Source organism: Leptosomus discolor, chromosome 4 (genome assembly GCF_034619465.1).
Source record: "Leptosomus discolor isolate bLepDis1 chromosome 4, bLepDis1.hap2, whole genome shotgun sequence".
Lineage (NCBI taxonomy): Eukaryota > Metazoa > Chordata > Aves > Leptosomiformes > Leptosomidae > Leptosomus > Leptosomus discolor.
Window position 1 is genome coordinate 40697754 of NC_141394.1, and position 144179 is coordinate 40841932.

The 144179-nt window shown below is 39.4% G+C and overlaps 4 protein-coding genes across 4 annotated transcripts; 1 reads left to right on the plus strand and 3 right to left on the minus strand.

Moving 5' to 3' along the window:
- Positions 1-7428: 7428 nt before the first annotated feature.
- Positions 7429-15283, minus strand: MSMO1 (methylsterol monooxygenase 1). The gene is made up of 6 exons (XM_086464347.1): positions 15245-15283; positions 13337-13646; positions 12146-12294; positions 11126-11252; positions 9249-9403; positions 7429-7720 (listed from the first exon to the last, which is right to left on the minus strand). The coding sequence occupies exons 2-6, from the start codon at positions 13592-13594 to the stop codon at positions 7513-7515; spliced, it is 897 nt and encodes a 298-aa protein (XP_086320473.1). The 5' UTR covers positions 13595-13646; positions 15245-15283; the 3' UTR covers positions 7429-7512.
- Positions 15284-16702: 1419 nt separating this feature from the next.
- On the minus strand, positions 16703-78907 carry KLHL2 (kelch like family member 2). Its single transcript, XM_086464768.1, has 15 exons — positions 78885-78907; positions 75810-75935; positions 71588-71694; positions 66892-67013; positions 42329-42491; positions 29548-29657; positions 27998-28114; positions 26835-26984; positions 25815-25932; positions 24971-25168; positions 24103-24204; positions 23029-23157; positions 18525-18665; positions 18220-18363; positions 16703-17550 (listed from the first exon to the last, which is right to left on the minus strand). Exons 1-15 carry the CDS (start codon positions 78905-78907, stop codon positions 17522-17524), a joined length of 1779 nt encoding a protein of 592 aa, XP_086320894.1. The 3' UTR covers positions 16703-17521.
- A 12382-nt stretch (positions 78908-91289) lies between these two features.
- On the plus strand, positions 91290-107291 carry TMEM192 (transmembrane protein 192). Its single transcript, XM_086464556.1, has 6 exons — positions 91290-91334; positions 93976-94122; positions 98134-98398; positions 100256-100390; positions 104669-104771; positions 107150-107291. The coding sequence occupies exons 1-6, from the start codon at positions 91290-91292 to the stop codon at positions 107271-107273; spliced, it is 819 nt and encodes a 272-aa protein (XP_086320682.1). The 3' UTR covers positions 107274-107291.
- A 9755-nt stretch (positions 107292-117046) lies between these two features.
- On the minus strand, positions 117047-117703 carry APELA (apelin receptor early endogenous ligand). The gene is made up of 2 exons (XM_086464622.1): positions 117628-117703; positions 117047-117135 (listed from the first exon to the last, which is right to left on the minus strand). Exons 1-2 carry the CDS (start codon positions 117701-117703, stop codon positions 117047-117049), a joined length of 165 nt encoding a protein of 54 aa, XP_086320748.1.
- Positions 117704-144179: the final 26476 nt, after the last annotated feature.

Consider the following 144179-nt stretch of genomic DNA (forward strand, 5'->3'; position numbering starts at 1 on the left):
TACATATTTTACCCTGATCTTCTAACCTATCTCCATCACCAATTTATACTGAATCAATTTTCAGGAAGATTTGTTAATAATCCTTTGTGATCCTATGGATATTTTCCTAAATTATTGGTCGTCTAGTTCCAATCAAGGAGATAACGGAAATAATGTCTTCTAGGAGAATATCTTCATTGACACTTGGTGATACACCATCTTGGAAACTCACCCAGCATCTGAAACTCAGACCTGAAAATACAACTACTACGAATATATACTCCTATATCTATTTGTCTATATTCCCCTAACTTGTTATTTTTCAGTGTCCTGATGGCCAGTCCTGGATTATTTGATGCATTTCTTCATAGCAAGAACCAAAGGTCAGCTCACCCAGTCCTTACCATCTTTCAAAGCCAAGTGGGTTCAGAAGCTTCTTTGCCCAGTTTAATTCCAGGATTACAAGAATGTAACCATGTGTAAAGGCACCTTCAGAGCACTTTTTGGAGCCTTCAGCTCTCCGTTCTTACTGCTAGAAAACTTTGGGAAATGCCTATCATATCACGTCACATTAGCTCTGTGGTTATGACAATGCAAAGGCAGATTTTCTCTAAGCATTTTACAAGACGTGGGTGCCCAGAGGGTCCCTGATACGTTTTCTCCTACCAAGATCGCTGTTCAGTTTTAGGATCATAGAAGAGCCATCCCTCTGACTTCTCCCTAACAGCATGAATTGTATCATGAATTTGTTTATGACTTTATAGCACTTTAGAATGATGTGCAATACAGAGCTCTAAATGAACTGCAAATAAAGGTAGCTAAACTAACATTCAAAATGTTCACATTCCTTATCAGTTTTGTTGGCTACATTCATCACAGGCTAAATATTCTTTGTTTTCTTCATCGCTTTCCTTTGTGCTTTGTACACAAAGTAAAAAAATCTGCTGGTGCTGTGATTTTAGACTTAAACAGTATCATTTTCTGGGACAACTTTCTGATCAGTTAGAAAAACCTTTATGCTGTGTAGGAACTCTCGTTGGCTTCCCTTCAAATTTATTTGCACAAAATACAATGTCACTAGAAGATACAAGTAGGCTCAGAAATCACCTATTTCTTTTCATCTCTTCAAGCAGGGAATTATTATTCCACTACACAAAATCAGTCTCACAACTAGATCTGAATGGATTTACATTAATTTCCATACTTATTAACACCCCACCCCTAAAAAAATTAAGAGAATGAGTACTTACAAAAACACATCCACACACACATCTCCTGTAAAACAGGGCATTTTATATACTATCAAATATTTTATTTTGAGTTCACATGTACTGATTTCTTTTTAATAAGGGATTAAGAAACAATGATTAGATCCTCAGCTTAGAAGTATTTGCAATACGGAGCAGGAGAAATAAATTGATGACTTCCTTTGCATCCAATCCCTCCTCCTATTTTCCATATTTCAGAGATGATGACCACCATCACAAGCAAAGGCCAAATTTCCTTGTAATATGGAAACAGGTTTTGCATTTAGTCTCAGAGGAATACACTAACCCCAAGGGCATTTCCAGCCTATACACATAACCAGGGTATGGCCTTATAAGCTAATAATACTAATTAGAGCCGGGAGTAGAGCTCAAGTGGTACCTGTCCAGAAAAAGTCATCCACAGATTTCAAAGCTGGTTTACCTCTCTCTTATGTCTGTATAGGAACAGGCTGCCCAGGGAAGTGGTGGAGTCACCAACCCTGGAGATATTTAAAAGGCACGTAGATGTGGTGCTTGGGGCCATGGTTTAGTGGTGGACTTGGCAGTGTCAGGTTAATGGTTGGACTCGATGACCTTGTGTCTTTTCCAACCTAAATGATTCTACAAATCTATGATACCGAATAGTAGATTATATTTCACTAACAGACGAAGCCTAAATAATTTGAAAATGGTGAAGAAAACTTCACTGATATTTCCAAAAATACTTATTTATAGACAAATATGGGCAAGCACATATGTAATATTCATATATATTTACACATCCCTCCATTCTTTTGGCCAATACAATTTGCTGAATGTGATTCAAATTTTCAGTTACTTTTGACTTGCTTGAATCTGTCTTTTTCAGCAAAACATGATTCACCAGCAAGTATATAAATAAATCTTCCAAAAATCCTCACATGCAGAGTGCTGCTTACAAGACTTGAGTAACACTGCACTTTATTTGGGTGGCAAGACAAGCAGGCTGAGGCAACTATTTTCTTTTATAACCCAAAATGAGAACCCTAAAGCTCTGTCCATTAGAAACAACAGAAGTACGTTAGGAACAATAGAAATCCTAGAAGCACTCTATGATGGATATCAGCTATTTACATTATTAACAAAGTACTGTTAATAATTACACCATGGAAATACTCAGTAAATTTCTTCAGTTTATGTGTGGAAAGAAATGAGAGCGTGCACTACACTGCATGAGGAAGACAGTGTTTTCTAACACACAAATAAGCAACTAGGATGCTGAACATAACGCATAAGGGAGAAGCATGTTCAGATCAGCAAGACCAATCACTTGTTGGTCTTTAAGGCCCCCTCTGAGGAGGGCTAGCTTTGGCCTGCTAATATCCTGCTATATCGCATTTTCAAGCCTTGGAAAAATTCTGAAAGACTAATTAGGTTATTAACACAGCACAACTATTCAGAAACAACAGCTATAGACCATATATGTCAAAAAAGACCAGGTAAAAGCTGGTGAGGGTTTCAATCAAGAAATCAATGATATGAATAGAATAGCTCCAAACAATTTAAAAAAGACAACAGTTGATCTCAGTGTTGACAAATTACCGGGCAAGTAGGTGGAGATAACTTACCTGAATGCTGATTATATACACATACTACACCTGGTAGGTCTGGTCACTTGAAGCTGGGTCTTCAAGACAGAACCTTCTATTACCAACCTCCAAAATGTCTTCCACCACTCAGTGGCTCTATTTCTTGGATTCTTGCATAACAGCGTTGAGATATGGAATGTTGCGGCTTTTCCAGTACCTTCAGAACAGGCTTAACACAAGGCAGGTTAAAGGAAATATAAACAGAATTACTTTTTTAAAAAACAAATACAGCCAAGGCAATATTTGGTACTGGAGGCAGGAGGGTACGGAAAGGAAGACAAAACCCGCTTTCCAGTTACATGTTGCAAGACTGGATCTTTTATTGTCTCCACCTGGTAGAAGACATGCCCATGTTACTGAAACTCAGCCCTATCAGGTATTTGAGTGCTTACTGTGCTTTTGCTGGGGCAGTGAACATCCTATACATGTAACAATTCTGCATAGAGCCTCTTTATAGACTGCAACTGAAATTTCATACAAAATGTACCTGACACTTGCAGTTACACACTGCATGCCTACACAAATGGCCACGGCTTATTGCTGCCCCTTGTATCAGGGGTTTGCTCCTGGGGTGATACTAAGTCCTGGACACCGAACTGCAATGCTGTTTCTGGGAGATGGACACCGAACACTCTCAGACAGAGCAACTACCGTGCAGGATCATTGTGAAAGTTCGCAAAACTGGCTGACAGGGTTTTTTTAAAGTGGCGAGTCACGATCTAACGGGACTGTTCTTCTGGTCTTCCACAGGGACTGGTATTTCAAGTCCAAGGGCCAGTTTATTCAGTGATTACATAAATGTGAATCAAAACTGATTAAAATTTGCGGATGGCAAAGAATGTTGAATAATAAGGATATAGCAGGTCTGGAATGTGATTTAGATTACTTGGTAAGTCAAGCACATTTAAATATTTCAGAGTAGCAAATTGCAAATTATACTTAAGAGCAAGAAATGTAAAACACACTTGTAACAGTCTGGCAAGCAGTATTGCTAGAAGCAACGTGAGGTCACAATAGATGGGTAACTTCACTAGATTCTCCAGTGCAGTGCTGCAGAACAGCTAATTTTATCTTTGAATGTTTACACAGAAGGATAATGTTAAGAGGAAGGATGTGGTTATGCCACCAAGGTGGTATCAGAGAAAATGATCTGGACACACAGTTCTGGTATCTACAGCTGAAACGACATTGAAAATTCAGAGACAAGCCACAGGAGTGGTTTGAGAAATGGAGGAAATGCCTTACTGTGGAGGACATGATATAATCCAGTTAGCCAGTGACAAATATAGTTCAAAAGCCGTTTGACTGCTTGCTTACTACCTTCACAGATAGAAAGTTATAGCAAGAACCAATGGCAAATAGTTGCCTTCCCCCTGGACCTGCCAGTTACGGGTTTCAATGGCTGAGATTCACCAGAAGGCTACAGCTGACAAGAGAGGCAGCAGTAACAGGATGAAGATTTGGAGGCAATGAACCAGACACTATAGTTAGCAATAACTATGTGGAGCCATAATGTAGGTTTCTCTAATATAATTTTTCAATAAAAATGAATGTTAAAAATCTAGAAATATATCACACATTTCTTTAAAATTATCTTAAAACACTCAGCAGCCATTTATTATAAACTCAGTGAGGAAAACAAATGAAGTCATATAAATCTACAAATATAGTCATGTCAATCATTATTAGTATTTTCTGGCAAGCTGTGCTGTAGTGCAATATACACCTCCTTATTTAGCATTTCACATCAGCAGCCAAAAGCAGTTGATTATTTTGCAATTCTAATCTTAATTTATTACACTTCTCAAGTTTCCATGTTTTTTTGACACAAAACCCAAGAAACTAATTCATCGCTTTCACAGGACTTTATTATTATCATATCTTAAGGGACAGTACAAGCTGTTATTTCCCACAGATGAGCCTTACTTAAACTAAGCTGGACTTTTAGGAAAATATTAAGTTGTGGAAAATGTTGCTTCCCCACTTACTCCCTTATCCTACCACTTTTAAGAGTTAAATCTGTCTCCTTGCTAAAGAGGATAAAGGACAACAGATTGTGTAAGGTTTATTGTGTCTTGTGAAGAGACAAAAACTGTTACCCATAGGTTGCTCTTGTTTTTTTTCTATTGCATGAAAACCTCTTCATTTTCAGAACTACACATCCTGTATAGTCTCTCTCACTAAATACAGAAAAAAAGATCAGTGAAGTCTTTAATTAATAAAGGCCTAAACCCTCAAAAATGTAATTGCCTAACATAGTTTTTGATATGCATAAAAGATACATGGTAATGAGGCAGGTTATTTACTAGCCAGCATCATGCTCAGTAAAAAATAAAAGGTTCTGCCTTTGAAAAGGTGGTGGCAAAATGCAGGTCTGCCTGTGGTTTTCAAATGTAACTTTCTGTGTTGAGAGGTCCAGTGGGCACATTTTTTCAGCAAAAAATAATTTACAAAGCACAGCTTGCATAATTCTCTAGGGATGTGTTAAAGAAAGCGGATCAAAGGCAATGATGTGATCACATTGTACACTAAGGACATATATCAAATAACCCAAAAAAATGAAATAGCAATGGGTGTCAGAAAAATATGGATTCAAGTCATGAACAAAGAACAAGAAAACCTCCATGCACACTACCTAAAAAGACGGCATAACTAACATGTTAAAATTACACTCATTTTCAAAGCCTCTTGAAAAATGGCATGTACATTGTAATTTTCTGTCATCCTATCAAGCTTTTGGTGCTCTGTTTGAGCTCTCCAATAGCTGAGGAGATAACCAAGCTTTTACAAATACCTTTACTCAACTCTTTAAGCAATTGGCTCACAGCTGTACACAATTTTGTGACAGTGTGTGTACAGGCGCAAGCCAGCGGGCTGAGAACCAGTGAATAGAATCATGTACGCAGGGAGAACGTAAAGGACACTGAAAGCTCCTTGTATTTTTAGGCCAGGGTTCAGTAAAATAAAGAGAAGTATATCTGCAGCTGCAGGATGAGAGTGGGAGTTGACAAAGCAAAGAGGATAATGGCCATCTTTGAAATCTGATTAAAGAGGTCGCTTCCACCATGGAGAGTTCAGGCTGGCAGGGCATATGGATTTGGGAAGTCTTAAGTACCAGTCCCTGATAAAAACTGAACAACACAGGGATTTCAGCTTCCATTCACCTGCCACAATCTAGTAGTTTTACTTTCTTTTAGAGGGAAGAGGAAGAACACCGAGTTTCAACAGGGATACAGACAGAGAAGTAACAGCTTCTACAAAACACATACAGAACAGGAATTTCAACCACTCCCACATCTCAAGTAATATTTGAATCACTCTGAATGTCATTAACACCTTGGATTTCTGTTGGAAGCCTGATCTCATCTGCACTTTCACAGGAGTGCCCGTTTTGAGTATTACGCCAGACTGCATGTGAAGCAGCATGAAAATTCAGGTGGTCTTGCATAAGCAAAACACTGTAAGCACCTCTAAATGGCTTATAGGGTAGATGAAGTGGTATTTGAAGTCTGAAGAGCAGCTGACATTCAAAGTGCAAGATCTTTATAAGGGCTTAAGCCCTTCTTAAATACTTCCACTGTTATTTCCTATGCAGTAGACAAATATTTAGAGTAGATTCAACAATATTAGACTACTGCTTCTATTACTACTACAACTCAAGTAGTAGATTCTGAGATTCTATCTTGTGAAAGCTGTAGCTTAACTTGAGAATGCACTTGGCCCAAAAGTTGACACTGCTCTGAGTAGCTATGTATCCAAGTCCTTCAAAACACAAACCAGCAGACTTTACAAGGTGTCCTCTGATTCCATTTCTTACTGCTGTCTCTGTAAGTAGTTTAACAGATGGGACTATTGTAGACCGTACTAACAGAAATAATTCTTCTTCATAATACACACATCAAACCAAACCACATTTATTTCATCAGTCACAAGTGCAAATATAGCAACAAGTCAGTTCAGCAAATTACAACACATAGAAAAGAATGTAATGTAAATGCTAAGTACACTGACAGACCAACTTCAAAAGAGCAGCAAAAAACAGTTTCTTCAAATAAAAACTTCTATTCTTTCTACTTGTAATCTAAAATAACATAATAAATCTAGATCAGGAATGTCTCTGCTAACTCATGTTTAGCCAGGTATTCTGTTATTAACAGTTTGCATTATCCAGTGTGCAAAAGGCCTGTCCAAGCTTCATATTAACAGATGTTTTGGTTTTAAGCAACTTTTACCCAATATTTAAATAATACAGTGCTGATACTAGGTAATATGTTCTGCTATTTGATATTACAAATTTAAGAACATATATTTAAAAAAGCTAAGACAAATTTCAGTGTATGTATACAATTCTACCTGGAACCAAAGTGGGCAACATTAAAGATAAAATTGAGTTGGTTTTGGTTTTTTTTTTTTTTTTTTAAAAGTTGTCTCATTTTTTTTGCATCATCTTTAAATCTGTAGTTAAAATATATGCAGTACTTACTTATAAAATAGAAAGCATTCCCATTAGGAAGATACTGCAGTGTAATTAGCCATTTTTCCCTACCACTTCGTAGCCAAGGAACAAGATTTATGCTTAACACCCAATCACTATTTTGCTTTACAGAAAAGCAAAAGTTGACTACCAGTATTAGCATCAGAATTTTTACACTGGAAATTTAGTTAGCCTTCTTCTTCATTATGAGTTGTTGCTTCTTCTCTTTTTCTTTATAAGCAATGAATTGAGAGTCTGTACCAAAGATTCTGTCCCACCACGTGAAGGTTGAAGCATAATTGCCGATAAAGTTCATGTGATGGAAATCATGGAAACGGGCCCCAGCATAGAAAGGCACCAAATGAAGAGGGTTCAGCGGAACATCATAGCCACTACAGAGGAAGGAGGAGGAAAAAAAGAAAAAGCAACTATAGTAAGGATTTTTCCCAGACATAAACCACAAAATATAGACACTACCTTGTCGTTTCTACAAAATAAAAGGATTTTTGGTATTATAAGGCGCTGAGGTAATTACTGTAATGCTGGCTTCATAGGAAAACAAGATACCTCCTATCCTAGCCAAATGCTTCTGTAAACTGTCCCACAATGGCTTTGGGACTTGCTGACACTTTCAGCTCAGTTTACTAGGCAACATAAAAAAATTTAAACAAGTCACCTAAAAGAAATCACAGTGGCTGACTTGCTGCTAGCTTAGCAGCTTTAACTGACTCAAGAATGACATCAGGAAGGAGGAAGGAGAAATAGCACTATCTTTTAATGACAAGCTATGAATATCAGCTCAGCTGCTCATCAAACAGCGTCTCAAATTAACTACAATTCTAGTATTTCTACTCTTATTTTCAGCTTACTGCAAGTTCTTCAAATGTTTGAAGTTCAAAATATATGATTAAGGTAGTATTAAAACCAGAACAGTTTGCTTCAGAGGGATTTCAACTCTTGCTTAGTAGTACTGGAAAGCATCTTACCACCACCTAGTGGGGAGAGCCCAAGGTAATGTGTTATAAGCACATCATGTGGACAACAAACTAAAACGATAATTATCGAAGGAGATTCATATTTTGCATCGATTACTTTAGGATATGTCTCAGTCTACAAGCAATCTATGACTAAACCAGCAATGAATGATTTGGATGATGAGTTCATTAGTAACTCAGGTTCCAGTAATACACTTGACACTCAGCTTACATTAAGACCCTATATGCTTCATAATATATTTACAGATACAAGGTCAAGTGTAATATCAGCATTTCAAAAATGAACTCTTACTGTCCCCTTCCTCTTTCTTTTGAACACAGGAAAGAAAAGCTCATTCATTTACAGATGAACCCAACTAAGCCTACTGGGATTTGCACTAGCATTTTGGAGCCAAATTTGAAAGAAGTCAGTTTTACTACAGAGACAAGTCTTGTCTTCTGTGTCTACAATAAATAAACAACCAAACAAAAGCAATTTATGTATTTATTTTAAACACAATCAGTGGCTGTATAGCCTACAGTTTCTCTTTCTGTGCAGGAAAACTGTCTGACAAAGTATTAAGTAGAAAGAACTCTTGGCTGGAATATCACTTTTTGCAGTTGATTTTTGGTGTTCTAATATGCATAAGGCCACTTGTACACCAAATATCAAGAGCCAGACATCCTAATGAGGCACCTAGCTTCCAAAACCCTCCTTGAGATGCTCTAGCTGACAGTCTACACTTTAATCAGCAAGATTTGCTATTAACACTATCTCAAAACAGAAAACAGTGATAACTGTTCAAGCTGCGTCATTCTTTGCAAGATGCATAAAAGCATTTCAGTGCAAAATAAATAGCAAGTCTCAGTGAAAGAGACAGGTAAATTTAAGACAGACTTAGGGAGAAGAGAAAATGCAATTATTAAAAAGCAATGAGGATTTCACCTGTGTACATCAATGGTTTCCATCAAGCGACATATCACCCATGCCCACAGAAGAATCACATGGTTACAGAAAACAACAATTCCAATAAAAAAGCCAGTTCCAAGGATAAGCGTTTCCAGAGGATGTGCATATTCTGCTTGCATTCCAAATGGAGACTAGAAAGAGATAACACACAGGAAAACAGTCACCATTTTCAATTTTATATACCCCCCAAAGAGAATCGCCATTTTGTGGTACTCTCCCCTTCCCACTACAAGACTACAACAGAACAAACAGAATGATGTTGCGGGTGAAGGAAGTGGTATGACTGAGCAAGGGCCTCAACACAGGTGTTCAACTCTTCACTGTGAAAACAGAAAACAGTATTCCAAGGTCATAAGGATTACCATTCCATGAGTGATTCCAGACACTTCACTACTAGTTGAAAAACTGAAAATTTTATTTAGGCTTACCGTTACCACAGGCCAAACTGTTAGTTCAGGAACATTAAAGTGTTTGGCAAGCTCCTATCAGCTTTGCTATACATCTAGTCTTGGAAGCAGAAGAAAGAAGGAAGCCAAAATACTCTCAGAATCAGGATTCACTTAGAAATTTATTTTAAAAATAAAAAATAAAACCTCCTCATCTTTGACAATTTCTTAAAATAAGTTCGTACCGTTCTGAGACTGAAATAAGATTTTCTTTCCTTTATATACACATATATATATATATACATATATATATATACACACACACACACACACGTCATTCCTACATCTGGTTTACCAAAAAAGACATTCATAGAGAGTTTTCAAAAGTGGAACACCATAGAAAGGAACAGTTTAAAAAAAAAAAAAAAGTGTTGACTTCGGTTTAAGGAAGGTTTTAAAATCATCGCCTTTCACCATCAGGGAAAGTTTTTAGAGAAACAGCCATTAGCCTACAGATCACTTGTGTGAACCCCTAACCGCTCTCAAGAATAATGGGCAGGACCTGCCCCTGTTACAGACCTGAGGGGCTCCCAAGAGCAAGAGGAAAACAGCAGCTGCTGCTGCTGCTGCTGCAGACGTACGTATATACGCGTGCACCAGTCCATACCAAGTTTCTCTGTTACCAGCAGCCTGTACAACCCACCCCCGACTCAGCAGCTTGCACTTCACCTTCGGCACAGTATAGGTTACATGTTGAAACACAGCAGTACGCAAACACAGTAGCACCGAGTTCAGTGATCCAGGGACAGTGCCATCTAACCTCAGCTGTACTAACCGTAAGCGCTGCTGGACCCTACCTGGCTCAGAACAGTGCCACCTCCAGTCAACCATGGCTCATTACCATGTCCCCAACGCCAGCGTCAACGCTGCTAAAGGCAGAACCACCCAAAATATCACTGTACTGCACTGCGCTCTTGATGCAGTATCACATAACTGGCTGTACTGCTTCCAGAGGCCCATATCCAAGTCTATCACCCTCCCGTGAATCAAGTGTGCTACACAGATGACACACACACACACAGGCCATGCAAGAGCTGCCTGTCCAGGGATTAGGATGCTCTGGATAACACCCTAGGTGGTGGAGAACTGACGAAAAATCAAAACCAGAAACCCACCATTTCTGCTCCCCTAGCAATGAGACTTAGAAATACACTTTTAAAAGCCTGCTTCACCTAGCTCAACAGATACTACCAAACCGTAGCACGAGTGTGATCTTTTATTCCCACTAAATGAAATAAAATTACAGGAGCTGTTTTCAGAATCAAAATGGATGACAGTTCCTGACAAAGAGCTCAAGACAAGACATCTATTCCATTGTTAGCAGGATACAAAATTCTTCAGTCTTTCAGATAAATTGTATGAAACCGCATATACTAAAAACTATTTAATAAATCAAGGAATACGTACAACGAACTCATGGTGAACCTTATGGATATACTTGTATATTCTCTTGTGATGCAGCAACCTATGCAGGAAATAATGCCAGGCATCCTCAATCACTGCACATCCAAAACACTGGGCAACCAGAACATACCTTTAAAAAGCAGAAGAGATGTTAGTTATAAAATACACTAGCAGACGCACAATCTTGAAAGAGAAAATAGTTTATATGCTAGTGAAGGTGGGAAATGTTTATGCCTATTACTGAGTTACAGCTGACACTACCTTTTTAACATACTAAAAATATTAATTACCAGGTACAAGGACTAGTGTGCTTATCAGCTCATCTGTTGATACGCTGAAGTGAGTTAGCACGCAGTATAACAAGCTGTCATTTCAATGTTACACATGCAGTCTATAGAGAACACCCATAGACTGTGTAAGACCTAGATATAAAAAAATAATTAAAAAAAAAAAAGAACTACATCAGCTATCTAAACCAGATAGAAAATAGCTTTCCAAGAAAGATGACCTTCTGTTGTAAAGAACAGCTATCAGGGCACAGGCTGGGGGAGAAGGAGGCATTTATAGGTAATTCAGCTTTGTTTAAAAGTATATCAGCTTAGTGCAAAAAAAAGGAGAATGTGAAGCAGGTGGTACATTCTCTCCCTTGAGGAACACACTGCTGCTATGGCATAAAACAAGGCGGAGGGAAGAAACACTTAGGAGGAATCAAAAAATTTCGGATTAAAAAACCCCAGAAAGTCCCATATTTAACATCATGACTCTTGCTTTGTTTCCATAAAGTCCCTCCTAATCCCCCTTCTTCCAAGTATCAGAACATTTTGACGCCATTAAAAAAAAAAAAAAATCTAGAAAGCTCTAATTAGCTCTTATAGAAGTTAAGCATCAACAGAAGCAAGATTACAAACACGGTTTACAAGGCCAAAAAATTATTGTGTATCAGAGCTGAGGACACTATTTGTTAAACTTTGTGCCTCCAGCTGTGTGTAACTCTGCATCAACATACGAAAAAAATCTACCTACCATCTAGGCATCTCTTCCCACTCATACGGGATGTTAAAATACTCTGTGAAGTAATACGTGCCACAAATCAGAGGAAGCTGAATGAAAAAATGGTTGAAGAGGAGTGTTTTGAAACACTTCCACTGTTTTTCCCATGTTTCTGGTTTATCCTAAGAAGAAGCAAAAAGAATCGGTTGTGTTACATGTTTCTATTGCACATAACTGCAGTGCTGCAAAAATTACTTTGGAGGCAGTTCCATTTCACCTTGGAAGTCAGACAGCAGGTCTTCCAACAATACAAAATAACTCAGGCAATACAAGTTACATGGGATTGGATTCAGTTTCATCAAAAGCTTTTGTTTTTCTAGCCCAGCGTTCTATAAAATTTAAAGTAAGCCTCCTTTAATGGAAGTTGGCTTTGCCAGTCGCCCCAAACTATTCTTGTTATTTCAGTGTTTGTAATGAGCAGGAACATCTCACATTCAACAGTTTAACACAAATCTAAATTTGCTTTTCTTCTTCACACCACAGAATGTATTTCCATAGCTAAAATAATACAAAAAGAAGCTGAAGACACAAGTCTGTGAAGAAGTAAGTTGTCTGGGAAACATCCAGTTTTTGCAAAGAGACATTAGACCAATTACAACAGTCATTTCAGAAGACGGTATTATTAATTTCCAATTCATATTACAATGAACTAGGGGAAAACAATAATCTTCAGATCCTGGATGTGCCTGTACTACCAATTAGGAGTGTGCAGTCCATCCCAGGCTTTCTCCATTGTTCAAATATTTCAAAATCCTTTCAAGGGGGTGTGCATTGAGGTAGTTTGAAAGAGATGCTATTAAATAAGCACACTATGTAATTCTTTTATAATACTAAGACACACCTCTGTCACCAGATTCAATGATTCTATTACACATTCCCCTGCTGATATATAAACTATATATATAAAAACTTTGCTAACATACAGATTGGCATACCCTTTTCTCTCTCTACCACCATGGTGGAAAGGATACCCTCCCTCAGAAAAAACTCCTTTCCTTCCACAAAACCCACTTCTCTTTTTCTCCTCATACACATTGTAATTTTGCTCTGTCACTTCCAGAATGTCTGAGTGGTAGAGGAAATGGGGTCATATAAATGGGAAACTAGGATACTACAGTATATGTTCTTCACGTGTTCTTCACAAAGTTCACAACTTTGTCTTACCTGCTGAATTTTATACTTTTGCATGTACGGTATAAATTGAAAGACAAATCCAGGCACACAGAGCAAGAAGTATGAAACTTCATGAACTATAAGTGATCCCCAAGTTGCAATCTGGAACTTTGTGTAGTTATCCAGCATGTAATTCCAGGCATTTTTAAATGGTTGCTGCAGCGGATTGTCAGGCAAGAAGGAGTCTATATATTCAACCGCCAGATAAGCAGAGTTTAAGATATTAACACTGTCGTTCATTGCCATCATTCAAACATAAAACATCACAATTACAGTTCTTCTATGGTTGTCTGTAAGTAACCTGCAAATTTTGAGAAAAATTGAATAAACAGCAGTTAATCTTCAGAACAACAATATTACCTATCTTACTTGTTATCCAGTTTTAAAGTAAAAACAGGGAAGGGGAGAACAGATTCTCCTTCCACAGAATAGTGTAAAAGAATAAAGCTTAAGATTGGTTTAAGAGGCAAACCAACTTGAGAGGCAGTCATCTTGAGATTAGGTCAAGTGAGTAAAAGAATAAATAAATATTCATTATTACCCAATTTTATTTCAATCTTATTTCATTTCTTTTTTTTTGCAGAATAATTGTATTCTGTACTACAAAAGTACAGAAAGGTTCAAGCCATTTAGAAATCAAATTAGACATGATTTCTTGATTATCCAGCCTTATTCTTTTCATAGCTGTGAGCCAGAATCCACGCAAACTACGTCAACACAGAAGACCATCTCTAGAATGTGGCTGGCCTGGGGCAATCCACCTTTCCATAAGTAATGGAGTTGCCATTATAGCCTCCAAAAGCGGAGGCAGTGCTCCTAGAGGGGCCCCGAACCTCTGCCATTTTCACAGAGTAGGCTGTTTATTGGTTTGGGTGAGGCCACCTTTAAAGATCACCTAGTCCAACCCCCCTGCCATGTGCAGGGACACCTTCCCCTAGACCAGGTTGCTCAAAGCCCCATCAGGCCTGGCCTTGAGCACTTCCAGGGAGGGGGCAGCCGCAGCTGCTCTGGGAAACCTGTTCCAGCGTCTCACCATTCCCATCGTAAAAAAAAAAAACCCGTTGTCCTCGTGCCCGATCTAAACCTCCCCTTTTTTTAGTCTAAAATCATTGCCCCTTGCCTTGTTGCTACAGGCCTCAGCAAAAAGTCTTTCTTGATCTTTCCTGGAAGCCCCCGTAAGGCCGCAGTAAGGTCTCCCGAGAGCCTCCTATTTTTCGGGCTGAACAACCCCAACTCTCTCAGCCTCTCTCCCCAGGCCACTGATCACTTCCACCGCCCTCCCCCGGACCCGCTCCGGCAGGTCCATCTTCCACTCCAGAAGGCGTATGCCGCTCACAGGCCAGAGGACGCTGGTTAGTCCCAGTCGATACATTCAGCCTAGGTCCAGCATAAACACTGCCCCGAGCTCGGTATCCAGCGACATTCGCTGTCGTTTTTCTCTCCCAGCAACAGCATCAAGACGCTACCATTTCCTATTAACAGCAAACATCATTTTTTTAAACGGTAAACACGTCATAGCAGATGCCCCGGGAGCTTACAACCCGAGCTCCTGAGCCGACGGGCAGGACAGACTACTCGCCCTCCCGGAGGGGCAGCCGGCTAGCCGAGGGGCCAGCGGCCCAGGTTGCGCCTGGAGCAGGCTCGTCCGTCGCGGCCAGCCCGTGCGAGGATCCTGCGAGGAAGCAGACGGTCGCTGGCACATGCCGCCAGCTGACAGCGGCCACCCGCCGGACGGCGACGGGAGGAAAGCCCAGGGGAGACGCCCGGCCGGCGGCACCCGCGCCCAGCTGGCCCTCCGCGCTGAGCGCCAAGGTACGGGGGTTCCACCGGCAGGAGCCGCACAGCCGGCCAGGCACCCGCACCCCCAGTGCCCGCCCGCCTTCCCCCGCGGCCCCTCACCTGAGTGGCAGCGACGGCCCCTCACACCGGGGCGGAAACAGCAGCGGCGGCGGCAGCAACGGCAGCAGCTCCCGCAGAGGCAATAACTGCCGGGGCCGCCCGCTCTTCAAGCGCGCCCTCCCATTGGCCGCGCAGCTGCCCCGGGCGCGTCACCCATTGGCTGACTGGCGGCAGCGGCGGAGAGTCAGGCGTGAGGAGGGCCGGGACGGAGCTGCAGTGCCCGCGCACCGATTGGCTGAAGGGGTGGAGTGAGGATAGTGAGACCTCGGCGCGCGGCCAATGAGGCGGGAGAGAGGCCGGGTGACGTTGAAGACGTGATGAGGAGGAGACCGGCTCCTCGGGTGGACGGGGGTGGGCGCAGCGGGCCGGGCGGCGTGCTTCGCCCCGGGTTACCGCACGGCCGGCACGGCCGCGAGGGGCTGCGGGAGGTGCCGAGAAGCACCGCCGCGGGAGGGGAGTCCGAGCGGGGCCCGGCGGGCGGCGGCGGCCGTTGCGGGAAGCCGCTCGTCGCCCAGAGGGGAGCCCCCGCTGCCGGGTACCTCCACCCGCGCCGCTCCCCCCGCCTCGCAGAAGGCGGCGTCGGCTCCTCCCGCAGAGCAGCAGAGCGCGGCGGGGCGGGCCGAGCGCCCGCAGACCGGCTGCCTTGCTGCGGTGAACAAGAGGACCGAAGTACTGGGGCAGGGCCCGGTAGCGATGGACCAGAACCCCCTTCGTTGAGTTCGGCTTCACGCTGGTAAAATTCTACAAGTTCAAATGTATAATTCAAACAAAAGGTCTGCAGTGAAACCCGCTACCGCAACCCCCCATGGGGTATACAATATCAACAGTAAAACACAATCCTCCGTTTAATTTCAGCATCTGCAAAAAAAAAACCCAACCTGTTACCCTCAGCTGCGACACTAGTTTCAGAGCTCAAATGGTTTCTCTGGAACTTAGAGGTGGCCATGACTTTAAACAATTGAAAAACAAAGCTTTCAGAAACAGACCTGCAGCAAACCTGTGACATTTACATGACCAGTTCCTAACCTTAGTAATGGTTTTCAATTTGCTTGCACACAGATCTTTAGAACACCAGCTTCCCTCTCCCACACCCCACCCCACCCCCCCCCCCAAAAAAAAAAAACACATCTTCACTGATGTAAAGGTTATTTGGTTTGAGACTTGTACTGAGAAACACAAGTTTTAAGCAACTTGTTGGCATTAGGAAACAATATACAAACTTTTATTTGAAGAAAATGTCTCAAATACGACAATAACTTTGGTCATGTTAAAAGGAGGCCATCCAAGAATGAATAAAAATGAGCTGCTTTATAAGCATGGCCACATACAGTATATTCAGATATTAGCTAATAGAAGCTAAGGTTACACGCATAAATAGGCCTTAGTACCATGCAAGTTCAACGCAATTTCATACATTCATTATAAATTTTCAGTTATTTTCATGCCAAATCACCTTTTGGATATAACTGTAGGAAAGAATAACATCTAAATGCGACCAAAATTGAACAGAAAAAAATCATAGGTACAGACAACGTTTTTATTAAAAAGATCTGGAAATTACACCTGTTCATGAAGTGTTATACCAACTCTGATCTCCTTCAGTGGGAATTAGTAGTGTTAAGCATTGTTACATATCAAAAAATACAACTCTGTTTTACAACATAGTACTGACATATTCAAAGTACTGTGCCAAATTATAAATAGTAAAATCAGGTTTTGAAGAATTTCAATAGAAAGCAACTTATGCTCACACGAACATATGCACATAGTATAGTATGTAACAAAAGTTTTATAAAAGGAAACAAATTTACCCCATGCCAGCTTGAATTACTGAGGTGGGATTCAATATCTACTATGAAGACTGACAGTTCATTTCTTTAAATATATTTATTAGTCTCTGGAAAAAATAAGACAAAAATTTACTTTCACCAGAATGCACACCGTTCTTCACTGACAATCCGTTTCTCAGTCATGACTGATCTAAGTCAGTCCTTACGAAAGTGGCTTTTTTATTTTTGAAGACTTGCAATAAAAAAAATGGTCCACTAGACTTAAAAAATTCAATCAGCTTCTGCTCAACTGCAGAATAATCCTACGCATTGCTTCTACCTAGAGTAATCTTCATCATCTGTCATCCGTAATTGTAGACAGTCACATCCTCCACTGTGACTCAAGGTGCAGCTACAAGTAGAGAAGTGCTTAGATACTCAGTCACTTCAAATACACTTGTTGAAGGCTGCTTCTAGTGCATAATCAAGTTGAAAATCCCTTTACTGATCATAATGGTTTGTCAATAACTGTAACACCTAGAGTGAGGAGAAAAAAAGGCTTAAGTCTTCAGGTGGTATTTAAAAAAAAAAATCAAGAATATGAAAGTAAGGTTTTAATATAACACCTTGCAACTAGCATAACATCAAAAAACTGTGCACCACCAATGTTCATAGTTTCCCTACTTTCTCTCTGACAGTTGTCCGAATCAGTGCAAAGTTCTGAAAAATCTCTGTAACTTGAAAAAATTTGCCATTACTCAAGTTTACTTTAATTTTATTATCAGTGAAATATATTCTTATTCACTTAAATAACTCATTTGAGAAAACTCAACTATTGAAGGAAAAGATTCCTGAAACTGCTCTTGTTTGCCAAATATCAAATCCCAAAGAACTTCAGAACTGGACCCTGTAGATTGAGATGCAAATTTCCGGTAAATAAAAAAAAGGACTGGTCATACCATAATAATCTTGCTGACTCACCACTTACGTGCTAAATTCCTCTTGAGTACAGTTTAATACCATTTTTTTTCCTTACAGTGAATAATCGTTTGAAGTCATCATTCAAAACATACCATCAGATTCTTCATACCCATTCTAGTATCTTGGGTTTTACCTTAGAAAGGACTTTATTTGGATGCTTTGTCAAATTTATTCTAGCTGTTATACTGCAAAAAGGCTGTTAAAAAAAATACCTATACACATTACCTGCATAGCTCCTTCCGGTACTCATACAAGATGACACAACTGTCCATTTATCAGTTGTTGGATTATAATATTCCACTGTTGATAAATTACAGGAACCGTCATCTCCTCCAACTACATACAAGAGACCATTTACAGCACAAACACCTAAAAGAAACAGGAAACTAATATAAAAATAGCGATTGGCTTGTTCACCCCATAAAAGCATGGTTTCTATTCTGCAACATCATGAAAGCAGCAGAAATCCAGGAACATGCCATTTACACCAAATGATATTACCACTATTTTAAAGTAATTGTTGCATATACCTGCATTCCTTCTGCACATGTTCATGTCTGCAACCTGCTTCCACGTACTGGAGACGGGATCAAACACTTCAACACTTTTTCTTACCAAAGGACCATCGTGACCACCTACTGCATACAATAAATTGTTTAACACACCAACACCTGTGAACATATGAAAATACTCAAAATTAACCAGAGGATGGCTTGACTGATACAAAGGAGAAACAACAGATATTATGTCCACTGACATAAATCCTTCATCCAGTCAATGTTAGGAACTATTTCAGAAAACATTTGGGTCAGGATTCATTAAAGCAAAGAGACAGTAACTACAGCAAGACACTGATAAAATGTCTTGCACGCCCATCTACCATATTGCAGCATACAAAGACCAGCGCTGTTCTGCAACAGAAGGTTTAGAAAATTTTGGATGAAAAATGATGTGCGGGAGAATGAGGATTGTTGAAATTTAGGACTAATCAGAAGTGACAGTAAATGAGACTGTGTGCTCAGCCAGCATAACAGAAATCTGACAAGATGATAAAGCATAAGTGAATTTTTAGAAAGTAAAACTGTGCAGTACAGAGGATAAAAGCTGAATGGATAGACGTTATACAATAGGGATGCTTCCGCTGAAGGGCTGGAATACCTTGTAAAGTTATGTATGAAACGAAAGTAAACAGAGTGAGCATCTTCCTCCTCCAGGATTTGCAGGAGAATACCAAGCTTCTTTGAACCAAGCTTCAGTTATCAAAATATCCAAAAGGATATTAAAGGATCTACTTTACTCCTAGGGTCTCCTTTACAACAAAAGTTTATCAATCTGTAAGCTTGGGATGAAGGAAAAAATAAAGCTGGTCTGTATCTACTTGCTAATTGGGCTGCACATATTGAAAAGATGGTAATAGGGGAAGCAGAAAGGAAGGCCTGTTTGTTTATTCCCCACTTTATAATGCACTATTAGAACAAAAACGTAACAGATTCCAGAAAGGTAGGGGTTTTTTTTTGCATTAAAACTAATGAGTGATGGACCATAAAGACAACTGAAAAAACACTACTACTGAAGTACATTGGGAAATCTAATATGTGTCACATTGCAGATTATGAAACTTGAAGCTGACATACAGATTTGCAAATACAGTTCTTAAAGTGTTCCAAGGAAACAAATCCAAAAAAGGAAAGGGCACAAGTTAAAATCATTATTAAAGGGAAACAGCAAATATGAATGCAAAAGATCAGTTAAGTCCTTCAGAGAAAAAAAAATGCTGGGTTAAAAAAAAAAAAAAAGGAGAACCCCAAGACTTTAATAGCCAGCTGAAATATCTTTGAAAATGTATCACTAATACTGTATGTAAGAGCCATTCTATATGGGGAGAGAAATGACTCCTGCTGAATTAACTACATTTTCTTATTAAAAAGACAGATTTTAATAATTAAAGGAAGAGGGGAAGGAAACATGTAAGAGTTAACTGGTATGGCATATATGAAAAATAGCTTCTCAATAGGACACTTTTTAAATAAATCATGCTATGTAATGCTTTATCAGTGATACTCACTACTAACATTTCCCCATATCCTTCCCAGTTGATTTAATTCCTCTTTTATTGCTATTATTTCTAGCTATCATGTCACAGCATAGTGTGACAGCTTTTCTTTCTCCCACTCTGATCACACTTCATTAGACAGGATAATACAACATTCATCTTTTGTAGGATTAAACATTAAAGAGCTAGAAGGAGGGTGTCCTGGTTTGAGCTAAAACAGAATTTTAGTTTAAGTACATGATGTGCTATAAATCCCCCCACCCAGGCTTCCTGTACAGTTACCAATCTTCTTATTCAGTGCGTAGTTTTCCCTCTGCCACATTACCATTTTCTCTTTGATAGCTTCTTGTTTTTAATAACGTCCTCCGTTCCTCTTTGGTGCTTCATTTTCCCTTAATCCCACACCCAGTTTCCAAGTCCTACCTTATTTCTTGCTCCTTCCGTCTGTATCCTCTTGTTGCCGTCTTCTGAGTTCTCCTTTCTTTGTTATTTTTCTTTCCTGCCCATTTTTCAGGACCCTGTCTTATATCTCTCATCCCTCCCAAAAGGCCTATATCTGGATCTGAAGTTCCTCATCCCAATATGTTGCTGGAAACAGATCTGTCCCCGTATTGATCAACTGAGAAGCAGTTGGAACTAAAGAAGAGTAACTGAGGGTTAACCTCTGAAGTTGCTTTTGAATGAAGCTGAAGCCATAGGAACAGAAGAGACAGGCTTAAGTTCCTTGAGACGACCAGAGATCCAAAGGTTTAATACAGAAACAAAATTCTCTTTAGTTAGCACCCATAACACCACCAGGACTGATTGCCAGTTGAAACAGTTCTGGTGGTTTTGGATATTTGGCCACTACAGCCAAGCTCAATCAATAGTCACGGTTTTTACATTACCACCCACTCCCCGTCCACGCACAAGTATAATTTTCCATGTATTTAACAGAGCGGCACAGAAGAATGTTGATTATTTTACTCAATTATATGAATCTGAAATAACTGACTACATTTACTTTTCTTCTCCATTTTTTTTTTTTTTTTTTTTTTTTTTTTTTTTTAAATCGGAGGACAAGGTAAAAGGCAGCAGAAAGTTGAGTGAACAAACACAGTCCTGAACTCTGGGACAAGGGGAGGGAGGAGAGGGGCAGAAAGATCCCAGTAGTTAGTGTATCTAAGGCACTGAATTTCAGTCATGGAAATAATTCAACATTTAAAAAAAAAAAATCTGTAAATATCTAGTGTATAAATAGGCTACAAGCACAATGATAGTTTGCAAAACCAGAGTATTTAAAAAAAACAATGCTGAGATAAAATGGGTGTGCAGGCAGATTACAAAATGAAACTTTGTCACAACCCACCAACACTCTTTGTCTTTATAATTTGTAATTTTCCTATTTATTTATGTATTTTCCTCAAAAGTTGCCAGTGTTAGACAGGAGTATTTAATGGTTGCCTTACTGCAATTCTGGCTAGTTTTTAATCCAGAATTTACTTCCAAGAGGCACAGACTGATTAACTAGAAGTTTCACAAGACAACTATGTTTTCTTGAGATATAGTGTATCATGTTTCCTTCATTAACATCACAGTTTCAGCTTAGAAACACAATCAAAACATTACCTTTAGCAATAAGAGACATCAACTTGCTGATTTTGTAAGGATATAATGGAAGGATCACAAACTAAGTATCTTAATTTTAGTAACAATTTTAATACTTTTATATATTTCTTTTGAAATAATTTGTATTTATTTTAAACATCATTATACAGATTAAAAACTCTTCAGAGTTTATAAAGAATAATGGAAAGCAAGATGAAAAGTTGGAATAACTAGTAATCATCTACTGAGCATACTAGCACTCCATCCAGTTTTATTTGTAGCAACATCTCTTCCAATTACGAAGCACATTAATGCAATCATCAGTAGATATTTGGAGGGTGTTGCTAAAAAGCACCATTAAGTACTCGGCAAAAAAGTGACTTCAACTAAAAAAATAGAGGAGAAAAATAGTATCATGCAATTTGACTTGAAAAAGTCCATGGGAACACAACTAGAGAAATAAAACAACTTCTGTGAGTTGAAAAAACCTGAAATACCAAAAGACAAATAGAGGATAGTGAACAGTAAGAGATTTGAGTCCATAATATAAATAGATAATGAAAATGCTAAAGTCTATATGAAGCCGTAGAAGCATCATTTCATTAAACAAAAGCGGAATACCACAGGCACTTTTGATGTCTTTAAAGATATACATACTCAGAATTGCAAGAAGGAAAAAAAAAATCCACAAAAAAAATAAGGAAGAGATTTTTAAGATTATAAAGAAATAAATGGATATACCTTGGCTAAACGATAAGGAAGGATAACATGTAGTAGCCTATACATATCCAAAGGATGTAAACACCAGGTGATGAGAAGAATTACTGAAGATGAAACAAAGGGTACATAAGTGGAAGTAATAGGATGAAACCAGTAATACAAACTTAAGAATGAACAAGCATAAAATTTCCTGCAGTGAATCAGAACGCACAACATGTCCTCCATAGAGGTGGAAATCTAGCCACAGTTCACACGTAAAGTCAGCCTGAAAACACTATTAGAAAAATCAGCCCTACACTGGCAAACAGACATCTTTGAAGAAATGATTTTTTTTTCGTCCTGGCCATGTAGGTTTTGATACTTCGGTACTGAGGTGATATTAAACTGATTGTCACATTCCATGCATATGAGTCTGTATGTTAAAAACATCAGAAGTTATGGGAAGAAGAGGAATATGAAACGTATGAAAAAGCAAGGAAAGATATTTACTATTAACAGACTGAATCTTACTCTGTAGGACAGTTTTGTAATTATAACCTGCAATGTATCAGCCACCTACAACTAACACATTCCATTAGGCTCAAACATTAGCTTACCTTTTATATTTTCAGATACATTTTACAACCACAAATTCGTTTCAGTTTTACAAGGGTAGTTGATTCTTGTCCACTCACCTGCTCCACTCCGTCTGGTGCTCATTTCTGCGACATAGCTCCACTCATTCGTATTAGCATCATAGCATTCCACTGAACTAAGGCACTGACGTGACGCCCCATCATAGCCACCAACAGCATACAGTTTACCTAGAAGGGTAACCAACAGAAACTCACAAATTTCTGATGCACGCAGACTATACTGGTACACAGGATGAGGGGAAGTCATTGTTCAGCTAATAATCAATACTTGTCATCAATCAGTTATTGAACTTCTATTTTTTAAATAGTTTAAGATAGTACTCTATAGTTCTTGTCATTTTTAGGATGTAAAAGACAGACAGTGTCTAACAAGAACAATGCAAGACAAAAGATTTTGAATTGCCTAGCTGAACTGCAAAGGTACTTTACCCCGTTTTTAATTAAGAATTGTTCAAAAGCAAGCTAATTCAAGTATGTCCAACACTGGAAGCTTGCAAATAGGCTTCCTAGAAACAACAAAAATTCAGATGGAAATTACTTGTACAGTCTGCATTTTCAGATCAGAGAGAGCAGTGGTTCCTATGCAGTTAAAACACACACCTAAAACTGTTTTAAGACCCAAAAGCCAGCCCAGGTCTGCATTTTGCAAGCGACATCCAGGCTATTCACCACTAAGCTGCCTTGAAAGTTGGCAGTTTTCCTGGCACTGTCCTTGAGATCATCCCCAGCGTGCAGCCAGCAAAGTCAGCCACAGATGACAGAGTTGACAAGACTGCAGTGCTATATCACTAAAGACCAAATTATAAGGTCATCACTTCAGTAATCGGGGTCTCTAGCTTTGCTGACAAGTGTGACCTAGAGTGTGCATGCTTAGTGAGCTTTTCCTCAGTTTGGCTCAGGCATAGCTGAAGCTCTGAAAGAAATTTAACACAACTATGCTAAAAGCTGGTCAAAACCAAGTAGAACAATTATGTATTGTTCATACTGTTTAAATTACAAGGTTGAGCAAAAAACATAAATCTGAAGTATATTTTCATACTGCGTGAGAAAAGGTAGTAGGGTAAATGACTGCATTTCCCCCCTTCTTGTTTTTAGTATCATTTGTCAGCTTACCTCCAACAACACCTACACCAACACTACTTCTTCTTGTGTTCATTGGAGCTACATGAAACCACTCATTACTCTTTAAGTTGTAAACTTCAACTGATGATAAACCTATGAAGACAATATAACATTATTTTCTCTATAAATCTAGGTGCAACATACTGTCTACCTTCTGGAAAATTCTTCATATCTGAAAATTCAAATTATTTCATTTTAAGGACTGTTAACTACTGTGCAAAAGGCACAACTGATGTCCTTTAGGTAGCCAACTACAGTCAACCCATTCTTGGTGTCTGAAAATGGGAAAATTAATAAAAGCTTCTGTGGAACTCTGAAAAGTTCTTCCCTGGATTTTTTTTTTCTTTCTTTTTAATGAACTCACAATACTCTCTGCTACATCTGCTTCAGTAATAGTTATTAAGGAGAAGGATCACCTCTGCACAAATAGTTTAATGCATCTGTCAGGTGAATGAACAGTGTATGTCCAAAGCCTTCCCACAGGTCAGAGAAAGCTGTCTGTAATCCTGTTCACAGTACACAAAAATGCAGAGATATATTTAATATGCAAACAGGACAAGAGACCAGGTAGCTTTCCTGCTCACATCTTTCATGAGTGACTTCCTCTGACTACAGAAGGAATACTGAAAGGGAACTTGTCAAAGATTCACTAGTCGTTAAGCCTAAACTCTTAGATGGGAGCAAACTGTCCACTGCTCAGGTAGAAGGACGTGAGCATTAAAGCATGTTCCACACCACAAGGTGCCAGGCTACCCTCAGCTTGGTTTCATCACAGCTTCCAGCAAAGACACGTTCAAATTTGATACAATTACGTCAAGAGTAGTCAATGCTAATCAGCAGCATATAAAGGCAAAAATACCTGTACTCCCATCAAATCCACCCACAGCATAAAGAAGGCCATTTAATACAGCAGCTCCCAGGGTGCTTCTCCTGTCTTGCATATTGGCAACACTCGTCCACTGGTCCTTCACCGGATCATAGGAATCTACTGTGCGAACTCTCAAAGAGCCATTGAAACCACCAACAGCATAAACCATGCCTCCCATGTACACCATTCCTAGAGCAGGGAAACGGGGAGGAAAGAAGAGTGTTTTAATCTGTCAATTAATTGTACTCCTACAATACAATTAATTGTATTCCCGCTGCCCTAAGTATGCAGATACTTGACACAATTTACAGTACTCACTAGACTATCAGGCTTTCAACAGTGTCCTAGAGCCACGCTTCATTCAGATTAAGCACTAAAAGTCCTGACACTTTTTGTTACTAGTAGCTCACGCTTCTGAATACCATGCTTGCTGAATTTCTTCTTGCTTAGATATTTCAGGCTTTAAGACCACAGTTTCACAGTTTTAGTATCGGTTGGTCACTTCACGTTCTTCGTCTCATTTAATAATAGCGTATTTTAATAGTAAAAAAATCCCTCATTATAGTGCAGTAATATTTAAATGTATTTATCCTCTGTATCTATGGCAGGTAATGAAGCAGTTTGTTCTAGAGATTATAAACTCAAGCACAAATTAAGTTATTGAACGTGTATTGTTCCAGATTAGCAAGTAATTAAAATTTTAAGGATGATCACTGAATTCAAGGCTTAGCACTTCTCCGACACATCTCTTCAGTACTGTTCCAAAGAACATACGATGCTTTATATGGACACTGAAATTCTGAAGGATTACCAAATGCAACAAAAAATCATTTACCTGCTCTACATCTTCTGGAAGGCAATTCAGCCACCTGATGCCAGCGTTCTTCTTTAAAATCATAGCATTCAACACTGCGAATTGCCTTTGGTGCCTGTCCTCCAACTACCATCATCAACTAAAAGGGAGATTATAATATTTATTTATAATTTTCATATGAGAGCACCAGAAAGATCAGAAAAGTGTTAAAAAATAAACCAAGCCTCTGTACAAGAAATAATTAAAGGATGGTTCTCCTAAATAATAAATCTGAGTCTGGTAACTAGGGAAAATTAATTTTTTTAAAAACACATGCAAATTGTAATCATCCAGAGGAAATATCTGAGATAGAAAAGCAGGAAGCAGTTAGAGTCTAAGTAGAGCTCCCATGAACAGGGCAAATCCTGACATATCTTCACATCCTACTCTGACCTCAGGTATGAGAAATCAACATCTACGATGTCCAATGGAACTGTGACCATCCATCACAGAACAGCCTTATCTGGTTCCTTTGAAAGAAATGTGTTAAAACTGCTGAATGGAATCTCGTCTTCCATTACTGCAGTTGCCATAACTGTACTATGAGAAAACTTCTTTACTTCATTGGAAAGAAGATAGTATCTGATGTTTGTTCTGTTTTCTTCTTCTAAAATGAATAAAAGACTGTATTTCACTAAAAATTGAAGAAATGCCCCAACTCAGAAGCATCATTCTTTGTTAGGGGGTGTTTTTGGCCATTATTTTTAAGGAAACAGGCTTACTTCCTCCATAACACCAGGGCTATAATCTTGTATTTCTCAAATGCTGAAGAACTTACTAAAAACCCCTTTTTTTTGGGGGGAGGTATGCATGGGGAGGGTAGGTGGGAGACTAAAACATCTGTATCACAAGTAGTAGGGCATATAAAGCTAATCACTTGTTACAATATAATTCCAGTACAAAAATTTTTACTGGAATACCTCAAGTGATGGTCATGTTCTCATGAAATCTCTTAAAATGGAGTTTGAAGAAATAAGTACATTGGAAAAATAAGGGTCTTACTTTTGGAAGGCTAGCAGGTGTTCTCAATTTTGTTCGAGTGCTTTTCATCAACGCTCGTTGCTCAGTTGGCAGCAAGTGATACTTCATAGCTTCAATGAGGTAATCTTTACAAGCACTGCTGTTCTTAACCAGTATTTCTTCTTCAACTCTCTGTTAATTAACAGAAGTTTAACAATGTCTGAGCATGTTAAGGAAGTAAAACAAAATAGCAATCTGAAATGTAACAAAGCCTGTGTTATATCACTCAAATGCAGATTACTCTGATTTTTTAGACTGTAGTTAACCACAGACACAAATTTATGTGACAGTAATATGCAGTCACTGAAAAAAAAGGTTGATTCTCTTAATTAGTAAGTAGAAGAATCAGTGTTAGGCAAGGTAAATCACTTCCTCACAATCAAGCACATTTCTTGACTTTTCAAATACAGAGAGTACAGAACACTTTGGGAAGGGGGCGAGGAGGTGCAGGGGGTGGAGAAGAATACAACAAATTAGTAAACCACTCCACAACAGTAAGAAACCACAGCAGCAAAACAAAACAAAAACCCACAAAAGCAAAACAAAAAAACCCACCAAAACAACCCACACAAAGTGCAGGAAATTTGTATCACAAAACCAGAATTTTTAAAATAAACACCTACCAACGTGCTACTACACCTACTAACCTATGCTAACAGTGAATTGATATTTTCAATCTTAAATATTTGACCTGACACCTAAATATTCAAAGTGATTGTATAAATTTTGAAAAAAATGTATTATATCTGAACCAGGTAAAGAAGCAAGTCCTAACCAACTCAGATTCAATTCTGAAATTTAAAATTCATTTATGAAAAGAAGTGTTGTATCAGATAGTGTATTAAAAATTAAAGCTAACCTGGTCTCAGCTAATCAAATCATTCAGATTACTAGAGCAGCATGACAAGTAGTCAGCCAAACAGGTAAATTACTTATATATGATATCCTCTATGTGACAATCACTCATTTGACTGTGCATGTGTGTGTGCGTGCACGTGCATATGTAATGGTGGCTGTCTGTTTATTTTTACTATCAGTAACACACTACATTACACTGTTGTTTAACTTTAAAATTATCCATCTGGCATTAAAAAAATAAACTGAAATGTTCACATGCAGAAGAATTAGTATTCCTTTTTGCTTACCTGAACTAAATATTCGCGGGAAAGCAAAGGCAGCCGAACATGCTCCATCAGGCGTGCCATTAGCTCCTGCCTTACATCTTTGTCATGGTTTACCCATGCTATCACTGCTTCAAATACCTTCCAGGAAACAAACAAATGCAAGTCCCTTGACTTACAAATTCAGTAGTATGAAAATACCAGTGTGCCTCCAAAACCAGTTTTTGCTTATACTAAAATTCCTAACATGAGAAAAGACAACAGCAGTTACAGCTCCCATTATCTCCATTTCTACTCACTACAAAATTTGAAGATGCAGCGGCTACTCTTTTTTCATATCACTCCTCTACTGGTGTTTCAAGGATAGTTGCGCTACATTGACAAAACGCACACAATTTCATTGATACCGAAAATCCAACAGAATTATGTAAACAAGCAACACAGCAGCAGGGATATTATAATCCTCATACTTTTCTTCCTTTCTTGGAAGATCTACCTGCCACATGATCATTCATATGACTTAGAATCATTTGGTCTTACTAGGAGAAGCAATCCCAAGCCTAGTTTCTCCTCTATTACACAGCAGCTCATCATACACTAGAGCATTAAAACCCTAATTATACCCCACAAAGCAGCATCACATGTATCAAAGTCAGTAATAAAACCAGAACTTTAGGGTATTATGGGAACAGCAACATGACTTTGCTAGTTGCAGTTTAAGCAGATAGTTATCAGATTCAAAGTTTCAAAAAGGCTTTAACATGAAACACAACCTAGCCACACAAATCAGTATTCAAATATGGTTTTGAATGCAATTTAGCCTCATTTGAACAGAAGTGTTAGTACAACTATATACCCCTTAGAAAAAAGAGAACCGACATATTTTAAATTGATGGATTAAAAAATTAATACATCTACAACCTGAAAAATATCAGAGGTTCAGAGAGATGCACTGGGCTCGCTGAAGATCACAGTTTCAAAAATTGCTTTAAAAGAATAAATCTAGCTAATGGTGTACCAACGAATATTTAAACTCAAGTTTGGTTATACCAAGCTACCTAGCCATCCCCTTTGCAACACACATTTGTTCAGTTAGGCTAAACAGCCCATATACATAACAGAGTTTTAATACCTTTGTGGGACTGCTGATGTTAAAGTTAATAGGTGGGATACACTTCCTCTTCAAACTACTATTTTTGAGTTAGTTATCCCTTGTTAAACCAAACTCCTGTGTATGTGACTCACAGCATGTGTTCTGTTTGTTCTGCTTGAACACAAGAAGGAATTTCCATTTAGTTTAGTTTCTATTTTTTCAAAGAACAACGGGTTATGTGTTTTAATAAAGTTTTAGGATTTTTTTTAAGAGTTGAGATTTATTTTCAATATCAGACTGACAAAGCTTTTGGGAAAAAGCCTTGATACTTTTGAGAAAAATTCTTTAAACATGAGCACTACACATGCTTAATTTCAGTAAGGAAACAATGCATCCAAACAAGCATACAAGAGCAGTAAGAGCAAGCTTGCTGTCTCACCCAAAAGGATTAAAAAGTATACTGAGATACAGATGGTCTTACCTTCTCTTCTGAGGCAATTGTGAGTTTGTCACTGGATATAAGACTGCACACCTGCTCTACACCAAGATTGAGGTATTCTTCACTAAGTACGACATCAGAAAAGTGCTGTTCTGTTTGGAAGAAAAGTAGTACTCTAATATACAGTGGTGTTAAGTGTATCCCACAACAAGCATTAAAGCAGCAGAAGAAAAATAGAGGAAAACAAGTCAACATGCATGCAAATTTGTTATACCTAGAAGCAATACCTTAACTTAAAATATTTTATATAGGTTAAGGCTTGGTATCACAAATACCTTTTATATTTAAACGCTCTTAAAAATAATTGAAATATTAAAACACATGATACTAAAAGTAGCAATCATAGCAATTTAACATTTTCAGCATTGCTTCATCTCAATACTTGACCCTGACAATTACTTGCATCTTATTTTGCTTATTTTGTACACACAAATACAGCAAAAAAGATTCCAGAAAAAGAATATGCCCTCTATGCTGTTGGCAAACATGGTTTAAACCTGCAGTTCAGCATGAACAATGGCTGATTCATTAGAACTGACCAGCAGTTTTGCAATCTAATGTAGGTCAAATCAAACAACAAGTCTGGATCCTGTTGCATCTCTCAGAGCTTCTCCAAGGTCATAAAAATACTATGTAACACAATCTCTACAACCTGTAGAAGATGTGTAGCTTTTTCTCAGCATTTTTTTAATGCCTCAACATAAACAAAAATGACGAAATTCAATGTTTTAGGTGTAGAACCAGACATTTTCTTTTAATATAGAGCATGCATCTTTACCAAGTTGTCATTCAGTTATTCAGTTGTCCTCTCCCTTCCTTATAATTGCTGTGTAAGCCATTGAGTTGCTTAAAAATTAGCTCCAAACAGTTAATTGTTATTTTTCCCCTCTTCAGCTATTTGTAACAGAAGTTAGAAAGGACAACTGTTACTGGTAACTGAAGAATTCACTCAAAATTAGAATAAGAAAAGGTCATCAAACATATTCAAAGTATATAATTTTTTTAAGCCTTTTCTATCACTCCACTAGTGTTACTATAGTTAAGACCCCACAGCTGACAAACTGTCTTAAGCAGTTAAACAAGAATTAAAGAATGCTGAATGGTTCCAGATCAAGAAGTCTAAATTTTTCAGATCAACTTTGCAGGGTACAACACCTTTTTTTGCACTGTACTAAAGATCAGAAAGCACAAAGAGAAATCTTACACAGTATAATTCTTGTCCTTTATCTAGTTCAGCATCCCATTCCTTGAAACAGGCAGCACAAATCGCTTCAGATGAAAGTCCAAGAATATATATGAAAAGTGTGATAATAAAACTTCCTCCCATAAAGGTCTCACTATAACCATGAAAGATTAGAGATTGGTAGCCAGAAGGATGATATTTTACCTTAAACACATTTTACTAAACAATGAGTTTAATGAGATACAGTCCAGTCCCCTTGAATCTTGTTAAATTCTTGACTTTAATACCTTCCTATAGTAATAACACCACACACCAAAAAAAAAAAAAAAAAGGCCCCACATCTAAATTTAACAGTCAGTTTACCATTAATCAGTTTTCAATTAATATCCCCATGTTCTAATGCTGAATATGACAGGGAAAGCCGCAATGTGTCTACTCAAAATCACTCATTATTCTATGTTCCTTTTTAGCCTTCATCTCTATTTAAAGTAGACAGTTCTCACCTTCTCAGGTCCTCATCCTACCAGCATTTTCATTCATGCAATCGTCATCACTACAAGTCCCTCCAATCCTGCAGCATTCTCTTATGATGGACACATAGTATTTTCTGCTGTATTTCAGGCAACAGGAGAGAATGGATGAGGAGAAATACTATCGATTTTTATAACACCACCACTACACTTCCACTCCTTACAAATCTTTACGTCTATTTGCTTTTCAGACTACAAATATGCAGTTTCTTAAGATGAAGTAGAATTTTCTGGGGTACACTTGCTGAAATAAGCATCTGATGAATTTTATTATTTGCGTATGGCAAATAGAAATTGAGAAAGGTAATTTTCACAAATTAGTTTTGATAAACTCCAAATTTCAAGTGACAGTGGCATAAAACAGCATGCCTGACTGTACTCAGAAGCTGACTTAGGAGGCGAGGAGGAAGGGGAAGTCCCACTCATCTGAATCTCAAACACATCTGAGGTGCTGAAGCCTTGTTCACTTTCCCTTGAGAAGGCTGATCCAACAATGTATCCCATCCAACAGGATACCTTGCAAACTAGAAATACCCAGTTGATTTCATATACTCACATTCAAAAGCTTTGCTTTTTAACAGTTGATTTAGATTTACGACATGCTCTAAATAGGAAGAGGTCTAGCCTCTAAACCAGAAGAGTAAAAGCTGAGAATTTTCAAAGCAATACGAATGAATGTGAGGCTGTCTCCTGTTTTCATGCCAGGAAGAGAACTGTAGAAGAAAATCTGAAAAAATAGACAGTACTTGAACAAAACCAGACTGTTTTACTGGATGTCAGCCTCTGTGCTTAAAACATAAAACAAGGCACACGGCCAAGAGAAGAAAGAAGAGCGGAAAAAAAAAAAAAGAAGAAATTAAAACAAACTACTCAGTCAACAGCTACAGCTCAGGTTCTCAAGTAATACCTGGAAATGAATCCTCAGCTGAATGAATTATAGAAAAAAGAGAAATAGGAGAGCAGATTGCTATATAAATTTTAGTCATCAAAAAAAAGAGGTAAGGTGAATCACTTGCCTCTTAAGAACCAGATCTCTTGTTGCCAAGGAGACCAGCCTGACTGATAGATAACCTTTTGGCAGAAGCCAACTGAAATTACAGCTAAATGGATTATCCAAAATAATTAGAAACTGAAAAAGAACAAGGAAATGCAAAACCACCAATTAAATCTGCCAATGGCAATTTATCTAAAGCTGTTTAAGTGTTGAAGACAGAAGGCATTATTTTATTATATATAAAAATAACGCTTATGAAATTCAAACTTTATGCTTCCTTTTAACAAAAAGGATATCAGCATCTTTGAAACTCTTAGTACTGAATCATAATATTTCAAAAATCCCACTTAGATCCTCTTCTTCCAATAATTATGACAGAAAAATAGTATTGGGAGTATGTGTACTTTTTTGCCTTCTGGGTTAGGATCTGTATTATCCTATATTATTGCACATATCCTGAAAGCTTTGATAATCTGGAGATATTAACAACAAATATCATGAAATTTACGCCATGGTTATTTTGTGCATCTGTCCCCTGCAAAATCTCAAACTAGCTTGGTTTTTGTTTGTTGCATTAGGTAACATACTACTTTCTTCATGAACGTCTCTTAGCTAAGCAAACAGATAGAACTATCTGGCTGGAAGTTTTCATAAGAGAATAAAATACTACTTTTTTTTTTTCCAAATCAGAATTTTCCACACAGTGTGCAACTGACAAATTTGTATTGGAATCCTGCCCCACTTCTTGTCACTTTACACAGACATTGAAGCCAGCTGGCTCCAGAGTCAGGCAGCCTGGAAACAAGCTGGCTTAGGAGCTGCAGAGGCTTGGCTCCCAAATTCCCACTTCCTAAGCAAGCAGAACCCTACTTCTGTATTACACTAAAATCTGCCTTTAAAAAAAAAAAACTCCCTTCCATTTTAGGACATTTCTAAAATATCTGTTCCAATTGCATATGAAAAACAGATTTTTCACATTTTTGCAACTGATAGAGACAGATTCTATCTGAATAGCTAAAGATCTGTCCTTGTCTGCCCTGTACCAGTAGGATGGGGCTTCAGCTTCAGGGGCAAACTAAAAGGACAAAAGGGAAGTTCTTAACGACATGGAAGGCGTTTTGTTAGTAACAAAATGTTTGGAAGTACAATAAATGATCCCAGCATAGTGAGGACAAGAAAGTAACAGGAGCTGTAAATGTACCACTTTTTAGTATTTTTCATTATGAGTCTGGAGATGTGTATTATACATACACACAGCAGCAGTAAGCACTTGACCTCTTATGGAGCAGATCACCTTGAATGCCATCACATGGCACGTACTGGACAACCAGGTGATAAGGCCCAGTCAGCATGGGTTTATGAAAGACAGGTCCTGCTTGACTAACTTGATCCCCTTCTATGACAAGGTGACCTGCCAAAGAATGAGGGAAAGACTGTGGATGTTGTCTACCTAGACTTTAGTAAAGCTTTTGACACAGTTTCCTGCAGCGTTCTCCTGGAGAAATTGACTGCTTATGGCTTGGGTGGACGTATGCTTCGCTGGGTAAAAAACTGGCTGGATGGCCAAGCCCAAAGAGTTGTGCTGAATGGAACTGAATCCAGTTGGTGGATGGTTACAAGCGGTGTTCGCCAGGGCTCAGTATTGGGGCCAGTTCTGTTTAATATCTTTATCAATGATCTAGACGAGGGGTTCAAGCACACAGTCAGTAAATTTGCAGATGACACCAAGCTGGTGGGAGTGTTGACCTGCTGCAGGGTAGGAAGGCTCTACAGAGGGAACTGGACAGGCTGGATCAAGGAGACAAGGCCAATGCTATGAGGTTTAACAAGGCCAAGTGCCAGGTCCTGCACTTGGATCACCACAACCCCAGAGTGGCTAGAAAGCTGCCCAGCAGAAAAGGACCAGAGGGTGCTGGTTGTCAGCTGACTGAACATGAGCCAGCAGTGTGCCCAGGTAGCCAAAAAGGCCAACAGCATCCTGGCCTGTACCAGAAACAGTGTGGCCAGCAGGAGTAGCGAAGTGATCGTGCCCCTGTACTTGGCGCTGGTGAGGCTGCACCTCAAATACAGTGTGCAGTTTTGGGCCCCTCACTGCAAGAAAGACCTTGAGGTGCTGCAGCGTGTCCAGAGAAGGGCAGTGAAGCTGGTGAAGAAGCTGGAGCACAAGTCTTATGAGGAGCAGCTGAGGGAATTGGGGTTGTTTAGCCTGGAGAAAAGTAGGCTGAGGGGAGACTTTGTCACTCTCTACAGCCACCTGAAAGGAGGTTGTAGTGAGGTGGGGGTCAGGCTCTTCTTCCAAGTAACCAGCAATAGGACAAGAGGAAATGGCTTCAAGTTGTGCCAGTGGAGGTTTAGATTGGATACTTGCAAAAATTTCTTCACTGAACAGGTTGTCAACCATTGGAACAGGCTGCCCAGGGAAGTGGTTGAGTCACTATCTCTGGAGGTATTTAAAAAGATATGTAGACATGATGCTTACATACCTACAGTGAGACCTTCTTTGGCTTAATTGCCTTTACTAAACGGAATAAACAGGTACAGAAGGAAAGGTCTGCTGAAGTTCTCTCAGATGAAAAACCTTTCAGAGAATCACAGTGGTCAAAAATAAAAGACTGTAACGCATCTTCTCCTTTATGTTTTATGCCAGTGGCTGTTGTCAGTATTTGCCTCTGTGTATGAAATTACTGAAGACTGCCTAAATTTCTGTTCCATCATTAATAGGCTTCAGTCATTTTCTAACATTTTTCTAAGGTGTTACAGCAGCTGATGACACTTAATATCCATTTCCAAAAATCTTTTTAATATTTTGTACACTTTCTTTACCCAAAGATCTTCCCAAAGCCACATATGATAAACACGGGCAGAGCTTATCAGTGCAGATAGAAAAAGTAAAAAAAGGTTCATATTTCCTAGATCTTTTCATGGCAGTAATCCAATGTCTATCAGACTGTGTAACAAAATATCACAATTAAACATCTCGAGTCTCATGTCTTTTGTCTGGTTTAGGCCAACTATTTCTATTCCACAAACCAGACGATTATTTTTTTTCACAAATTAAATGGAGTACCTCAATCTTTCTGATGTGATAATGCTACAAAACCAGCTGGAACCTTCTGGAAACTTAGCTTCCTTCTAAACTAATAACCTCTTGTTTTACAGCAGTGGGGAGCATGGGAGCTTGGAAAGCTCTGAGCCTTATGTTCAGTTAAAAGAACAATGACAATTTCCAAAGCAGATGAAACAAAAATATTTACCAAGAAATAGTTTTTAAACTACTTTTTTTGAAATTCCCACATGTTATGGTTTCTGACTTGGGACAAAATGTCTTTGCTAATAACCTAACATAAAGCACTGGTCAAGCCTTATTACAGAGACATAAACACAAGCTCTGACAGTTGAAGAACCAGCAGAAGCTAAACGTTGCAAAATCAGATTTAAAAATATATATATATGATTTACTTGTCAATTTTATGCTTCAATAACTGCTTTGGAGAACACCATGAAATTCATAGCAGCCAAGGTAACAGCAGCGTAGCAACAGACGTTGCTACTCAGAATAGAATCATAAGAACGATTCTGCTAACTACATCCTTTCAATCTCATGCATACAAATGTACACAAGAATAGCCTACAGAAGACATACATGCTTCCAGGTCTAGTCAGGGCTCAAAGTTTTAAACTCAGCGCACCAGAATTGAGGTCGCTGCATCCCACAGTTCAGTACAACAGAGCAATCCCTGCTTCACAACACATGCCAGGATCCCCTAACAAAAGTTTCTTCAACACCTTCTCAGCATGATGCTAAAAGCCAAGAAGGTTTGCTGTGTAAAGCTGGTCCTCAAAAGACACTTGACTTCCACAGGTAATTCAATGTTTCCAAACCCCACACCAGCCGATACGGTGAGTGGAAGTACATTATTATTCTTTGGTTACAACTAAGAAATATGTGAAGGCCTAAGCACTGAGCATGTGCGTGTCTGGTTCAAGATGGCATACTCCTCATGAAAAGGCTTTACCATCTATCTTCAGGTTGTACATAACATTACAACAACTGTAAAATGCACCGTATTCTTGGGAAAAAATTGTTATTTTGTTAACCTCCCCTAAGACTACATAAAATGTATCCTAGCCTAAACCTGAGGACAGACGAGCAGCACCCATGCTGCATACTCTTCATAGGAACCCTCACGCAGGAAGGATGAGATGTTTCAGCTGTACGTAGTCTCTGACTGTGCAAGTGTGACAAGACCCGGAGCAGGGCTGATTTCTGCAACATCATGAGAACAAGTTACACCTCAAAGTTTAACTGCAACAGATGCTCATTCCAAGTAATCTGTAGTAACTGTCCATTATTTCAGATCTCTCCAAAGGCATCACAGATGCATATAAATGACTCTCCTAAATTACAGAAATCTCACACCATGCTACAGGAGGACCAACCCCACCATAGGATTATGAAGCCCCAATTTTAATGAAAGTTGAGTTTTCACTCCCACTGGAAGGAAGTTCCAGATTTTCACTTTTCTAATAACATCTGATCTACATCAGCATCCATTTGTTTTTATGCTATGATTGTCTATTAGCAGAAGTATCTCCCTGCTTCTTCTTCCTAAATATAAAATAGCAAGTGTAACAAAAGAAAGGCTGGAAGAAGTTAAACATCCAAATGCTTTCCATTTTCTCTAGCAGGGAGATATTTTCACTGATTTTTCAATCTAATAATCCTCTTCTGTACCTATTCTAGCTTCTGGAGCCTTAAATCCAAAACGTCTGCTCCTGGGAGTTCAGCACTCTGTGATTCTGAAAAGGCACAACCACCTATCTTTGGCTCAGACTTTTGAGAAAATTTTTTTCAGTTGTAAGAAATAGCCTTGATAAAGTACAAAGAGCCATTCAAGATAAAAAGGGGGTGTGTGTGTGCACGCGCGTGTGTGTGGAGCTATGATGCCTGACATACACGCAATAAGAAGCTTGAAAATTCAAGAGGAAAAACATTGACCTCAAAAGGTATAGAACTATACAGAAGAAAACCAGGGAGTCAGCAGACAGAAATCCAGCAAGACTGATGATCAGCCCGTTCCAAGGAGAAATGAAGGCAAACCCCTCCTCCCTGTGTGGTTTTACCAGGAATGCCGAGCATGCTGGTGGCTCAGCCTAGTAGCTTACATGTCCCCGCGACGACCAAGCAGCTTTCTTCTCATTTTCACTTCTCTGCACCCTGCTTGCAGAGTCTCTCTGAGTACAGCAAAAGATGCCTGAACAAAATAACCCTGAGAGGGAGGGTTACAAGTTGGACACAGTTCCTGTGCTCTCAAACACATTTAACAAATACTGCACTCAAGGTCTTGTCAGGGTCTTAGATCTTATATTTCTAGAAAGTAATCTATATGAATATTAGCTTCAACTACTAAACTGAACAAAGATTGTTTAGAAGAAACTGAAGTAGTTTAGAAGTTACTAAGGCATAGTCAGAATAGAAGTTGGAAAAAAATAATTTAAAATTCAAAATCAAGTAAGAGCTATATCAAAATGTGTTCCCTAAAACACTAAATACCTGAACATTAACTCTAGTTAACAAAAGTATGCCTTGCTTCCTATCGCATAAGAGGTCAAAAATATGATAGCTTTTTGGATTTGATATTATATTACCCAAAGACAAAAAGATTTAGTTAAAACTTTGCATAGCAGTCTAAATACAGTTATCACAAAGTCAGTCACATACACATTAGAAATTCTCCAGTAAGGTATGCATTACAAAGCTAGTACTTTCAAAAACAACCTGAATAGCTTTCAAATTTTTTTAATTGGTATATAAATAATTTGCATACAATTGCACTACATTAAAAGCTTCTGAGTATGGCTGATTTGTATACAGCAGTTTCACACTTAAGACAGCAAGCAGGGATTCTGTTGACAACACTGCAAAAGTTTGCTGCAATTCTGGTTTTTCCTAAAACATCCATTCTTGATAGAGACACTATAATCTCCTGGAAGCGAGTTAAAAAAAAAAAAAAAATCTACACTGGAAAACAGATTTCCTAAAAATTAAGACAACTGAAAGCATTCACAAAAATCCTTCTTTTTATCAGGTCTAAAATTACTCAAGGCAATAACTAAGCAATGGAACACCCAGCCAGCAACTAAGCATCACGCAGGCACTCGCTCACTCCTGTGCCTTTGCAGTGGGATGGGGAAAAGAATCAAAAAAAAGTAGTAAAACTCATGGGTTGAGGTAAGAACGATTTAATAACTAAAATAAAACATCATCATCATCATCATCATCATCATCATAATAATAAATCTATAATAATAATAGTAATTAAAAGGAATATTAAAAAAAAAAGAGAGAGAGAACACCAAAACACAAGAAAAGAAGTGATGCACAATGCAATTGATCACCACCCACTGAGCCTGCAGCGATCTGCCCCTCCTGGCCAGTTCCCCCCAGTTTATACACTGAGCATGACGTTCTGTGGTATGGAACATCCCTTTGGCTAGTTCGGGTCAGCTGTCCTGGCTGTGCTCCCTCCCAGATCCTTGTGCACCTGCTCACTGGCAGAGCATGGGAAAAACCTTAGCTTGAGCACTACTCAGCAACCACTAAAACATCACCCTGTTACCAGCATTATTCTCAAACTAAATCCGAAACACAGCACTGTACCAGCTACTAGGAAGAAAATTAACTCTATCCCAGCCGAAACCAGGATAAAAGGCTATTATTTGGACCTAGACATATGAATTGAAGCACTTAGTGCTCTATTTCAGGAAGATTTTCAGTTCTAACTCTGTACTATCTATTAATGATGTTGATTGGTCACTGTACTTTTTAGAAAAGTTATGAAATGCAATGCAATCAGATGAATTTTTTCTGCAGCCTTATCAGGATATTTTGGGTTTAAGTCTTTTTTCTGTATTGCTCTCATACTAAGACCGACAGTGCTAGGGATTAAGGAGAGCAGCGCAGAGAGTACAGTCCAATGAAATAGCTTGTACCCTGACTATGCACAGTATATTTATCTCAAGAGTAAGAACAGAGTGTGCATTGCTTTAAAATTCACCACACAGATATGGTTAAAACACAGTAGGAGTTGAGCTGGCAGCTCGTGGTACAGGCCAGCAAGACTCCAAGAATACGATGACAAAAAGGGAAGCACAGACAAGGAAAGTGCTTTCTAGAGGAACCTGATAGAAATGCAAGGTGGTTTGATTATGGAGAAAAGAGAAGGTTAGTTAAAAGCACAAAAGTAGTAGAAAGAGATATGAAATAAAGAGAGTCAAGTGAGGGTAATTCTGCTGAACTGGAAAAGCCAAGGATGAGAGGCTGAAAGAGTCCAGTGCAGAGCCACAGAGATGATGAAGGGGGTGGAACATCTCCATTATGAGGAAAGGCTGAGGGAGCTGGGTCTCTGTAGCTTGGAGGAGACTGAGGGGTGACCTCATACATGTTTAGAAATACGTAAAGGGCGAATGCCAGGAGGATGGAGCCGGGCTCTTCCCAGTGATGTTCAGCGATAGGACAAGAGGCAATGGGTGCAAGCTGGAGCACAGGAGGTTCCACATTAACATAAGGAAAATTTTTTTCACTGTGAGGGTGACAGAGCACTGGAACAGGCTGCCCAGAGAGGTTGTGGAATCTCCTTCCCTGGAGACATTCAAAACTCGCCTGGACGCGTTCCTGTGTGATCTACTCTAGGTGGTCCTGCTCTGGCAGGGGGGTTGGACTAGATGATCTTTCAAGGTCCTTTCCAACCCCTAACATTCTGTGATCCAGAGGGAAAAGGAATATTGCAGAGTAGTAAAGTTACCTTAGCAGACAGAGAGGAATTTATGTGAGAGACAGATTTACATTGCAGCAAAAGGGAAACATGATGTAAGAGAGATTTGGTATGGAGAGAAGAAACAAAAAACAGAGGAACACACAACTAAGTAGTTGAGAAAAAATGGTGGAGGAGAGTTAAAGTTGTCAAGTTTATGAATCTGAATGACTGGGAGAACACTGAAGTCACCAGTGACAGAGGAAGATAGCGAGAAGGGAAAGACGTTTAGATGGAAAGCAGTTCAGTTTTGCTGAACCTGAAGAAGAAATGAAACATCCAAGAGACACTGAAAAGACAGGAAAAGATCTGTGATTGGGCAGATAGTGTAAGATGCACGTAAGGAGGCACACCTGAGAGTCACTCTCAACCTCTGACAACCTGTGACTTTGTAGTTTCCAAACAAATTAGTCCTACTCTCTGAATATTCACTGCCAAAGCTCTAATCAAAATATACTGCTTTGCTGGCTAGTAAGTTAAACCCTATGAAAGCGGGTTTTTTGTTCACTACGAAAAGCTTCCATTAAAAAGTAATTCCTCAGTGTAACCTCTTCAGTCTTGACTCAAACATCAAGACCCAAAGGCATTCTACATACAAAAGAACAGTAAGATCATTGCTACTTGAACAAATTAAAAGCCTTAGTTTTGGTTACAGTGTTAGGCTACAAATTTACAATCTTACACAATGTTTTGCTTACTTTTTAGTAATCTACGTTATGCAACCTTTCTTGGCATCAAGAGCAGACAAACAAGGTTTTAATCCATTACGTTAAAGATTACCAGTTTAGTAATACTTTCACTGAAACTACGTGTATATCAATTTCCAACAGCAGAAAAGTATTTGGAATATAAAGGAGGGGAAAAAAAGTATTTTCGCCTTCACAGAATCATAGAAACGTAAGCTAGAGAGAACTTCACATCATCTAGTTTTGCATAGATGTGATTTAGATCAACCTAAACCGTAAGTTAGTGTAATCAGTTTTTTACAGCTGCCTAACAGCGGAGAGTCTGTAACTTCCACAGACAGCTTGCCTGATCTGTGTTACTTTCACAGTTAGATTTTTCCTTAATATATGAAATTACTTTTAAAATACCTCACAAATTAAGCTTATTCATTCTCAGTCAATTTTACGCACAGGAAGATTTGCACTCCTTCTCATGCTCCTAGCCTTTTAGTTTCTTGACTGAAAGGACTCTCTTCTTTCACCGTCTTTGTCATAGCGCATCCTGTTTTCTTAATACGTTCATGTTAGACTTTCATGGATTCACTTCAGCTTGTTTGCATCTATCTTAAAGTTCCATTCAGCATTCTTTTACCTGAGGCCTCACCAGCATCAAGAAAAAGGGATAATTGTTCTCCTTTGTCCTCCCCATACAACACTACTGTTACTTCACCACAGAATCAGAATTGCTTTTTCATTCACAACAGCAAGCAAAATGAGAACCTAATATTCAAAACTGTCAAGACTTGACATGAGCCAGTCAAGTCTTACAGATATGAATAACACACTCCAAGATGACCATGATAATGTACTTTTAGTAATAAAATTAAGAAATCCATGAACACTTTTTTCAGAAAAAGAATGAGAAACAATCCAACACACTTTACAGGGAAAGTAGAATTTTGTTGGTTGAGCCATACAGTTAGAAGAGGCATCTCTATCTACTTTGTGTCAAGGTAGAAGAATGAGATTACAAGTACCCTTTAGAGTAAGAAATTTCAAGTCTTGGGATAGATGAGTAGGATTTGCAGCAGACAAGCTGATAACACAATACTCATGGTAGGTTTGTTTCTTAGCCAGTATAGCACAGTGGCGACAGATAGCACCCCACCCCATGCCCTTGTCTTATTTCTTCCCCCAGGTACTTCCTACAGACTTTGGCTTGTGGCAGTTGCCAGAATTTTAATTCTTCTTTCGAGATTTTCTCCCTTAAGGGACTGTTCAAAATGTTAAAACAGCAACCTAGTTTCCTTCTGGATTACAAATTGCTTGGACCATGTGTGACCCTGATAGGCTGTGAAGATTCTGCCCCTTTGTTCTTACTGTAACTATGTTCCAGCCAGGAGACTTTATTTCTCATAAATATATTCATATCAAATGCATTCTTCATCAGAAGACAACTCTGCAACATCCTGGATAAAATTTGGTTTCTTCTGGGTGGGGCTGGGTAAGCATGGAACTCGTATGTGTGTATACCCCCCCCCACAAATACCAAGCTATATGCTATACTAATAACTTGCCTGCATATGTGTTGGCCTTGTTCAAGAGGTCTGTGCATGCATGCATGTCAGCAAAAGCACGAATCCCCAAGCAGTTGATAGGATGAAGCTGGGATTCCAAAAATTCACAGCAAGTTCTTTTCACATCCTGCAGTTGCAAAAGACCAGCTGCTGGGAGCAGTACCTGTAAGAAGCAACAGGTGGTTAATACCCCAATTCAATTCTGAGCTTATACAAGAGTATTCTCAATATTAATAAAGAAAACAAAATAATCCATTAAAAAATTAAGACTAAAACAGAGAGGAAAATTTCAGCATTATGTGACTGAAGAACTTAAACCCCAACATTAGCGTGATTTTACCTCCCTGCAAATACCATTTAAGAATGAAAATAACAAGCAACATCTCTACCACCTGGTTCACTGGGAAATCATTCCATAGATTATAATTCTCACACTTCATGTAAACTCTTCCCAATATTCATTCACGAGTTCCCTTGTTACTGTTCCCAACACTCCATAACAACACCTCATTTTCAAACCTCCAGCATTAGATATTTCTTTAAATCAAAGTTTTCTAGACCACGACAGAATATGTATATCTTATTTGCATGCAAGCACTGCACATTGTACCACTTTTTAGCATCAGTAATAAGCATCTTTATGCAACTGATTCCAGTAAGGACTCAAATTCAGCTTCCAAAGAAGTCTGTGACCTTCTTGGAAGAATGACAGTTCAGGCACTTAAAAGCCTGAGCACATAGAATATTTCATAACTCATTAAAAATCCCTATCAGTAAGGAATTAGGTAAATGACATTTGTCCTTCAACTGTCACAAAGCAAGGAAAAAGTAAAGAAGAATTTAAAAACCTGTACAACATTCACTTTATTTGACCACTAAAACATAAATATGAGGTTTAGGTGAACTATAATTGTGCCTCTGAGTGAAATTCCATATTGCTATCTACAATTTCTTCTTCACAATATTTTCATTTTCTGTGCCTTTGACAGTTATTTTAATGAGACATCTATTTTAGAACATTCAAGTGTGAAATTAATGTTAGCTTGCATCTTCGGGGATGACAACAGGCAAGATTTTAACATGGAAATCTTGCAACTGTTCAATTGCATATAGAGAACACATATACTGTAGGCTGCATCAGTAACAAGCAAGCAAAACACACCAAAAACAATGTCTGCACTGCTCTTGTTAATGTTTGCTTTTCATTTAAACAATTATTTGGGTAGAATTGGAGAGACAAACAAGAAGAAAACTGGAAGAATAAAGAGAGAGCTGGAAGAGCAGAGTATAACAATTAGGAACCTCTATAACACCACACGAAAGATGCTGAATATACTACTTTATTACTCTTTGGAAGAATTTTTAGTCTAAGAAACTTTAGAATCAAATATTTGCCATCATCTCTGTGAGTATCTGTTTACTTGGCTTCTAAAGAGCTACTGATGGCGTTTACTCTTTAGATTTTTTTCTTGAAATAAAACTTAATTATAACCCAAATTAAAACAAAAAGAACTTCAGGTGATACAACCTTGTAAAGCTAATGTCTGCTTTAAGCTTATTTTTTTGGTCCTGCTTCTACTATTTATGACTGTTCCTCTCCCTTGCACTTGCCATATATGAAGCCTGCTTGAAAACCATCTTTCTGTTCCTCAAGATACTAATCCCTAATTTGAAGCAATAATCCACTATAGCATCTGTTTTACACATTTGGCTATCAGTGTAGACAGCAAAAAGGAAGGACCATACATTTAACAAGAGTTTGCTTTGAATATCAACCTTAATGAGAGTGAAATGAAGGAAAAAGACAAATGTGATTGCAGAGATACAGACTGCTGCTAGGCAAAATAACTAAAAACTAGTTTAAATCTTACACAATCCTTGAAAATATCAAATAAGTCTAACAAAATAAATGGAGAACTGTATGTAATCGGCGCAGATGTCAGTCACAATTTAAAGCAAATTTAGTAAGCTTAAAGGTTACTAAAGTACAGTGAACTCATTTTAACATATGTTTATGAAAATGTGAAGATAATACTAGTAATACAATTTCTGTTACTAGAACTGCAGTATGATGAGATGCAACAGTAAGTAGGTATTTCATTTGACAGTGAAGTCTAGGATAGGATATGATCATGAAATTACATACCAAAAATTAAGGCTACAAATCTAATACAAGTATTTATTTAAACAGCTTGTCCCAATGAAGCAAACATTTCACACCTGCTTACAAATTCAGTAACTGATTCAAGCACAGTCCTAGATAATTGCAGGCATGTTATCAGTATAGTTGAGCAAATAACTCTGAGAACAATCCTTGACTGCTTAAATGAATTCAGTAGAAAAACATGTAAAATAATCATGAAATCAGTAAACAAAATTGAAAGGTGAAATTTGAGAATGGTATGCAAAAAAGAATTTAAGATTTGTATGCACAGTCACAGAGACACTTGCTCACTCATATGAACAGTAAAGCAATATTACAAGAACTAGAAGATCACTCTTCATTATGGGAAATTAACATCAGTTCTTAAAACATTGTAAATGAGTTTGTAAATTTACAGATTTCAATACATTTTAGTTATCAGACAATAAGACATTTAAATCTATTTTTTTTTTGTGTATTCTGCTACTAAAAAGAGAGGTAAAGTGCATCAAATTTATCCCCACTGAAATTATACATTGGAGTTTGGTTACTAGGCAACAAGAGCTGTGATAAAATATAGCTATTTCCATTTGTACCTATAGAACTGTTAGCCTGGATGCTGTAACAAACAGTTTTATCACAGGCAGTTTCACTCTGCTGAAGCCAGGGACAGAATGACGCAGCGGGGGTGGGGAAACCCAAACTTCTCTCAGAAAACCCTATATTAATACTGCAGTGCAGATTCAGTTTAACTGCTGCCGACTCTAAACTGGTATGCTACAGCTCAGATTTATTTCCAAAAATAGCCAGTAGAGGGTACTCTAACTTTCCTTTAAAGATCAAAACTACCTTAATATGCAAACCGCTTTGTATTGCAAGAAACACAAAGGGGGGGGGGGGGGAATCATCTCCAATTACTCAATTACTTATTCCATGAAAACATATCCTCATCACAGTGCTTGTTGTTTTTATAATCAAAGAAACCGAACAGATTATTATTACAGATGGCAAGTAAGAAATTACGTATTCTCTTTTTTGTGTCAAAGTCGTGGTGATGAATCTTGGAATGACTGCTACGTTTCCTAGAACAGATCATTTAACCCTTACAAGTCTTTAAAGACTATTCCCTGGTTATCTCCTCCTGGTTCTCCCTCTTGCAGTGACACTCCTATTCCCAAAGCTGTGTGCACCTGTCATGCCTAATACCTTTCCAACCTCACTGAGACAAAAAGGGCTGTGACACATACAAGTATTTATTTTAAAATCCACCTGCAGGGTCAGCTGCACAGTCAGTGGGGATCCACTTAAGACCCTAAACTCGGGTCCCTGTTTTCACTGGAGCAGATTCAAGTGCTTCAAAAATAACACAGCTAGATCATCAACCCGTATCTGAGGCTGCTGCCCTCTCTTGTGGCCCTTCGGACACATGCCAAGAGTGTGTTGAGGGCTGAAGGTACTGGTGTTCCTGCAGCTTTTCTCTCTCTTTTTTTTACCCAGACAGTATCAAGACGCTGTTCACTCTTGTGCAGCTGGACATACTTACCTCATGTGACCAAAACATACATGTACTGAGCTCTGAGGCGAGGTGTGGCCGGTACAGGCAGGCAACTCTGGTTACGAGTGACCCACCAGTCCATAAGGAACATGTTTACAACAGTGTCCAGGAAGATACAGCCTGCATAACTGGCCAACAAACCCCTACAATGGAAGAGTGCTCAGAGGAGATAGGCGAGGCTGATGAACTCAGGAAAGAAATGAGCACCAAGTGGCGTAAAGAAAGCTGAACTTACCTCAACACCATGCTTACAGAAGGGTAAAAACCTTTGGTTTAGATATATGGCTGTATCAGTGAGCAATCAGGTTGTGTAAACAGCCTCCTCTAAGATAATTAGTAGAGCATAATATCTTCCCCAGCTAGCCAGAGCAGCAGGAAGAGAGGTATATACACGTGGCTCAGCCCAACACAAAGTATAAAAACTGAACAACCAACAGAAGGAGCTCTGAAGGGAGAAACAGGCTTGAGCTGGCTTTAGCCCACATATTCCTTCCTGGTGAACTGGGGATGCCCAGCATCCCAACAGTGGGAATATAGAGACCAGTAATGAGAATCACTTTTGCATGGTGATCCAGATGTATATTGCAATTGCTATACCGTGCTTGTGTTGTGATTTCAGTATATTGCTGTGTCTCTCTGCTAAATCAAAACACAGCACTATGTAGCTTCCAAGTATCTTCAAGTCAGTAAATTTTATATGAAACATTAAACTGTCCTTGTGGACTACCTAGAAGCTGGTCAGAGAATCTGCCCTGGAGCACCTCCACACCAGACAAGGGAGTTCATCCTAACCAAAGGCTGCCAGATGACCTAAGAGGCATCCCTTCACAGTATATTTGTTTCACAAAGTTCAGTGCCACACTTCCCTTCATACGACTCCTTGCTCCCACAAGCTGGTACCACTTTATGCAACACAAGCTTTTATTAACTGCCCTGCTGGTTGAGCCTGGAGGAACAAGCCCAAGTGGAAGGAGCCATCAAGATAATCAGAGGGCTGGAGCATGTGATACTACAAGGAGAGGCAAAACCTGAATTTGTTCAGCCATAAAAGAGAAGACAAAGGGGAGATCTTATTACAGTGCACACCTATCTAATGGGATGGTAGAGGAGAGTGAGCTAGACTGTTTTTGAAGATGCATAGCAGTGGGACAAGAGGCAAGTAGGAACACAGGAAAATCTGAGTGGAAAAAAAAGAGTTCGGTTGGGTTTTGTTATTTTGTGGTAGTTATTTGTTTTTTTTAAACCACAAGGGTGGTTAAGCCCTGGAACAGGTTGCCCCAAGAAGCTGCAGAATATCCACATTTAGAGATATTCAAAATTCAGTGGACAGATGCCTCAACCTGCTTTAACTGGACCTGCTTTTAAAAAGTTCAATTCAAAGTTAAATTTAAACTGATTAAAGCTTTCAGCCTGCTGATTTAAATCAATTTGATCTGGTAATTTTATAGCAATCCACGCTATCATCTTTACACTGTCTTTGTACTGATAAGATTTTCTTAGCCAGAACATATTGTACTACCTGCAGTATGAAGATGCTTAGAGCAATATTTTCGTCTCCACCATTTTTAAATTTCCTAGAATTTCTTTATTTAAGAAAAGAAATATCTTTATTCAAGATTTCTGTCATGAATTCTTGCCCAAATTCATATTCATGTCCACCAACAATGCATTAAGATCAGTATAACATCAATATGAACATAATGAAACATATTGCAGGTTTTGGGAACAAGATTCCACAGCATAAACAAACCCAAAATTTCTCAGAACATTAAAGTACTTCGCAAGCAAATAAGCCAATAAAAATCAAAGCATGCCAAAGTATGCCAAGAGAATGGAATAATGTGCTGCCTAAAACAGAAAAAAATCATTCTTTATCACATGGAGAGGAAAGAAAACAAATCTGTAACATTAGGAACGAGACTAACCTAGGCAAGCAGATGTGTGAGAATCCAAATGCAGTACAATGCAACATAGAAGTACACAGGAGAGAGCAAGTTACATCCTTGCTAATTGCAGATAGTCTGTATTTTTTGTTACAACATTAGAGTGAAATCAATTTCAGAGAGCAGCAGGTATGCTAATGGCTGTTATAAAACAAATCTTGAGGAAATACAGTAAAGTTTATTCTCTGTTTCTAAGGTTTAAATAACCATTTCATCAAACTAAACTCCTTCACTTGCTATTTATACTATCATGGCATAAGGAAGAAGGAAATGAAAATAATGGTCAAAGATCATCCAAATTATCTTATTTTTTTATTCTCATCCCCATGCATCTGTGCTGTAATTAAAACTGTGTTTGTAACTGAAGCGTAGTCTAAGTTCTAGTGAAATCATTCAGCACTGCATTGAAATTATGCTATTTGGGAGTATGCATACAAAAACACTAAAATAGATACAAATATTTTAACACTTGCATCTGTGGAATAAAATGTAGAAGTTTCAATTTTGGAAAATTCAACCCTGCCAGCATTTCTATATGAATAACATGTTCAAGTTAAGTGCACTGTTCCAGTGTTAAAATACACAAATAAGACGCTGCACTGGATTTAAAGATGTGCATGAGCTACAAGTTTAGAACATGACACCACATATAAAGTACACCTTCTGGGTGTCTTAACATCCTTGACTTTACAGGCTATTACACAGTGATGAATTGGATATATAAATTTATCCTTTAGCTTCACGAGCCACATCCTATTAAAAATCAGGTGCAGGTGTCAGTTTTATAGTACCAGAGGAAGGAACTGGACTGCTAACCAAGATACAGTCCTATTCATTCACATTCCATTAGTACTAGATGCAAACTGGTAGAGCACTGTTTCAGTTGAAAAGCAGCAAATAATCATGATAATGTAGTATTTTGAATGACTGACACAATCTACAAAATACTAAGCATCCCCCAACTCGGAAAGCAGTATGATAAAACAGAGTGTAAGGAAAAAGTAACTGGTTTACATTTAAAAACTGCTTTTTAACCAGCATCACAATCTGTACTTAAGAGTCCACCTCAGTTAGCGACATGCAATTTATAGGAAGTAACTGATTTGCTCAAAAATTTGCTTTAGAAGACATACCACTTTAGAAGATTAGCCTGAATGAACTACTAATTATTAAGTAAAACATTTGGGGTGGAGGTGAGTTTTTCGGTTAGTCTGGGGCTGGGGGGTGTTGGGGTTTTTTAAAGGGGGTAGGTGTGGAAGTTTTGGGAGGGATTTGGGATGCAGTCGAGAGCTGATGAAGTGCAGACACAAGATTCATGAAGTAAATAAAGTAATAAAAGGGTCACTTTAATCAAGTAATACACTATAATAAATGGTATCCATCTGGTATACAAGAGAGGACCATGCAGTCTTGTTGGCTTGAGGGTTCTCCTACGTCTCCTCTACCAGAACAGTGCCCCAGCCACCATGTAACAGCACATTTTGGCTTAAGCCTCCACATAAGAAAGACAGATTGATTTTCTATTCTGATTATTATTTTTGTTAACAGTCATGAGCTTAGCCTTTCATACCCTTCTCTTCTGTTAAAAGACACTGGAAATAGAAATGAAACACTGTCTAACTTGGAGTTAAGTATTCTTGAACTAAAGAACTAGTTAGAATTTCAGATTTTTCTTTCAGTGAAAAAAATCATAGACATTCTGATTTGATAGAAAAAGGTTTTGATTAGAAGTTTGGTCACTGAATTTAAGTATATGTACAGTAAGTCATCTAAAATGAATGCTCAGAATCCTTCATTATACTGTAATTCAGTGCTTAAAAGATTCTACAGCTGCACAAAAATACCTTCATATTTTCTTAGGGACAGGATAGTTTAAACAAGACTAACTAGAGACTGAACAAAGCCACTTGCTGTTGATACTTTGTCATTTAGAAACTGGACAATTAATTCTTTAACTATGAGAGCTGAAGTGCTAGGCAGTCAAATAATATACAAAGCTCCCCTGCAGAAGGATTAAAACCAGCTGAAAACACTAAGTAGGCAGGATAACATGACTCATACTACGTGGTCTTCAATCTTTCTGTAAAGGCTGACCCACATAAAGAATCACTGTATCAGCTGACGCTTTTAATTAGTGCTTCAGCTATAGGATTTACCCATAACATCTCGCACCTTCAGTATCAGACCACCCCCAGTCTCAGACCCCACTGACAGACATATTGAGTTTGGTTATTCCAAAGATTACTATGATAGAAATATTTTTAAAATACTCCCTAAAACTGAAGACATAAAAGACTGACAAAAGAATCAAAATGTTCACGTGCTACATTTCCTAAAGTATAAAAGACATCTTTGGGGGGACTGTGGGGGAGGGCATTGAGGAACGAATTGTTTGTCAGGGTTTTTTTCTACATTACAGACTGACTGACTTGTCACAAACAAGGCTTGTTCTCCTAGTATAATTGCCTATTTTCTGGCAATCTTAGAGGGATTGAAACACCATTTGCAAAACTCTAAAGCTGGTGCTGGAAACAAACAGCAGTATAACTGGGATAGTAGACTGTGAACCTCTGCTTTCTCTATTATCCCATTCTATGACACAGAAGACGCATCCATACTATGGAGTTTTATAGTAATACAAACCCAAGAACTAAGGACAACAGAAATAGCATGAAGTAGAAGTGATATGTGTGCATGGTGCTTATTTACAATACAAAAATTCTGTCAAGATTAACATCTAATGTGCAATAAAAGGCCCTTCAGAGGACTCAAAAGACATTTGATTACTCCAAGCTTTCAGTGTTACAGTTATATTTTATTGAGAGAGTCTTTTACTTATCATTCAGTTTCCTACAGCAGACCATATTTATATTCTCCTAGAAAAAAAGTCACAGGAGAATATCTCCACAAAAAAAAAACAAAGCCAAAAACATTAGGCTTAGTGATAAATTTCATAATTACTTTAATCTGGAAATTGTGCTTATAAAATTCAGGTTTGTAGGGACAGAATTCTCAAAGCAAATGGCATCTCTAGCCTCCCATTTGAAATTTTTTTCAGATGAAGGTTCCATGCATACATTTCATGATTTAAAGCATGACCAATGTGCAGAAAACAGAAACATTTTCAAGAAAGCCTTTATTCAGCTTCCAGAAATTTCATCTTATGTGTAGCAACATACTGCTGAACCTACCTGCAAGGAAGAGAGGTCAAACATGGAGTCTCTTCTTTAAGTGGCTTAATTCACTCATAATAAGCACCTTGAATTTTACAGGAAGGTAGACAGGCACACATGCTTTCATTTGCATTGAACACTTTAAAAATGAGCAAATGACCTCTGTGCTTTAAGTTGGCAAGGGCTGTCTTTCAGGTTTTGCCACAGGTAGCTGTATGGTCATACACAGAAATAGAGGCCTACGGTAAAGGTCACAGCTGCTTTCATCCAACTTGACAGAGAAGAGTCTCTAACACAGCCTAGCAGCATGATGATTTTAAAGATCACAGACTCAGAAAAGTTGCACGAGCTGTTCAGTCTGAGAAGGCAGTTTACATACAAAAGTTCTTATTCATTAATATCTAGTTAAAGGGCAACCACATCCTAGCAAGACAGGTTGAAGGCACCAGGTTTTAGAATCAGAAAACTTGTGATCTCAGCCATGATTACTTCCAACCTACCCATTGGTCATCATATGTTTCCTCCTTTTTTTTAAAAAAAAAAAAAAGTCTATTCAAGTCTGTAAACTCTTTTGGACCGCACCATACTTACACCTTGTTGCTGTAATACCTCTCATAGTGGAATCACAATCCCAGCTGGCCCATAAAACAAAGAGGTAAATATATTTTCCAGGCTAGCCTAGAACTTTACCATTTTTCAGCTAAATGCATGTTCAAATAAGGAGTAAAATCCCTGTCTTCTAAAAAGAAAAAGCAATGCATCACTTCCTAGTCAACTGCATAAAAAAAAATGTCCAAGTTTCCTTCTGCATGCTCTGCTATTTACATGTTCTTCCCACCCTATTTTCAGAAGGCAAACACCCTTCTGATGCAGAACCTGAGCACTTCCAAACAGTTCCAAGACCAACCTGCTAATAATGAAAATAAAGGGATAATTATGTATTAGACCAAAGCAACAGTCTATTCACCCCAGGAAGTCTAGGAACATCCACCTCCATCCACTATTAGAGTGCATGAAACCCCACAGACCAGAGTATATCAGCCACAGCAGAGAATATTTCCTTGAAACGTAAGGAATAGCTTGCTCTTGAAGCACAAGGATGCATCTTACCTTTTAGAACAGCATTTCTAGTTAATTAAAAGCAAACCACTTGAGAAAAATTGGCAGTGCCCAGTGCTTCACAGGTAAATAAAGGTAAAGGCTGCAATGGGACAAGAGCTTGTCCTGGGGACTGTAAAAGATTGTGGTGGTGGCAGCTATGGTTCTGGATGGTGGACCAGGGATGCAGGCTTCTCTTAAGGGTAGGAGAGGGGTAGAAGATAAAGAGGAAGAAATGGCAAAAATTTTGCCCGTCTTACAACTGGTTTTGCCTAGCTCTGCTGCAACCAGCCAGGGATCTCCTCCACACTCTCAGCCACACTGGAAGTAAGTTTGGCACATGGCTTAAGACAGAATCTGTTACGTACTCCTCCCTTCCCCAATATGTGGTTAAACCCAGTATTTACTGAAATGAAGCTTCACAGCACTGCTCTGCTTCCATCAGCACCATCCCCTTCTCTGTCTTCCCCACTTCCAAGCAAAAGGGGAAGATGAAACCTGGGACAGAGGAAAAGTAGAACGGGTGAACCCAACCCAGACCTGGACCTCATATGCTCTCTCCTAATTAGGGAGGTAAACCTTACAGGGTGAAAAGACATGCTTTGAAACACAGTCTATCTAATGGTAACCCAAGGTTCACAGGTAATCATTTCCAAACCAATCAGCGCAGCTAGAAAAGCACACTGCTCACCTTCTGCATTCTAGGCAGCTCCTTTCATGCATTTTGCAGCAACATACTCAATTCATTAGTCATCCACTCTAAGCGTAATAACAACAACACGTATGCACATGTATGGTTTTGTGCACTCCTCTCTAGGTAACCTAAAGAAAAGCTTATTATCTTTCACTATAAGAACATAACTCACTCTTTTTACCCTTAAAAAGGGTATATGGAGTCTTTGAAACAAATAGATATTGGAAGAAAAAAATATAAGAGTCCTTGTTTAGTCATCTCACAGTCAACCTAAAAAAAGGCCTGAATGCTCTAACTCTCTTAAATGATAGCTTTTCCATGCCTGTAACAGCTTTAAGCCTTTCCCCAAAGCATGCGATTCCTGTCATATTTTAGACCATCCAGCAGTGTTTTACAGGTGAGAACACAGATTTATACAATTACATACAGATGCTGCTGTGCCATTTTTTACACTCCTTTTTAAAACCACTATTTCACAATGAGCAGAATTTTTTCTAAGGTGACTACAGTATGTTATTCTATTCTAGGAAAAGTTGTTAATCTAAAACACAGCAATACGTAGGAGTAATTAAAATTTTTCTTTTCATGCATTACTTTACACTTTCCAACATTAAATTTGGTCTGTGATCATGCTTGCCCGACATCTAGCTTAGCTAGAAAGCGGTGAAATTTTCTATTTTTGTCTGGTCTCAAAAAAAATCCTTAAACCAGTTTATCACCTACATCTTGTGCTACCTACTTTTCAAAACTAAAGAAAATCTGTCCTTCTTTGGAAGCTTGTGACACATTACAACCATTTTGATACAGTGAAAACCAACTATTTATTCCTATTTGTTCCTGTGCTCCCTAGGGAATTTTGATCTATTTATTGCTCATCATGTGACAATTTAGGAGGGACTATAACTAACTTGACTTTCAAAAGCCTTTGATATGGTTATTTCTGGATCACTCAAAGAATTACAGGAGGTTTTTAGGAGCTATGCACAACTCAAATAGAATTCTAAAACACATGGAAAGTTTGGAAAGTTTGAACTTCCCTTATGTTACCTGACACTAACAAAAAAAATAAATCCTTGATAGTCTCTCTAACGCTCAGGATCACTAGTGACATTGTACTGATTTACTAAAACGTGAGCTGAAACTGCAGGGAATAGCCAGCTAAAGTATACAACATTTTTATACAGCCTCAGCCACCTCACTTTAAAAGTTTCTTCTCCATGAGTATGTAAGAATTATTTTTACATATATATATATATATAAAAAATCCTATTTGCCCTAATGATCTGATATTCTTATTCATTTGCTTCACTACCTCATCTTTTGACTCCTTCTCTAATCCTATCCTTGATCTGTAAGGGGATGCACCTTGCACAGTCCCTTGGCATAACTGGGTCTTTCTACCTTAATTAGTTTTTGGCACCTTGCTCATGTGTGGCTCTGGCAGCCTACACGCTCTCCTAAATCACTCATTAAAGAAACAATATTCAGGAAATTAACAGCTGTTATATTTAGAGCTGCAGTGCTGAGTAAAAGTGTTTTATTCTTTTTATCATTTAAATTAAACATGCCTGTTTAAATCCCTCAGTGACTTCCCATTCACCTCCCACAGTAATCAGAATCACATGCTTCTGAAGTGCAGGATTACAGATCAGTATCTCTTCTATAATGTACTTCTGCCTCAACCCCATTTCTATCTCACCCCATCACCTCCTCCATGAGTTTCTGATTCATTCCTTGGCTCTTGCTTAGACTGTACTGACATAGCCAAGCTACAAGCCTCTTCACCGCCTTTGCCCAGAAGCCTTTCTTCCAAATAAGCAGAAACAAGTGCTTTTACTCCCCCCTCAAAACATCTTCTGACAGAACAAAGATTTTGAGACAGGGAAAATCCATGATTCAGTCCGTAAGACCTCAGTCTCTCTCCAGAAGAAGTTCAAGACCCTCTGCCTCCCACACACACTGGCATCTGGCAGTCCAACAGTCTTTTACAGACTCAGGACAACTTTAATTCACTCCTCATACCTTTTGATCCACATTTTATATTCATCTTCCTCTCTTGTGCTCATTCTCAATTCTGTTTCTCCCTTATGTTCTTCTCTTTAGCATCTACAACCCGGTGTACAACAGCTCAAATTTCCATTCAGGTATCTTTTCATTCTTACAAGGCCCATATCCTTCTGCCTGCCCAATTTTCTTTACAAACAAAGTTCTGGGATCTCCCATTCAGCAAGACCAAAACAAAAAAAGTTATCAAAAAATTTATTGGCTGGAGAATGCCAGCAAAACGTGAATAAAGCATCACTTAAAAGGACAGACAGAAATAGCAGCAAGGCATCCTCAGAGAAGAAAAAAACTCAGGAATGTAAAAATGTGAGTACCTCAGGAAAGAGTAGTTGCCATATCTGTGTAACATGTGCTTCTCCTGGTTCTGGTGGTCCTGCCACCAGTTTTCTGCCTTAACCAAACCTACACCTGTAGAGAAACAGCAGTTGCCTTCTCTACAAACTCCTTTTGCTACCTACCTCTTGGAACTTCACCATACCATCTAAAACTAAGGGGAGAGAATAGTAAAGAATTTTATCCCTAAGTGAAGAAGTATGAATTGTATTTATTCATCCTGGCTTAAAACATAATTTGGGAAGGTCTCCTCTAGGTCTAGCACCACAATGCAAAAGGTGTTGAACATACCCGTCCAAGAGACTTTTTAGGAAGACAGCCCAGCTCAAAACAAAATCAAGAAAACAGCTGAGTGTTTCTGTCTGCATGATCTGTGTGACTGGCTGCATGTGCTGTATACATGTGACTGCGTAGATACCTACTGGAAATAAATGCTCAGCCTCACTACCAGCAGCAGCTTGGGGACATGGAGCTGCAGCCACCTTGCTGTTAGCAGGCTATCAGATTCAGCAACCCTTACCACCTTCCTCATGTTAAGAACACAGTGTAATTTCTTTCTGTCATGCGTCACCAAGCAAGCCAAATCAGAAAAGGCAATCCTTTAGTAGGACATCAAACGTCTATCACCCAGGTGTGACGCTTTTGAATACATCTTCAACCAAACCAAAAACCCCAGTTTCTCAGTCTTAAATACAAACATAGAAATGGGAGAGACAAAACAGTAACTGTATCTATTCAGTAGTGCACCTAATAATATCATGTCCCCAAACCCAGGCAGTTTCTACATTGCACATACATAACAGCTAAAGTCACAAAAGATATGCTATGGAAAAGAGTAGAGAAAAATACATACTATTCAATATGCGTTTAAAAACTGACAAAGAGAAAAATATCATCTTTCCCCACAAAGCTTGCTTGGTAATTTGGTCAGCAGCTCTTTTATGCGAAGCTTACTTATTTAAAGGGCAAATTAATGAAGCTTGCATTGGTAATAAAATACGCATGTAGAGAGATCACACTCCTCTTTTCCCTTCCCTCCCACACTCACTCTTCTGACAGGCAGGCATGTATAAGCAAATGAAGAATGCATAGTAGGATTATTTTACTGGAAAAATTAGATAATTTACTGTTGCCTGACATGTCTAACAATGCATATAAATTCAAGAAGTGTGCCACTGTCTTTCCTCCAGCTAAGGCACATATTAGTTGTGGGCTCACATTATTAACATCCTCAAAGCTGTTATCACAAATACAAAAAAAAAAAAAAAAAAAAGGGTCAAAAGAGGTAACCAGATGGTTGTTTGAGGCCTAATGTATAAAATATGCACAATAGCAAAACACAGTGGTACTCCACTGGTACTCTTTCAGCACACAATCAGTATACTATGAGGCTGTTGAGTCCAGCACTAAATTCCTGCCCAGTAAGACTTAAACGTGCTTCTGTGAATAGAGTTCCTAATGAAACTCATGTCAGCTTAGATTTAAGTACTTTTCTGCAGTGTCAGCAAGCCCCTAATATCATTAGAACTGTGCTGGCATAAAAGAATAAAAGTAAAAGTTTGGATTACCATATAAAGAGTGATTTCAACACACATCAGGATTAACTGATTTTTTTTTTAATTCAGTTTTAATCATGAAGTCATTGGGATGAGGCAGTTTTATAAAACATTTTAACCTAAATGACTCTGAATACAACTTTGAAATTTGGAAGAAATTCCAGAATTTAGCAGCTATGATGCTACAGCCATGATGGAGATGAGCAAAAAGACCAAAGGCTTGTTTATTTTTAAAGCTCTATAAGATGATCCAATAAAGAACTCCATCTCCTCCTCAAGTTTTAATAATATCTGTGTCGAGGAAATAAGATCACCGATTGCCAATAGCTTTTGACACTCAATAGCTCTACTACATAAAACACTTTTTGTAGAGAAAAATGCTTTCAAGAATTAGTGCAGTTGCCTGAAACCTACTTGCAAATAAAAAAAAAAGTTTATGGACAGAAGGTTTTATGTCTCCATGAAGGCCATGTGAAAAGTGATGGTAGGCTGAAATACGATGGTTTCAAGATCAAGCTGTGTCCAGCAAACACCCACTGGTGGAGGATATGGAAGATGAGGGAGCCGAAGATCATGACAAATACTTTAATCCCCTCAGAAACAAGCAGGATTGTAACCTACCACCTGAGGGTTCAATAATTAATTATCACCTTACTCAACATACATTAAGGGCAGAGAGGGGGTGTCTGTAAATATTTTCCAAGATTTATCACATAAAAGATTGTTAAAAGAACACTAAAACTGTCTTGTCAATTATAAAGTTGAAAGCTCAGTTGAGATAGCTGTATATGTAGAGATCTTAAGAATAGATGGTGTCTCAACTTTTCCCCTTCCTCTCTTCCAAATATGTTCTCACAAGGGCATAAGCCACGAACCACAGTGAAGAGAATCACCAGTGAAGCTGCATGGCTCTGCATGCTGGGATGCACCATGTAGTCTTCAAATGCCTCAGTGTTCTTCAGACAGAGAAGAAATATTTTGTATTGGCATTCCTGAATTTTAGCCCTGATTCTAAGTACCTGGTCCAATACTTAAAGCAGCAGTTACAGACAACAGTGTTAATTACTCATTTTTGACAACTCTATTTCATCTAAAAATTAATGCAGCTGTCAATTTAGTCTGTCACTGTATAACCCGCTTTTATCTGATGAGAAATATGTACCTGTACCTCATTTGTAAAAGTCATATCTTAACAAATTAGCCTCTACCTACAGAAACTCACAGAACTAATAAAAGAGCCCAGCTAGATGGTTTAACATCTGGTCCTTCAGCTAAAAAAAATTTTGAGACACATGTACTTGCTGCAGGGGCAGGTACAACAAGTTGTTGTGGCATGTGGGATGATTATCAAGTCTTAACAGGTCAAAACATCAAAACAAAATTTCATTTGGGCCCATTTGAGGTATCAGAACACAGTGCAAAGACCATTTTTGTTTGAATGGTGCTGAAAAATTATGCAGTATGACAATTTAACATTTCATGCTATTTAATATTATATGGAGAGAAAAATCTATGTTTGAAAAACTGTATCAACTGTCATCAGCCAAATCTGCCCCCAATGTTAAGATTACAGGAGATTATTTGGGTATCAGAATTCAGTATCAGCTCAGAAAAATAAAACTATGTGAACAGCTTGAAAGACAGCAGTACAGTTTTAATGAAGATTTGGCCTAACAGTCTGTCTGAAAAACTATGTGCTGCACCAGGATACCTTGCTGAGAGTTTCCGGCAAGTTAAATTTGAGCCACAGGAAATACAAATTCACAGATTTCAGCTCTAAAGAAGCTGTCTATGATATTTATAAACTTTAATGTAAAGTCAGAGCTATTTTCATTTAAAAAAAAAAAATCTACTGCAACGATTGACAGAGAAATCAGTCAGTAAGAGAAAAAACTTAAACTCATTCGCTTCAAAAAAATTATCTCTAAAAGAAAAAAAGAAGTATCACTTATGTTCAATAGCATTGGTATTGTCTGACCTAAATTCATTCTTCTTTAGGAGCATGCAGAGTTTAACAAGAAACCAGCTCAGATACTCACATGGCCCAGTATTCTGTCTCCAGCACCAAACATGTAAGTGGCCATGTCCTGCAGGAAAGACTTTGGAAGCTAAACCAAGATGAAAAAGTTATAAGAAGTGGCTGTCAAGATACTGTGAAGATGCAAGCAGATAGCTATACAAAGAACTGTGGGGTTGTGGCTTAAAACACACATCTAGGAATTCAAAATTGTATTCAATTAATTAATACTATAGTGAAGACTTCAGTGGGAAATAGATGTATTCTCCAAAGAATGATTTTTAAATGCTGTCACCAGGCAACTGTGGTCAGTAAACAGAGGCCTTTATTAACAACCAGCCTGCAAACTTAAGGCATCCCAAATTTAGCATGTGGTACAGCAGTAACAGTTTTATTAAGTTGCCTGCATCTGCTCGAAGATTGTGACTGCTTCTAGCTAGAAGAACTGCTATCACTACCCATACTGTCACCACCAAACTGCACTGTCTAGTGTATAATAGCCTATTTGAAAACCATTCAGCAATTGCTTTAATTCAGGATAAACTCTTCTTAAGGAGCCCTGCATTTCAGTAGAGTGCACGACTGAGGAGGTGCTGGACCTATATTAATTATCTGTTGGTCTCTTGGTGGCATGCAAAGTCTTAATCATAACCAATAGGGCTGTAATTGCCTAGATCCACCCTACCTAGGACTCCCTCTTTTCAAGATACACTTTCACTTAAGCTGTTTCACTTTCCCTGATTATCATAAAGTCCTTAAAGAAGAGGTGGCTGAAGGGCACATCTACAAATGCATCAAGATCAAACTTACCCCCTTCCTGTGCTTATTAGGTTCCCAAATCAAGGTTAGCATTTTTTTCCATGCATCTCATAGGCTCTCTGAATGAGAACAGTCAAGTTCCCATGGAAGCAATTTCAGCATTACTTTATCTCAAAGCAGTTATATATATATAAAACATACATATAATGTTATATTTAAAACAGGACCTACTGTATGATAAGATTCAATGAAAGCTTCACAGCATTCCGTTCAGTTGAATAAATATTTCTTTTGTCTCTCCCACCCACTTACACAGCAGCAGGCACATTTCCAGGATACAGAATGCACATTTCTGTTCAAGTACTGAAATGAACTCTCTCCTCTTACGATGCCCAATCACACATTTGTAAAGGACAGTCAGCTATTGGTTCTAAAAAGGAAAAGTCTACCCCATTTAAACCAGAAAACTTCCTATGTTCATAAAGAAAACTGAATATACTCCTTTGAAAGGCGAGGGACATCTTTTGATCCAATAAGGCAAAAAGAGATGCTTTTTAGTCTTCAAAGGTATAATTTACTGGTAGGCTTTAGAAACTCTTGGAAAAACATTCCAAGTTAGGTTTCTAAAATGAAGTTAGTTTCAAAAAAAACATGCTTTATGCTCTTTACACATCACAGTGTTGCTAACTTACTTAAAGACTGTTAATATAATCACCAGTTCGTATACACAAAATACTTTTGAGGATAAAGCTTGACAAGCATCAAAATATTCCTAGGAGTATTTTGACTCTCAGCTCAGATACAAAAACAGTATGGCTCTGAAGATTACTGAAATTTAAGCTACAGTAATTTGAACATTTAAGTGCTCAAAGACTATGGCAAATACCAAGTAAAGCAACGAGTCGTACGAACTGGCTTATACTAAGTCATTTTATATTTTCTTCAAGCTAAAAGCACACATGAACAGGTGCTCTTGTTCAGCTGATATGCAGTAGTAAGTTGTCAAACTGGCAATTCCATCATGATCCTGAACCTTCTTTTTAATTAAGCTGGTGTGCCCGTCCCTTAGTAGAAAGAGTACTGAAGGAGGGAATCTGAAACCATCAGGAGACACAGACATGAAGGAAAAAACCAACTTTGTTTCAAAAGAAACTGGTAGCCCCTAAACAGAGGTCATTTCACACGTCCCACCCACATAAAACTGCACATGATGCAGCATCAGCAGTCCAATTCTAAATAAAATGCAACAATTTACCCAGAATACTTTGATCTGAGCTTATCCTAGTGCTCAGCAGAACAAAAACTAAGGAATGTTACATGCTGTGCAGAATTTAATTTTGCCTTTATATTAGTAACCAGTAAAGGTAAGGCAAGGTAAATGTAGACCCTATGGACTTCATATTACTGATGGCACATTTTTACTACATTTTATTGGCATTTTAGTGGAATATCTACTCCTTAGTGGTTTATTGGGGTTTTTTTTGCCTACTTCAACAGAAACATATGTGGATTATTCATTCTGCTGCATTCTCTTCTGTGTAATGGTCTCTTCAAAATACATTCTACATTTTTCTTTCAAACTTTTTTAAAACTACTTTTATGCATCTTTCTTCTCATCCCCTGCCCTCCCAGCCCCAAATCAGGTATAAGTTTACAAGCTTTACAGTAGGCCATTCTTCTCTGGTTTTGCTGAGTTTTAAAAGATAATTGAACATTTCTCCAAAATGAAAATAATTAACTTTTTTAAGCCAGTTTTAACATGTGGCTGAAAACAGACTTGCAAATTGGCACGTCTTCATAACAGATAATTCTCAGCGTGAAACTGAAGTCTTGCCCACTAAACTTATTGAAAGACACTCTACTACTATAACCAGATAATGACTTCTGCTAGTTTTGGTTTATTAGCAGTATTACGCTAATAAGCACAAATACTTACAACAACTAATCACTCAAATTGCCATTTACCAAAATTAAGAGGTACCACAAGTTCCTTCTTCCATTGCATGATGACCAATCCCATGTTCTCATTCTCCTTCTCTCTCTCCCAGCATAAAGAGAAAGTAACCTCTGGAATCAACGTCATGTTACTGGAAATGAGAATCTACTCAATAATGTAAAGAAACAAACCCTGTATTTTACTCACAGGATAGTAATTTCACTCCAGTGCATTAACAATGCCTCAATGGACTACTGAGTCCAATTTTGGCAATCACATATTAAAAATGTAGATACAGGTGAAATGAAAAGAGTCTAGAAAAGCAAGAAGAATGGCAAAAGATTTAGAAAGTACTGCCTCCGAAGAAAAGTCTATGATGTTCAGTCTAAAGAAAAAAAAAATTTAAATTTTATGAATGAGAACAGTCTTTCAATACATAAGACTGCTACAGCAAAACTAGCAATAAGGTGCTTTAAAAGACAGCAGAAGGAAGTAGCAGAAATTGGTCTAGCACAGAGCAAGGAAGGTTTAAGTCAGACACTATCATTTTAACTAGAAAAGCTATTAAAGCAACTGGAACAAACTACATAAGGATTGTTATAAAGTTTCCACTGTTAGATTAAACATGCTCTGCCAAGACTAGATACATTCAGTCACTGTTTCACTTTACAGAGTTCAGTATTAATTACCTTTTATGGTATTTCCTATAACCTCCTGTTCCTTCTTCCCTTGTGCTACTTTAACATACCCTCAGTCCTGCCTATCCAACTGTTCATGGGTCATACCACAAACAATATTCAGAAGCTGACCATCTTGAAAACCACATATCTATTTTCATAAGCTGTGGGACTTCTCTGGGTTTTGGCGTGAGGTATCTGCTCATTTTCAAGCTAGAGGACTTTTCAGGATTCAGTAACTCTGCAAAGTTGTTCAATCAGCTGATGAGGTGAAGCACTAATAGTCAAAGCCCATGTTACCAAATACCGTACTGTAGAATGACTGTTTTAGTAAGAAGTTTGGACAACATGAGGATCTTTTTCAAGGATTTCTAAGGGAAACCAGCTGCTTTTTCAGACCTTGTTGTGACAGCAGCTCAAATCACATGTGCTGTCAACTCTTATGCCCACATCCCATGGAACCATACAAATAGAAGTGTGTCTGTTATACTCTAGATAGCCATCCGCATAAACAGTAAGGGTTACATATGCATACATATTGTGTGTTCATGTGTTTATAGTATGCTTATCACTATGCAAACACTGTTCTTGAATAATTTCAGAAAATGAACACAAAAAATGATACATATTAAAAAGAATCCTGTTTAGGACTTTGGACCTTGTGTTGGCGGTACCTACCAAAACTCTTTAAAGGGAAAAATATGGCAGGACACAGCTTTCTAAAAATACCATTACCTGCAATTTTTCTCTTCTGCTATCTCTCATGCACAATTCCTGTTGACAAGTAAGATAACATGTTTATTGGTGGGTCCAAAGTAAAGCTACATGTAATGTTTCCCCCAGGCAGCAAGGAAATGTCCACTCCCAACACAGGTGTATGTACCCACACTTCAACACACTAACCCAAAGTATTGTGCAGACACAACAACTGGAAGGTCCATGTAATAAATCAGATAATTGAAGTGATCCAAGTTAAGAATAACTCAAACAAACAAACAAACAAAAAAGAGCCCGGGGGGAGGTGGGAGGGCAGGGGCATGGCAAAGGAGTGTTGAATTGTTGGGTTTTTTAATGTAAGTTCAACAATCTGGTTTATAAAGCTGCCCAGCAAACAATTGTATAAGCACAACTATAGGAACAGAGAACTGCAGCAGGAAATCAGAAAAGAACACAACCAACTTTATCCCATGTTTACCCCAATCACATCCCACTCACCCCGTACCAGGCTGACCTCTAAAGCCCATAACAAATCCACAGTCCACGAACAACTGCAGGAATTTCTTCTCTGATATATTTGTGCTCAGTAGAGGCCCTAGGCATACGGCTGACTAAATATGTGCTCAAATGCATACGCATAGCGTGGGAGAGTTACTCACGCATGAGCTTCTTATAGTAACTAACTCTCCCACATTGTGCACTGCGTGTAGTTAATACCTATATGGAAATTAAAAAAATTTGATGTGCAAGAAGGTTGATTTGCCTTCTGAAATCATTAACTTTGATGTTCTCTTCTTAAAACATGAAAAACGTGATATTGGATTAAATCTGATATTTAATTTCTTTTCTGCGAAAAGAAAAAGAAAGAAGAAAGAGCGGAGAGTTGAAAATGCAGGAAAACGTGACATAATATGTAAATACGACGGAAACGCTGGTATTGCATTACGTGAAGTGAGTGCCGTTATAGATGAATAGTAAAATAACTCATTCTAAATGAAGGACGAATACTAGAAGAAAATCAAGAATGTGCACATTCATATACCAGCTGTCTTACTGTTGGGGGCTCGGGAGAGCCTATTGAACTAAGAATTGAAGAGAAGAACAAATGTTCTTTTGTATTTAACTAATGTAGTGATAATAACCAGTGCTGAGGCCTCCCTTATTGATAGTTTATGCACTAAATTAATGTGGTTTTCTCCTCAATCATTGATTACACCTCACTTTTCTACCCATCCTCCCCACCTCACATCCAAAAACATACAGGTGAGAACACAACAATGGGAGAATAAATGAACAGCTCTTACTCAGAATTTGCAAAGGCATGGTAAGGAAGTGATCTCCTGTCCACATCTAGATCAAGTAAGACACTAACGAAAGAAGCTCATAATCAACCTGACCCTTGAGAAAGACCAGTGAGCTTGGCTACACCATTAAGTATTCATTTATAACTACTTTTCATAAATATATAAAGCTATTTTAATACCAAAGCATACTTAGCAATTTTACATTACTTGAATTCAAAGTGCTTACACCCTCTTCAAACATAGTATCACATATTAGAAATTAATTCAATACCTATTCATACTATCTGAAGAGACAGAATAATGCACTTGAAATCCCATGAAGGGAATCAGAACAAGAATCATAACCAGTTACCTAGAAGCTGAAGTTCCAGTTTAGCACATTAGCCCAAACATAAAAAAAGCTGAGAGCCAAGATTACACAGCATTTTAGGTTTTCATGGTTCTGTATTCCCACAAGATAAATTCTCAACCACTACTAAAATTTCACAATACCTTCTAGCAATACTTATTCGTCATATAGACAAAAAATTGAGAGCTAGAATTAATCTCAAGAGCATGCAACATGTATACGGAGCGAATACAAATTTAACTAATGCCTGACAGTGTGCGCTAGCTTTCTAAGTTTCCAGAAATTCACACTAATAATTTTCCTACCTTGGCTTTCAAACTGAAGGAAAAGGACTTGCATCAGTGTATTTGTTTTTCTCCATAGTGTTTGGTTCTGACATAATGCAAATAAACACTACATATCTAGTAGTAATAACGCAAAAAGGATGAAAATGACAAAGCAAGAATAGCTTTCCGTTCATTACCAGTCATAACATTATAAGTATATTCAGTATCAACATCGAAGTGCAACTATATTGCAGTAAACCACAGTCCACTCAAAAGCTTGACTGTCCTCTCAGTACTCACAAACTTGTAATATCACTCACCAGAACACATTATTTATATTACCATCCCAAACATCACCAGATATATCATCAGACAGACAATCTGGAGCTATGAAAATGAAAGCCCTATCAGACTCAGGAGCTTTAAACTTGGAGATTTCTGGTCTTTAGTAAGTCCTGTATGAGAAAGGAACATAACATTGACTTTTCCTTCCCTGAAACACAGAAAAATCAGCATTGCCAACAACAGGCTAAAATGCATCCTCCCAGGCAACACCTACAGCCAAAACACAGTAGGCTGCCTGTTAATTCCAGTCTGATACTATGGATCAAAAGTACAAAATAAAGGTCATTAAAGTGTCAGCAAGACAGAATATCCTGCTTTAAGGATGAAAAGCCAGCATGATCAAGCAAGAGAAGCTCAATTAGGGAATCTCTGACACGTCTGGATTTTGCCCAAGGTCTTGCACAGTGATATAGAGATTTGTGCAACCACCAGATTGTCAAGATACAACATAATTTCAGACAGTTTTTTCACTACATAAACCTATCATCAGACCAGAAGTAAACAATACCTTAAGAAGCAGGTGACAAGAAATTAATCTTGCAGAATTAAGAGACTTATGGTATGACCCAAGAGATGGAAGGTTTAGTAGTACGGTATTTTGTTTCAAGTTGGTAATATTTCTCACTTCTAGGCCTTCAATCAAGCATAGCTAAAACTAGCAGTGACTTCATCAGGTTCAACAGCCAATAAAAAGCTATTAATTTCAGCCTAATGCCCAATAAAAGCAATTCATTTCAGAATACACAATTGCAACAGAAGTTTTCAACGCCAAATACAGCGACACGGTTTTGCCCCCTGCAAAAGCAGCAAAATAACTGCCAGTAATCTGGCATTGGGCAAGAGCACAAACAAGGCCACAGAAGCAAGAAGAAAAACATGAGAATTAAACATATCACCTGTTATGCAACTAGTTTTAAACTTACCAAACATCTACGCCAAATCCCAAAAGAGAGTGGAAGGAAAAACATTAAGGGCAGGAAGCTATGTTTTCTAAGCTTGTGTTTGTTTTATTCTAATTGAAGTTTCAGCTGAATGTACAGCTGATTAGAAAAACTGATTAACTCTGTGGGATTGGCAAAACCTTCATGCTAGATATTGGTTGATTTATAAAAAAAAAAAGCCACCAACAAAAACCAGTAGTAGCTAAAAATTTCTGCACAACTGGCCACTGGCGAGGTATAGAGACTGAGCAGGAGAAAGTACTTTATTCTGCAGGCTAGCAGAAAAAAAAAAATACATTAAACCAAACAGATTAGCTTAATTGGAAAACATGGTTTTACATTTAAGAACAAACCTATTGTGTTTATGTAAATTGTACTAAAGTATCAGAGAGGGGTTGGTACAGGGGTGGCTGACAGCATTAGTTTTAGGCAGAGTAGACCATCTATTTTACTGTATTACATAAGGTTTGGTTGCAAAGCCCATTAAAGTCAACTGACTCTTCATTGACTTCAATAGTATTTGAATTTGACCCAGAATTTAAACAGCATGATTACTTGCTTTGTAAGCACAAGGTCTGAAAAAAAATCCAGTTTGCAGATGACATTTCTCATATCAGAGTTGAATCACACTGACAAAATAAATGACTCCGCACATAACATCTCTTTTGTTGCATAAAATATTCTCACTCTTACCTGCACGTTTTCTTCTGTAACTTGAATTTCAGCAGTGTAAATATAATCAATAAGCATCCTTAGAGTCCAGCCATCAACTTCCTTTATTCGAACTCTCTTTGCTCGGCTTTCACTCATCTCACCTACAAAATACAGTTTATCAGTCAAATAAATTAAACAGAAATACAGCACAAATGTAGGAGTTTAATAGCAGCAGAACTTTATGTGTACGATCAGTTGTGAAAGTAAAACAACTGTAATAATAATAATAATAATTCAATTTCTTTCCTTCCTCCCTCCAATGAAAAGGAAGATTTTGGTGTTACCATCACGTGAATGCTACCTGGGTTAATACTTTTTCTGCAGGTGACCTATTTTCTCCAGTGTACAATACCAGGAAAATACTGTTATCAGACCTAACTAAGACTCTTCAACTGCATACAAAAACATTCTGCTGGCAAAGCAAGCTATTAAAATACTGTAGCTTTATTAGCTTCTTAATCGAAGGAGCACACCAAATGCAGTCTGGAGCGATTTTATTTAAAATAAGAAAAATTATATCCCCACAGAAGAATTAACATATGTATTTCTTTGCTTGCCTTCTTATTATTCCCTTAATTTCAGCTCTGTTACAGATCTGATTTAACAGTTAAAACTTAAGCTAAGATAAAACGGTAAGCAAGAGAAAACTTGTCGGATCTCATTTTGTGGAGGCTGACAAATATGGCCATATGCCACAACTGATCTTCATAGAAAGGCCTAAAAAACAGCTTCCACCTTCTAAAATACAATGTTTCTTAAAATGCAACATCTGAAATAGTTGCCCACAGATACATTTTGAAGTAATGATTACAACCTTCTCCATGACTACCAAGGACCCACCTGGTCATCTCAGACCTTTAACCCTTTTTTGCATTGACTTGCACTGGGAAACATGAACTACACCAGTTACGTTGGTAGACACGTAAACTTTACTTTGGAAGAGTATATCCCAGTTTCTGGATACATCCATCTCTTATTCTTCTATACTGCATGTATTCTTATTTCTTTCCCCTCGGTGTGTAGTGGTAAGGGTATTGATTTAACATATAGAACCACAGAAGCAGACAGGATGGGGAAGTGAACAAGATGCTGCTGGTCATTGCTGACATTTCCTTACGAAGTACATGCGCGTTTTCATCATTTGTTACCCTATGGTCTCTAGGGTTGGTGCCAAACAATGCGTTTTACCCAGTGCTTTTGGCAAAGGGATCATCACTGAGAAATTTGTTACTATTATTCATGCCTTTTTTGGGGGGAGGGGGGGGCTGAAGGGTAAGGAGTGGGATTTTAAATCAACTCTTTAAGTGGTAGGAAGTGCAGAAGACCATCTACAGCAAGATACTACTACTTAACAGCAGCACAGGTTGCTAGCATTCTAGAAAACAAAATCCTGCCCCTGCAGAACTTTCTCTTTTCACCTGCTCTTCTGAAATATTTCCCTATACCTTTGAAGGATGATTGCAGCATATTCTCTGCAGGGCCCTGTATTCCAAGTTTCTACTTCTAGTTTGACACAGATTAAACCTCTTGATCTTCAGAGCATGTATGCTGAAAGTTATTTATTATGCAAGCTGCTGTGGAGGTGGTCCTTTGGGAAAATTGGGGGGGGGGGGGGGGGGAGAGCAGAGTTTGGTATTCTGAAAGCATATCAGGCTTGTTTTCAGATTTCGTGGCAAGGCTTCTAGAGCCATGGATAGGCACCTTCTCTGTTTAACAACAGAGCCCAGAATATTTAAAAAAAAGACACCCAAAACACAATCAAAGACTTGCTTCTACCTTTCAGGCTAAACAAACATGCAGTCTTACTACAACTCTCGATCAGTCCCTCTTGTGATCCAGACTTGTTTGACAGATCATATGCAGCAAGCCATAGATTCACCCGCTAGGCAGTCTCAGTTTAGAATTCAACCTGCTGACGAACTCGGTTCATGATTGGGAAGTTGCACCGCCATATCTCCACAAAGTTGTTAGTGACAGGAAAGCATATCGTGAACAGAAAGTAAAACACTGAGCTGATCCAACCTCCCAAGCAGAAGCAGTAGAGTACTAGTTGAGTTGAATGTACTAAAAGGCTACCTGAAAAGCTTGTATCATTCCTCACAAAGTAATGTAAGGAAGACTTTTTTTTCCCCCACTGTTTTTTAACAGAATTTTGCAAATGGAGACTGTAAGCAAACAGAGCAGGTAATTCCCTAAGGATAACTGCCACCACAGAAGAGAATATTAAACTCAGGCCACCCTTGTCCCAAGCCAGGCCCTACAGCCACTGAAGTGTCCCTTCACTGATGTTTTACAAACCTTTCCTCTAAACATTTAAGTGTCTTTAATTCAGATCACAACACATATTTCTAGAGAATTCCACTGTTTACAGAAGGAAGAATTATTCCTGGTAACATTGTCCCATATTTAACCTTCCCCTCCCCCCCAGTAGGATAATTGTTACTAACTAAATATTGTAACTTTAAAAGGCAGTAACTTTTTCTTTCTGGGTATTTAATAGTGCTATTTCTATCATTACAAGTGCAAACGGGGGGAAAAAAAAAACAGGCAGAGGGTCGATCTCATATCCCAGTTAATGCCATATCCTGGCCTGCATAGCCATCAGTACCTAATGACTCAGAGAAAGATGGAAGCAACCTGCAAACATGTTCCTAAATATAAGCTTCTAATTTCTAGTCAAGAAGTAACCCTGAAGCATAAAAAAGCGCCTTTTTTTTTTTTTTTTTTTACTGTCTTTTCAATCACTGTTTTATTCTTAATGGAGGAAGATACTTTTCCATTTGGTTGCACCTGGTTAAGGAATCAAACCTGGTTATTTGCACTTGTGGGTTACTGGATGAGAATACAAATCCACCTGAGAAGTGTGAACTGCAAGATTCATGGAGGTAACAATTACGACAAACTTCAAGATTTTTTTTTTCTCAGGGGAGTCACTGAAATGCTCCAATACCACAGCTGGGCCTTGCTGAAGGCAACCTATGAGAGCAGTATAATATTTGTTGATAAATCTTGAAGCAACAGCTGAATTCTATTTAAACTCCAACCAATTTGGTTCATCAACTACATAAACATTGCCACAGATGCATGGGTTAAACATTTCCCATCCATTATTCAGGTGAGCATTCTCACCTCTGGCACCACTGGGAGTCAAAGACAACCTACATTTAAAAACATAAAACAAACAAAAATTTTAAAGGGACTGAAGCAAGGAAAGAACCAAGATTTCAGCGATTCCATCTGGAGAGCAGCCACAGACTGCTGCACTGTCACTCCTAACACGTAATAAACTTCTCCACAGAAAGGGCAGTCAGGGCAAGCAGAAATATCTTAACCACAAGGAAATATAATACAAAGCTATATGCTGAGTAAAGAGAATTTTCAATGTGACAGTCAACAACAGTTAATCTTTAATACAGAACTTATCTAAGAGGCTTGTGTTTCTCTGTTACTAAGGTGATAAAAAAGAACTGAAGAAGCAGCTGTTTCATTCTAACTTTAAGGACAACAGTGAAAATTAAGAAAGAATGTATCAGTCACCTGGAATGTTTGTCTCAACCACAAATGCAAATCTGACAAACTACTAGAGGACCAGATATTAATTTTACACACAACTTCAAAGCATTGCCGCCACTAGTAGTGAATTCACTTCTATCTTTGGTTGTGTCAAAATATTTGCATATAAAATCAAGAATAATCAGCTGCTTCCCCAGGTTGCAACAGTATTTCAAATTTCATCAATCTTCCAGTTGCATACAATTAAAGTTATTAAAACTCCAATTTCCTTGTATACTGGCAAGCTAAGAGTCACATTTCTGCCTCCATCTGAGCTAGTGGTCAGAAGCAATATATTGCAGAGAATTCTTTTAATTTCAGACAGTCAACAGTAACTATCAAACTGGCACAAGATTTGAGAAGGAACAAACAAAAGTTAACTTCAGAAGTTAGTTTTAACATGCATTTAGTAGTGTTCTCATTCTGACACAGAATTCCATGATTTCAAAGTGGTTTATAACCATTATGGAATTAAACCCACAGGAATTCAGCTGAAGGCTCCTATGAACCTGAACCTATCTTGGCCTCACAAGCCCTCAGCATTCCTGTCGTAGCAGCAAAGCAGTAACTTGGCCAGCATGGAGCGAGCAGAGGCAGAATTAAGCCTGCACAGAAAAGTTGTGGCAATGATGCAGAGTACATCTGTCACAGAGAATTACCCTAAAAATACCGAAACATGCATTCCAGCTATAGGCTGCCAAAGCCACAGAAAGCTTTCATATCTACTAACAGCCTAGAGTACTCGGGTTCTAAAGAACATAGCAGCAGTAGTTGTTAAAGGACATAATCTACTGCAAAATTCACATGAAAATTATTTTAACCTTCTTTTGGGCAAGTGACATTACTAGAGTCTTAAAGGGCATAACAACTCTACTATTCGTGGCTTACTTAACATATAAACTTGTTTAAATGAAGGAGACTTTTTAAAGCTTTCATCATGCTACCAAAGAATAGGTTGCCAGTACGTCCTCAGACTGCAAAAAAAAAATCATTAAGAAATGTAAACGTTCCTACTGGCTTATCTAAAAATTAAATGAGATCCTAAAAGCAAAAGTCATTTAATTTTTGTGCTTTATAAAGTCGGATTGGATTAGAACATAGTAAGTATTGAAACATTTGGTACCTGTAAACATGGCATGGAAGTAGGGGCTGCAGGCGGCTAGCACAACTCTATGCGCTGCAATTTCCATGTCTTCAGCTACTATCGTCACATCACACAGCAAGTTTTGACTGTTTAGAAATATCAGAGAAGGCAATTTCACACAAGTGAACTACAACAGAAAAGTGTATATCATCATACACAATTTCTTTTCCCATGCCCTCAAAAGCACCAGACAGACAATGTTGATGAAGTATTGTTTTTAAATGCATTACACAACCACACGGCTATTACTCAGATTACAGATGGTGCTTGGGTACACAGAACTTTCTAAAAGTCAAACAACTGAACTGGGATTTCCTGCACAGAAGTTTTCTGCACGGAATAACCAACATTTCTATCAGCCCAATTTATAAACTTCTCACTGGAAGTCTGGGCCTCTTTGAATAACTATGATAGAATTTGATACAAACAGTAAAAAACTGAGGTAAGAGTAAGACTTTACAGATGACAAAGAATACAAACTTCAGTTGTGAAGCCTGTGTCGCATTATACTGGAAGCTCATGCCTACTCAATTGTTCAAAATCATTACTCTGTCATCTCTATACTTACTGTTTTCCAAGCACTTTTCATACACAGCCCATGCACACAATAGCAATTATTTTTTCCATTCTGACCAGTTTAGAATTTACTATAGTTAACTTCATATCTTGCCTGACTTTTTATCTTCATTAGATCCATCTGTGTTCTTGTCCTTTGCAACTGTAACACATATTTCCTCCTATTTTTATTGTACATACTGCAATAGTCACATCTCATTTATAATCATTCCTAATACAGGTGTTTCCAATGCAGTTTACAGCTATTGGATATACATCTTACAGTTAAACCCACCACACCATGTACTCTTTATAATCAAATTTTCTAGATAAAAAAAGGCAAGGGGACAACAAACCACCATAACACCAAAAGGCTGCAATTTCCCAGCATCCAAATAGCCATAGTCACAGTTGCCTTTTAATTTCCTTCTCATGCTAACACTGTCCCTGTAAAACTAGCGTACTATCCACAAAACTCAGAGCCAAGGCAACAAAAGGAAGAGAGAAAAGTACAATTTAACAGAACATATTCCTTAGGGATGGAGCTAGAGCTGTACATAACTAACCTTTGGGGCCATACAGCAATTCTGGCATTAGAATATTTTCCCCCTTTCAGCTCTTAACACCTACAGCATCTATCTAAACCTTGTAAGTTTAGTCTGCAATATAGCTATTACCAAAAAAGTTATATAATAAAAGATAATGACCATACCCAGATCAAACGCACAATTCAGAGAAGCTTGAAAACAACCATTACATTTTTTATACAAAAACTGAAGCAGAAAGCTGCACATAAGAGGTCATCAGATACCCAGCTTTTTCAGACACCTGCACTTAGTGTAACAACAGAACAAAAGGGTTTATACTTAGCTGCACAGAAATACCAAAGATAACAATGAAGCCAGAAGCAACAAAATTACATCCATCCAAAACTCCAGCTAATTAATTACACTGTGCATATATAGACATTAGAGGTAGTCCGGATACATCTCTAGTCTGGAACTGCATTAGGTGAATGAATAGGCTCTGTGTTACTACAAAGCTGACAAGCTAAATAAATTACTGAAGAAACAAGCTTATAAATTGAATCATGTACTCCGCTGCAAGCATCTTGTGGCTTCCACAGCAACTCAGCACCTTCATTTCATGAGGGCACATCAATTTACTTTAGGAAATCTTGCGTTCTGAAGCAGTATGTACTGATTTGCTTGTATAGAGCAACTGAATGAACAGAGCCATGGGGGGTACAACGTCTTGGTACAGGAAATGAGAAAATGAGAAATGGGGGGGCGCAAAAAAGTATAGATTTATAATTATCTACCAGCTAGCAGCTTATACTTCATTGGTTTATACAGAGAAAGGTCATTACCTACATCTTCAAAAGATTTTGGTAAAGTCTTGTTTTTAAGATTGAGGACTTTAGCAAATATAAGTAAGGTCAAATTCCATTGTGATAAAAGCAAATCATAACGAAGAGGAAAGATAGGCATCAGAGGTAATTTCTTCATATGTCAAGAACTAATTAGCTATCCTAATGATCTCTCTGACTCAGTGTTGAGGTGGTGATGATGAGTAACAAACTGACAAAAACTACCAAGGACAAAATTATTCAAATTTGCCAAAATTTGAAGGCCCAGAAAAAACCCTCTTATGAGCTAATACGACCAGGCAACCTGACAGCAACTAAAAATGTAATATAAACTCACAGACTTCAGCATTTCAAAATCAATGTATTTTAGATGCTTAAGCAGATGATTTCTTCACTAGTTATACACTTTCTGGAGATCATACCTCTGCAAATACTTGCTTGTGCTACACTACTGGAAAGAATTGAGATATAAACCACTTCAAAAATTTAGTCAAAATGGAAAATATCATTTACTTGATCAATACTAGGTCTTCATTTAAAGTAATGAAGTCTGAAACATTTCTAAAATATTTCAGTTTATTATTTCAAGCAAATATTACTGTTTATAATCTTATCTAATTAGCACTAATTTAAAAGCTGTATTCAGCTTAAACAGTAAACAGTGCTGCATCAAATACCTTGTTAAATAAGAACTACAGTTAAGGTCTGCATGGCACTGCTCCTGTTCCAACTTCACCTATTTATACACGTAAGACAAAATTACTTAAATTGCTTCTACAGCAATTCAAATTTAAGTAACCATGGAAACAAAAATATATTCCGAAAATAATCCACAGCTTTCAACAATGCACTCTGCTGGAAGACCACGTATATTTTACTCGCAACACAATGAAATGCAGGTAAGGTTTCTGACTTCTGAAACTGTTGTAAGATTCATTCTAGGAAGCCATTTCTTCATCTAAACTCTTGCTTGTCCTTAGGAAATCATGGCTACTGCCTCTAATCAGACTCTATTACACTCCTTGAGATAATGAATCTGGTTACTGGGATCCTTGAAAAAGCCAAGGGCATAAGTAAGGTGAAGCAACAAGTATCAGTCCTTTCAGTATAAGGTAACTAGGCTATTAACATACCAGGAAAATAGTCTCTGCTCTTATCCCATTATCCCCAGACTATGGGAGTCTTTGAGATGGATTTAAGTCATTTATAGTCAGTGTATTATTTTTCTCCAGTCTTCCAGTACAGTACAAACTGTCACAGCCAGATAAATACATTCATCTGGTTACAGTATCTACCACAGTATTAAAGATTTACCCATACGGAACAGTGAAGATCAAAGGCAGAGGCACATTTTAATAGGCTAACAGTTGCTGCCACTTTTTCAGGTGAGGCCTCTCCAGTTTTTAATCTTATATGGGAAATAACAGAGGACTACAGGATTTTCACACCCTCTGGTATTGTCTATGCTAGAGAAGTGTTGTATTTATTTAATTTCTCCACTGTTGCTGTTAGTTATAAAGCTCAATAACTGTCAGTGATAGTTGTGAGTCCTAATTACCAGAGCTCAGTTATGAGCTCTAATCACCAGCTGTCACAGTTTTCAACATCATCTCACCTATTCATACGTAGAAAATAAATCAAAATGGGTGCTAAGAACAGCATCAGCAATAGCCTCCCAGTTTTGCTGAAACTGATGGTAGTATCACCCAAGGCCTTATAAAACTTTACTGAGAAAAGTTACTTTCAGCATTTGATTTGGGAGTTCATCAGTTTCTCCCAATGGCAAGCAAAAGATAACTAAGAAAAGAAAGCGTACTGTCAGTTGGTTTACATTTGTTAGACTGTGACCTATGTCTCCAGACTAGGAAATTTTAACATTTTTCCAGTTTGCAGCCTACCACAAAAATCAACAACAGGCAAACAAAGAGCCGTAGGCTCAACTGAAGAGTCACTTTTCATCTATCCAGGATGAATTACATACAAAGCAGGATCAGTAGCTGTAACTCCTTAAATACAACCTCTATGTATTTTTCAAGTCTCATAAACATAGTTTTGACTAACTTACAAGGCACAAAAACATACTGCACACATTACAGCTATCACATCACATGACTATCATTCAGCTATCACTTCATTGTGTATTTAATCCTTCTCATCCACTACACTTCTGGAATTGCATATTCTTAATAAACAAACTATTATTATTAACTTAATAAATACAAGTGAAAGTAAAAATGTATTATGGACCCCAGACAGATATAAACAGTGAAGTAATACCTTCTTAATTCATTCATAACTTTAAAAGCTTTCTTCATGTGCCATGGATTTACTGTAACAGGACAGTGAATTTCGGTGTTATCATCTTTCAGATCCAAAGGCTTCTGATGGCAAAGTTTGGTACATCTGGAAAGAAGAAAAAAAGAAGAGAGTTAGTACTTCTGTCTAATCTTCAGTTCAATCACTCTTTATTTTCTCCACCTTCATCTTGGGGAGGAGGAGACTTGTACTTCAAGTTGTGCTTTGCTTCAAGCAATTTCAGTTTCCCTGTTACCAAGAGCGTGGAGGAGTAAGCAGAATTCCCAAGAAAGTGGTAAGTTGGTGACCAACACTAGTGAGACTAACAGAGGCACTCAGGGCTAACAGTAATCTCCACTAAGGAATACATGAAGATGATGCTCTAGAATATTTCCAGTAAGCCCTGAAGGGAGAGGAGAAGCAGAGGTTCAGGAACTTTTAGCCTAGTACCCGTACAGATCGACGGCAGAATGCAGCATCCATCACCCTGGTCTCTCAATGCCCTCACCACCTGTGAGACAAGAGCCACTCTCTGTCCTTCCGTCAGGACCTCCCTTACTGGTTCACACAGCTCCCAGTTCATTTCTGACAGGAAGATTACACGATGACTACTGTAAATGTCCAGGGCTTTCCTAGCAGCAGCATGACACATAGGTGAGTACGAGAAAAAACGGCTACTTTTGCAGATCCACTCAATGTTTCGAAAAGCAAAAGTGACCAATTTCTTAATTTTTCTTACTCTCAAAAACCCACCCAAAAATAGCAAGAGAAACCACTAGCTTTATCTACAACTATCTCTTTCTATAAGAAACACCAAGTTCTACAGACATTAACTTCTGTACAAAAACAACAACGTACATCCCTCCATCATCAGGACTACTCATATAGCAAGCGGGTCTTCCATGCCACATCAAGCCAGTGAGTTTCATGTTTACAATCACAATGTTATTCTTACAAGGCAAAGTACATTGTTGTAGTACTTAGAAAACGTTTAGCATCACTGGTGTTTTCACCTACACTATTGTAAGCTTATTCCTGAACCTCTGAGCTGGAAATAAGCAAAGTCACTGAAGTCATTTGGTGGGGCAACTGACTCTGTTACATCAGAGATCTGATTTGATTTCAAATGAAAGCCCAATCTTACTTTCTTTAGGCAAGAATAGTCAAATTGAACGCATTCATTGACTCCCATAATTCCAGCCTCTCTTCTGCCATACCTAAAACTTTTTACCTGGGCATGTCTAAAGAAGCCTAAAAGAAAAACTCAATGATAATTTAAGATAGCAACCAAGAACTCTATATTCCGGGCACTATAACAACATGCAAAGTAGTTAGCTCTGCTTTTCATGATTCCAAAACCAGCTACAACATTTTGGAGAAAAGAGCATGAAATTGCATCAAGCAACAAAGGACTAGGAAAAAGTCTCTGTAAAACTGTCTAACAAAGTAAAGTCCATCTACAGAATGTACTACATTGTATCACAAAACTGCTATGAATTAAAAGTGTCATGCTCAGTTTTGAAAATTATGAACTCATTACTGAAAGGGGCCAAGTGACAGACAGCAATTTTGCATCAATCAGGAAAAAAAAAACCCTAAACATCACGTTACATGCTATAAAGCACATACACGTGCTGCCATATGGAGATATAAAAAAAAAAGAGACATCCTATCCAGCAAACTCCTTTAGACTGAACATTACTCTTCTAAATTATGTGACATATGTAGTGATCAGCACTCAAAAAAATTATACACAGAAATCAGTGACTTCAGGAAACATTTCAAAACACCAAAGACTAACTGTGAGGAAGAAATCCAGCTTTTAATTTTATCACTGACTTACCAAGTCCCAGATAAGAACACTTCTTCTATGGCACATTTTTACATCCCAAAGCAATGCATCAGATACTGATGTGTACATAGCTGCACACATATACAGACTATATATACATCGCATACAGATATGCAAGAAACAAAGTGGTCAAAGTCGCCTGTAAAGAGCTGCCAAGCAACCTGGACAGATGGAAGAGTTCCTACAAAGCGTAAATTCATTTGCTGAAGTTTCATTAGTTTGTCCAAAGGACGACTTTGTTTTAAGGTAATGAAGCCTGCAAAAGCGGCAGTCACGTGCCTTCTGTTTTGAGAACTGCTAGTCTGCCTGAAGTTACTGGAGTCTCTTTTACCATTTCACCAGTTGGGTCAAAGCTATCTGCAACTGGTTCCCTTTGGTTTGTTCTCAGGAGCCTTGCCCACAGCGTACCTGAATGCCACCTCCTGAAGGCGCAGCAGGATGGAGCTACGCTGAACTGGAGCACATAAGAGACTGGATGAACCCAACTGAAGCACTGCTGGAAATAAATGGCTTGCCTAGCGCGCTGCTACTAAAAAAGATGCTTAACTAAATAACCAGAAACCAAGAGTGTGATGAGCATGACTACTGAGTCAAACAGGGAGTAATTTGGGACCACATATGGAGGAAGCAGAAGGAGTGAGGAGGAGGGGAAAAAAAAAAAAAAAAACAGCGCCTGTCCCCGCAAGCGGGAAGGCGCACGGGCAGGCGGCGGGGCGGGGGTGCCGGCAGCCCTGCCCGCCCGCCCGCGGAGAGCCCAGCACCCGCTCCCCCACGGCCCAGCCCGCCTGACGATGCCCGCCCCGGCCCCCAACGCCCCTCCGCCGCGGGCACCGCAGCGGGCGGCGGCACGACCACCGGCCGGCCGCGCTGGCCCTGGGAAGCCCCGGCCCGCCGAACACTAAACACCGTCTCCGCCACCAGGTCGCCGACACGACCCTCCCGCCCCACGCCGCCGTGGACGGGTCTGGGTCCCCCCCGCCCGCGGGCACCTCTCCCTCCCGGTGCCAAAGGGGCCGGGGCGGGCCGGCTGCGCCACGGGTCCAGCGGGCTGCGGAGCGCCGCAGCGGCTCAGCTCGCTCCTACGCGGCTGGGCCCGGCGCCGCGCCCCCAGCCCACGGTACCGCACAGCGCTCCGCTCCGCACCGCCGTCCCGGCGGGCTCCGGGAGCCCGGCAGCCTCCCCGCCCGCCCCGCCGCCGCACTCACACGGGCGGCAGCAGCATCTCCATCGCGGCTCCGCTCGGGCTTCCTCCGTGCAACGCGGGCGCGGCGCGCTGCCGCCAGCACCATGCCAGCCGTCGCTGCCCCCGCCGCGGGGTGCCAGCTACGCCCGCCCGGCGGAGCCCCCGCTACCCGCCGGGAGCTGCCGGCGCTGCCCACTTCCGGGTTCCCGCCCGCGGGAGGGCGTTGCGGGGACGAGCCGCTGCGCGCAGGCGCGGCGGCGGGGGGCGCCTGGCCTGGCCCCCGTGAGGCGGGAAGGTCGTCGCCCCCCGGGCGGTGCCGGTGGCCCCGGACCCCGAGGCGGGTGGGCTGCCCCGCGCCGGAGCCTCCCGCCCGGGTGCCGCGCTGGGTGTCCCCGGAGCTGTTTCTGCCTCTCGGTGGGGCAGCCCCGTCCCAGCGGCTTTGGGAAGAGGAGGATGGGGCGCCGCTGCCCGTTGCTGGAAGGAGCTTGGCCTGCGGCGGGGGATGAGCCTGGGTCCGGTGCCCTTCTCGGTCCTAGGACACCTCAGCGCACATCTGCCACCTCCCGGGAGAGCGGTGGCTCAGGGCAGGGCGGGGAACGACACGGTGCCACAGAGCGCCCAGGCGGGGTGTCCTCAGCACCAGGGAGGGTGGCTTGGGGTGCTCGCATGGGGACACAGAGGAGCTCTAGGCCCTGCAGCCAGGACTTTCTTATTTTAGAAAAAAAAAAAAAAATGATTAAAAGTGGTCCCAGGCCTCCCCTGTGAGGAGAGCCACCCCAGCTGCACACCGTAGAGGGGTGTCCTTGATGTAGTCATCCCAGGCCAGACACCAGCTTCTGCAGGTGGTTGCAGCTGGAGCAGGGGCCAAAGCAAAGGCCAATAGTGCATCGGGGCAGGGAAGAGGGATGCTGCAGTTGAACAGGCTGCAGCACCAGTGCTCTAGTTCGCTGTGACCTGCTGGATCTTATCCACTTTTATTTGATCCAGTGCCGCGGAACAGTGACTGTGCCACTCAGAACAGCTGCCCTCCTGTCTTTAGTCATACAGTCGCAAAGTGACCACTGGCTTTGAGCCTTAAGTACTCAAGTTGTGTTTTAGTGTTTGCTTAAGTGGCCTCTGCGGCACAGAACAGCAAAAATAAACACAAGCAGGACAAGGGTCTGTTTCAAACGTGTCTTTCTAGGCGACACTGACTCAAACAGTAATGAAGAATACTACAGAATCTCAGAATCACAGAATGTTAGGGGTTGGAAGGGACCTTGAAAGATCATCTATTCCAAACCCCCTGCCAGAGCAGGACTACCTAGAGCAGGTCACATAGAAATGCGTCCAGGCGGATTTTGAATATATCCAGAGAAGGAGACTCCACAACCTCTCAGGGCAGCCTGTGCCAGTGCTCTGTCACCCTCACAGTGAAAAAGTTTTTCCTTATATTAATGTGCAACCTCCTGTGCTCCAGCTTGCACCCATTGCCCCTTGTCCTATCACTGGACATCACTGAGAAGAGCTCGGCTCCACCCTCCTGGCATTAGCCCTTTACATATTTATAAACATTAATGAGGTCACCTCTCAGTCTCCTCCAAGCTAAAGAGACCCAGCTCTCTCAGCCTTTCATCATAAGGGAGATGTTCCACCCCCTTCATCATCTCTGTGACTCTGCACTACACTGTGATGTTTGATGTGGGAACACTTCAAAATTTTTTCAATGGGTTTCCACTGGAGGTTTTTCTAAATTAAATAATCTCAGTTGTCAGTGCCTGTTTTTACAAAGTCTGTGCTTCGTAACGGCTGAATTTGTCTCTCTGAGAGACACAACTAGATTTGCCTCTGCATTGTGTTGGAGAAGACAAGGTACTTGTGAAAGATTTGAAAGATGCAACAAAACCTGTTTGCAGGGCAGTCAAAGGGGCCAAAGGGGCCAGCTAGCAATAACGTGCTCTGAAATGGAGGTTTAAAAGTCAGCTGGCTCCATGCGGCATAGTGTCAGCAAGTTCTGAGTTCCTAAGCAGGTCTGGCCTGGGTGGATCAGAGAGTTGCTGATGACTGTCATGTCACCCTTTCAGGTCTCTGTAACCCTAGATTAAACTCCTGTACATGTTACTTTATAAGACAGGGATCCTGGCTTCTACTGATCCGTAAGACCTAGGTGAATGTTACTAGTAATAGACTGCGCTGTGTTTGAGGGTCCACATTAGGCTACAAAGTCGTTGTAAACTTGTCCGGAAGCTGATGAGGGTTTTTGTACACTACTCGCATATAAATCCTGCAAGCCCGCAGGCAGCTGCAGGTTCTGCCCCTTGTTGACATGGCAGGACTGTTTAATAACATTAGTTCTTAAAGGAACTTTCCAACCTGTGATTTCTCTCGTTTTCTTCCGGTGTTCTTTTGGCTTTTGAGCCAAATGTTTAACACTAATTGAAGTGATTTCTGTGATGCAGAACATCAAAAAGAAACACAAATAGGGCAGGCTTCTATTTTTTTCCTAAAATTGTATCTTTGTACTTCAGTAATCCTGAAAGGAATCGTAAACAGCTGAAACAAAAATTACTGCATCCAAACTACATTATGTGGTTATGGCAAAACAACTTGTGTATCTAACCATGAGAAAACACATCCTTTAAATACAGTGTTTGTTTTTTTACAGGATTCTACTTGATCCAATCCCTCTTCTTAAAAAAGCACTTTTAGAGAAAAAAATTATTTACATATGTGTGTGGGTGTACGTATGCAGTTTTGAAAGGAGATAGGCAACGTTTCTTAACTATGATGAAACAGCTGCCATTTTTGTTTATGTGCAGCAATTCAGATCACTGCATTTACTGAGGAAATTCCCTACCGTGTTTAGGACTGTCCCTGCAAAAACTCTTGGTCCTTTCCCACTTGTTTTAGAGAGTTCCAAAGGAATGCTGCCAACACTTACTTGCGATTGAACGGTTCTTCGGATATAATGACACTAGAAGTACTTTACTGATACAGAAATCCTGATCCTATACATCAGTGAAGTACGTCCATCAAAGATGAAGCCATGCCAGCAAAGCTCTGCTTTCTAGCAAGGCAGTTCCACAAGTTACACATCCTAAAAACAGAATAAACAATCCCGGTAACAGTCAAGGTAATTGCATGCATGCACAGTGTTTTACAGGCATCTTTAAAGGAACACACACCGTGCCGACCTGGTCGTGTTACAAGAAACCTACATTAGGTTTAGCCACAGAGAAAACGGAACTAAGTTTTTACTAGTATTTTTAATCGACAAAACACCAGTTAGGAAGACCTCTTCAAAAAGGACAAAAAATACATTTGTAAGGACATTAACTGTTGTTTAAGATATTAGCAGTCATAGCTTCTTAACAGCTTGGGCAGAATGTTTTTGAGAAGATGCTGCTCAGGCTGGGATTGCTTTCGTGGAAAAGGAAGAAGAAAGGAAGGGGCTAGAATCAAGACTTAAGTACCCCTCTGCACTCCTGTTGCTTCAAACAGAAAAACAAGGTCCTTCCTCACTTTGTTAGCTTTTAGGTTATCCATTTTATTTGTATCTTACTGAATTTAGTTGTGGCTAATTTATGTATGAAATTTATGTAAAAATATGTATGTATTTATCCAAAATCTTTCAGGACACACATCCATTTTTCCCGTGCATTTCACCCCCAGTAACATTACCATCCGGCAACAGACTTTTATACCACCAAGGCCCCTGCATCTAAACAGATCCCCGAGGAGCTGTGTGGGATTAATGACAGGACTTGAGGTCAACACAGACATTAGCTACTACTAGCTGTTACTGCAGTCTTTTGTCTAAGACACTAGCATCAGTATCAGCATTAATCCAGCTTTAACTTATCTTAAAAAGCCTCAGTCTAGTGGAAGAGGCTTTTTTTCTCCAAGAAGAAAGGAGTATTTAAAGTTTCAGAGAGCCATTGAGGTAAGGACATGAAGGCAGTTGAGAAGAATTACCCTGAAAAGTAATGTGAAAAGGAAAAGCAAGAAAGTGCATGCAGCAGACTGAGAAAGGGACCAGATTGCAGAGGAATATGTGCTGGAGAGTAGGCAGAGAGAGAGAAAAAAATAAGATGTATAAATTGGGAATGTGAAATAAGGAATAGCAAAGCTGCTGCTATCAAAAATAAATCATACTGTGACCAAAATCAGCTAAAGAGAATTAACCATGGATAAAAATATTTAGTCTTTTCTAGCATTATCCTTCTGTGTAAGCAATTGCTGGAACATTAAAAATGATACATACTTAATGAGAATAGGTGAAGGGTAAGATTCATTCTGTAAAGTTCATGGACCTTATAATGGTGATGATAATTAGTAACTAAGAACTGGTTTTTCAGTGTTCAAAAACAGACATGGTGTCACTTCCCAAGAGACTTGATAAGGCACACCGTCTAGTAAACAGGCTTTAAATATTCCAATCCTAGTTTTGGAAAAGAAGGGCTGAATAAAAAGCAACTGGTAGGATGCTTCTGAGTTCTACCCAGCGGAGAAGTCAGGTCCCTGTGGTCAGTGCTGAACAGCACAGTGTTCCTGGTAGATGACAGGTTCATTTTAGAAGAAAGAAGTCCTAGTTCAAGTAAGCATTAAGAATGGAAACCAGTGTAGGTCATGGCTTTGATTCGTGTTAGTACTGCAGACTACTCAGATGCAAAGTAGAGATCTTGATGAGCAGATCTGAGGCCCAGTGCTGCGAAGGTTTGCATTTCACATATGGTGTACCCCTGAGATGACTGTGAAAGCAGTGGACCAACACCTGCCCTCATACCTATAGACTTGCATTGCTTCCTGTGCACTGGATAAGGCAATCGGGTCTCTACACTGGTCCATTCACTGGACCAGCAGAAAGCGAATCAAAAATTATTAGATTTCACATTGTAGCCATGTGATCACTGAGACACGATGCAAAGGTAGCAGCAGAAACCTGCAGCAGGGATTTCTTGGCGAAAGCTGGACCACCCAGCTGATGATGGAGCTCCACCCTTCAACACAGAGTGATATCTTACTGAAATAAGTGCTGCACAGGTTTTTTGACGGCCTACACCAAAAAAAAAAAAAAAAAAAAAAAAAAAAGAGATTCAGTCTTTAGTAAACGACACATCATGGATAAGCAGGACTAAGGGTAGCCTCCTTGTTCACAGAAGTCATCTCAGTCGTTGGTGTTTTTTTCCTGATCACTCTACCTTAAAAGACTGTAGATTATTATTATGTTCAGTCATACTTGTTTAACTTGTCAAAACATTATTTTATTGAAAAAGGAAGCAGAAGAAGTTTTCTTCATAGGTAGTAACTATGAGGTCTAAACTGTGTCTATCACATCCAGCTCCATCAAAGTCCATGTACTTCTCCATCGTATTCTCCACTCTAACAGCAATATTGTAAGATAGTCCTAACCAAGCCAATCAACTAACACACAGCTTTTTGAGAAGGAAACAGGTACAGCTCATTAATTAAAAGTACATTGAAACAATTGATACGCTGCCATCTAGTGCTTACTGAATGCACAACCATACAGAGACTCGACTCCCTCCAACAGCTCTGGGTATCTGTGGTTGGCCTGTAGAAAAACACCAGTTAAATGCACCACTTTGCACACAGCGAGCTTGCCTAAGAACAGTAATTGGGAGCGATTTACACTGTGAAAAGTAACACAGTATGCTGAAAGAATCAATATGCATATACATTGTTTCATATGCATCTAAAGGAGTCAGGAGGAACGGTATTTGCAGACTGTACAGCAGTTGAGGAGGCATTCAGGGAAAATGAAGAATGCTGGAAAGAGCAAGTGGGGTATAGTTCATTGTGCATTGCACAAATTCTTTTGTTGTAAAAAGAGGCAATGAAATCGAAGACATTATTAAATTATTATATTCAGAGAGTCATAACATTAACAATCGCATAGGTGTAGTTACCACAAATAATTTTGCAGAGACAGGTTGTTCATAGAAAGTGAAAAGCACATCATGCTGCTGTTCAAAAAATTGAGTAAATCATTATTTGGAATAATCTTTTTTTGCATGTAAGAAAGGCTAGGAGGTACTGCAAATTCATTGTAAAGATTAAGAAAAGAGCTCAGGATCAGTACACTTAAGTATGCAGAATATCTGGTAAAATTTGACTCATATTAAATTTAAAGAATGAAGGGGAAATTTAAGTCAAAGAGAAAAGTATGGAAAGGTTTAGTCCAATAATTCTGGTACAAGCAGGTGCTCATACAATGAGTAATTTATTATGGTGTTCCTGGAGAACAATTTTCACTGGTATCAGGGAAAGTCTTGCCAGGTTCAATATGCAAAAGAAGAACATTGTGATCTGGACTAATACACTGGGGAAAAAAAATAGGTAACCGGAGAATGTAAAATATTCAAAAGAATACCTTGTCAGAATGCTAATATTTAACAATACAGCCTGAAAAGTTAGTTTATGCAAGCTAGTTCTTTACAAGTTAATGTTATGATTTTCAGACAAAATATTTAGAAAATAGAAAAAGAACTGTGGGGGGAAAAAATGCTAATTTTTGAAATATCATCTTTTGTCTTGATTTTCTTGAGGTAAATTATCTCAAGCATTCCTCTTTTTCCATTAAAATCACCCTAGATGTTATGTAATCTAAACCCAAACATTTTCAGAAACGGGTCTGCGTTTCCCTTTATATAGTTCCAGCCAATGCTTGTCATTTTGATGGCTTTATGATACAACATAAACATAAATGTGATTTTGAAAAATCAGAATAAAGGGAAAAAATCCATAGTTAAAAATTACCCTGCAGAGGGAACACTTTTCACCCTGCAAATTAGGCATTTGCTTAAGTCCTAAACCATTTAAAACTCTAAACCTAATCTTTAGCACAAAATAAATAAGATACATCATGATATTTAGTTCCAAAGTTTGATTTATACTTGTAGTGTGTATATTTTTAGTGTATATTGTAGTGTATATTTCTAAAAATAAATGTGAAATTGATGAGTTGTAACCCTTCTTTGACCTCAATGTATTTGCTTTTGAATATAGCTGGAAATTCAGTAAAACTAAAAAAGTAAGCAAGAGTGGCATTCTGTTGTTCACAATTCTTCCACTCACTGTTATGTCACATCCTTTGCCTCATCTCATTAAGCAGTCCACATTTCTCTCCCTAGAGCTGTACTGACTTTTATCTATCTGTTTTCATCAGGCCTCTCTCTGGACTTCATTATGGACGCACCAGGCATTTTGCTAAATTATTTGTACTAATAGAGTAGCTGAATTAACAAATGGCCACACTAAGCCTCCGGCATTCAAATTTGTGTATTAATTGGCGAAAGACTGAAAGAGTTTTTACTAATACCAGTGTTGCGCTCTTCTCTGTTCAATAGCTTGCGTTTAAAGGCCACAATTTTTAACAGGCATTCTCTTTATGAAGCCAAAGCTTCATAGCAAGTGGCAGGTTTTGATCGCATGGTTACCGCGTATAAACAGCCCCATGCTGTTCGCCACAAAAAGCTTACACTTGCATGATGTGAAAATCTGAAATGGTACTTGGAGAGAAAAGTTCCTTCATTTTAAATGCATTCAGCAGTGAACTGTTTTTTAATCTCCACGGGACTTTAAAAACTTACAGAAGCTTGAAATAAAACAAGAAGCCGTGAAGTGTCTGTAATTTGAGGCTAGAATATGGACTGCACTTACTTCAGTATGACTGTCTAGACTATTACAACCAACTAATGCAAATAAAATTGTCTTTACTGTTATTTTTACCTGTTCACTTCCCATTTGTATTTTTTAGTCATGCTGGGATGTGTCACAGTCCCATATTCTCAGAGCAGAGACTATATTCTTTACACAGAGCTGAACAGAATTTAAGAACTAATTGTACCTGCAATATGAATAAGAAAGTGTAATAATAATTACATCTTGTAGTTGAATGTGAAAAACGTAAGCCAAATCCTGTTTCCATTCATGCCAAATTTTAACTAAAACTGAGAGGAAGAAAAGTAGGTATTAGGCCTCTTTGTGAGGGTACAATTGTGAAAGTTAGTCTCCAAATATTGTAATTATTATGGATATGGAAAAGATTATGCCTAAGTATAGGATTTAATCCTGAGTATCTATTCTATGCTATCTTTCCTTGAAAGCAGCTGGCAAACAAGGACATCATAGCATGGCATTGTTGGACCATACCAGATCTTTTTACCTTACCCTTATCAGATACTTTCATCGTTACTGATGGAGCTGCAGAGGAACTAATTTAAGAACAGGCCATGTCTTAATCTGATCCCCAGCACTGGATCAGCCCTCCAGAACAGACTTTCAAGTCACATGCACTGAAATGACAACATCTGCAAAATTTGCCAGAAGACAGAACAGGAATTGAGCTGAAGAGAATCTTACTTCATGAAAACCTTACTTATATCATTAAACCCTCTCACTATAAAATTTACCTGCAAACCTAGTAATTAAAACAATACGTCAAAACCAAAACACAGATTGGGTGATCTAGTAAGAACAAGAATAGACTACTTCTATAGAGATTATATACATATTTTGGGTAAAACAGTTGAAATTGGCAGTCACATATTTCTAAAAATGCTAACTGGTGTTGTGTACAGTAAATATCTATGCCCTTCCAATACTTAAACTTGTAATTTCTCTCCAACAGTGTTCATCAGTAACCCGTTGAGAACACGTAATTTTCCATTCAGTACAAACAATACTTACAATTATATAAAAATGTATACAAATTCAAATGAGTGCTAATAAATGTAAACTTCCTGGGACTTTAGGATTCTAAAATTATACCTAGAAGAATTTATTTATTTGATTTTATCTCAGACACTTGTCTAATGCAAGTATCATGCATATATGTATGCAAGCCATTGGATAGAGGTGTTTTTTGAGTATACAGCAGTCTGCAGTAATGGATTGTACATTAGACCAAATTTCTAAATGGCTGAACAAAGAGATTATTAGAAAATTATCTCTGAACAAACACAGAGAAATTGCAACTACTTAGCAGCACTTCTGTTCACTTTTTAAACAGTATGCTGCTGATATAATGTAGACAAAGTATGTGTTTCTCACCCGACTGTATTGGATATCTGAAGAAACAGATAAAACCAAGATTATAGCTAGCCAAAGTATTTTACAGAGACTGGCGACAGGAGGAGGAGTACTTCCACAACTGAAATTATTATGCCAATAAAAACAGGTAGTTACTTGAGCTTGTGTATCCAAGTGATGGATCATATCCCTGATTTTAGGCTTCTTGGTTCCTAACTCTTTGAACAACTGTTCAACATTTCTTTTTTTTATTATGTCTCCTCCCTACTGTTTCCCCCTTAAATATCATACTTGCCAAATTCAGAATCCAAACCCCCCAGATTAAAGGACAAAAACACACGTGCTTTCCTAAGAATGCATGTAAGCAAGCAAACAAAATGCAGGGAAACAAGAGAAATGAATGTGCAGTTCAGCATTTTATTTGGTCCTAAATGAAAGCAATAGCAGCTAAGCAACGCAAGATCATATGTGACTATTTTTGTAAAAGACTTTTTTGGGGGGGTTTTGTTTCTTCAAAAAGTTTAATGATATTTTATTTCTTTTAAAAATAAACTGCTATAAAGTATTTTTAATCAATATAAATTTATTTATAGTTAAAACCATGTATATTCTAGCCATTAACTGGCACTGTGGTTAGCTTCTTGGCTGTGGGACTAGGTACCACACACTGCACACTAGCATTTCTGGTTATTCCAGAATAGACACGTTAACCGGAACACATTGTTGCTCCTTGCAAAACAAACAAAAGGTAAAGACCTCACACTTTTCAAGCTAAGCGAAAGCTCGGACAAAGGCACTATGTGGGTAAGTTGTACAGTTATATAAAGCAATGGGAAGCCACACAGCATCCTTGTAAAAACTGCACAGTCAAGGTTCAGACTGATCTGTTGAACCACCCTTATCTTTAAGGGTTATTAGATCTGAACACGAGCCAGCAGTGTGCCCAGGTGGCCAAGAAGCCAACAGCACCCTGGCTGGTATCAGAAATAGTGTGGCCAGCAGGAGTAGGGAGGTGATCGTGCCCCTGTACTCGGCACTGGTGAGGCCGCCCCTCGAATACTGTGTGCAGTTTTGGGCCCCTCAGTACAAGAGGTGCTGGAGCATGTCCAGAGAAGGGCAGTGAAGCTGGTGAAGAAGCTGGATAACAGGTCTTGTGAGGAGCGGCTGAGGGAGCTGGGGTTGTTTAGTCTGGAGAAGAGGAGGCTGAGGGGAGACCTTATTGCTCTCTGCAGCCACCTGAAAGGAGGTTGTAGTGAGGTGGAGGTCAGGCTCTTCTCCCAAGTACCTAGCGATAGAAAAAGATGAAATGGCCTCAAGTTGCACCAGGGGAGGCTTAGATTGGACATTAGGAAAAATTTCTTCACCGAAGGAGTGGTCAAACATTGGAACAGGCTGCCCAGGGAAGTGGTGGAGTCACCATCCCTGGAGGTGTTCAAAAAAAACATGTTGATGTAGTGCTTCTGGACCCGGTTTAGTGGGCATGGTGGTGTTTGGTTGACGGTTGGACTTGATGATCTTAGAGGTCTCTTCCAACCTGAAGACTCTATGATTCTATGATCTGTGTAGATGTAGACCACACCTGCCAAGCTAACTACTGGGCAAGGCAGAACACCTTACAGAAATAATGCCAATTACTTGAACAGCAACCAGTGAATTGTGGCCTCACTTCACTGTCACAGAAAACTTTGGTCCTCTGGCTACCGATCAGTAGGACTTGTGTTCTTGTGAGGAAGGAAAAAAGAGGAAGCACAATAAGGAAGAGGTAAAAATAATATTTTGGCTGAGAAACCGGAACTGAGCAGGCTCTTATCACAGGACTTGGACTTAATCTTACTGAAACCAGCAAGTTTAAGGCTTGTTTTTCATTTAAGGTAGTTGCCCAGTTTGTTAAATATATGTATCTCTGTAAAACAAGAAAAAATGAATGCAAGTGATGAATGTAAATGCTCTGGGTGGGAGGTTTCAGTTGGGTATTTTTCTACAAAAAGATACCCAAGAGAAGTCACAGAAACAGAGATGAAAACCTTGGGACAGCCTGAAGAAGCCCATACCTCAAAAGCAACTTTTCACCTCTTAGCACTTCTGCACTCTTCCAAGCCAGCTCTTCAGGGTGACAGCCCCGGCTTCTCTTAAATAGTACACAAAGAACAATTCCAACCTGGAGATGATACACTCTTGCTGTCTTTCAAGCCACTGTTATAGCTTTGATCCTCTTCAGTGTCCTCACTAACATCAGCTCAGGGATGGTCATATTGAAGAGAAGGTTAAGAAATGCTAGCAGATGAACAGAGCACACAACAGATAATAAATATGCTGCTTTGTAAACTCATACTATGCACATACTTGAACACTGTGTCATTCTGATCCTTCCCATTTCAGAAAGGATATAGCTGAAAAAGGTCAGAGAAGTTAACAGAGATTACTAAAGAATAACTAAGTGGTCAGGGAGTACTCAGCATATAAAGGAGGTGTCAAGGAGTAGTAAGACAGAGATCCACAAGGTGAGTAGCATGGACACTGTGAGTGGCCATTGTCTCTCTCTCAGTGTGCGAACAAAGGGTTATATAATGCAATTAGCAAAGGGCAGGTTTTAAATAAAATACATTTCTTCACAAAATATACAGCTGGGCCAGAAATACCTTTGACAACTTACTGAGTGCCTTGTGCACGCCAAAACTTTCCGTCGTCTGAAGGGGCATCCAGACACGTCCATGGAAAAGACATCCACTCGAAATAATAAAGTGCACAGACTCCTTCCCTTCCTCAACAAGTCCCTGCAAGACAAATTGTTGGAGATGGGCAACACTCTGCACGGCAAGCTGAAAGCAACACCATGCTGCCTTTATCCCCACACTTTTACTAGGCAGCTGCTGCTGCTTTACTTTCCCCTCTCGCCATGCCACCTGCCCCGCAGGGACATCGACCCTGGGCCAGCGTTAACTAGTTCCCTGCTTAAATTCAGTCCCGGGTTGCCGGGTCATCTCGACCCAGCATCGCCAAAAGACAGCCGGCACCCCAGGGCAGTTGGGGGGGCACAAGTTTGGGCCCCAGCTGACGACTCACACATTCCGGGCCCGGCCCCCCACTCCACGAGGCGGGAAGCCCTCACGCCCGGGCAAGAAACGCGGCCTGGGCCGGGCCGCCACCGCGGGGAGCGGGAGCGGCACCGGGCGGGGCGGGGGCCGCCGCTCGGCCACCGCCCGCGGACAAGGCCCCGCCGCGGCTGCGGCCCCGCCCCGAGGCCGGCCCTGCGGCGCGGCTCGGGCCCAATAGCGGCCGGGGGCGCTAATAGCGGGGCGGGGCGGGGGGGTGTTTGCGCCTGGCCAGCCGGCGGCCGGGCCGCGGCGGGGGCGCTGGTTAAATACAGCCGGGGCGGCAGAGGAGGGGAGTGGAGATGGCGCTGATGGCGGGGGGGCGGCGGCGGCAAGACCTGGACAACGTGAGTGTGGGTCTGCGCGGCGGGAGCGGGGCCGGGGCGGCGGCGGCTCCTCCTGGGGTGAGTGGCCGGTAACAGTGGGCACTGCTGGCAGACCGCCTCGCTTTCCCTTTAGTCTCTGCCTTCCACTTCTTTCTGCTGTTGTCTGTGCTAAGCGCTGGAGGCTTTATCGTCTTCTTCCGGGGGGAGCAGCCGGCCCAGGCGTCTCCTAAACGGCCGCTCGGAAGGAAGGAGGGCCGCTGCCCCTCCCCAGCCCGAGGTGCCCCCGATTAATTTGGGTATGGGGATTTTAATCGAGATTATGAATTTAATTGAGGCTGCTCGTGTAGCTCGTTTAGTTCTTCGGGGTTGTTTTTTTTTTTCTACAGGCAGGTCCTGTCAATGTAATCTCTGGTTTGGGTGCTGTGCACTGGCGTGACCACGGCGTTATTCTGTTCGTTTGGGTGTTTCCCGCCACCCCCCGGCTGGCAGCCTGCGCGGGCAAGGCTTGCTGGCTGTGGCTCTACCTGTTCCTGCCCTCCTCCTCCTGGTGCTGGGCTGCGGCGGCATTGGTCACATGCTGGAAGTGGATCAGGGAGCCAAGAGGCTGAAGCCTTAACCTGGGCTTGTGGTAACAGCCTAACCTGGGCTTCTGCTAACAGATGGCATGCTTTTTTAAGGCGCTTTGGCTCATCTTATTAGATGAAACCTGTGTTTGATCTAATTAGGGCACTTCAGAGATTTTCTTAATGTCAGATTGACTGCATGGCATCATCTCTCTTGCTTTAATTCCCCTCCTCCCCATCTTGCCTGTAATAATGTATGTTTGGGGAGGTTATGTCATCCAGTGCTTCCTAATGCTAGCTGTATTTCAGGATGCAAAGATGGATTGTAGCTGGTCTTGCAGTAACATGGCCAAATACATTCTGATAAAGCTCTGTCTGTGAAGAAGGGTGGTGATCTGTCATGATATTGCAGGGGTGGTGAGTTCACATGTTCCCATGAGGCAAAGGATCTCTCCTAAGGAGGATCACTGACTTTATGGGAGGTGTGAGCTGTTAGCTCTGCTATTAAATCTGTGTTAGGGAAGAATGAGGCAAGATGTCTTGGCTGCTGGAATGCCAGTCCTGCACATGTGCTTTTGGAGCTTAATTCTACCTGGCCTCTGAAAGTGGGGGATGAGAGACAAAGAGTATCTCTATACTCTTGTTTCTGGATTTTGTATCAGTGACATAAGAGGATTCCCACTTGTCAACCTTTAGGTCTGCAGTAAAAGGTCATCTTACCAGGCAGGTATTTCAGCACAGGTTGTTTATAGTCAATGGCTAGGCTAATTAAAAGGTGTCAAATAGGTGAGGGAGGCCTGTTCACACTCCTCTATGGTTAGGCAAGTGTGGTGTTCACAGTACTAAAATAAGTGATTGCTGACTGAAATAACCCTTGATGTCTAGTTCCTTCACTGTAGGCAGCTGTCTGTAGGTGAAATAACACTGGGGAGCCAATCTACATTGTCCTGATTAATATGAAGTATAGGTCTAATCACAAAACTTCTTTCTCTTCTTCTGCTAGTGTCTAGTAGAATGACATGCCTCACTTGTCTTGAGGCTTATGTTGCTTTCTGACATGGCAAGGAGAAGTCTTCTTGAAAACAGTAAATATCCCAGTGAACCTTGGTATGTGTCTGAGTAGTGACAAGTCTGGAGTAGGATGGGATCTGCCCTTGTTCTGGACTGTGGCTTATATCATTCAGGATAAGTGGTCAAAACTTGAGAATCTTGAGTTTTTGTCTCTTGAAGCAAGCAAGTCATAGCATGGGAGGTAACAAGATGCTAAGAGGGAAACTGGAGCAGTTTGAGCATTTGTAGTGGCTGTGTATGTTCAGTTTAAGATGTATTGAATCACTGTGTCCTGGCCTGGAAGGGGCATAGCATTGGGTCAAGTTCCTTGTCCACAAAGAAAGGTTTTTTCCCTGTATCCATACTTACTTTTACCTTTATCTTTTAATTTTTAAAAAAAGTAAAATGTACTTTTGGAAACTTACATAGCCAAAACTTCTGAGCTGAATGTGAAGCCAAAGCCCCAATTCTTGGTGCCAACATGACGAGTAAGGACTGTGAGCTTTCTGTAGTGAAAGCAGAGAATGTCTTGCCCAGCACTTGGTGGCATCTTCTCACTGTGAACTGCTGCTTCTTTTTTGCCAGGGTTCAGGCAGAACTACTGCTGCAGGTGTTTTGACCTCAGTAGTGTCAGTGGCTGAATCACTTGCAACTAGTACACTGCAACTTTTGTTATTGCCTCTTAACTGTGGTTGGACAGAAGTAAGAGTAATGAGGATTTCTGCAGTACCTGTATAAAGTGTGTGAGAGACTTTGTCACTTTTCCACCTTTTCACATAAACATACTAATACTTGTAGACTCTCTTAGGAGTGGTGCTCAAACACTTGTAATACATTTTTAAAGACTAAAGTTCCTGAAGACTTGGCTGGGAGGTAGATTAGTGTTGGATTCCCCAGGGACTGAGTTCTCACATAAAGATATGATGTGAGTTTACCTAGAACTTAAGAGCTTGTATCAAAATACTAATCTAGGCTTTTTTCTCCAAAACTTTGTACTTTACTTTTAGAGCTTACCTGTTACTACTCTTTGCCCTCCCCTTCTATTCCAGGGTTCCTTGGAAATAACACAGAGTTTGGAAGATGATGCTCTGCTGGATGCACCACTTATTTCGTCTCATACATTGCATTCCCAACTGAGGCCAAGATTTCATGCTATCCCAGCAGTTCTCCTTGCCAATTTTCTGTTGCTAATACATGTAAGTTTAAGAAGCACAATTTCCTTATGAAAATTTGCTGTCTCTATTGTGAATTGTTATTGCTGATGTGGACAGAGTTCTCCTGAGATTTGCGTACACCGTTCTTCCAAACCAGTGAAGTCCTATTTGCCAATGGATTTTGATAATGTATATGCTACATGACACTTGCTGTGTTCTCATTATGATTGTTTGTTGGTGCTAGCATGCTACAACACACCTTGTTAGGAAGAAAAGCCTTTTAAATAGTTGTTCTTCTATACTGTTGGAAATGTACTTTTAAAATATTACTGCTGTAAAGTGCTTATACTAGTTATAGAGGGCTAAGATAATTTTGATGCTGTGGAGGCTGAACTTAATTTCACGGGGAAGTCTTAAGGTATTTCTTATGGTAACTAAACAAGCTAAATTGGACTTGCTCCAGGGGTTTTGTAGGGTAGTGGATGGAGAGATGAAGCAATCCAAATGTTACTTCCTGTTCTGACTTCTGGGCTTTAAGGGTGAAAAGGACAGATCTTGTACCTAACAATATGAAGGCCTTTTTGAGGCTGGTAGATAGTAGATGCCTAGTAGCAAGCTTAACCTTGATAAACTGAAGAGGCTTATTGTTGCTTGTGAGCATATGGAAACCAATCATGAAGAAGGAAGGGTGAAGACCTCTGATCCTAAGATCTAACTGAAATGGTACTTGCATGGTGCTTAGGGACATGGTTTAATGGTGGACTTGGTAGTGTTAGGTAAATGGTTGGACTTGATGATCTGAAGGGTCTTTTCCAACTTAAATGGTTCTATGATTACATAATGTCACTAACTCACATGAAGCTAGTATATGTATAAAGTTAGAGTGCAGAAGACATGTATGGATGTGTGCTAGATATTTTAGATTTCAAACAAAAAAAATGCTGTGCCCAGTGCTCTACAAAACATATTCTCTACCAGAACTTTAAAAGCACATATGAACCTCTAAGGTCTCTGGGCAGCTGCATGAAGTTAAAACAATATGCTCTAGCCTTCTAATTTCAGAAGTAAATGTTATAGAGTCCTCTTAGTAATATGAAGAAATGTCCCTGTGAAGTAGACTTAGGAAAGACTTCTGTTCTGCTGAATGACCTACCAAAATTCCCAATGGAAACTGTGTATCCAGCCTTACTTCCACCTCCTACCAGAAGAACTCTGTTGCCACCCCATTAGGATGGCACCCGAAGTCAGCATTAAAGGTAGATGCTGCTGTTGGCAGTAGAGCAGTAAATGTTTTTCCATCTAGCCTTGAGGCCTTACTGTCTGCTGCTGTAACTGATGTAGCCAAATGTCAGTCACCCAGCCTCTTCTGTCCCTACCATGGTCCCTCTCCTGCAAATGGAGAGAAGTGTGGAGATGTGAAGAGAAAAAGGTGAGGCCTCCGTCAACACACACTTTCTAGGTAAAGTTGTGCTGACTGACCTGCTGCAGTGGCCAATTGGTCCTTGGGGCAAAATGGAGAAGTAACCTTTTCTGTTGGTCAAATACAGCATTATTAATTGCCATGTGAAATAGTGCTGTAACTTGCTGAAAAGATGGATAGGGAAAACAAGCTTATTGGATTTCCTTCCCCTCTGCTTCTGCAAATGTGCACAAACCTTTTGTAATGTGAAGACACCAGGTTAGCTTCCGATGCACAGCCTGCCAAAAGGGCGAGTATTCTGGAGAAGTTAAGCCATCATAGTATTACTTGGTAGAGTTGTCATGCATCTCTAAAATAATTTCTATGTAACTTGGAGTACTTCTTTTCAATCATCCTGTGCAAGAAATGGATTTAGGTAGCAAACAGCTGCTTTGGTGCAGCTGCCTAGTTACATATAGTTGTGGAGTGTGTGGGTAGGATACACTGGAGTGTGGTGGGGCTGGGCTTTTGAGTGGCTTTTCTTTTGCCAAGCTGTGCTTTTCTGCACGCTCCTACCAGGACACTGGAGAGCAGTGTAAATTGTACGGGCTAGAACTGATTCTTTTAACTCTGTCTTCCCTTAATCCCCTTTGTGCAGGCACATGCACAAAACTGAGCTTAAATACTACTCTTTATAGGAATAACTTTTTTATAATAACATTTTTAATTTAAAAATCCCCTGTATTGGGGTGAAGCACCTGTTGTTGCACTGCCCTAAAATGTAAGCAAAACGTCTTTAATAAATGCCACCTAGTGCCAGCTGTCTGTTTTCTCTTGTATACACTCCTGTAGTGGGTTAGTGGAGCTGCGATGCTAGGCCATTCCAACTTGCATCAGTTTAATATAGCTATTTTCTGCACTGAAATGCATTCCTAACACCTTGAGGGATTAGAACTAGTAGATGTGTTACTGTTTTAAAATGTCAAACCAAACAGTAAATGGATGAAAAAATATGGGTTAGCTGGATTATTCTAGTAAGAAAAAGGAGGTGGTAAAATAATAGATTAAACAAATGTTTTCTTGATAAACCTCCCTCTTCTGTAACTTTTTAATCTAGCTACTTAACCTGTCTCAACTTTGGATTTAACTGCCATTTGAAGTAATGGTCTTATGGATAATATAGGGAACACACTTTTTTCCTCCCACCCTGTACCTTGTCGGTTCTCTATAATGTCTCTTTTAGGTATTGATGACTGTGTGAAAATTATTCCCCGTTTCCTTCCTCCCCAGTTGCTTAACTTGATTCACGGCCAGAGCAAGCTAAGGGTAGTTCATACCAAGAGTAATTAAGTTGTTCTGAAAGGTTAATTTCTGTGAAGAAAGTTGCTTGAGAAATTACAAAAAATATGAAAAATTCAAGGCAGTGGGAAGAGGGTGGTGGCCTCTTAAATATCCATAGAATTAAGTATGGAAACAAAGCTAACAAATAAAAATCAGACGCTTTCCTCCATCAGTTCTGATGTGTTCTTTCTAACAGTTGGACACCTTTTTTAAGATAACTATATTAGAGGTATTGGACTTTTGCAGGTTTGAGGCAAATTGGGGGTTTTTGTTGTATATAGAAGCTCTCGGTTCAATTCTGTATTTGTGGGAGTTGTTTTTGTTTTCAGTTCTGTTAAAATATTCCTATTGTGTAGATTGAACCAGGATGAGAAAGTATCATTTTGTTGCTCACTGAGTGAAAACAGTAGGGAGTACTTTGACAGAAACACTCTATAATAAAGATTTAAAAAGCCCCATGTGTGTACATATACCTCAGATAATGTGCACCTAAGACTCTGCATTCTAGTTGGCCAAAAGATTGCTGATGCTGAAAACTTGGAGAAAAGTGTAGAAGACGGGGAAAAAATATGGCATAATGGCACGAGTCTGAAAGGATAAGTGTATATACAGTCTGACTGACTATAGTCTGGTCATGCTGACATAAGTGCTAAGCAAAATGGGGAAAATCTGATAGTAAATATGCTAAAGAAGGATTATGAACTGGCAAAGATGCCTACCCAGTGTTAATAATTAACTTAAGTTACTATGATGATGTTTCACTTTTTTCTAATGTTGTAGCCTGGAGATTGTCTTCAATGTGTATAGTAAGGGGTTGATTTTCACTTACAAAATGTCAGTTTAAAGAAATGTAGAGTTTACCAATAAGATATAAAGATGTCCTGCAGAGCAGTAACAAGTGTAATTGAGTCTAAAAAGATGTGATTTTTTTTTGAGGGAGTAGAAATCAAGTTCCCCTTAAAGGAAAAAGACATAGTAAAGAAGGTCCAGAAATAAGATGGATTTACTTATGAAGGGGAGACTTGGAACAGTGAAACTGATTTAGTGAAAATTCTGGGAAGAGTGGTGATTCTCAGGTCTGTTGTGCTGGAGACTGGTTACCCTCCTGGAAGACACTTCTGCTGCTTGACAATTTTGGTCATCAGTATGTTCCTATGTACTGGTTGTAGTAAGTACCTGATGGCTTATACATCATCTCAACCCCAATAAAAATCAATTCAGAAAGTAATGCATAATGAATAAAGTACATAAGCCTGGTTTTTTTATAGTTAAATGTTGACTTTAAGAGTTCTCTCTCTTCCTTTTTCTTCCAGGTTGCTTTTGTTGTTCTAGCATTTCTAGCAGCTATGTTTTGTTCTTACCCCAATCCAAATCAGGATAAGTGCCCTGGAAACTATACTCACCCACTTAAAGTACAGACTGTCATAATCATTGCAAAAGTAATTCTGTGGATCCTGCATGTCTTTTTTGAACGATACATCCAGTACCACCACAGCAAAGTCAGAAGCAGAGGGTACTTCTCAATATACCGATCAACAAGACATCTAAAAAGGCTTCCACTGCTGATACATTCCATAGGTGAAGTGAACTTGTTTTCCTGTTTTTTTCTAAAGCTTTAAACTATGAAACAAGACTGAACAGTTTGTGTATAAATGTGTATTATGAACTTTTAAAAACCTGTCCATGAGTGTTCATAAATGATACTTTAGTCAGATGGACCTCTGACTGGCTTTTCCTGGCCTGCTAGGTGCATGTTGTGAAGAACTCTGTAGTAGTGGGAAAATGCATGCAAGCGAGGTCGAGTAAAACTTCTAGTCACTTGCATCTAGTCTTCAGCCATAAAATGTTCAGTCAGCAAGGTCTATGTTTGGCTGCTAGTGATCTTGATTTGTGTACTCATTTGTCTAGCTGGATATGTGGCAAGACTGCTAGTCCTTCCAGGAAGGGTGCTACTCTTCTCAAGCTCAGTAGTTCATGTAGAGACAGATGAGTTGCCTGTTGCTCAACAGGTGTCTGAAATCAGTAAAATAAGCAACTTTCTTCAGTGGGGTTATGTTTAACATTCAGCTCTACTTCTGAGTGCCTTTTCCCACTTTCTATGGCCAAAGGGTGGTGTACAGGAGTGGTTTAACTATATATTCTAAGTTACCAACACCACTTTCAGCTTCACTGGCCAGTGATGTCCAATTAGCTGGTGTAGCTTTTCCAGCAAACTGCTTCAATAAATCTAAAATTCATGTAACTTTGAGGGGATTTTTCACACAGAAATAGCAGTGGGAAAGAGAACAGTGGTGGCTTTTACAGTATTTTCCTCTTTATAATATCACTTTCCTTCTCTAAGTCTTCTGAGTAACTGAAGGAGAAATACTTTCACCAGAATTGATGTTAGATGGTCCTGCTTCACATAAAACCCTAGCTTTCTTTCCAGTCACTAAAAGAGCTAGTCAACTTGATCAATGTGCAAAACTTCAGGCTTTGGCCACTAGATAGAGCTGTGAAGATAAAGATGTGTTTGGAGTGCAGTGACAAAATCCGGCTATAGCAGGCTTAAGGATGTTTCAAAAGAGTAAAAGGACTATTTCTGCCTGTTGCAGTATAATCTGGAACACTTAACCCTGTGGTCTGTCTTGGATGGAGCCCACTTCTTTCCTACCAGACAACCTAGGCATGTGTAAAATGTTCAGGTGCAATCAATTGTGTGCTGTAGACTTTTGATGTAGATAATCTGTAGTTCAGAAGGTGGTTACCTCCACTACTGCAAACTCCCTGCCATACTAATTGCTGCTGATACTGCTTCCATTCTGACAGTTCTGTTGCCTAATGCAGTATGAAAAAGAACTGTACAGATCCCTAGCTACATTAATGGTCTTAATACACGTAATGCTTTATCCAGACACTTGTTATAGCATTTGCTAGCCAACTGGAAGCTAATGCAAGTATCTCCCTGTGAAAGGAAGGTGTCTGGATTTTTTACTCTATTAGCCTCATTTAAATACACTCAACTCTACAACTTGAAGGAAAACACCCTCTCATTTTGAATTGACTGAGGTGACCTTAAGAATTGAAAGAAATTAATAGTCTGCAAACAGTTTTGGAGATGGGTAGCAGCAACAAGGTTATGAACTGTTTAAGCACACCCATGTATTTCTAGTGCATTTCTTCCACTTTTGTTTTTAAGTCAGAAAAATCTGTAAGAACCCATAATTCTCTACCATTAGTCAAATGCTGAAATGAAACCTCATTTTGCTGCCAGCAGTTGTAAACTTGTATCACCTGTGCTAAGGACATGAGCCAAAGGGGCAACTATGGCATGAAATGGAAAAGCATTACTGAAATGTTGCAGCCTAATGCAGATACTGGGGATGAAAGAGTACTGTTATTTTCAACAGCTAATGAGATTGTTACACCTGTAAAAATATAGTATTTGTTTTCTAGGTAATGCAGCCCTGCTTTTGATTCTGTCAATGCAGCATTCCTTTCCTGATCACAGTAAAGTGTACCTGTATCTTATCCTGGGAGTCCTGGGCCTGGAGCTGATTAGCTCCCTGACATGCTTAGTGATCTACACAGGTGAGAGGCAATTTTTGCTTTCTTGAGTGAGACTTACAGTCACTGCAACTCAACTGTTTTGTCTGCCCTCACAGTAGCTCACTGGGGGTAACCCAAGACATTTAACTGCAACTATAAATACAGAATAATTCTGTGCTTGTAGAAGGAGAATGAAGGCAAATCCAAAACAAGTGGGAAGGTTGTCAGGCTTGATTTGGTCTTCAGGTGCTGCTAAATGAAAGCTCCATGTTGCCTCAAAGCTGTTGATCCAGTGAAGTGGTAATAAATGCATAATTGTTGCAAAAGCATCCTGTCAACAGGCTTGTCTGTTTAGCAGTGTATTCTCAGATGTGTGCACCACAGGCTGTGAAGCAGTAACAGCTAGCTGGCTTAATCAGAATTGCTTCTGGGTTTTACATGTAGGGATAGTTGATAGTGTGATTGTACCTTACTTTCCAGACTCTTCCTCTTCCCCAGTCCCACCCCAAAAGCTTCAGTTTGTCTTTGTCACTAAAATGGAAGATTCCCTTTAATGAATGTTTAAAAAAAAAAAACACCATGGCTTTTGGAATCTGCTAATACTGTGAGGCATTGCTTTGTACTGTCATTGGTTTGTAAGGCTATCTGCTTTTAGGTTTGGTGTAACTTAACTGAGACTTGATAAACCTCTTCCCATTAAGCTATTGCAGAACTGTCTAAAATGTTGATTGATAAATGCTTGAACCAAATAGATTTATCTTAAACTATTTGGATTTATGGCTTGCACTAACTCAAATGAAAATAACTGGCTTGGGGGGGAAAACCACACTGAAAAGGTACAAGACACTAAAATGCAATTACTTTGCCTGAAGAAAACTAGAGATGTTTACTGTGAAGTCCATGTCTAAATGACATGTAGTTTCTGCTCCTGAGTTAGTTTATACTCCTGTTTCTGAGATGCTTTCTGATTATTTACAACTACAGACAAGGAGATGAGACCTTAGCTAAGTAGCCTCAGTAGCACTGGGGTCTCTGGGGGTGGGGGGAACAAAACCAGTGGGCAAAACTTGGTTTGCTCCTGACTTCTAATTGAACAGGAGGAAGGAGAGTGGAAATACCTCCTTCAGGACTGCATGAAGCTTAAAACTTAAGGCCATTTCTATGGTGGTCAGTATTTGTGTTAATCTGACTACTTTTGTGATTTCATAATTAGTAATTAATCTTGGCTGTCTTGTCTTTGCTGTGCTCTTAGTAGTGTTATGACACAGAAATATTGCCAAGTCGCTTGGTAATCTAGGAAATAAAATCTATTCTTGACTCTCCTGTAACCAGAAATAAGGTCCCAGCTCTAAACTGCATTTTCCTCTTATAACTCTGCAGAGGCCTGAATGCTGTTGGCTTGTCAGCCTTCCTCCTGAATGGACAAACATACCTCAAGTAGACTAACTGTCCTTTGGAGGAGTAAAGGCAGTGATGAGGGAACACAAGCATGGCAGTCTTAGAGAACTATTCCAAGAATGTTGGAGATCATTCCCTCATTGCACATGCATACTTACTTTCCTGGGAAACTCTGGAAAGAAGAGATAAATTGCAAAGCTTAATAGAGTACAGGAATTCCAGTGAAACTCTTTCTTGCCCTGAGGGCTCTTGGAGCTCAAAGAGCTACATTGTGTGTCTCTTACTCTGGCAGAAAAGGATAAGCAACTGCAAGAAAGTTGACCTTCATAGAGTAAGGTCTAAGCCTGGACTTCCATAAGAGCACTCAAACTATCAGAAAGCTTATTTGTCACCAAAAGGGTCTTATTTCCTGTTTTGTACTGTGCCAGTTCTTGTGCCATTGAATCTGTTAACCAGCTTATACTAGGAAGTTGTGGGGTGCAATATTTTGCTTTCAAGTTGAAGGAGGCTTGAAGAAGGGTCCAGTGAGTCCTGGAGCCAAGATAAAAGGGGCAGAGCTGCCTTGCTAGGAAAAGGAGTAAGGCAGTTCCTTTTGGCAGCAGCTACCTTATTTCCTCAGCAGCCCCAAAACAATCTTAGGATTTGTTCTGTAAAGCTTGGTGTGCGAACTAGGGTTAATTTTCATGTAACCTAACACTTGCCTCACAATGAGGAAGACCTCCAATCATCCTAGGTTGCCTTTTCCCATGGGTAGTGTACCTTGTTTTCTTGTTTTCCATCCCAGTATATTTTGAAGTAAGCTAAGAGACTGCATGCATGTCTCCCTCTTGTGTAATGGTGGGGTGTTAAGGGTGTTTTTAACACTTTAAGCATCAAACTAAAGCTTACTGAAGTGAAGCAAATGTATTTGGCCAGTTTTGAAAATAGACTGAGAACCTGTAGTAGTGACACTTGGATAACCTGTTTCTCTCCAACAGAGCAGAGTATGTGACTGGATGGAAGTGTGAAGCTTCTTTAGTAGGGTAGTATTAAGGGCAGCCCTGTGCTTATGGTTAGAATGTCCCTCTCAAAGGCAAGCATTTACCGGATTCCACTTACTGTTAAGATAGTATCAGCTAATATAGCTAAGCAACAGTGGGAAGAGTAAGGTCACTTTACACTAGCAACTCACGATCAACACCTTTCTTGTGTTAGTACATTACTCCTAATTTTTGGAGGGAAGGCAGCACCAGTTCATACTTTTTCTCCACTGTGGAATAATTTCTTAAGCATTTATGCCTCATTCTAGTAGTTACGAGTAGAAGGTTTGTGTATCTGACTTGCTTTCATTTAAATATTGCTGCCTTGCAAAGGGAAGTGGTGGCATGGAATACCTGCTTGTAATCTGAAATATTTCTTCTTGCTTGTTGGAACTATTTTATAAGTTGTATGATGCCCAATGTCCTGTGAAGTACTACTGCCTTTATTAAAACTATCTCCATTCAGCAGTGTAGGTATATATAGCTGTAGGATGCAGAGGGAGGGATTCAGAAATCTATGAGGAATTGCTTTGACAGACTTGACATATATAAATCATTCAAGTGAGGTAAATGTGTATGGAATGAAGTATGACAGACAGCTATAAATGTCAGCTTACTATTGTAATTTTGTTATTGATAGGCTAGGGAGTCAAGGTTTAAAAGGTTTACTAAATATATGTATTTAATGACTTTCTTACATACTTCTAATATCACTTGAATAAAAGACTAACATTCCCACAAACAACACGTGTTGGGAATTCCACATCCATTTCTTCATGGCTTTATTTGTAGAGGAATACGATCATAGAAATACCTAACCTTTGAGCCTAGGTTGTAGTTAACCTCTGGAGGGTCTTGGCATTGTTTTAGCAGGGTGGCCTGTAATAAACCCTGTCATAGTATTGACTTGTAAGGACAGTCTTCCTCTGCTGCAGTAGCATGGATTTCTCACAGACCTGGACTTCATGTTTTGAGTGGGATTGGACTTATTGCTTCACAAGCAGCCCCAACTGCAGAGTCCCAAATGCACATTCCCGATAGTTCAGCACATTCCCGATAGTTCAGCACATTCCCGGAATCAGGATCTGATACAGAATGGCTTAAAATACTTTCAGCTTCCTTCCAGAAATGTGGAGACTGCCTACAGCTTCTCCCACCCCCACCCATCCCCATTCCACATCTGTTAAATTTAGTCTTAAATTTTATTCACAGGTGCCCAGGAATGACTTCTGGTTTTGACAGCCAACATTGCAAGGTTCACAGTCATGATCACAGAGCCACTCTGGTTTGAATACTTAATGGATTTCTGCACCAAGTCTACCCTAGTTTTAGAGCAGGGAGACAAGCCGCTGCTTCATTGCAGGTAGTCTAGTTAAAATAGTATTTATCAAAGAGCTTAAATTAGAAGTTCTGATCTAGATACTAGTATCAAAACTTTTTACAACTTTTTTTTATGGCATGCTGCTTAATTTATAGCCTGAATTTGGAGACTGAATCTCATCCTCTCAAAGGCAACTAAGGTTTCACACTCTTAGGTGACAGATTAAACTTTGCAAATGTTAAGCAATATGTTTCAGCTTCCCCATTCAGGTCTTTATTTCACTTCACTGTGGTCTTTTAAGCAGTGGGTCTGGTGGGGGGAGGGGGGGGGGCGGGGAACCAACAACAACAAAAAAACAAACCACCAAACCACCATTAACCTACAACCAAAGCCATTCCAGAAGTGAGCAGAGATATATTCTGCTTTTTCTTTCCTTCCTCCCCACATTACCTTACTGTCTTTACATCTCCTATCCTAAGGCAATCTTATAATCTGTTTCAGATTTTTTTTAACTGGGAGCCTGGTAATAAAGCTGTCCTTTTTTTGGTTGCTTTCCAACTAATTTATAAAACTTTGTTGCAGTGAAAATAAGCAACTTCAATCGTGCGAAGCCAAGACCTGACATAATTGAAGAAGAAAAGATGTATGCTTACCCTAGTCACATTACCTCAGAAATTGGATTCAGGTAAGATTTCTTGTATTAATCTTGTGCTGTGTTCAGCCATTGAATATAGGTGATGTAATGAGTACATGACTAATGTAACTGCATTACTTTCTGTGGACTTGTGTACAATCTTAAGTCTGACAACCAAAGCAGAGGTGGGAATAATAGTGCTGAAGGAAACTATATGCTTAAGGCTGCCACTTCACATGCACAGATGAGAAGCAGCAGAGTTTTCTACTTTACATAGTAATGGCAATTTGTTCTGATACAGAAATCCTCAAACATGAGGGCAGAAATTATTTGACCACTTATGGCTGGCTGCATGAATCATTAGTATGCTATAAATAACTAAATCAGATTAAGCACAGTTGGCTTTATATGAGAGTTTGAGGAAAGATACTGTTGTCTTGTACTGTTACTTGAAGTGCCCTTACAAAAGCCTGGCTTCATCAGCCAGTTCTTCCAGGGAAGAAAATAAATATTATGGGCAATTGTTAGATGAAGAAAACTTTGCAGCTTTGTTCTGTGCCAGCAGTTGGTCATGAGATTCTAGCAAGGGATTTGGAATATATTTCTAGTTTGGGAAGGAACTTTAAAGGTTCATGGGGAGCCTAAGAGGTAAGGAAGTTCCCCAAGATGGAGAAACTATTGAACATTAACCTCACAAGCACTGAGACTTACTGCTTGTTTGTCCTTTGTATACCTTCTGACTGCTTGAACATCTTCCAGTTGCTGAAGTGATTCTGGTATGACTTTACGAAAACCCATCATCAAAGCTAAGAGCAATTTCCATGTAAGAACTTATTTAGACCTTTTCTGATACAGTAGGGTTTGCCTCTGTATGTGTGCCTTGGTAAAAAGTTAAGTGCAAAGATGACTAATGTCAGCTCTTCCCCTGGTGTCACAAATGCAGCATGCACATGCTTTTATGGAACTTGGAAGTAGATGTTCAGGATACAGGAAGGATTTAGAGTTGTCTTGAGTTTTGATACAATGTCTGACTTCCATCTTGATATAAACAGCATGGTGAATGCATGGCGGACCTCATTCCTTTCTCATTCAGCTTCTCCCCTGAGAAATTCTCAAATGCCCAGGGAAAGCCTGCAACAATGACCAGCTGAGGAAAAGACTCTGGTTTTTTATTAAAGAGTGCAAACTTCCTGTGAGAACTGATTGTAAAACTGTTATTTTAATTCAGCTCTATACAACTCTGACACTTTTTCCCTTGAGAGTTAAGGTCTATTGAAAAGTGAATCCTGTTAGCCCTTTGGTTGACCCTGATTATAAGACTGTTTTTTGAATACTATGACCTCTACAACCTATAACCTACTGTTCAGGACCTCTTCTGGTGCTTTCAAGTTGATAGTGCAGACTACTGGTTAGGGTTGCAAGCTTTCTGTCTACAAAACTTGTTTTCTTTTTCTGGTTTAACTACTGTAGGCTTGTAATTGGACCTAAGTTTTTCTCCACTCTAGCTATCTTTCTCAGCACTTTCTAAGAACAAGACAAGGGCAGTGTTCCTCCACAAAATGCTGCAAGGCTGAGGAGCAACTTTCTAAACTCAAAGATGCTCACATCTGTACTAAGACATTCCCAAGTCAGCTAGGAAGAAATAATGTGTGAGAGAAGGCTGGAATATGCTCAGGCATTGGTACTCATTCTTGCTATAGTCTTAAAAGTTTATAATTACAAATTTGACAAAATTCTGTACTCTTACAGACTTTTCTCGATTAACTTGGCTGTGCTTAATGTTGCACTGTTACTATCCTAGTTAAAATGAAGGATGTCTGAAAGCTGGAGATATTTTTAAGTGGGAGGTCAGCTGCATGTGAGGTGGTAGATCTGAAGTAGCACAGCTGTTTGGTGCTGATGCTGTTATAGTACTGTGACAGATAGTATCACTGTATATAGTAGTATATTGTGTATGCTACTGCAGGTTAATCACGAAATTTGTCCTAAACAGCTTATGGTGCCACGGATTAATAAAAATACTATGCATGCTTAAAATGAGCTTCCTAATGTATTTGGAAAAGGTGCCATGGATTTCCGAGTTAGTACACCTCCTGCATGTTGCATAGCTCGCTAACTTAGAGTTGGTTAAACGGTAAGAACCCTCATACTAATACAACTTTTCTGCAACTGTCTAGCAGGAAACTTGATTATGCATACATGGCATGGAGTTTAGCCAAACTTTTTTCTTTTCTTGCTTTCTCATGCAAAACAGGTTAAACATAAAGGTGTTGTAGACTGCCTCCTCCCTCAAAAGTTAGTTCAGATCAGCAAAACTAAAACTGAAGGAAGCAACTTATTTAAGTATTTGTTAATTAGCTCTGACATTTTTGTATGTTAGAAAGCTTCTGTCACTTACTGAAACCCATGTTCACTTTTGTTATTTCAAGGGAAAATTCAAGTTTAGAAGAGATAGTTGAAAAGCAAGGAGATGTAATAGAATATCTTCAGCGACATAATGCACTGCTCAGCAAGAGACTATTGGCACTAACATCTCAGCAAATCAAAACTTAACAGCAGTTGGAAAACTGCTGGTGGAGCTCTGGAGGAAACATGAAGTAATATCTGGACTGGTTTGTACAGATGACTTCAACTTCTGTTTCAAAATGTGAAAGATGATTAAGCTGGAAGGATGAGCTCTGCACACACTATAAACCTATTACAACTGGACACTGGCTCTCTTCAAATCATCAGTTCTGAAAAAAGTTCTGGATTTTTAATTTCTGATAGGTTAAATTTGGACCTGAGGTAATGGTTTAATTTTCTTCAGTTGTTGCTATCGTTTTGTACTGGTGTAACCTTTAAGCTTGCAACTACCAAAGCATTTTATATTTCTAGAATATAATCTTGTTCTCTAAAAAAAAAAAAGAGGACTTTACAAAGGATTTCTTTTCAGTTTCTAGAGCTGAAGCTGAGACTAGATGTGTTCTGTCACTGAGTCCCATAACTTCCAGTGTTAAGAGGTGGTGCACTTCAATAATTCTATACAAAGTAGACACTTCCTTTCTAGATAGGTCTCCTTTTCTCCTTTTGTCAAGAAAAGGAATGAAACTGTTGCCTGTGCCAGTGGGGAAATTTGCCCTAGAATGTGTCTGGGGTGACATCATAATGTCATGGTTAGCAATTTGAGCAGTTCAGAATTGTGGCTTTAAAACTGTAAGAGGGATCTTCAGGGCTGATGACTTTCCTGTAACTAGGAGTCTTGTCAACTAATAATCAAGATTCCTACTCTGCCAACTGAACTAACAATACAAAAATACTTGGGAGTAAGCTTTTTCATTGACCTGTTAACTCACTTGTGTTGAATGGGTTTAAAGATCCTATTAAGGATGCTGTCAGTTACGCACATCTAATTATTACTCTTTGCTTTGACTCTTCAAAAAATGTCAGCATCTTGACTCAAAAGCTAAAATGGTGTATGTGGGGAGGTAAAAAGTGGCAGAAGACAGGTTTCTACAAGTTGGAGACAAGAATTTTTGGTTCTATTTCATGGATTTATTGCCAAGGCTGGTGAAACAACCATTCTGTTCTGGGTACTACTTTGTCTACCACTGTAGACCAAGAACTATTTTAGAAGCCAATACCTCTAGGGACAGGGTAATCACTAGTCAAATCTGGGAAGAAGGCTCTCATGAAGAGTTGTTTTGTACTTGAATATAAGAAAAACAAAAGAAAATTAATCCATCCTACTTTGGTCTTAGGGTATAACTTGAGAAATAACTAAACTGTTCAGTGTGCAACAAATGTGGAGGTTGTCTTGCTTAAAGGGAAACAATAAATATTGGAGGTTTGCTGCTATCCAACACTAGACTACTCTCCTTAACAACTGTTTCTTGAAAATGCAGCCAGGATTTTATAGTATACATCTAAGAAATAAAAATGGCTTTGTTTTTAGAACTCGGGTTTTGATGTGATTGTGTCTCTCAATTTATATGATTTCTACAGAAAGCGGTAAGATGTGACTGAAATTCATGCACAATAAATGCAGCTAAGGAAAAATGTGAATTCTGTCACTTCTAAAGTCCCGTACAGTTGGTGAAGACTGTTCCAAGGGCCAATCTGTGCTGGTTTTGTTACGCTGAAATTCTTACAGCACATGTTGTGCTTAAAACTAGCCCAAAACTATTATGACAAGGATAGCTATGCACTTGTTTTGAAGCTTTTATTCTTTCCCAAGTAATGTTTGTCCATTGCACTTCAGCCCTTCCCTACTACTCCTGTTTCTCTCCAACACAGAGGAATAGGTTGCATAGCACAGCAGAACTGTGCTGTATTTATACCCTCCCTCTCCCTGGTCACTGCTTGAAGCGATTAACCAGGGCTATTGCTTTCCATGGGACGTAGCAGCAGGACAGCAGACGTGCAGGCTGACCCCGTGACACCCAGCTCCTGCCCTTTGTAATTCGCGCCTCTGTAAGCACACAAACGCCTAACAAGTTACAACTACCCCCACGCACACCCTTCTCACGCCCCTGCTCTACCTCGTTCTCTTTGCATCTTTGAGCTTTTAAACAGATCCAGAAACGCTCTCCCGACCGCCGCTAGCCCGCCTCGCTGCTGGCCCTGAACAACCCCGACCTCCGGCCGCCGCAAGGCTACGGGGGAGTCGAGCAGGAGCCACCGGAGCGCGGCGCGGACCTCACACACCGCCAAAAACCCCAGACGGCGCCGGCGCCGCGCAGCCGCCGCACGTCGCTGTGACGTCACGGCGCAGCGGTGTGGTGTGGCGTGCTGGGTGTCGTAGGCCCGCTGGGCAGCTGCTGTCGGCTCTTGCCGTGGCCCGCCTCCTCGGTCTGCAGCGGGCGGCGGCGGGCAGGGAGCCCCGGTGTTCGGGCCGCAGCGCGGAAGGGGTGAACGACTGCTGTCGTGCGAGCGAGAGCCTGCTCGGCTCTGACGTGGGACGGCGGGTCCCCGGTTTTGTGGCTGTGCCGCATGGCGCTCGCCGGCACCCCCTCTGCCGGCGCATGGCGGGGTGCGGGACTGCCGCGGGCGGAGCAGCGCCGGAGCGGCGCGGTGGCCGCCGCCTGGGCCCCAGCCCGGGCGACTGCCTGACCGCCCCAGCCCGGGTGGCAGCCGGTCACAGCCCGGGTCGTACTGCTCGGACAGCACAGATCCGCCGCGGGCCGCCCGCGCGGTGGACAGCGAAGCGCTGCGCGCGGGGCTGCGGGGTGAAAGCGAAGGGCGGCCTTGCGAACCCGGCGGTTTGCACGTGCTCCGCCGCGAGGCCGCGCTCTGCTCTGCTGCCCGCCAGCGCGGCCGTGGTCGGGCACGGCGCGCGTGAACCTGAGCACCCCGCTGTGAGGGGAGGCCGAGAGCTGGGGCTGTCTCCCCTGGAAAGGAGAAGGCTCCGGAGGGGGGGGGGGGGCTCTACAGCGGCCTTCCAGTACTTACTGGGGGCCTAGCAGGAAAGGAGGGGAATGACTTTTGGTCAGGGAGGGTGGTGACAGGACAAGGGGTAACAGTTTAAAACTGAAAGAGGGGAGATTTAGATAGATACAGAAAGCTGTTCTTTACTGTGACGGTGATGAGGCACTGGTGTTACAAATCGGCAGTGGGTAAGAAAAACTTATCTACACAAAGTTAGGTAAGTGGAGACGTCCTTTAATAACGATGTGCACCGGGGACATGGGATCCTTCCCAACGATGTCCACTGGCACGTTGCAATCAACAGATATTTATACATTAAATTCACACGTATTTAGTCTATACAATACATATTTAATTTCATCCTCTCGATGATTTGTTATTCTTTCCTCCCTTCTGATGTAAATTAGTGTGCAGCCTCAGTCGTAGTCTTCTATTGTTCTCTTTTGAGTAGGTGGTGTAATTTGGGTAGGTGGTCCGTGAGTCAGAGGTCTCGACCACTCCTCGAATTGACCATGTTTGGTCGGGGAACATGTCCTTGGCTCGCAGGCTTTTGGCTCGTACCTGCTTTGGTCATGATTCAAAGATTATACACAATGGGTGCCATCGTAAATCCTGTCTTGCAGACATCTTGGACTACAACATACTGTCCTTGTGTCTAACCACTAACAGATTATTGGTTAATGAATACCTTAGGTCTGGAATTTTACAGGAGTAATCTAAAAAAAGAAAGTTGTATCAAAGACTGAAGGCACTTGAGCAGACAACAGTCTAAGCTTTTGAGAGCCATGAAGAAGCACCCTTGGCATTGGAAAGAGCTCAGCCTTAGGCATTATTGTGAACTAAAGACACAGGTTGTGCTGTTTGGGCTGTCAGAGTGTTTCCCACTTTGCACAAATATTTTGCAGCTGATCACTAGCAAGAAAGATAAAGGCCATCACAGCAATGAGAGATCAATATGCTAATTGCACTTGTCTGATGATAGTCAAATGTTTGAAACTTATTTTCCATACTAATGCTTCTCCTGATTGATGTCTATATAAATCTTATGTGACCCTTAGCAAAATCTGGCTTCGTGTGTACAGACACTGAGATATTTATAGCATATGTATGTGGCGTAAGGGAAATATTTCCACTCCTTATTCTCCTATAATTTCCTTTTTTTCCGTACTGGAAAGGGAAGAGGTGAATTGTTTATTATCCTTTGGGAACACACTAATCTGCTGTTTCTCACCACAGCCTTACATTTACCTCTATTTCCTGTTGACCTGCTGTTACGTCATTTTGTATTTCACTCTAAAATAGCTAATATAATTTAGAAGACTTAATGAAACTGACTTGCAAAAAAAAAGGGTTTTTTTCCCACATAACCTACCAGACAAGGAGTTGGTTCCAAGTTTCAGAAACTCACATTTTGCCTTTCAGAGTCTGAGGCCTGAATCTACCTTTGGATCAAGTCTTGATTGTTGGATTGCATCCATGCAAACGTCAGTTATGATTTTCAATACGCAGCAATTCGTGTTCGTACAAACTTCCCTTAAGTGTACGCCCATACACACGCGGAGAGAGTTCAGGCAGTTCAGCCCTTGTGGCAGCGTGTCCAAACACTTTATTTATATATGTAATCACACCGTTATCATGTAAAACTGTTTTTACCAGATGAGCCTTGTGTTGTGCAAATCAAGTGAAAACTGGTAGTTTCAACAAAGTCAAAGGCAAGCTCGGCTCAGCTGAAAACAGGGTCCTCTGAAGCCCTGCTCCTGCTGACGTTAATGTCAATGTAGTGTTGTGCTGTGGTAGCATCGCTTGGCTCTCTAATCCTACTGTGCAAGACACCTGGCACTTAGAAATTTATTTACAGTATCCAGCCTTTAATGGGAGAAGTTACAGCACACTTGAGCTTCTGCTGTGCTTCGGACTGCTTTTGAGCCCGTTTTTTGCACTGAAACAGCCATTTCCTTTAATTTGTGAGAACATTCAGATTGCAAGATGCAACACACTGAGGTAATTAAAAATCTTGCTTATTCTAGACATGAAGACAACACATAGTCTGGGTCCTGCTGAAATCCTAGTGTGGTGTCATGATGTCATTGTACAGCATGTTGCGATTACACCAACCGGTAGATTTAAACTAAGTTCTTTCTGTATGGTTTTAATCATATTTTCAGAAAGATAGAAAATGTCAGGAAAATGTTTCCGTGAGTAACTACTCTTTATTTGTGTCAGAAATTGAGTAAGAAAACTTTTTACACACTGTTTCCTTATGAATCCTCGTGGAAGCCAGACAAACCCTCCATTTTCTTTAGATGCATTACCTTTGACGGCTGAAGAACATAAATTCTGAAAAGTGTACAAAGTTTATTTAAAATGAGATGTTGTTATTTGAAATGCGTACTGGCTTTTTACAAAATACACAATCAATGGGCTAGTTGATAAGCATATCTAACAAAGATCACAATCAATGCCTTTTTCAAAGATTTTATGGTATCAGCATGTCTAAAAGGAACAGACGTTTACAGTAATTCTGTACACTGACAACAGGCTTCCTAAGGCACTTCAGTACTTGTGGTTTTATTTTTACATCTGTAAAGGAACATGCATATATAGCTCTCTGATAGATACATCATGTTTTTCATACTATTTTATCAAAGTTAATGGAATAATTACATAAACTATCCAGTGCCACACTAAGCACATACTCATTTAATAAGACATAACTGTTAAACAGTTAACTCTTCACTTTCTCACATTCCTGTACTCTTTACCTGTACTTCTAAACAGAGATAGCCATGGATACATATGAAAGCTAAGTTAAATGAATAATTTTAAAATTAAATTAGTGGTAGTATGCCTCTAATTTTGGAAAACTGCTTTTTTTCAAAACTCCAAAGGTTTACCTACAGGGCTGTTTATTGGTGTAGACAAGTTTGACCATCTTTTTATGATGATTTTTCAAAACTCCAGAATAGGATGTAATGTTAAATTGTATTTTTTTTTCTATACAGAGAAATTTGGAATTCCTGTTAAGCTCTGCCAGTACGAATCTGATTACGGTGTCAAGTTCTTAAGAGATGAGGGGTTACGCACAGACACTGATTAGAAAGTTTCAGCTATCCAGTTTTCTTGATTGTTATTCTTTCACTTATTAGAAACAGTGTGCAAGACGAAATTCTAATACTGGATTTAAACCATGCTACTGCTGATCTTCACTCGTCTTTATATAATTTACATACACTTTACACGAGACGTTTCAAGACTAATGCAATGACTTAACAATTGGAGTATGACTTGAAAATAAGTTTCTTGTAGTTCTGCTAATGAAAGGGCTACTGTGTTTTCCTTTATATGTAGGTTTGTAATTTCTGCTGATATAAAAAGATGTGAAACATATATTTTTAAAAACAAAACATAAAATAAAAGCTCAATGTATTCGTGACATCCAATGCTCAAAAGAACAGCCTGTTTTCTGTTTGAAGTTCTCACTCATTGTAGTGCCGCATTCCAAATATCCCATTCATTTAAATTACAGGAATAGAGTACTACACAACACTGGGGTTGACCAAACAAAGGTTTCTTTTCAATGGTCTATTTTTATGCTCTATTTGTAATACTGTAGCAGGTATTTTAGGAAAACTACTATTAAGCAAACAGTTCTATAGCACTGAATTTTCAAGTATGTTTTAGCTGTCTGGTTTGGCAGCCCAGTTTAAGAAAACAAATGATAGGCTTTGCAGTAACAGCTCATTAAGACAGGAGGATGGGCTTGACCTTAAGGCCTGACTTGAGAGATCTGAGTTACCAGTTTTGCGTGACCCTTGGCTAATCTCTTATCTCTTGTGTGCTTCAATTCTCTGTCTGTAGAATGAGGGATAATACTGTCTTTGCTTTCTTATATCGTAAACTCTTACTATGCTCGCTATACATGAAGCCAGTAGGACCACTAGTGTGGTGCCGACTTTGGTAGTATTACAGTAATACATTCTACATTATTATTAAGGTAATTCCATAAAGATGTAATGTTAGGTGTTAAAACATATGTGTATATATTATTAATATATAAAAAGTATAAACAAAAAATGGACTTTGAAAGTTTGGTGCTGGAGTCTGACATTGTTTCACCCCAAATACTGCCCTACACACAGCCTGAATTGAGTAGTCAACAGCACGTCCAATTTCTCTCAGTCTGGACAGTACAGACCACTAAGAGTGCCCTTGGACAGATCCTTCTTAATGCCACTGGAAATCCATCTCGGGTACCTGATGTTTGATTTAGTCTTCAGCTTTCACTAGTTGTTATGAGAGCCAAAGAATTTATACGGAATGTTTCAACCAGATGTACATCCTCCCATCACCACCCTCCGTTTCTTCCCCCCCGCTTCCTAGGGCATAAGCCAGAGGCCTTTGTTCCAGGTCTTGCAGAATGTGACAGACAGGACCGCTGAAGATGGGACTGCGGTGGCTCTATCAGGTCAGCTGTTGTTGATCTGGACTTCGACTAACTTCACTTCTCTATCAGTTTAATTATTGCTCCTTTAAAACACTGAAAAGCCCATTATGAAATTGCTGGGGAAAAGAAGGAGAGAAACAGCCATTAATGACAGACTTATTAGTCTACTATCTTATACAAAATAGAATATATTATTTATGAAATAATTGGTTGACATTTGGGGTAATGTTTCTTAATTTGGAAACTTCATCTAAAAAGGTTAAGGAAAAAAAAAACCCACCCAACCAAAAAGCCAAAAGCAAGAAGGCTTCTAATGTAAGATTGTCTTCCACTTTTTTTTTGTCCCATGTTTTGCCTGCGTAACTGATGAAAAAATCAAGTTTAATCCTCTCATCATTTCAAATGTTGTTGCAAAAAAAGATAGGCTGCTATCCGCATCCCAGTTTCCAACTACCTGTTAAAATTCAGGCTTAAGGGTCCATCCTGTTTGCATCTGCAAATATCTTTATCCATATGTACAACTCCATTGAGATCAGTAAGATTACTCGTGTGAGCCAAGTTACCCAGGCATGTAAATATTTGCTGAATTAGGACTAAAACTGGAAGGGAATGTAAACGTAGATGGTAAATCCTACTTAAGATAAACGAGCTGAGCACCCACAATGATGACCGGAGTTAAGAGAGTTGGTTCAGGTGCCTGTCACCCCTTACTCCCCAGTCAAGCTGTATGGATTTCTAAACAGCTTTATAAAACAGAATTATCTTTGGCTAAATGTCTACAGAATGCATTATGAATTACTAAATACACTGTTTTGCTTTGTCATTGACTTTTGTTACAAGAAATCGTCTCCCCACAGAAAAGGAGACAACACTGAATAAAGCTTTTATCTTTATATTCTATAGGAAAAACAATTCCAGTGTAGGTACACATGTATTGTGCAGCTACTGCAGTCTCAAGCAAAATGTTTTATGTACTGTTTCAGAGCACATCAGAGAAAACGTAGATGCTTTCTGCATAGACAGTCTCCAGATTATGAATGCTGAACTGGAGGAAGGGGGGTTAATTTTACTTTTCCTAGGAACTGAAGCAAGCCATTAAGAATCATTCAAGAAGTCTCTGTGCCTAAATTCCACTGTTCCTGTCACTCAGTCTCTGCATGCTGAGTGAATTGATCTGATTGCTTATCTTTTGAGGTTGATGCTTAAACTGAGGAGGATCATTTAATGTCTCTTGTTGAAATGATCGCAGTAAGGAGACATGGCATTCAGTAGTAAAGCACCCTTCTGGCATGTCTCTTTCTACTTGCAGCTCAATTCTGACACTCAGTATGCGGCCCGTCTGAGATTAGACTTAAGATATCAGCCTCACAAACTTGCCAGTTTACCATCCCATACGCACATTCCACATGTTTATAGGCCAGCAGTATAGAGCAGAATGGCACCTTTTTGCATGGCTGTTTTGGGAGGAGGTGTAGGCTCTTTTCACCAAGTCAGTTTATACATTGACGAGATTCTTGGTGTAAGGTTGTTAAAAATTTGACTTTGGTCTCCTTTTCACTGTTAACTGTTTAGTAAATCGAAAGGTCTTTGGTCCACGGCGTGCAGGTTCTGCCACCATTTATTTATGATCCTCTCATGCCTGGGGCTACAACATTATTTTAATATATAATGAGTTTAGAAGATGCAAAACTACTGACCGCATGTTTTATTCATTCTTAAATTGCAAGAGCGCCTTGTTTTCCTTTTGATGCCTATCCTACTTGCATATGCTACCTGTGTGCTTCTGCAGTCACTTAGTATTTGAATGCACATGCCCTCATCAGCTATAAAGCATTAATGCTTTGCACTTGTATAGCCTTTCATCCAGGGAGCTCAAAGTCTTTCGCTGACAATGATTAAGAATTGCAGCCCCCTTTGAAGTGGGTAACGGCTGCTACCTTCCTGTGCCTGCCGGGCAGAGCGGGGCGACTTTGCCCTGTATCCCACGCGAGAGAAGCGCCAGCGCTCGCCGCCCCGCAGCATCCTCTCCAGCTGCCGCTCCGTGCTGCCTTCACACGCGTTCATGTCGCTGTTTCACAGCCTTACACGTTTGCGGGGCGGCAGTTCGCCCTGTTCAGCGGACCCGAGGCTTTCCCACGCCTGGGAAAAGGTGCCCTAAGGCGGGCGGGGGCATAACGCGGCGGCGGCGGCCAGCGAGCCCCGCACCTGCCCGAAGCCCCCTTTTGGGAAGGCACCACCGGAGAGCAGCTGAAGTCACACCTGTGCCCTGGCTTCCTTCGTCACATGCCTCTTAAACCCTTCCGAAACGCGGCTGTCAAACGAGGAAACGTGCTTATCGCGGAGGGCGCCCCGGCCCGCCCCGCTCCGCGCCACCAGAGGAGCCCCGCGGGGGTCGCCGCCGCCTCCTCCTTCTCCCCCCACCCCGCGCCGTCACGCCGCCCACGCGTGGATTACCTTTGCCGCGTCCCGCGGGGTCTCAGGGGAAGGGCACCCTGGAGTGGAGCGGCACGCAGCGCCGGTGGGAGCAGCCGTGCCGGTGGAGCTTCCTGCGCAGGGCCAGGTTGGCTGCGGAGCGAGGGAGGGCGTGAGGCAGGGGCCGCCGGCAATGTGCCCCAGTGGCCGCGGCGCAGGGGCCAGCGGCCCGGCCCTCTCCGGGACGGCCACGGCCCCGGCGGCTACGGGTGCCTTCCCCCGCTCCCCCCGTGCCGGCGGTGCTTCCCGGCAGCAGGTTTGCAACAGCTGCCTACCCCGAGTCCCAGTTTGCTCCAGCCCCCCCCCCCCCCCCCCCGGAAGTTGCCAGACCCCTGGAGCGCCTGCTGCATCACCTCAAGCTGCCGCTACAAGCGGGGACGAAGCGCACGGATCAAGGCAGCAAAGCGCTTCGTAAAACGCGTGGCCGCGGAATCCCCGCGGCCACAGACTCGCCCTGGGGGGCAGAAACCGCGTGTGGGATGCGGGCAGGGAAACGCGCCGGAGGAGCCGGCGGCAGGCACGGCCCCAGGCCATCCAGCCCCCCAACCCCCGGGGCACACGCTGTCGCGCCGAGGCATCGCTTACCTGGCCTCTGTCCGCCGGCAGGCAGGAGGCTCGCCAGGAGGAAAAACACAATGCAAAGAAGCAGCCGGGGTCTCATGTCTGCGGGCAGCGCAGAGCCGCGGTCCGAAGGGGGTGTGCGTGTGTGTGTCGGCGAAGAACCGCAGGGAAGAGCGGGGGGTTCAGCCCCTGCCCGGCTCCGGGCCAGCGGCGAGCTGGGGGGCCACCCGCCTTCTCCAGCGAGGTCAATGATCCGGCTGGGGAAAGGTTCCTGCTTTGCACTGCGGTCAGTGCCTCCCTCTCTTCTCTTCTCCCTTTCCTCTCGCCCCCCCCCGCCCCCCCTTTTTTTTTTCCTATGTCACTCCCCCTTATTTTCCATAAGCAAACAACGCAGGAATGGAAAGTCCGTGTAAACAGTAGCTGCCGTCGGTGCGTTAGGGGCGAGGAGCCTCCTGAACAATGCAGCGACTGCACTTTAAATTCAACCCGGGCAGGGGAAAAAAAAGTATGTAGAACAAGCTCCGACGTTCCCTCCCCCATTTGCAACTGTTTAAACTTTGCATTGCCCATATTGGTCCCATATGCAGAAGGCAATGCCAGGGGCAGGAAGTCCCGACCACCCCCCCCGCCCCCTTTGTCCCTCCTGAAAGCGAGGGCTGGGACCCCCCCCCGGGCATGGCGCTCCGAGCAGCGCCAGTGCTTTCTCTCTTCCCTAAACTAGCTGCGAAGCTGTGGCTATTCAAAGTGAAACTGGTAGCAGTTGAGGCTAATGGGTGTCTTTTGTACAGTCAAGTATTTTTAAAGGATCAAAATATTCTGGAATTATTTACGAGATTATTTATTTATTTATTTATTTTTACCGTGTGGGGTAAAATAGAAGCGTTACACGATGTAATTGTTACAACAGTGCCGTTTCGGGGACAGCAGTTTTGGATGGAACGTTGCGTTCACATCACCCACCTGTACGTTGCATTGTGTTTGTAGTAAAGGATGGTGAGGGCTTTGACAAACCGCGCTGCGAACAGCTGATGCGGCAGCGGGGCAGCCGTGCCAGCCCAAGAGGAGACAGGCAAAGCCGGCGAGACGTGGTAGCAGCGGTGATGGTTTTGAAATCCAGTGAATTACTGGCGTCGCTTAAAATTCGACTGGTCCTTTTCTTACGTTCCACCTGCTGATTTCTTGGGATGGAATAGCACCTAGTGAGTTGGAAAATGGAAATATGTCCCTCTTTGGAAGAAAGTTTGTGGTTTAAAAGGTGCAACAAATAGTGCATTTTTTTTAATAGATTAAATGCTACTACTTTTAATAGGCAAGTATTATCAAAAGTTGTCTAAAGCTGTTTTTTGCCTAATTCCCTACAGAGTGGAATATATGGGGTTTAAATTCAATTGACCCTGTATTTTTTGTTCTGGGTTTTCCCACTTTCTTTAAAAGCCTGTTTAACTCAGTAGCGCTCGCTAGTCCTTCCTCGTAGAGTTATACATCATTACTGGGCTACTTGATCTGTCTAGGTAAAGTATGCTTATATGAATTAAAAGACAACTTCCAACATGGTGGAAATAATTATTACATGTTATTATTTTAAAACGATGTCCAGACTGCTGGTGAAGATGTTTCAGACAAAACAGGAACAAAGGAAATCCTCCGCTGGTTGGCCGTATTGGTCTGTCATAAGCAGCACATGCTTCCCAGCGTTCATCTGTACAGGTTGGTGTTCACTTTGTTTTCTCGGTACAGTCTCTGGCCTTTAAACTGGACTTCTGTTTAATATTGATGCCAATAGCTCAGCTGAAATCAGGGTCCCATGGTGCCAGTGACTGAATTGTCCTAAAGGGTGCATCATTTCAAATATAAAGGTGGTGGAGAAGGAACAGAACAGGTGGAAACGTGATGGGGCCTGTTTTCGGCTGGGATAAAGTTAATTTTCTTCTTAGTAGCGGGTATAGTGTTGTGTTTTGGATTTAGTATGAGAATAATGTTCATACACCGATGTTTTTAGTTGTTGCTAAGCAGTGTTTTTACTATTTTTTTTATCTTCTGCTAAATCCAAAACACAACACTATACCCGCTACTAGGAAGAAAATTAACATTATCTCAGCTGAAACCAGGACATCAGGTCACATAGCGAGTTTGTGACAGAATCAGGGTTACGTCCTCAATATCATAAATCTCACTCCAGCGCTATTTCCACGGGGACGACTTTAGGCATGCGTTTACTCGTTCATGATGAATGAGAACACACTGGCCACCTCGTTCATATGATGATATAAATGATGACAACTTTCAATCAGCAGTGAGGTATATAAGGTTCATGCTCATAACCTTAGATGTGTGCTGGTTTTGGCAAGGTGAAAGGTGCTACAGACTTCAAAGTGATAGGGACTCTGTAAATAGCTAAAAGGGCAGAAAGAATGCATAGACCATTGCCAGTCCCTCGGGCTATCCAGGCCTCTTCTGCACATCTGTGTGGTGAAGTTTACAGGCATTCTGAGGAGAGATTACATTTTCGGAGAATTGAGTAAGATACAGTATTTAAATGCAATATTTATATATTTTTAACCTTAGCTTATTATGAGCTTACTATGAGCTGTTCATTCTACAGTTACTTTGTGCAAAAGTTTACAAAGGTTTATTTGCCTAATAAAGTCCAAGTCACAAAAACATGAGCATCACAGATGTCTTGTAATCTTCATGTAAGCTAGAGTGATATTTTGATGCTCACCCACTGAAGAAATTTCTAAAATATATTATTCCAGTCTCACTCTAGAATTTATAGTTCTTTTGCAAGCAGCTTTCCTTCAGGTACTTACTTTCATATGGCACACCACTACTTGAAATCGGGCAAAGAACAACTGGACAAAATGTAGTGATGTAATGTTTCTGCCTTTTTCACAGTGTTTCTTTTTTTTTTTTTTTTAATTGGCTTAAGAGGAAAGGGAAAGTAAAGTACATAGGAAAGCTGGAGGTCTGTAGATAATGGTTTATGAGCTAGAAGAATTTGTTCTTTGAATCAAAAGCTTCCCTTCTTTCTTATAATCTGAAAGGAACACAATAAAGGGATGATGATTTCAGCATTATTACCTATATCAGTGCTATTTTTTCCAGCAGGCACTCTGTTCCCTACCTCCTCCTTGACAGGATCAGAATAGTCAAATTATCAGTTTACTTCCAGAAAGTGAAAAAAGTAGTTAGCACATCGCAGAAATAATTTCAAAAGTTACTACAAGGGAAACTTCGGATTGCCTTTCCTGGATATCAAACATTAACTGTAAGTCACAGGCATGTCTTTTGCTTGACACATTTCAGTAAGTCATACTCGGTACTTTATCACTTCACTGGATATGAATTGTTCTGCATGACATTTTCAGTGCAGAGTGGCTGTTACAGTCTATTTATTGGGGGAAAAAAAATTTGAAATCATCATGTTATTTCCAAGAGTAAGATTGAGAGAAATAAGGGAAAAGGGACTGAAGGAATATATATTTTTTTTGTCACATATATAAAAATAGAAACTTATATTTATATTTATAATTTAAATAAGAGAACAAGTGATTGGAAGCACGAAAGAGAAAATAATGGATAGAAGCAGTAAAATTTATAGTAATAAGAAGTAGAATAAGCAGAGTTGGATGGTAACAGCAGGAGAGAAAGATAATTGGGCACTTCATAGTAAGGAGTAAGGGATTAATTAGCATTCCCTATTGGGCTGCTAGTCAGAAATTGAATTCTACCTTTCCTTTGAAAGTCAGCACATAACTATAAACTCTAGTATTTATCATTAATCTTTGAGAACAGCTTTCAAATGCTATCAGTATAAAATGTTAAATGAAGCTTCTCTAGTACAGGAATTAGTTGTTACATATGGCAATACTGGTTTCAGTCTCTGTATCTCAGATACCCCCTTGGGTAATACCTCTTTCTCTCCTAGAAATCCGTAAAAGTACATTGATCATTGTGGATCTTTACTGTGCTATGAGGTGATATGCTGAATGCTAAGCAGAGTGATAACAACAGTGAAAACTCTTGTTTATTTTGACTTAGAAGTGTCAGGTAAGATATAATATCAGAGTTTCTGATCAGATTTTCTAACTTTGTATTCCCCAAATTCATCCATCCTGCTGATCCAGAGGAATTATTTCACCAACCAGACAAGATCAGGCATAAAAACCTTTACTTCAGAAGAATTTGGTGAAACAAAGAATCAAGTCCAATGGCAAATTTCATTAGGAAAAGTCTAGGCTTTTCCTGGTTCCTTTCTGTTATATTGCAAGATGGTATATGAGCTGTGCAACAAATGAAAGAAAAACTGCCAAAAAAAAAAAAATTGAGAGTCACTTCTTGAGGGGAGAAAATTGGCAAAGAAATGCTCAAAGGGATACATTTTGAAATGCTTACACGCCTGTGATGTATTTTTTTTCACCACAAATTTCACTGGGATTATTATCGCATGGTTTTATTGGGTCTGTGTGCCAGCCACAAATATAAAGGTTGGGTTTTTGTCAGCCCAGGGTACAGCATCAGAAGCCAAATATAATGTTTGCCTTCTTCATTGACTATATCATGAAGACTACTTTTTCTAGACAAAACTCGTTAACTTGAAAATTATGATTTCAGGAGAAAATGATGGACTTTCTGTCATGATTTTAATCTCTGCTTGGAAATGAAAACCTACTCAGAAACTGAAACCCATTCCTCCTCTTTTTCATTTTATACTTTTTCGAGAGAAATAAACCCCAAAAAGCCACTTCCCTGTCTGTTAGTGCTCAGCTGCCTTTCCTGCCTGGGGGTGACAGTGCTCCGGAAGAAAATGGTGATCATCGGGCAGAAGGAATGCGCACCAGTAACCTGACACTGGAGACAGATGTGCTTAAGGAAAGGAAATGGGGGACTGCTCAGACTCGGTTAAACCTTGTATATTTTTTACCGCCCCCCCCCCCCCCCCCCCCCCCCCCCCCGCCCCGGTTTGAGAGGTTTTCCATGTGTGTGTGTGGCAGAGGTGCACATCCTAGAGAGTACATTTTTTAAATTTTAAACTGGGAAGAAAGTTTGCTGCGTCCGTGGCAGCATCTCCAGGGTCTTACTGCAGTACAAGTCATAATTATTAGAATAATTATAAAAAGGAAAAACATTGTCTCATAGGCTTCTGTCTGTCTTCTGTAACCCTACAATCTGCAGCATTGATATCATTTAATACAGTGAAGGTAATACCAGCCATGCACCTGAATTATCATAAAGTCCCTCCTAGACAAATGATTTCATCAGGTACCTACAGAACTGTGTTGATGTGTTTTCCTTTTTACTTAAGGAAAGCATGTTTACGTGGGTTTGAAGGTGAACTTATTTTTCAGTTGTTTTCCATCCCTAACAAGTACATTTGATTCTAAGATTCATCTAGGACATGTGTATATATATATTTTATTTTTGTTTAATAGGAAAACGAAGAGGTGAACTCTGGAGCAGCAGTGCCTGTGATCCCCACCAGTGTGACCGCATGTTCTGTTTCAGGCAACCCATTCGAGGTCAGATTCTTCTCTGGCACCAGTCATAATTTCAGAGCTTTTTTAATTTGAAGAGACATTTATGTTGCCTTGAATTAATGATGTTCAAGAAAAAAAAAATGCAATGCTTGCAAAACACAAGGTTCTATAATTAATTTTTATTTGCTAGTTAACTTTCAAATATGTAACCGCCTTACATATCTAGAGCTTTCATGCCCTAGGTTTCAGCAGCAAAAGTCTTTAAAAAGTATGTTTTTCATGTTGCAATGAAAACTCTCATAAGTGATCATGCAAATAAGGCGAACAAGGTTACCTTTCTGCTACGGCTTCTAACATACTCGTTTAGGAAAGAGAGATGCTTACTGCAATATTTAACATATGTGTTACTGTTGATATTTGCTAGGGAAATAGTAAAGAACAGTAAAGAAACACAGATATATTTTTGTCCTAAACTCTTAAGTTTTAGAGCACATGTGGTTGGAAAATTACTGTTTTTATCTAAATCTGTCCATTTAGTTGTACAAATTTCAGTAAGTTTTTCAGATAGAAAGATTTATTTTCCTGGAGATCATTTTCTACATAACTGAACTTCTGTTGTGGATCTGGGCAGCCACTAGCCACAGCAAAATTTTAATGCAGGAAGTGCTAGGACGTGCTTGGCAAATTTCTGTAGAGATCGGATGAGTGATTACTTGAGAGAGAGGTTCAAATGACCCTCCAGCTCTTTGCATATTTATACTTCTGACTTCGGGGAGTAAATTTGGTTTGCAGTTCCAGTAGATTTTTTTTTTTTTTTCCTATATGGTTTGCAGTTTGTCATTAGGGATATGGTATCGCATGAATCGGCTCTGTAGGAAGAGTGAGCTCAAGTTCCGGTAAGAGGGTCTATTGTGATGTTTCAGTATTCTACATAGTTGTTGCCATTAGTATTAACCTTCTGCAAGTCCAGTCACCAACTTGCAACAAGGTGAAATGTGCACTTCATGTATGGGTTTTCCTGTGAGGGTTTGGACTTTTCCAGTACAGTCCTTTGGGCTTCGCCTCCTGGCAAAAAGATTGCAGCTCTGCCTTGCTCTTCATCAACGGTTGGGCTGTGGTACTGCCTTCTCGTATTTTTCCTATCTGAATTATGTCTTTACCTACTGTGGTCAGGAAGGTCAGCCTTTCTGTTGCTGGCACAACTGGTGACAGGTGCAAAAGCAGAGAAGGTGTTAATGATTTTTTCACTTTTCTGACCTTCAGGCAAGCTGAAAAGCAGGAATCGCAAGCTTACATTCAAATAAATGTCATCAATACATGGAAAAGAATGAAGGCAAGAAAGTCAAGCTTTTAAATAAAATTAAAATGGTGAATTTCTCATTGAATTCCTACATTGTTTGTCCCTTGACTGCTGTGTGGGAAAGGCCAGTGTTTTCTAGTTGCATATTATATAGTTTTGTTCATTGAAAAGTTTTGCAGTGCTTACTCTTAGGGTAACATCACCTACATGACAACTAGCCTCAGGTATTTTATTAGCTGTTCTAGATATTGTGTATTTCTAACTAATAACAGATTTTCCAAGGGACAATATTTACATCATAGGCTTGGGACCTGTCTATGCCAGCATCTTTTTGTAATTACATAAGCTGTTTAATTCGGTTACTGTGCAGTGGTAACAAAGTCTGCCCCACCGAAAAGATTGCTCTGAAGAAGCTGTCAGTGCTCTAACTGCTGCACTGCTAGATGACTGCTCTGATCAATGCTTGCTGTGGATCTTGTACACTAATGATCTCACCATTTTTCCCACTGTTGAAGCTGCACTGACAGGAAAGGTGGGAAATTTTGAGGAAAAAAACCCTGCTACAAGACAGAGCGCTGTAACTTGTTACCCCCTTCTTATCCCATAAGTGATTACTGGCTGTACAACACCTATAACTACACCAAGTAAGGTGAAGTTGTTTTTTTTTTTTTTTTCTTTTAATTGAAAAGGGTTATCTCTATCAATGGAAAGACCAAAGACTAAATTAGCAGGGATCATGTAGTGGAAATTTTAGCGGACATTAAGTACAGGATACAGTGAAAGACTGTTCTGTAGAAGCTGAAGCAGCTATGCAGCAGTTCAGCATTGTTTTGGGGCTTTATTTCGCTAGTTTTGAATGGTGACGGTGGTTCGCACTGGTTTTGCTTCTGCAGTATATGTATGTATTAAATAATAATAATGTAAATAAAAAGCACAAAGCAAAGCTCCAAGTTAACTGAGTTGATCTCAGTGTTCACTGCAAGGATCCTTACATTAAGCCCTCAAAGAAGATCTTGAGACTGCAGGCTCATCAAAGTTTTGTGATGGGTACTGTACTTGCTCAAAAATAGATGAATCCAGGAAACAAGCCAGCAGCCAAAACCACCAACCCTCAGACAAAATACATACTTCGTAGAAGAGAGGTTACATTAGGTTATGTGCATAACTTAACGTAATGTCAGGAAGTGTAGTTCATGAGGTGTGTTGCATCACCGCTTTAGAAATTCTCAGTTGAATTTGGCAGTGTTTTTATTTGCTTTTGGGTCTAGTAAATGTTTTCAGCTTGCAGATTTCTATAAAACAGTAATAAAAACCTCTGTTACCGGAGACCCTGAGGAACTTGCCTTTGAATGTGCGCCATTCTATAAAGTCTATTTTGCAAAAGGAGATGTTGTCCTTGCTCCTTTCAACTTATCCCTGATTGCAATGTTTGAGTCCTTTAAAAACACAAAGATAATGTTATTGATACAGAGGTGAAGATGCTAACATATCAGATCTGCAAAATTTGATTCTTTTTGAAGAGTTCTTCATTTAGGTAATAATTGCTCCTGTGTGGTTGTCTCAGGACTCCACTACCATATGTTTGGGCAGGCTGCAGAGGTTCAGATCTGCCAGTCCACGTCTTCATGGATGGAGTCTTGGAGGCACTGGGCTTTCTCTGCATGCACTGTACTACCCATGACACAGGCAAGTGTCTCTTGGCTTCCAAGCTGCTTTGCGAGAAGGTGGCCAGAGATGTGGGCCACCACTGTCCAGGTATTCTTGCAGCCTGTTCCTAGTTGTCTTCATTCTCAGGAGGGGTCAGGATGGAGAATACCAGCTGGATGAATTGGTTTTGTGCCAGCAGCATCTTACTTCTGCTGTTTTTCAAGAGGAGCCTTCTGTTTTCCTGTCGTGTTGTGGTTGTATAGTTTTCACAAGATATGGAAAGGGTACTGTGGCCTGAAGATCAGGAGCAGCTGAGGTTACAAGTTCCACAGCTTGTTCTGGCAGACAGAAGATAACCTCAGGACAACTTGTCGTTGGTATTTCAACTGGAAATCCCTATGAACAATGAATTTATAGAATGAGCTTCAGAGGTGTTCTTCACAAGACTGTTATCACTGCAGTGATTTACTCATACCAGGTTTAGATGTGCTAGCTCAGGTAACCATAGCGAAATAGCCTTGCTCCTGAGTATTTGCTCACGTCCTCTGATGTGTTTACAACCTGTTCTTAGGGCCATGCTGCCATGGTGACAGGGGTGGCCCTCCTGAGCTAACTGATTTAAAGGCATCATTGAATTGGTACTGATTTCATCCTGATTAACCAACACTGAATGCTGTGTACTTGGAAAATTAAATAAATTATATGGGGGGTATCTATAATAGGTCAGTAGCTACAGCTTTTATTCTTTTAATTTACTGCCTGTAGCAGAATAAATAGACCATGATCTATTCTTGTATGGTAATTCATATGTTTCTCTATACCAACAGCAGGGTTTCATGACTTTAAACACAACACTACGCATATGAAAACTACTCCAGACTTCAGACAGAAGTTGACCGCAGTCATCTTCAGAAGACACCAACAAACTTGCTATTCCTTGTCCTGTTTTTCAAAGGATTAATGTATATTTACTAGGACCTTTTATATGAATCTCAACAGCAACAAACTCCGCTTACAATTTTGTTGATAAAGAGAATACTGTATAATCTTCTCAGTGTGTATCAGTAATAAGTGAATTGTCAAATTAATGTTTATACTGCAAATGTATTTTTTTCCTCTTTGGTTTGTCCAAGAAGACCTGAGAAGAACCAAAATACAAGGTTGAGGTTTTTTACACTCTAAATTAAGTTTAAATGACTTTTATTGTCATATCTATAGTACTGTGACTACACTTTTTATATAGAATTTTTATAGAGATTTTAAATAGAACTTGGTGATTTACAGCTAGCTGGTTGAAATATATTATTTTCAGGGTTTGTTGCAGTTGTTACACATTAACTAACAGTATGTTAACAGCTAAGTAAATGTTTGGCAACTGATCAGAAGCTCTAAATGAGGTCATAATATACGGAGAGGTCCTGAGAGCTTACAGTTCCTGCGTGTCTCAATGAATATTGTAGCTGCTAAGCACCCTTTGCAGCTTATAGGCGCTGATCCAATGGTGTGCTGGAGTGTATGTGTATATTTAAGCTGGTAAGTGGATCCGTCAGCTTCACTAGGGCTTCTCATCTGCTTAGAATTATGTACAGGAATGAATGCTTTACTGGGCCAAGGTGTCATGGAATAAAGAAGTATTTTTTGGAAAAGTTTCAGTACAACAAGGTGAAAGATTTGAAAAACATCTTTGTCCAGCCTGCGAAGTTGCTGCTCATTAATGTATGTGAGCAGCAACTGATTTCCTCTATGAAAAGCATTGTTTTCTGATTGCAGCTCATGAAATCATAAATACATTTAACGTACTCATTTTATCCTTGCCCAGAAATTATCATTATAGCGGACATGATGTATGCAGAACTGTGAAAGTAAGGATTTTAGGCTAATAGGCATGTTTCTTATGATGTCAAGCTTAATTGAAAGCCAGCTGTTCAGCCCAGTATTTCAGAGGGAATAGTTTATATTCCCCTCACATTATCTCCTGTAGTTTTGATATAATTTGGATTGATGGACTGACTGCATTGCAATGGCCACTAACAGGAATCTCACGTAAGTAGAAGTGCATAAAAAAGAAGTACCTTCTTTAATGATGTATTTTATAGGAAAAATATCTTCTAAAGTATTTAATTGTAAGTAGTGGAGAAGATCTCAAAGTCTTTGCAGTTTGCACTGGAAAACTGATGACCAATTCTTAATATGAGCAAACCTGAAATGAAAATGTGAGTTAGTTGGACATTTGTATGAGGTGCCTCTCCAATGAGTGGTAAAGACTGCTAAGAAATACTGACGCAAAACACAGAAAGGTATTTTCTTGAATTTTTTGTTGAAATACTATCAGTTTATTGGGAGTTTCATTATCTTTTCTGTTATCAAACAGGAAATCCTGTCTTTGCTTTACTGCTCCTGAAAGGTAGTCTTATCAACCAACCATTCTTTCCACTTGGCTCCCCAAAGTTTCTTCCACTTCTAGTATCTCACAGAGCGATTAGCTCTGAAAGAAACAGGTGGAGCCAGCCTGTGTTTAGCACTCTACACACCATTGGGTATTTTATTTGTGAAGACAGAAAAGATTAATCTTGACTCACTGAGGCTGATAAAAGAAGTGACCTTGCCTTCAGTGACTTAAGAACCGTGTTTAGCGATACTATCACCTTTTTCGTAATGATACGCTAATGGTATTATTAGGTATACAAAGTCTAGTTACCTGAAGTTAAACATCTTGAACAGGAATGATTTTGGGAATGTGTTTTTGGTTTGTGTTGAGTTTTGAGTTTGGATTTTTTTTTTTTTTTTTTTTAATGAAGAAAACTTTGTCTTCAGTGTAGGGTCACTTTTTAACAGATTTTGTTAAAACTGAGATTTTTGTCATTTGATGAAGATCCAGAATGTGTTTTGTTTATTTTGTTTTTCTTTTAAAACCAAACTTAAGAAAATTTCTGTTGACTTAAAAGTGCTCTTTTCCCACAAAATAATTTAAAAGAAAAATCACAGTGACCTTTTTTTATGACTAATTTCTCCTAGGTTCAACATGTAGCTATAATCCCATACCGAATACCAACCGTGACGTAGTGCAGACTTTAAGGTTGAAGATGAAGTTAAGTCCTCATGATAATTTGGTTGAGGTTTTTTTAGTCATTTGTAGCTCCCTCATTCATATAGAAAGGCCATCAGAAACAGAAAATCAATCAAATGTGAGACAGATCATATACTCATTGACTATGGTAAGACTGTCCCTTGAAGGATTGTGGAGAAATATTTGGAGAATTGTGATTTTTAACAATAAATGCATATTTTATTTTACACTTGTACATTAAAAAGAGTCTTCTGTAAGGTGACATAGTTGTTTGCCCATTAAATTGGTGTCTAAGATCCGGCTTGTTACAGATTTCAAATTCTCACAGAAAAGCTTTAATTCTTTTCTTGATTTATTTTTCCCCCTGGTGTTCTCCTTGTCTAACCATAAGCCTCATGGCTGTATTCAGACAGTGTGATAACTTTGCTTCTGCTTTCAGTTTATCCTGTAGATGTTTTCAGGTGATGAAAGGAGGGCTTTTGAAAATTGCATGCTCCTTTTTGTTAAGCAATGGAAAGCACACCCCAATGCTGATAGAGACAGCTTTTGTCTCATTGACATGTACACATAATTTATACAGCCTTATAAATCTCGGCTTTATGGGACTATGTGTCTTATAAACGAGATGAAGAGTGTCCCTTTTGCAATGGATTGATTGCACTGAGAGAGTGATACTCTTTCCCCCTAACCTCTTGACCACCCCTTGGTAAAGCAGCATGGTTTAGAGGTAATGGGTTAATAATTGCATGTATCACAATCATCTTAATTTTCAAAGTCAGTGCAAGCTGACACCTGTGTTGTCCTGTATTAAAAACAAGATGGTGTTTCAGAGAAAAGAAATAGGAAAGAAAAGCTTGGTAGGGTAACTTATACAGAAAAGCCTATTGTGTTTAACAGAGTAAACTTTGGCAGGCCTTGGCTGTGTTTATATCTGTTACAGTAGTTATAGACTCTTATCAATGGTTATAATGGGTATTAGACAATTATATCCCTTCTAAAAATATATAAGAGCTTTTTAGAACCATTTCCATTTCTATGTATATTTTTAGGTTTGTGTCAAGAATAGCTTCAATCTCTAATACTTTGGAACTATTCTTCCGAAAACTAGCTACAGTCTTTGAATTTTTATTTTAATCAGATCAATTGAACAATCATCCTGTATGGACAAAAAGGGTATCCAAATAAAAATGCATTTTTTTTCTCTATTTTTGCAAAGAACTAAAAGAACTGGGATGTCCAGTTGTTTCAGCATTACACAGTCACTTTTTTGTCCAGAATTATCTTTGTTTGACAAAAGTGGGGGATCCTAGCATTGCATACTGAGGAGAGTACCTCAGTTAATCAAAACCACAGCTGTTTTCATTTCAAAACATGTACATTTATTTTTTTTGTTAAGAGATTTAACGTATGTTAACTTGCCCTCTGAACATCTACCCATTAACAAGCTTAGTAAAAGATCTTTCTAATACTCTTTACTGAATCATAAAAAAACTGCCAGGGGTGAGCTACCCCCCAAAAAGTAAATGTAAGTGAATATTTGATATTCCTGTGTAAATGGAAAGTTAGGAAGAAATAAAAACATCAAACCAGATCTTCTAACAAAACACTTAAAAGCAGCAAGCGTTTTATTAAGAAACTCTCCCCCCAAACCAAATTAAGTAGTTAAATTCAAATTTTCATTAAGATTTAGTGAAAAAAAAAGACCTTTGATTTCTTTTTCTCAATTCCTTTTTAAAAATAATTTTGCTACGGTACTGCTTCAGTTTGTTTTAATTGCTCATGTGCAACGGAAAAGTGTGTTAATTTGCTGTGATCCTTGTTTATACACAGGAGTTGTGCTGACTTTATTTAGATTCTCCTTTAAATTGGCACTGCTTTTTATAATGATAACAGATGATTTAATGTTTTCTCAGAACATCTTAATGCAAATTAGATATTAATGTATGCAATTCCATGTATTTTGTGTTTGATTAGGCTTTGATTTTGTTATAGTTGCTGGTCCTTGGCTATACAAACTCAGAAATTTTCTTTTTTAGAAGACAACAAATTTTATAACAACTGTACCTAACAGCATTGGTCCATCTAGTCCCACGTTCATCAGAAATTTATCCTAGGTCTGGAGGACCAATAAGAAGTAGGAGAGAAGTGATCGATCAGTATGAGTTGTATTGGCACCACAGCTCCCAGCAGCCTGGGCATGGGTCACTGACTTGCTCTAGACACTGTAGAAAACAAAGCTGAAGCCCACCAAACCCCCACTATATAATCGTAGCATTATTGTGGCTGTGCATGATCTAAGGCAAGATTTATAGGGAAAAGGAGCTCTCATTAGATCAACCCGTTCTCGGAGAAAAACTGATAACTTTTCAGTCCCACAACCCCTACTTCAGGTCTGAGATAGAAACCAAAATGTTCTATATTGGGAATGCAGTAGAGGCATTGTTTTTATAGCACGTTGTAATTTCCCCATATGTTTTACCACCACCTAACAGTTTTGCATTTTACTCTGTCCCACAAAAACTAAGGATCTTAAACTCTCTCTGCTTACTAATACCCCCTTTTGTTATACCTATTCCAACTTTCCTATTCCCTTGAGTTGTCTCGTTTGTTAATGTAATTAATGTAAGCTTAAAATAAATAGTTCTCAACCTGGTACTTCTATTTCAAACCTTTCCTAAAGCTTGTCTGTTCCTCCCACTTAGAACTATCAGCCTAATAAAAGGTATCATCCTTTCCGAAATCCTGATCTTTTCACAATACAAGTCTAAGAAACAATAGATGGAAGAGACAGAAGATGAAATAATACCAGAAAGTTTAAAAGGCAGTGACCAGCAGTTTATTTATTCTGTTGATTGTCTACCTCCTCAATCAGTTTTGGATGAAGAAATGCAGCAAAACTAGATTATTGTGTTTTGCAAATGACTGGTTTAAACAGCATGAGTTATAACTCCCAAAGCTCAAACAACTTGTTTGGCATTTTCTAAAACAAACAGAAGCAAAAAGATGGAATGTGGTTGTCATTAGTTTTGCATGTATTTAAAAAATACAGTGCCTGAATACTTTCAGTGACCATCAGGGGCATATTTGCTCTGGTGTAGCAATTACTCAACCCCTAGCAAAGAGAGGTGAGATTTTTATACTGTGATAAAACCTCATTCAGAGCAAGAGCTCATGGCAAGGTCAAAATTCCTGATGATATTAGCAGCCTGGTACCTCTTCAGCTTAATATTTTATTACTGAGTATTGAAATGTGGCTCCTTACTTTTCTAATTAGATGTATTGTTCATCTATAAGTAAGTGAGAATGCACAGAGGCAGCTGGAAGGACTAGTGTGGCTGGATGTGGCCAAGGCACACATGACTGGTCCTTCACTCAGTTTATCAGGGCTACTTGAGCCTTTCCTGAGGGCTAGAAGTGCTCTCACAAAAAGAATTCAAGCTTCCCTGGCTTCCAGACCGTTGACTCTTGAATAGATAATGTCTCTTCCTAAACTACCCTGGCTATCTCTAATCCATGTCTCTCATTTTACTGTTTTTTCACAAGGCGTGCTCTGCTGCCTCCTTCATTTTCCTTGGGAGTTGCTCTTTCCAAACAATTCCCTAACAGTACTGTTGCAGCTAGTGCCAGCTCTGCTTTTTCCTCTGCATGATGCAGGGCAGCACGCTGTGGCTTGTATCCTGAAAGCAGTGTACCTTGGGTTGTATGTTGCTTTCATGCTCATAAACCTTGCCACTCAGCTGTGCTAACTACTTGTAGTTCAAGAGCTTGCTTGCTCAAACCTGTGTTGGATACTTCTCATGGTGTTCCACAGTGCTGGGCAAATGTGCTTTTAGCTGAAGAGATCATTCTGTCCTTTAACCTTCTCTCAGCTGCTGTCACTTAGACCTGTCTACTCCAGAACATCATACTAAAGAGCATTGCTAGCCTTCTAACGTGGCTCCAGTTTTATCAGTAGAGAAGTATTTTTGATAGACATGACTGTTTCTTTATTCTGTAGAGGAGCTGTTTTGATAAAAAGTTACATTGTCAATCAAAATAAAGTGTAACAGTAAAATTAAGGCACTGGTAAATTTTAGCAGCATCTGCTGAATACCTTTCTAAACAGCTCTTGCAGGGTGGTTTCTAAGTACTTGACATATTCAAAATGATGGGAAAAACTACTATGTAAAGCAACCTTGTAATCGTTGTCTATGCCAATATGTGAAATGCTTTCTCCAAAACTATTTTTCAAGAAGGGCAGGAATTTGGCTGTGTCATTAATTGTTCTGAGTGTAATTGATTGGATATTTTAAATTTTAGACTTTCTTTTTGTTTGATGGTGGCTGGCAGATAAGAAAAAAAAATAATTGTGAGAATGAACTCTTTACAGTTGTCAGGACTTCAAGTTACCCAGACTAGAATACATGTAGTTCTGCATTCTGTCTTTTCTATATTTTATGTGACTGGAGATGTGCCTGAAGTGTTCTGGATGCTTTTATTCCTACTCTGCACAACAGATATGTATTGGAGAACACAGATTAATATAGAGATACATGAGTCTGTTTGTCAATACAAAAGTGGGATAGAAGTTTGCCATCATAGGAATGGATATAAAATCTGAATTTCTCAAACCAAGTAGTTTTGAACTTTTTCATATATGCTTGAGGAGTTGAAGAAACACTTAGCAGTGACACATGAAGGAAAAGCATTTCTAATGTCAGTCTGAAATACACTAAACATGAGTATAATCACTGGGATATTTTAGGGAGATGAAAAATGTTAAAAGACACAGCTTTAGCACACCTCAGTGTGCTGTGAGTTGAGTGATGCTCCAATGTCTTCCTGAGTGTATTGGTGTCTTGAAATGATGGTTCAGAGGCCTCTTAATGTCTTAGGTTAAGCCTAAGCTTTGGATCTTCCCTGAAGGGCAGAACAGAAGTAGAACTGGCATTTCAGAATAAGCCGTGCCTGTGTGTTAGAAATAACTGGACTTAACAAGGGTTACTGTCCAGCAGTGGTAGTCTTTAACACAGAAAGCTCATTTTTTCAGCTTGTGGTATGCAAACAAATGATAAGATGTTGGGAATGCTGAAAAACAAAAGATGGAAATGGCAGATGAACTATATCAGGATCCTTTGGGAAGGGGAAGGACTTTGGTAGGAACTAGCTGTAAGGCCATCTTGTCATAGCACCCTGTTATACTGGAGACAACTGATAAGCACTGACCATCTCAGTGGAGGGAAGGTGAGCAGAACCACAGCGGGCCACAGAAGGTGTTGTAAAGGTTATCTTACCCGGACAGTCACTCAGAGGTCCCCAGCCATGTAAAAAAAAAAAAAGAAAAGAAAAAAAAAAAGAAAAAAAGATGAGCTGTGGAGGAGTGTTACTAATGAGAAAATATAGCCACCTTAATCTGGGAAACTCTACAATTTCAGGGCTATGCACACCAGAATAAACTAGAGGATCAAGGGCAGAATTCTAGTTTGTCCCATTCTTTTGTTACTGCTTGGTCATGAGTTATTACATTCTCATCACTGAGGTCACCGAAGACACGTGAGGCAAAACATTACATGCTAATTTCTTTTGTTGTTGTTTTCTTTTTCTTGTGGAGCACTGTGATTCTGTCTTAGATTCCTCTTTATTATGTTGTTAATAATTCCTGTAATCAAGGCATATATATACTTTGTGAATATGTATGAAGACAATGTCTTTGTCCTGAAATTCTTTACCTGCTAAAATTAGAAGTTGCAGTTCAACATAGTCAAAAGGTTTGATGTCTTAAAAGCATCACTTAAAATCTCATTACGTTCACAAATCAATGCCTATTTGAACTGGATGGTTGGAACTGGAGGTAGTTTAAAGTTGTATTACAGATTGCATGAGCCTTATCCACTTTCTGAGAAAGAGGGGGCTATTCAGTATAACTGTTATCTACAGCCAATTCAGCTAAGCAAATACATAGCAACATTTTTTTAGTGGGACCACTTGTCACCAAAACACCAAAAGCTACCTCCCTGAAATAGTACTGCTTTTTAGATATCCACCTGAACAAAAGAAATCTTTAAAAGTAAACACCACATGAACAGAAATTGCTTGTGACAGGAGGCATGGACAACTTCTTTCCCTACAACAGGATGTTGATAAAGACACATGATGTAAAAAAACTAGTTGAGAAATGCCATTCGTATTCCCTGCTCTTTATGTCCTCTCCAACTCACAAAGTCTGTGGAAGATATTTGGGAGGAAGAAGAGCAGTGTAATAATGTAAAAGATGTTATGAAAGCAAAGGATAAAGAAATCAACATTTTGAGGAAAGGAGGTAACTAAAATACCCATAGACAGGTTTTTGCCAAAAACAGGAAAAAAAAAAAAGTAAATAATTTGATGTTCACTAAAGAATGAAGGCATGTGGGATTTTATTCAAGCACTGAGCTTACTGTGCTATGAATGGGCAGCAATGGATGTTGATGTCTGCACTGAGTTTTCCTGAGCAGGCAGAATGTATATGTCAATTGCTTTTTAATCAAGAGTGATATCATATCTTTTTCTTTCTCAGTTTCTCTTTCTTTTTATAGTGATTTTTTTCTCTGCTGGAATTTCTTCTTCCATGTGTTTGTGTTGCTGAATTTGTGTTCTTGGACTTGCTGAGCTTGGTGTTCTTGATATGACAAAAAGGGAAGCTGTTTTGCTTGCCAGTTGTGCTTTTTTCACTGCTGATGATGGCAATAATAATGGCATCACTGTCAAGGAAGGGTTATGCATGGCTGAAACTCATAAAAAGCAAACTAAAGAAGCATAACATTGTCCTGTTGCATGTGTTTATGAGCAACCATTTAGCCAAGGATGGTAGTACAAAAGCTTTCACTGAAGACTTAAAAGTCTTAAGAACCTAGAGAGAAAAACTAAGAGTCAAGTTGGAAAGAAAAAGAAGTCTTAAACATCTAAGAGTCATTTAAGTGATGCAATGAAGAGAGGAAATTCTTGTACTGAACTCCAAAATAACGGCTCCTTTAGTAAAAGATCGTGAGTAACTACTAAAGGGATAGACAGTTGAATAAAAAACATTGTGACCAAAATCAATTTCTTGCTTGATTTCTTGCTTTTTGTCATTTTGCTTTTTCTTCCTTCCCTAATCTCTCCATTCATAATTCTTTTTATATTTCTCTTTAATTTTATCCTTCATCTCTTTCCCTCATTTTGTGTCTCCAACTCTTATCCTCCTTCCAGACTCTATTCTTCTAGTCATGTGCTTGTTTTCTTACCATTTTCCATAACTCAGTTTGAACGTGCCAAGGACACAGCAACTACAATGGTAGGGCTTATACCATCTCCAGTAATTCACATTCAGGATCTTGAAAGGAGAAGTAAAAACAATCTCCAAGTTTGTGCCAGGCTTGGCACATGGCTATGCAGATATTTGTACTTCATTTGGTGTTCATTCATTAAGCTCATGTGTTATCATTCAAAGATGAGCAGTGTTACAACTGTCAAGAAGGAGGGGAGGTTAAAGAATGTTCAGGAAGACCCAACTTTGGGAGTTTTTGTTTTGAAGTTAGGTCAGTCCTTGACTTTTTGTCTTTAAATCTACAACGAGAAAATATTCAAACTCAGAAATGAGTTTAAATTAAATAAATGCTGGCTGAAAGCTAAGTTACTTAAATTTCAACAAATTTTCTTCAAAACCATAAATGAAATGGATGTAATTTACATTATAACAATCTGAAACATCTTAATAAATACAGTAGTTAACTCTACAACTAATTTTTTTTTTCTTATAGAAAAAGATATTAATTTACACTCTTCCACAGTTTGGATTTTAAAAGGGAGAGACAGTGTTACTCTGTACTATCATTCAAGCTATATAATTAATGTAAACTCAAGGATGCAAAAGGATCTGAATGCTTTTCTGAGGCAGGGACAGAAAACAGAGAAAAAAGATGCTGTTAAATTAGGGAAACATTTTCCTGAATGCATAGGCATCCCATGAAATGAATTCCTGCGGAAAGTTAATGATTCATAGATGCTATGACTGTGTTTGAGATGGTTAGCTATGAAAACTATGACTACAATAGTTGACATCTTTCAGATGACTCAAGACTTCAGGTCTGAAAAGGAATTTCTGCACATACGTGCGTAATTGGGTCAGCACATTACAATGTTAATAGTGGTATTTTGAAACGAGTGGTAATGGGTAATTTCAAGAGGTGCTTTGATGTTCCAGCATGGCAAAATCACATAGCATGGAAAAAACGTGAGGATTTGCTGCAGAGAAAGCTTTGTTTCAAATACCATGTTTAAGCAGAAAAACTAACAGTCTCAAAATGATAAAACTTGTGTACAATAATTTAAAAAATGGCAAGAAAATCCATACTTTTTACTAAAGTGTTCTAAAAAAATAAATTTGCAAGAAAGCACTAGTAATTAAAGGATGAGAGAAATTGTTTAAATTTCATAAATGTTTCGGTAAAGTAAAATAAGTATTTTGTATTAAATATATAACACAGCAAAAACCACTGAAGTTTTTCGTATCAGCTCTGGAAATAGCGAAAATTTTAGTAAATTTTGAATAAAACACATCCTTGTTGATCGCATTGTCTATGCAGAAGGAAGTCACATTTTTTTTTCCCAAAACAATAGTATTTTTATTATCTAGGTTTGCACAGTTGTAAAATTAATACATAGGAGTAATAATATAAAACTTTTGTTGAAACCTTATAAAGGCAATAAATTTTCAGGGTCATTCCCCAGGAAGGGGCAATGATTGCATGTGGAATGAAATGGATGTTCAATTCAGAACATTTATTAGCTCAGATTTTAAACATTAATCAAGGTTCATTAAGAAGGTGTTTCAGCAGATTTTTGTGTTGATTATTGACATTAAAATGTGCATTAATTTGAGATCTTTCTTCCGTAATAGTCTTAATATCAACCAAGGAAAGTTGGATCTGAAAATTACCTTTTCTGCTTTGCTCCTAGTCTTCAATAATAAGGCAGAAAAGACAACAAGAATGGCTGATTTGCCCTACTTCATAATGTCTGTTTTCCTCTTTTCTTCCCTTTCCAGCTGCTGCAAAACAAATGGAGAGCTAAAATCACCATCCTGTCCCTTGTGTAACTATGGTTTTGAGTCATATTTTAAGCTGTTTTCTAAAAGCTCAATTAATCTGTCAGTTGATGCTGAATATATCTGTAGTGTTTCTAAACGAAGCCTGGAATTCTCTTGCAATCTCAGCTTTACAAAGCTTTCTGTTTTTTTTTTTTTTTTCCCCCTGCTATTGTGCTTATATGTGGTATGTGCACTTCTAGTTCCATTCTTGTTGATTAATAGGGTGTTAAGAAGAGGATGAGGAGGAGGAGGTGAAGGAGGAGGAGGCAGAAGGAGCAAGAAGAGGAGGAGGAGGAGGAGGTGGAGGGAGGAGGAAGAGAAGGGAGGAGGAGGAGGAAGGAAGAAGAATTACTGGGTACCCAAAAGCACCTATCCATATTATAGCCCTTTAATACCTTTGTAAATATGTTTTTCTTACCTTCACGTTCCTTGCCATAATTCGAAAGTAGGCACCAAAACGCTGTGTCATTAGCACTGTACTTTCATCTCTTTAGGCGTGGAGCAATAACATAATAAAATTTATATCTGTATTATTGTCCTTCAGTTCTGCTAATCCTCCTTAACTGGGCTGTAAATAACACCACTCAGATTCCCCCTAAAATAAAAAACTAAATGAAAAAGAGAGAAGGAAAATCAACAAATAACTCCTCCCAAGGCCATGACCTCCTCCATCTGTCATGACCAGAGCAGGTAGATAAGGAGGTTTCATATGAAAGCAACTATTCTGGGTGACTACATGTTAAATCAACTTGTAGATCAAGCTTCAACAGGTGCTGATATGAAGGGCTGGCAGAAGCCACATGGGAACTCTGTGCTACATATCCATAATTTTCCAGGTTCCCCAGGATACCTGAATAAAGCAGAAAAGATGAAAATCTTCCATCTATGTAACCAGTTTTTCACTCCCCTCTCACTAATGGATGTGCAGCTCTTCTGGAGCATTATAGTGTTCTCAAGCCATAATATTTCATTCCAAATAATCTTTTGCCTGAGAAAAAAATGCACTGAGGCATAAAGCCAACAGTTGAAGTGCTACGTTTTCATCAGTTATAATTTCAGTTATTACTTTAGGCTTGGATCCAAGTGTAAATTGTTAACTTTATGCAGTTTCCACATTAATGGAGAGTTAAATGGTGCATCTAATAAAGCGAAGATGAAATTATTAAGATGGTAAGGACATTTCTTTGATGTACAGTTAAAAACTTTCTATGCAATTTTTTTGTGTGCTATATTAAAACAAAGTGACCTTTACTACAGTTATCATTCCATTATAGAAATGAGCAAACATGGATAGAAATAAAGACAATTTCTTAACAACGAACCCTGCCACCCAGAAAAAAACATCAGATTTCACATGCTTTACTTTTCAAGTTCGTCTGTTTCACCCAGCTGGAGATCATTCGTTTGGATCTGATAAATTACTTATTCGTACAGAGCTCTTATGAAGAAGATAATGGATAGATTAAAAACAAATTAGAAAATATACATCAAAGAGTAATCTTAAAGTCTAAATCCACAGTAGTAGCCAAAAAGGAATATGCAAAGAGACTTGTAATCTGTCATCACAAAGGCTTCCAGGCCCGATTTGAATTCAACTCTTCAAAGTCAGAGTATGCAGAACAGAGTAAAATGTCAAATTTCAGGGCCAAGTACTTTGGCTGAATTCTAATAAAGCGGGTAAGCGTACTGAACTTCAATGCAGCTTTGTGCATTCATGAAATCATACACTGTCCAGCTGCTTGCTGAACTTAGGATTTATATCAGGAGTGCACTTTTAAAGTAAATATCACCTTTATTCCCATTTACTGTGCTTTTCTTCATGTCATGAAGCAGTGTCAGAAATTGCAAACTGGATTCTTTTTGAGCTAATTATGATCTGAAGATGAGTACAACAGATGAAGTCCAACTGTTAATGGGCATTTGGTCCACAGAAGGTGATACCAGCTAGTCTGAGTAAATGTGTGTAGCGTGGATGTTGCGTCTTTGATGCGAACTGTTTTGCTCTACAAACCTTTTCCCATGGGGCTGCAGTACTCATGGAGGTGTAACCTCAATCTTCTGAGTTAGAACTTTGTCTTTTTGCAGAGCCTGGGATTTAAGGATAAAAGTGGTCGTATTTCTTTATAGTCCAGGGCAACTCAAGAGAGAGCCTCAGGGAAATTTAGAAAATAACAAAGGAGCCTAGGTATGTTATAGAAAGGGATAAGAAAAGCCCAGCAAGGGTGGATTTTTTTAAAAATTTCTACAGAATACTCATTTTATGGTTGGTCTGCCTTCATCAACCTCAAAAAATCGTAGTTTGTGAAGTCAGAGAAAATGGCACATATCTGTGCTGCTTGGCTTCAATATCACCGTATTTTGAGGGTTATTAGGAACGGAATGAGAATACATCCTGAATTCTTTCATTTAAAAAATACAGGAATGCTATTTTTAGCACTTTCTTAAGACTACTAAACATACTGTCCCACGAATTTACAGCTGTCAATTACATTTTAATAAAGACAAGATTTAAATGTATCATATAAAATGAAGAAAAAGGCTTCACTGTGTAGCTAACTCCTCCAAATAACTGAGAATAACATACAGAGTTTGGTTCTTAGCTAAATTAGAAGATACACTATTTATGTTTAACTTTTTTTTTTTCCATGGCTTTTTCTTCTGTGTTGTATTGCAGCAACATCTTTGAAGATATTACTGCTGGAATTAATTACTTCTCCATATACCAGAGCACTGGCATCCTGAATTTGTTACATCAAAGGATTTTGACTGAGAAGACAAATAATTAAATGACCCATAACACAGGTAAATGATACTCTTGGGGATCAAAGGGATCCCCTATGAATACTGTGTGCTGCTCTGTTCTGCCAGTCGTAGAAAGTGTCGTTTGGTTGCAATGGCTGTAGTGAGGTAGCTTTTGTCAGTCCTTCAAAGTGAGGGGTTTCCAAACAGGATCTTCCTGTTTGTTTTCCTTGTTTACCAATTGTTTAGAAAATACTAAGATGATTGTAAGACTTGGTCAAGTGTCAATTCATGCAACATGGCTACATTAGTACTTGCAGGCTAGGCTTCTAAACAACTTTTAAGTGAAAGAGAAGACAGTCAGCAGTAGTCTGTTTTGGAAATGGATGGAGATGTCTGACTAAGAATTTTCTGGCGCAGAAAAATAGTGTGCAAAAGGTATTAAGTCTTATCTTGAACCAAGACTGTTGTTATTAGTCTTTGACAGTGAGTTAAGTTTAAGATGTAAAAATCACCCCTCTTCTAGTACAAGAATGCCCACGTAGAAAGTTAGTGTAGAACAGCTAGTGTAGCTGTAGCTTAGACTGTAAGAGCTTGATTGCATAGAAATGCTGTGATGTGCCTTCTGTTTTCCTAGAAACTGAAAATAGTGTGTTCTCTATCCTCTCTTCCTTTACTCATTCCTCACTTCTTTTGAATAAAAAGATCTTATTCAGCCGTCAAGGTTAATACTTTACATATCATTAGCTTTGAACTAGGTTGGATATTTCACTGTGATGCAAATAAATCATTAAACTAAAAGTCTACATGGGTATCAGAAAGCAGAAATAATGTCTGTGCTGTGAAGCAGTCATTCCTTATGTTATAGCTTCTCTGATTATGATGGAAAGGAGCTGCTGTCCTGCAGCAAAATAATTTGAAATATCTATGTATGTGTGTGTGTGTGTGATAATACGTAGAAGAAAAATAAAGGTATTGTGTTTGTCTAGAAGTTGATGACTGGATCACTAGTTAGTATAAATTTACATACTGCTATTGAGAGTCAGAGATATTACTAAATGACTCAGTACTAAGAATCAAAGCCTGAATATGTTGCTGGATAATACAAAAATATTTCCATTCAAAATGAAGCAGAAGTCTATAGCTGCAAGAATTTCTGGAAGATTTATTAAATACTCTCTGTTATAGTAAAACATATATTCAAGTGTATATATAAATAATAATCTCATATGGATTTCAGCTCTTAGCCTACTATATACAAATTCTATACTGCTGCAATGGTAATCTGGTATGATTAATGATTTATGAAATTTAATATAAAATAATTGTTCACACACATTTGTTTTCTTTCTTACTATTTTTTATTACCTTGTTACAGTTCATGGCTTAGATCCACATTTTCGGTGAGGTACTTCCCATTGCTTTTTAAAATTAACTTCCTCAACTAATGGTGCTCTCTCTTTTCTGCTTCTTACTGTTAATAACCTGCTAGAGCTTGATAAGGAGAACAACAGCCAGGAGGAGCTACACCTATCAGTCAGTGCAGAAACAGTACACTTTATGAGTAGAACCAAGGAGCAATAGCCACTAAATCTCAGCATGAGAAAGTAATTACTTCTCCTGTACAGTGTCTGTACTGGGAAGGATTGCTTCCCCTATGGAGTCACTCTTATGGGAATTTTTAATAAAAAATGAATTAATTTCAGCTTTGGGGATGTGACTATTAGGCTGAACAAGTCACTCCCAAAATTACAGTTTCTTTTCCCTAACTTGTGCCATGAGCAGGAATGGGCTATTAAGTCTAAGTTCTTCCCTAACTGAATTCAACTGTAAAAATCTTCCTGACTTTGACAGAACCAGATTTACGTTACAGGAAAGACTTATCTAATGCCAGGATCTTTACTTGGATTCTCTACAGCTGGAAAATGTTACCGTATGTGATAGAAGAAATGGTACTAGTATGGCAGGAGGAGGAGGATACTCAAGAAGTGCAGAAATTACCTGCAGGAAGGTTTACAACTGTTCAGGGTGGAAGATGACATGTAGTCCTCTTACAGAGCATAATAAAGCATAAGTAGAACAATATCACTGAATTGTGGATAATAACAGAAGACAGCACAGCATTTTAATCTGATAAAGTATAACTGCATGTCCCTAGTAAAAGGTCTTCCTCTCTACTGTGCATGCATGGTTGCTTCCTGCCTCTTAACGGTTAGGCGAGTAATTAGGTGAGGATTGTATGATACCTTCAGTGTGCCAGGGGCTTTTATAACTACAGATCACTAAAATTAGTTTTGTTATGACTGGGCGATAACGAACAAGTGATTTTACCTCTGTACAGCAGTATCTGCCAATGTGTCTGTGAACGATTCAGTCTTTGCCTGTACGAGAAGATTAAGTTAATTTACTATGTAAAATTTTTAAAGTAATACAACTCCTGTGTGGATATTCTTATTTCAAAGTAGTTTCTTCACAGTTCAGCTAAAATGTGTTTGCAATCAGGTTCTTAAATAAGAAAGATCCAAACTGTGTGATCTTTTCAGAGGATCTCTTCATGTGGAGAGAAATTTTTTTGCAGTATTTAATGTTAGTTTTTTTGTTAAGAGAGCCTTCAAGATGAAGTTGAAATTAATCTCTAACTAATGTCACCTTCTGTTTGCAATAGCAGCTTCCTGAGAAGAACACAGTACTTTTTCACACTTACACCTCTTTTCATTGTAGGGCAACATTTTACTGTCTATACCTGGTATCAAATCTCCCCTTTGAAAGTGGGATTATAAATCTTCTTAAAGCTGTGTCTCACTTAGCATGCCAAGTAGGACATAGGCTACTGAAAACACAGACTGAAAATGTGTGCACAGATTTTAATTTAATTTTTTTAGTTCCATAATTTAATTAGTATACATTACATTTCTTAATACACTTGCTGTGCTGGGCGGCTGGTCCCATATATCTTCTATTAGTTAAAAGATTGGAAAGTTCACTTTAGTACTGTTTAGAATACATGCAAAAAACTTGGACTGTCACAAGGACTGAATGTGTATGCTTGATCTGGATTGTCCAAGCCATGATTCTGAGTTGTTAAGTACTCTGTTATCTTTGTGTCAACATTGAATATTTTTTCCTGGATGTATCTCCTTACAAACATGAAAACACTGGATGAGGAACAGTGGTTTCTGTTTAATCAAAAGAACTTATTTGTAGGTTAAATGTCTTCAAAACAATAATAATAAAAAATTAAATTAATTAAAGACCAAAGAA

Coding starts and splice junctions, on each gene's coding strand:
- TMEM192 (XM_086464556.1), top strand. CDS start 91,290: ATGGCGCTGATGGCGGGGGGGCGGCGGCGGCAAGACCTGGACAAC. Junction 91,335..93,975: donor GGCGGCAAGACCTGGACAAC/GTGAGTGTGGGT, acceptor CTTCTATTCCAG/GGTTCCTTGGAAATAACACA. Junction 94,123..98,133: donor ATTTTCTGTTGCTAATACAT/GTAAGTTTAAGA, acceptor TTTTTCTTCCAG/GTTGCTTTTGTTGTTCTAGC.
- MSMO1 (XM_086464347.1), bottom strand. CDS start 13,594: ATGATGGCAATGAACGACAGTGTTAATATCTTAAACTCTGCTTATCTG. Junction 12,295..13,336: donor AAAAGTATAAAATTCAGCAG/GTAAGACAAAGT, acceptor GCTTCTTCTTAG/GATAAACCAGAAACATGGGA. Junction 11,253..12,145: donor TGGGAAGAGATGCCTAGATG/GTAGGTAGATTT, acceptor TGCTTTTTAAAG/GTATGTTCTGGTTGCCCAGT.
- APELA (XM_086464622.1), bottom strand. CDS start 117,703: ATGAGACCCCGGCTGCTTCTTTGCATTGTGTTTTTCCTCCTGGCGAGC. Junction 117,136..117,627: donor TGCCGGCGGACAGAGGCCAG/GTAAGCGATGCC, acceptor CTCGCTCCGCAG/CCAACCTGGCCCTGCGCAGG.
- KLHL2 (XM_086464768.1), bottom strand. CDS start 78,907: ATGGAGATGCTGCTGCCGCCCGT. Junction 28,115..29,547: donor CAATTGCCTCAGAAGAGAAG/GTAAGACCATCT, acceptor GTTTCCTGGAAG/GTATTTGAAGCAGTGATAGC. Junction 17,551..18,219: donor TACCGGAAGGAGCTATGCAG/GTAATGTGTATA, acceptor TCCTCACTCTAG/GTGTTACAGTTATTGACAAA.